At 37.7% G+C, this 144,179-nt stretch overlaps 1 protein-coding gene across 4 annotated transcripts; it reads right to left on the reverse strand.

The window, feature by feature from the left end:
• Positions 1 to 4,867: 4,867 nt before the first annotated feature.
• Positions 4,868 to 112,952, reverse strand: PTBP3 (polypyrimidine tract binding protein 3). Of its 4 annotated transcripts, none has more exons than XM_049895626.1 (14): positions 112,738 to 112,952; positions 83,367 to 83,439; positions 71,813 to 71,982; positions 66,993 to 67,139; positions 51,190 to 51,354; positions 33,440 to 33,550; positions 31,848 to 32,022; positions 20,745 to 20,822; positions 18,587 to 18,726; positions 18,309 to 18,342; positions 14,497 to 14,589; positions 13,531 to 13,747; positions 10,182 to 10,259; positions 4,869 to 10,031 (listed from the first exon to the last, which is right to left on the reverse strand). In XM_049895626.1, exons 2-14 carry the CDS (start codon positions 83,386 to 83,388, stop codon positions 9,899 to 9,901), a joined length of 1,563 nt encoding a protein of 520 aa, XP_049751583.1. In that variant the 5' UTR covers positions 83,389 to 83,439; positions 112,738 to 112,952; the 3' UTR covers positions 4,869 to 9,898. The 4 variants fall into 4 exon arrangements, with proteins under 4 accessions (XP_049751584.1, XP_049751585.1, XP_049751583.1 ...); XM_049895625.1 differs by having other exon boundaries at positions 83,358 to 83,439; XM_049895627.1 differs by lacking the exons at positions 71,813 to 71,982; positions 112,738 to 112,952 and having other exon boundaries at positions 4,868 to 10,031; positions 83,358 to 83,440.
• Between the last annotated feature and the right edge of the window lie 31,227 nt (positions 112,953 to 144,179).

Genomic DNA, 144,179 nt, shown 5'->3' on the forward strand with positions numbered 1-144,179 from the left:
GCAAATTCCTTTTTTTTTTTAAACTACATCTATCTAAAGAGTTTATACCCAAAACTGAACCCAATACTCTTGAAATAGGCTGGCCAGTGTAGAATCAATTGGATCTTTCTCCACAGGTACTGTAGTAAACCCCTTTAAAAAAAAAAAAAAAAATTAGTACACCCAAATTTTAACTCAAGTATAAGATTCATTCATTTATTTATTTTATTTCAAATATAGGATTTTAAATGCATGCCCATTACATTTTACATTGTTAGATTCAGTCCACTGGTCTTTTAGAACATGATGACTCCAGAATGCACTGTACATGGCTTTCTGGAGACCAGACAAGGCATTTAAAAGCTGGAGTACTTAAGAACCATTGGTCTCTTCCTGCTGAGGTGACACTGGAGGCAATGTGCTTTTAGATAGCACAGCTACAAGATGGAGGATGGTCACCCAGCCCATAGAAACGAACTTTTATTGTGGTAAGCCCTTAATTTTCAGGGTTTATCTGTTACCACAGGGAGCCCTGGTAGCACAATGGTTAAGCACTTGGCTGCTAACAGAGAGGTTGGCAGTTCTAACACAGCAGCCGCTCTGCGGGAGAAAGATGTGGCAGTCTGCTGCCATAAAGATTACAGCTTTGGAAGCCCTATGGGGCAGTTCTACTCCATCCTACAGGGTCACTCTTAGTCAGAATCGACTCAACGGCAAGGGATTCAATGAGGATTACCACAGCATCACCCAGGCTCTCCTAATACATCATTCAAGGCCCTGTCCAGACTTCACTCTGGCTCCTTTGTCAACCATTGTGCTCCTCTGGTTTTTTATAAAAACCTCTTATAATGCTTAATAAATGCCTGTTATCTTTTTCCCACTAGCCAAGATTCAGAAGCATTATCTTGTCTGACTCTGTGACGACAGGACCTCAGAGTGCTTAAGAGTGTGCTGAATGAACGCACATTCAATAATTTCCCGAGGTTAGAGCCAGGGGTTATCTTCAAATTCTTTCCTATCTGAAGATACTTGGGGTGTAATTCCCTTGATCTCACCAGAGGCATTACCTCTCCAAGTTCTCTCTCTGCTATTCCTTAAATAAACAATCACATCCTTTTCACAATATGTGTATAAATTTTTGAATGAGAAATTAACTTGAGCTGTAAACTTTCAGCTAAAGCACCCAAAAAAATCACCCCCTTTTAAATATGTCTACAATCTTTGGAAACTCCATTACATGTAGCTGTGTTATTTATATAGTGGCTGGTAATCAGAATAGAAAGATCGAGGGTGATGACATTCTTAGTCATAAATTGAGAGAAACATGACAACATTTCCACCGTGAGAGAAAAGGTCAGCTGTCATTCAGAGGCCCTAACTGCAAGGCTGTTTGCATTCTGATCGTCCATACATCCCGGGGCTGTCATTGCCACTGGTGCAGAAAGGCTCAGCCCGGAGTCTACTTAGGAGAAAGAAGGAATTCTTATTTCCCTAAATGTTTATCATCTGTAGGGCAGTGATTCTCAACTGGGGGTACAAGGGCTACATATTAGAATCTCAGACTGGGGAGGAAGTATACTTGAAAAAACACAAAATACTTCCATTGAAAGACTCATTGTCCTGATACAAAATACGAGATTCAAGCTTGACATTCTTGTCTGACAGGCAAGTGGAGAATATGGAGTGAGAAAGCATTCACACACAAGCTGTACAATCAAGGTGGTGCTTGGACATATTTGTTAGCCAAGGATGTTATTTGTATTGCATGTTTGGTGCTATTTGTGTTACAATTCCTACTGCAAACATAGTGTTTTCTGTTTTAAGGTGAGGGTAGATTTTTTTTTTTTTTTAAATCAAGTTGCTATGATGTAGCAAATGGAATCCCTGGATGATGCAAATGGTTAATGTGCTCAGTGGCTAGTTAATGGAAAGATTGGAAGTTCGAGTCTACCCGGAGACACCTTCGAAGAAAAGCCTTGTGATCTACTTCCAAAAAAATCATCCACTGAAAACCCTACGGAACATAGGTCCAGTCTGGTGCACATGGGGTCACTTTGAGTCAGAACTGACTGAACAGCAACTGCTTATGATGTGGCAAAAAAACTGGGGTGGGGAGAGGACTTTGATGACTGTGGGAAGATGAAGAAGAGACAATTCTGTTTGGAAGTTTGGCTGTAAAGGGGAAGATGGGAAATAGAGGTTTAGGCAAAGGAACATTTTGGATGTTGTGTTGTTTAAGATGGTAGAGGCTTGAGCATTTAAAAAGGTGGATAAGAAAATCCAGTAGAACAGAAGAGATGGGAAAAGCAGGAGAAAGAACAACGGATAGAGAATGGATAGGGATCTCTGAGGAGGTAGGAGGGGATGAGAACCTGAGCACAGGAGGGAAAGAGAAGAAAAGGACAAAGAATGGGCGTGCTGCAGCTTTTAGAATCCCCGGCAGGAAGCTAAAAGACTGTAGGTCATCAGGGCAACTAGGGAGCAGGTAGAAAACAACTACAAGTACCTGGGTGGTGAAAACTGTTAAGCGCTCAACTACTAGTCAGTGGTTCAAACCCACCTAGAGGCACCTCGAAAGATGGGCCTGGTGATCTGCTTCTCCAAGGTCACAGCCTTGGAAACTCTATGGAGCAGTTCTACTCTGCGCACACGGAATCACCATGAGTCAGAGTTTACTCAACGACAACTGGATTTGTCTCTCTCTCTGAATACCTAAATGCCAACACTAAATTTGTACAATCTTCTGTTCTATATTGCAGTGTGTTGGTGGCCAAATAAATATTCTAAATTTAGCAACTTTCGACCTACTTTGAGAAGAGGCTAACTTTTTCAAAATCGCAAACTTGCAATTGAGTTTTTTTTTTTTAAATATATAGTTGAAGCTGTGAAGACATTGAATCTGAAATATAAAGGCTCAAATACTAATTTTGTTCAAGCATTCCTAACAAAAATCAATTTTTTTTAAATGCTTTTCATTTTCTCATCATGATCATGCTCCAAAGGACAAGGATTTTGATATTAGTTTCCAAGAAAAATCCTAACTTCACCTGGTCCAGCTGCAGAATAAATCCAGCTAACTTCTTCTTGTGTCAGGGGTAGACCCAAAAGTTCCTTGGGAAAACCGCTAGGGAAAACTCTTCCTTCCTGATATTCAGTCTTTGCCAGAAAAACGTTCAAGAAAGGTTTAAGTGACCCAACTTCGAGTCAATTACATAAGAAAACCTTTAGAAAATTACACTGGGGAATTTAAAGGTAAATAACTACCACAAAGAGAGCTGACTTTGAATGCCGTTAAATAATTCCCAGCCATGTGTTTGCTAGGCTGATTCTTCTGCACCTCTGGCTACACAAACCGAGCGATGGCAGACTTGACTTTGAAAAGTCTGTGCCTTCCACACTACGTAAAGATGCAAGGCTGTGGCAAGCCAGTATACTCGGTGCTCACACTGCTACCACACTAACCCCTTGCTGTCGAGTCGACTGACTCATAGCAGCCCTACAGGACAGAGGACTGCCCCACAGAGTTTTCAAGGAGTGCCTGGTGGATTCAAACTGCCAACCTTTTGCGACAATAGTATGGTTAAAAAATACTATTTTTTAAAGATCAAAATACATTTGTTCTCCAAAAATTGCCATTGCTTTATTATCTTCTTCAGCCACGATGGTAGTTTTCAGAATATGCAACCACCCCAGTCCCGAGTACGGACCTTCACCATCATAAACCTAGCAGCACTTGGCAGGACAGAACTGCAGCATCTCTAAGTACAATAGAGAGAGAGGACTTTTAAAGTCAAGAAGACCTGGCTTCTAGTTTAGCTCTGCAATTAACTGGCCACATGGCCTTGGCTAAGTCACCCCCAGCTCTGTGCCACTTATCTTCGAAAAGTAGAAATTGAGCTATGTGATCTCTATGGTCCATTTATGCTCAAAATTGTATGACTCTATGCCTTTTAATGCCGGGTATAAGCCCTCTGCTGTATAAATAAGCATTTCATCATCAATCAAGTTTATAAAAGTCTCATTTGACCACAGGGTTATTTTATCTTTTCTTGATAAAAATGCCTCTTATGCCAAGAAAGAAAATAAGTAAATAAATCATCTATTTATGGAGACAATAGATTTTTACAGATGAACCAGCAAAGATCAGTATTGATAGTTGTGGTTACCTGATTTTCCTTCCTACTAAAAATAAATTCCAACTTCCAAGAGATCCTTGAGTAAAAGATTAAGATAATTATGTCTACTTATACTTCTGCAACCCGACAACTCTTTAAACAAACCAGAAATAAGCGATTTGTCTAGTTTTTTTAGCTATATACAATCAGTTGGCAACTATGTTACCCTTTAGGTAAAAAGAGCACAAAATTGGTTTGGATGCCAAGATCACACCTCATGTTTCAAAGCACGTTATATTAGCAGTCCTACTGGGAAGTCAACTATGGGACAAAGTTTTCCAACTCCAGGGAGTATGCGCTGTGTGGTGTGTATGTGTGTGAAGGGGAGGGAGCACAAGCGAGCACAAGTAAGAGAGCACCTCATGTGCTGCAGAAGCCCACATTACAGAAAAACTAGAAAAGCACTTTGCTCATGAAAACAAGAGCTGTTCCTTAACTAAGAGAAGTGGTTAGTATTTTTATTAGGGGTCGTGTTTTAAGTTCCTCTGATTATACACTTGCTATATTGTCTCTAACTAGGACAAATTTAGATGGATGGCTATGAAAAAAAAAAAAGAAAATATGACATCATTAGAATTACAGGTAAGACAAGGGAAAACCCAAAGCACAGACAAGAACACAGAAAAATTTTAAGAGAGTACAGATGTCATGACATTTATTAAAAGGCATGCTACAATGCTATAGTTGTTAGGAAAAGAGATCAGAGATATCAAGTAATAGTCAGCAAATATACAAACTGAAAGAAAATGGAATATATTGTAGTGTACAGAAGCTTGAATTAACCATGCACTACGCATTTAGAAAATATGTTTTTAATATTCATCTTCTCTTTGCATTTATAACATAATTCATATCAACAATCGCAGAATCCTTTTCTTCCAATGTCACAAACTGTGTTACAAATGAAAACTGGTACTGTTGCTTATCAAAATATACAAGACAATTGATGTTTTATATAAAACCACTTTATATGTTAACTTGTTCCCAAAAACCTTTTTTTTTGTTTGTTTTTGTTTTTTTGGCCTGCTTAAAAAAAAATGTTGTTACAAATATTTACAGCATTTTCTTCTGTTAGATGAACACTCTCACAAACTGAAAAAGGGAATTTTATGAACAGATCACATAAAACACAAGACAATGTCAGAGGCTCCTAGCTGTGCTATTTTTTTTCTTGAATACAGTACTGAAAATGCCCATCAAACCCTTGTCATCCTAATCCATTCTGTTCACATTTAAACTCCCATTTTCTTTAAGTAGTCTATTCACCAATAGGAAATAGAAAGTAAAGGCCGCTTTGCATTGGGTCTTCTTTCAGAAAGGAGCTTGGAAAAAAATGCTTAACAGAGAGGAGTTAAAACCAGAACAGTCTTTGGTCAGAGCAATGAGGTGACATTTTGATGCAAAATTCTGCTTGGTCAGCAATCTTTAACATTAGTACTTTCTGGATGTGTGACGGATTTTTAAAAGATCTGGGTAACTATGCTAAAGAAAAAAAAAGGCCAGAATATGATTTTTTTTAAATGACACCAAAAAAAATAGCTATTAAATATGTCATTAGAACTACTACATAGATCCAAGGGCTGAAAATAACACAACGACAAAAAAAAAAATCTGTTTACAGTGCTGACTTAAGCTTACCATAAGCAGCTATCGATTATGACTATTATCACCAAGGTCACTGGCCCAGACAAATATCCCTGTTCTCTGGAACATATGCCTCAGGTTACAAAAACTAAGATGAATACCACAAAGATTTAGATCAGCTCTGTTCTTGGATACCTGCACAACATTATATGATGAATATTATGTGATAAAGGCAAAAGTGTAACTGAGATGTCAATTATACAGTTACAATTCTTTGCTTGTATGAATAGCTTGTGGGACAACATTCTTTTAAAACAATATAGTACATACTTCCTGAAAACCAGAATACTGATACTACCTTAGTCTGAAATAGGAACAAAAAGTCAATTAAGACTACTGAAGAAGGCACATAAACTTTGGTCCTGTTTTGTTTCTCTCTCTCTATAAAACCCCCAAATTAATATTTTACTAATTTTCTGTTTTTTAAAACCATTCACAACAACTAGTTGTTACAATTTGCTCTGAAAAAAAAAAAAAAAAGACTGCAAATAGTCTTGTATATAACAACATAGCTCTTTTAAAACACAGCTGAGTTATATTTTCTTTAAAGGAAAAACTCTGTGCAATCTAAATTGTATTTCTTTTAGCACAACAGTAGAATATTTTCAGTCTGGCAGTTTTATTCTATTTAACAGCAGAGTAAAGGCCAACAAAAATGCTTTTACGTATAGTCGTGCTGTTTCTTCTTGATTTGAAAACTCGCAGTACACGTTAGGTCTTCTGAGATGGGCTGGTAATTTGGGAAACTGATCAGTTCCTAAGTGACTCATTGGAGGAAAAAAAAAAAAAGCAAAAAACTTCTGAGCTTGTCATCTTTTGTCCAAAAAATACTTAGTGGGAACATAAGAGAAACTGTGTGACAAAACACTTAATGTATAAACACTGCTGCCTAATGACATGGAGGCTTTGAAAAGTCTGTGTAAAACTCAAAGAGAGGCACTCGTGAGAGCTACTTTTCACCAGCTGAAGCAAAATCTACACTCAATTTGATCACCACACTAGGTAGCCAAAGTAGGCCTTGCTCCCATAAAGAATTAGGCAGGCAGCAACTGTCTCTAGAAACTGTGCGATCTGCAGCTCTAAACAGCAAAAATCTGAAACATCATTCCGAGCAACTAATTACAGTCTTTAGTCTTAAACAATTCATGGCATTCTCTAAGAGTTATTGGGTAATCTCTCTGGTAAGTTATCAATTAAGATGCTGGCTCATTCTTCTATTTGTACTTTATAAAAAGCACACTGTACTGCTATACAAGTTATTTAAATCTCAAAGTAAAACTTTTTGGCATAAATTGCTACTGTTAAATGTGTACTGCTCTTTTTTTAAAGTCTTGAATATATATACTTTGTGTAAAAGACACCTCCAAAAGTGGTAAGACAATACTCCTTAAAGTAAATAAACCTAAAAATAGGGTACTATGACAGGTCAACAGCGAAAAACCATTGCGTAGAAGACGGAATAAATGCACGCCAAAACAGAAATACACACATCTAGTTTTCCCACCACCCTGATTTTTAAAATTTTTACAGAAACCATGCCCACACAAAGACTGTAGACCTCTATAATTCAAACAGCAAATAGCCAAATATGGACAATGTCCATGTGCTACAGCTAATTTTAGACACATACTGACAGTTCCAAACACTTTATTTTTAAACAAAAATATCCCACTTTTTCAAATCTTAATTTGATTAATTTTCTGTCAATAAATTAAAATGTATGCAATGTGGATGTATATGTACAATATTCGAACTGTGTATGTATGTATATACATTTATCTATACACATACACAAATCCCTGAAAAGGATTCAAATGTTCTCTCTGACTTAAAGGCCATTCCCTGCTTCAAAGTTACATTCAACACCATTATGATCGCCTTCCTGCTATCAGTAACTTTTGCTACACTTACACTGAATGTTATAAGAATCAGTACTTAATAAATTACACAGTAATTCTTAACCCAAAGCAAGTCAAACAGTCCAATTTAAAATGCCACTGAAAATTATAATAGTGTGGGGAAAAAAAAAACTGAAGCAAATTTTGGGAGATTTCTCAAGCTTTTTTTCCCTCCCCTTACTCAGTATTAGATAAAATTATATTTTGTAAGTGGAAAACAAAAAAAACTCAACTAGATAAATCATTGTACTTACCTATTCAGCCAGTATTAAACTGACCCATTTGAAAGGTTTCAGTTTAGTGTGCCCCCCTCCTATTCTACCAACAAACTGTTGCTCAGTGTTTCGTCAATTGTTTTCAACAACTTAATATCTCTCACAGTCTTCTTATTTTTCTAATATTTCTCATGTAAGAACCTCCCTGTGTTCAAATTAATTGCTGGAATGTAACAAAGAGATTGAGATATTCTTGTAAAAGTTGAGATGAGCCACTCCGAGAATCTTAAAAGTGTAAAGGGGGTGGACAAAAACGATCCTTTTGACAAATTCTGTTTTTAAAATATCTGATCAAGCTTTGAAGGAATAATTAACAAAAGCAAAGTTTCTTATTAAAAGGAAACAGTCTTACATTACACAATCACTGAAGCAACATTAAAATGTATTCTTACATTCAACTAGAGAAGGGGGGGAGATAACCCACTTTCTCATAATCTAAATATGTGGGTACTCAGAAATTAAGTTACATTAACAAAGAACAACAAGTTCTCACTTGAGTACTGAGATAAAACAAGTAATCCTGAGACAAATTCTGATGGGTGATAAAGATGAGACAGGATTCATAAACTTACATTGACAGCCCAAATTGGAATGCTGTAACTGGCAATGACTGCTACCAGGTACAATGTGAAGAGGCCTACAGGTGTGCACTGAGTTATTCGGAAAACCATTCACCCTCCCCCACCCAATGCCTGCACCAAAGCACCAAAAAATTTGAATAAAAACTACTACTTATTGAAAACCATTTAAAATTGCAATGAAAAAAAATCTTTTAAAATCCTTACTAAAACAGGGAAAGAAAACAACAAAATGAAATGCTCAAAAGCCCACAATACAGCTTTCAAGATATTTAGATAAAACTCTAACCTATTGTATCATAAGCACATAATAAGGCACATAATAAGAAATTAAGTAAATACACAGTAATTCTGATTAAGTACTAGAGATTACAGTGGTACAAAAAACCCTTGAGATTTTTTTTTTCTAAAAGAAGACCTTACCAAAAATAACTTTTAAAAAATCTGTCAAACCATATGATAGACCTGAATATTTTCCTTAAGACTGTAAACTTTTTTCTGAAAACAATTGTAAAAAAGTAGTTTATATGTAGGATTATTTTTCCTTTTAAGTTTTCCAAGATCATATTATATTACTTGACAAATAAGTGCCATTTTGAAATTTAAAACATGATTTTTCCCAATAAAACTACTAATTATTCTGACACCGTAACAGATCCTGGTTAGTTCTGCTTAATTTCCCTGGGGACAGTGGAGATACTTCGTTTCTCCAAATAACCTTAAAAAGTTAAAGATATGCATTATTCAAAGGAGTGTCATCCAGAGAAAAAAGAAACCAATGAAAGAAAACATGTACATTTATAAATTTGCTTCTAATACAAGTCAAATTGTTTACGTATAATAATAACAACTATCAAGATATGGCAAATAATTTATAAATGAACATCATTTCCTACAGGGGCCAAATTTCTGAATCATAAAGTTAAAAACTTGGTTGTAAGTAATTTAAACTACGTACATTGGGTAATTTAAAAAGTCCGTATGTTTAAACTTCTCAAAGTACAAAGGTGTTTAGAAATGCTGTGTAAGGCGAATCTGGACTCAAAGGAAATCTGTCCTCTTGAAATTCAATTTAATATAGGGAATTAAAATTACTGAAAAATATTTTTTCCTGAAGGTTATTTTCAAAGAAACTATGGTTTAAAGGAAAAGCAAACTCTGATCACATACTAACAGGGGAAAAAAAAAACATCCCTTGATTTTTTTAAATATACTTGGACATCATACTCAGCAAGAGTTTTTAGTTATTTTTATGAAAGAGGCAGAATTGGTCTTGAGCTGTTTCAGTCTATGTCTGAAGATTTTACTGATTTTATGGTCCAGTCTTAGGAGAAAAATTCACAGAAAAGTTAGATTGTGGATTTTGAAAAGGAAACTCTGAGGTGGTGATTTTCTCCAAGGTCATGGTTATGAAGCTCAATGAGGGCCTGGATTGCTTCTTCCACAGATCCCAATTGAATGAGTGCCATTTTGCGATCTTTCCTAAAAATTATATAAGAAATATAAAACATATTTAGAATTTTGCTTCCCAACCTCCTTGTCCCTTCCCCCAGAAGACTTCATTGAATAATTTCAAAATTTTACATCCCATATTAAATAATGTTAATGTGTTTCCTGAAAGTAAGGACTTACTGAAAAAATTTAAAAGCCTTCACTGAGCACCCAGCATCTGTGAAAAGGTTCTTCAGATCATCCACTGTAACAGAAGGACTGTGAAAACATCACAGAGAGGTAAAGTCAACTATCTTAGTTCCAAATTTCAAATGAAGCTAAGATTAACTTAGGCGATCATCAAATCTCTACAGTATTTTACATTTCAAACACAGACTAATTAAGCCATGCAATGAAGGCATGATTTGCCTTAGACACCCTTCAAAACTTAGAACTGAAATCACTCCCAGAGATCACATTATAGCCGTACAACAGAAAGACCTATAAAATGAACAATAGCACCAGTGAGGAATGTACACCTCAGAACAATCAACTGTATGACACCTAAAGGGCAGCATTTGCCCAAAAGCAAAGTACAGAAGGAAGGTAGGGGTAGGAAAGTTGGGTAAATGGATACGGAGAACCCAGGGAGGAAGGGGGAAGAGGGCTGGCACATTCAGGGGTTTGCAACCAATGTCACAAAACAAGCTATATATAAATTGTTGAATGGGAACTAATTTGCTCTGTAAACTTTCACCTAGACCACAATAAAATGTTCAAAAAAAAAAAAACAACATGATTTGGAAGTACCCCAAAAGGTATTCAAGGTTGTCACATAGATGTGCTCAAACAATGCAATTTTTGTTTCAAATCTTTGCAGAAGGCATAGTCAGGTATATACAGGGCAAGAAATTCTTTCTATTATTTATTCTTTCAAAGTGATTATTATTGACACCACTGGCTTCAGTAATTGATACCTCCCTAGCTCTGACTTGTCTGCTATGGTCTAGAGTTCTACTCTTTGAACTGCTTTCAGGGTAATTCTGAAGAGGTGGATGTGGTAGCCAGACTAAGATTCCTCCTAATATTCATGTCCTTGGATCGTTTCCTTACATACTGAATAGGGATACCTGCTGCAATCATTAGGATATTGCGAACTCTGACTATGTGTTACTTCTGAGGCTAGGTCATAGAGACACTGCAATTTCTGCCTTGACCTCTTTCTTGGAAGAAGCCAGATGTCATTTCATAAGGACACTCAAGCAGCCCTATGGAGAGGTCCTCGTGGCAAGAAACTGAGGCCTTCTGTAATCAATCAGGCACATGAGAAAGCCACCTTTGGAAGCAGATCCTCTAGCCCCAGTCAAGCCTTCCGATGATTTTCTCTTAACTACAACTTTATGAGACTCTCAGCCAAAACTATCCAACCAAGCCACTCCTGGATTCCTGGCTCACAGCAACAGTGTGAGATGATCAATGTTTAGTTTTGTGTTATGCTGCTTAGTTTTGGGATGATCTGTTATCAAATAGTAGGTAACTAATCAGTGGTCTATCACATGAGTCAACTGACTAAAAGTAGGCTCTTATTCATCTTCTTGTGACGGCCACTAGGATGGTATAGTAGAACACTAACTAGCTTTGCAGGGAGACACATCTGAGTTCACATACTATTTCTCATCCCGTTGGTATGTTACTTCCCAGTTTCATTGGTAAAAGGAAACTAATGACCTTACTTCCAAAGGTTATTATGTGGATTAAATTAGGTAACACATGTAAAGCAATAACAAAGCACCCTGAATTGCTAGATGATTCAAAATATGTTCTTTCCCTCTTCTAATTAAAAGTCCCAAGATCCTATGCAGGCTGCAATTGAGGACCAGCTCCTGCATAATATACTATATTTAAGAAGCTAATAAAGATTGCCTCGATACCTAAATATGATGTCATATGCTAAATTTCTAGATCCATGTAATCTAAAATAATTTTTTTAAGTGACTCCTCCAAGATTCCTAGCTGACATGACATTTGCTTCATTGTCCAGCTCAGATTCATGGTTCCTCCATGTAGCCTAACTAGAGACTAGATGGGAGGCTAAGCATTCAACAATATTTTGAGCAATTATTATCATTTTTTGTGGGACAGTTTTTTTTTTTTTAAACTGTGGTAACTGAGCAATTATTTTTATTCCTAGTCAGCTCTCATTCTGATTCTCAGTGTTTCAGAACTTCACTCTTCTCCCTTCCATCAGCCTTTAAATTTTTACACACACACACACACACACACACACACACACTAGCTTTTACTCCTTTCTAAAGCTTACCCCACTTTGTGTATTAGTTTAGGCTATACAAAGCTGCTATTTTCGTAGGTCAAAGGTTTCAAGCATTAGAACAGGAGTTGGCAGATGTTTCTGGTAAAAAGCCAGATTGTAAATATCTTAGGTTTGTGGGCCACGCAGTCTCCGTTTCAACTGTTTATTGTTGTAACACAAAAGCAGCCACAGATTGTATGTAAATAAATTAGTGTGACTATGTTCCATGAAATTTTATTTATGGATGCTGAAATAGGAACTTCATTTAATTTTCTCATGTCACAAAATATACTCTCTTTAATTTTTTTTTCCAACCATTTTAAAATGTAAAAATTACTCTTAGCTCACAGGTCATACAAAAACAGAGTTGTCTCATGGGCTGTAGTTTGTCAACTCCTGGGTTAGAAGATAACTAAAGAACAAGTCAACTACAACACTGGCTAAGGAAGAAACCTGTAGAGTTGCCACATGAAAACAATATTTAGCTTTTAAGTAGTTGATGTATATGCTTTACTGCTTCGAGATAAAAAAGGTAAAGAATTTTTAAACAAATTCTTGGATACATCAATTATTTGATTTTGCTATACTGGCTACTTAAGAGTCTTCTACAAAAGAATGGACAAGTAGGTACCAATGGAATATTTTTGCAGAAACTTATTTTTGTACCCTTTAGTAACCAAAACATAACTATAGGGAGTCTCTAACTTACGACATATTCAAGTTACGATGACAAACTGCACTTAGGTCTGGTTTTTTTTTTCCAGGTACATCTTATTGTTAGTAATATGTACTACATACAATGTTGCAGTGCATATATCTGCTGATGTTAACATTCTCAGATGTTCACTGCAGTTGTTCAAACATCAGATTTATAAAAACACTGGTAATAGAAGACAATAAAAATGAAAACTCGAACAAAAGAAGTATTTGAGTTACGTCAGAACCATTTATGACAGAGTTGTCAGAACAGAACCCCACCCTAAGTTGGGGACTACATGTAGTTGCTAATTCTTTATTTGGAAAGAAGCTTTTCAAACACTGTTATCTTTCACTTTTGCAGTATATGACTGAAGAGAGAATCTTCTTAAATGTATTATGCTAAATAAGCTATTACTTCACAGAAACTGGTGACCATAACAACTGCCAAGTCAGAATAATTTCAGAGTTTATTACCTCTCCCAAGCCATACATTTTAGAATATCAATTATCTAAATGAACAACAACTAATTAAATACATACGGGATGTTGGAAAGATGTAGGGTGGCTGATGGTGGAAAAATATTCTGGAAGTTTTTAGAGCCAGGCTTTTTAAAGCGATGCAAAGGACTATTGCTGAAATCCTTCGTCAGACCTTGGTCTTCTTGTCCCTCTCGAGGAAGCTGAACTGCTTGATGTTTGGACAGTGTGGCACGAAGCACTTTTCCATAAAGTCTCTGACCACTCAGATGGTTCATTGCTAAGACACAGGAAGAAAATAAATCAAGTTTGGGTATTAAGACAGATCCTGTATATCTATCTAAGTTATCATAAATTCTTCTTATTTAATCATTTAAAATTATATTGTCCATTTGAAGGTTAAAATGGCTTGAAAACCCAAAAAACTATTACACTGGGAAATGTATTACATGACTTATTTTACTATACTAACAGTATTTTAAAAAACTCAACCAAACAAATAAAAAATAGCTATCATCCTAGCAGAGTGCCTAGAACATCATAAGTGCTCAGTAAATGGTTACTGAATCCATTAGTTTCATCTCAAGCAAAGCATTTAAAAAAAACGAGTAGTAATATTTTGATAGTCCTTATAACAGTAAGGCCTTGGAGCAACACTTTCTTGTGCTGTCATTATAAAGTTTGCCCAAGCTTTTATGCTATTCAACAGTTCTAGAAAACTTAATTTGGAAGGAAAACGAATAAATAAAATGAAACAAGTCACATTTACTAGTTTAGTGTTAATGAAGAAATCTACAGTCAAACTCTAAACATCAACAATATGTTCCAGAAGATAAACTTCAAAGAGTAAAAAATATTTTTTTAATCTTAAAATATATATAAGCAAGTCAAAATGATAATGTAGACAGGAGCATAAAAAAGTACTATTCTGTAAAATTACATCCCCACTAACTAGTCATTTGCTTGTTTTGAAGGAAAATTCACACGTAACAAGAACAGATTATCATTATTATTATTATTCATGAGTACCCAGTTGAGCTTGATTTGCATCTGCCATTTGAACCAAGGCATTTTCTTTCTTATTAAACATAATCTTCACTCGATGTACATCACCATACACTCCTAATTAAATAAAAAACAAGTTTTTAGTGCCTGATTATATAATGTTTAATTGATTGTATTAAACACATTTAAAGAAGGCATTTTTCCTCATACTACATACTCTCCCTGGGCAGTTACACATATATGCTCCCATTCTGGTATCTCTCCCAAGTTCCAGATCTATTAATCGAACTCATCCTTTTTCACTTGGATGTCCCATAAGCACTTCAAAATTCACATATCCCAAACAGATTCATCTCTTCACTTCTAGTATTCACTAACTCTGCTTGAGTCAGACACTTAGAAGCCATCTTTTAACTTCTCCCTTTACCTAAACCCTTACAGCCAATCAATCACCAGTACCCACTGATTCCGTGGCCTAAATATCGTTCACATTTGTCCACTTTTCCCCGTCCTCACTACCATCAAAGCTATCATCACCATTTCACATTGGACTACCGCAACAGCCTCCTAATTGATCTCATTATGTCTGATTTGTCTAGTGCTCGCCAAAGTGAGTCCCACATCTCAGAGGGCATGCAAAATGGTTCACTGGTGAGTGGGAATAAAATATTGAAATTCTTAACTTACACTGATCTGTTCGGAGCCCTGGTGGCAAAGTGGTCAAGAGCTCAGTTGTTAACCAAAAGGTCAGCAGTTTGAATCCACTAGCCACTCCTTGGAAATTCTTTGGGGCTGTTCTATTCTGTCCTATAGGTCAATATGAGTTGGAATTGACTCAATGGCAACAGGTTTTATTTTTTATACTAATATGTTTACAGTATTTTACATGAATAAGGCACACCCTCTATGTTTGTTTGCCAACTTCTCCCCCACCCCCACCCCCCCCAAGGTATTTTCATAATGACTGCTATGCCAATTATTTTTTTTAATAGGTTGTAAGAAAAAAAAAAAATCAGCACAGTATGCTTACGAAAATACCTTACATGGGAGAGGGGGAGCAGCTGGTAAACAAGTGTAGAAGGTGCACATTATTTTTGTAGAAATACAGTATATATACTCTTCTAACTCAGAAATGAAGACACTCCTGAAATCTACCTTTCAGCCAAAGATTAGAAAGGTCCATAAAACAGTTACAAATGTGAGGAACATGCTTCTTAGTTCAATCATGTATACGAGACCAAATGGGCAACACCTGGCCCAAAGCAAAGATGAGGAGGCAGGAAGGAACAGGAAAACTGGATGAATGGACACAGCAAACCCACGTGGGAAAGGAAAGGGCAAGAGTGCTGACACATTGAGGGGACTGCAACCAATGTTACAAAACAAGTTGTGTATAAATTTTTTAATGAAAAAACTAATTTGCATTGTAAACTTTCACCTAAAACACAGTAAAATAAAAAAATATATGGTATACAAAACAATATGAAAAATTCATTTTTTACTAATTTTTATTATATGATGAAATTATAGGCAGGAGGTTTTACAATGTAAAGGGCATGCTCTCATTTTTTTGCATTCAGTATATTACAAGTAATTGTAGTTTATGTGCTACAGGATATGATCAATATTATCCAAAAAGAGAATCATTATCATACTTTGTAATGCAATGGAAGAATGACTGTGAAAATTTCAAGACACAGAAGAGTGGTGGTTATCTCAGGGACAAACACCTAAGAGCAAGTGAATTAGAGGTGAGGTGTACACTTAAAAAAAAAAAAAAAATTCCTAATTTGCTGCCCTTCTCAGAAATGACCAGTAGCTGAAGTATATACTTAAAAAAAAAACTAAACGTACACAATTTGTCTTCGAGGTGAGGGTGATATTTCTAAATGAGTGAAAAATCAATTACTTTCAGAAAGAAACATGCTTCCTAAGGCTAGAAAAAAAGGCATATGAAAATGTTTCCATTAATTCATGATTCTGTTACTAAATATTACATGAAATGTGTCCTGAATAAAAACTTATATTGACTGCAAATGAGCATTAAGGATCTTTTTGGAGTGATGGAAATGTTCTAAGATTGGACAGCGGTAATGGTTGCAAAGTCCTGTAAATTTACTAAAAACCATTATGTTGTACACCTAAAGCAGATTAACTATATGGTTTTAAGTTATATCTCAAAAAAACTGTTTTTTAAAAAACCTACCACCCATTCAAAAGACTTAGAAACAATTTTCTATCTTATTTAAAAATCCTCCAGATGAAGAGTATCAATGAGTTTTAACCCATTTGTTAAAGCTATTCAAATGCAACAGTTCATAAAATCGACTGATTTAACGACAGGTAAAATGAGACCTGTCATCAAACTGGGACCAAGTATAACAAAAATTAGTGCATTACACATAAAAAATCATCATAAATAGTACAGAAACAATGAAATATTTCCACTTAGATTGGGTATCTTTTTCATTCATGACAACCATTAAAACCAAGTATTTAAACAAAGTGAATTTAGAATCAGGACTTTGAATACTAAATCAAAATAAAAAACAAAGATTTCAAATAATAATGAAGTATATTAATTCTATTTCTTACTGAATGCTGTTTTTTCTGAGAAAAAGGTTTTCTATCATAAAAATCTTTTAAATGTTAAATATTGCTTATTTCATTGCTTTCTCATTATTTCTCTGCTTGTGTGCACATTATAGCTATGCATGAGCACAGTAAAATATGGATATAATTAATAATTAATTGTTGTTATTTGCCACCAAGTCAGTTCCAATTCATGGAGACCTTATGTATAACAGAATGAAACATGCCTGGGCCCGAGCCATCCCCACAATGGTTTGTTTATGTTTGAGCCTACTGTTGTAGCCACCATATCAATCCATATAATTAATTAACCATGTATAAATTAGGAGTACACACTAAAATTTTTTATACTGAGAACACCATTATGAAGTTTGGAGACTGTACCCACTCCTCACTTATCGATTTACAACAATAGTAAAAAAACTACTATTCAATTATTTTGTGAATTAATGACGTACGTCTGGTAGTAATGAATGCCGAGGTGTGAGACTACAGTAATGCTGGCTGTGATGGTTAAGATTATGTGTCAACTTGGCTGGGCCATGATTCTCAGTGGTTTGGTGGTTACGTAATGAGGTAATCTGGCAGGTACCTAATGATGTAGTTATCTTTCATTTTGTGATCTGACCTGGTCATCCTCCATTTTCGCATAACGCTGATTTTCACATAATGACCTGCTCTTTGGAACCTAACCATGTCGATAAGTGAGGAATGAGTGTATTTTAAAAACATGAATCTCATTACGGCACTCTGCTGCTTAAAACTATTCAATAGCTTTCCATAGTTCTTAGGTTAAAAACCAAACTCTAATAAAGCTTACAAAACCCTGTATGACATTGCCCTATCCATCTGTCCAGCTTCATCACATGTCTCTTTTACACTCTCCCCTGGACTTCCTTCACTTCCATGTATGAGGATTTCTCTCTCTCACCGTTATTACACGTGAAAACACATTTGCCCTCCCTTTTTGCCTGGCTAACTCTTACACATTTTTCGTAAGTGGTCAGGTCTTCCTTGATTCCTCTGCTAAGTTAGGTCCCCCTGTTATATGTTCCCATTACAACCTGTATTTCCCCTATTATGAAGCTATATTGTGACTACCATCTAAGTCTTAGTCACTAACCTCTCCTCAATGTCAAACACACTGCTTAGTATATACAGGTAATCAATAAATACCACTGAATGAACAAATATACTCAATTCACATTTAAAGATAGTATTAAAAATAGCAAAATTGAACTTACCAAATAGGATAAAAAGCCCATGCGGTGTGATAAGCTGTTTGAAAAGGATCACAAAAAACATAAATATCTGACTAAATAAGTAAAAATTTAAAATAAGTTTACTTATAGTGTAATAACAACAGGTGATTTTGTTTAAACCATTGATTTTATATGCTTTTATATATACTAGTAATGAGTTTTAATAATCCTTAAACACTTTAATTTGATTACATCCTTAGATCATAAGCAACTATTCCTTCTCCTGAACACCTATTTAAATATAATACTCTTCAACTCACATCAGGATTGAGATTGGTGACAAGTAGAACAGAATTTCCTGGTATACCACCAGCCCCAGGAATGGTCATCCTTCCAGTGACAGCAGAAGAGGTGATTGCAAGGGGTCCAAGAGCTCCAGGCACAGCAGAGACTGAAAGACCTTTTAAAACATCAAATGCATTTCATATGCTAGTTACCTAAAGAATTATAACACTTAATATAACTTAGCAAATAAATGAAAACAAAAGCACAAATATAGAAGAAAACATGTCATGGCTACCATGAGAATATCAATGGCCAGTTTTCTGCCCTACAGAGTGTGTCTGGAAGTTAAGTTCCTTACTGGTTGACATCATACTTAGTACTTTATTATTTACACAGTACTTTGTAAACTCACTGGTCTGAAAAGCCATTAGACTTTTTTTTGAAGGTCTATAAAAAAAAAAAAAATTTTTTTTTTTTTTTTTAATCAACTACAAGTACAGGCAATCTTTGGGTTATGAGTGTGCAACTTAGGGACAATTTGCCCTTTAATGTTATATAAATTTGCTCTCACTTTGAAATGAATGAACCAACTCCTACTTGCAACAAATTCTTCATCACAATCACCTTCACTTGATGTAAAGTTTTCAAGCTTTTTCTTGCACTAACCCAAACCCAAATCCACTGCCGTCAAGTTGATTCCAACTCATAGCAACCCTACGGGACAGAGCTGAACTGCCCCACAGGGTTTCTGAGGAGTGACTGGTGGATTCAAACTGCTGACCTTCTGGTTAGCAGCTGAGCTCTTAACCGCTGCACTAAAAAAAAAAAAAAAAAAAGCACTAAAGCAAGGCTAAATAAGAACTGTATGTACCTGTTCCAACTTACCTACAAATTTGACTTAAAGACACAGGAATAGATCTAATTTGTAACCCATGGACTGCCTGTACTCCCTTTGTTTCTTGAAACAGATGTATTCTAACACATTTTTATAAAGTAGATGTAATTTTAATATTGACTTCCACCATAAAATCAGATATATTAAGAAATTATCAAAATATCTAAAACGAGGAAAACCATCACTACTTCCAAATGCCTACCAATTAAACTTTTGTATGCTTCAAATAAAAACTATGTATAATGCCTCTATTTTAATGGGATATGTAGAGTAGTCATTTAATTAAACATATATTAAGATGTCTTAAAGCTGCTAAAAAACTAAAATTTAAACTTCAACCTTCATATCACGCTTTCCTTTCGAGTTAACACCATCTTCTTTTTCAAAGAAATAGTTTAAATTCTCAGAATTAGAAGGGTTAGGATATAAAGATTATTGTCAGACGGCAGCTACATTGCAATTTAAAATTAGAGTTATATTCGTGAATCAGTCAGAAGCTGGAAATAATAACATATACGATGGGCTTAACACTATGCCATGCCCCTTAATCACCAACCTCAGAGTGTTACCCTTGGGCACCAGAGACAAGACTACAAGGTAATTTTTTTCTCCTTAAATTATGGTCAAATTAGTTCTTATATTTGGAAAAGAGTGAGAAGCCATTACAAAAGTATTAACCAACTACTATAGCCATCTCCATTAAAGAGGAAAAAAAAATACATACATGTATACACACACATACACACATCTATATCCCCTGAAATAAACAGCATGCATACCCTTTTATGGTGTAATCTGAACTCACTAATGACAAACCAGCTTTCTAAGGAAGGTGAATAGTAAATATTAATTCAAATTATATACTGACTGCATACTACGTATTGAGTTATAATCACAGGCATTGAGAACACAAAGACAAATAAGACACAGGTCTGTTCAATACATAATTGATGGGTTTATCAGCAAAGACAGAAGCTGCTTACACATTTTATATAATAACTCAAAGACAAATCTAAGCTATTTAATGTAGTCAACCTACAGTTATCTGTACCAATGGCAAGTATAAATGATGCAGACCATACAATGGAATTAATAGAGCTGAGACTGGAAACACAGAGAATTCTTCGGAACATACATGGAAGCTGTGCATCACACAACAAGCCACTGCTATGGCTGATGCACACAATGCTCTTACTGTGAATCTTTCAAACATGATACATTTTTTTCATCTTATAAGTTCCTGGAAAAAGCAGAACTCCCTTAAAAAATAATTTTTAATTCAATTTTAAAATAGTCACCTGCAGCTTGAGGAAACCCAATGGCTGGGCCAAATCCAGCAGCCCCTGCATATGGTGAGGAAATTATGCCTGGTGCACCTAATGGGGAAGAGAAGCTAAAATAAGTACATTACCTTCTATAAATGTAGTTATCAAAGCAATACAACACGGCTATATGAGAGTATATCACCGATAAAGACATTCTCTTTTGAGGTAAAACAAAACAAAACCTGTTGCCATCGAGTGGTTTCTGACTCATAGCAATCCTATAGGACAGAGTAGAATTGCCCCATAGAGTTTCCAAGGAATGCCTGGTAGATTCGAACTACTAGCCTTTTGATTAGCAGCTGTTGCTCTTAACCACTACGCCACCAGGGTTTACCTGTTCAACCAAAACAAAAAACAAAAAACCAGGTGATCCCTACTGTATAAGTAAACTGCCTCTGTCAGCTCCAGAGACTAACTCCTCTCAACTGGGTTTAAGTTTTAAGAGTACAGCTTAGCTACCTTGTGGGTTTTTAAAGTTCTGGATTAGGCTGGGACTCTTGGCCTTATTTAGAGCCTTGTTTAAATATGAAAACTATCAAATACTTACTAAATCGTACTTTATGGAGTGCTGGGCTGATAAAAGAAACATGAGGTAAAATACTAGCCTTTGAGAAGCTTACAAACTAAAATGCTCAGGGTCTAGTGGTATAAATGCAAATGTACCGCAAATGGTCTAACAAAAGCCCTGTGAATGAGAGTGCCACTAAAAAGGTAAAAGACAAGATGGAGAGAGCAAAAGGCTGAGCCTGAGATTATCAGCTAGTACGAGAAGGAAGAGCAACATCCTCAGGAAAAGAGAAAAAAAGAAATAGGGAATTATAGTCCCTCAGAATCTAGAAGAAGAGTTTCAAAGCAGGGAGAAGGATATTTCAATAGAAGTCAAAGAGAATGAGAAATGAAAAAGGTAACAGGAATAATAGCTTTACAGCAATAGTGAGAAGTCAGGCTGCAAAAGTCAAAGGGAGGTTTTTTGTTTTTAAATGTTAGGGAGATGTATATTTACAGGCAGAAGTAAGTAGGATATATTTTCCAGAGGAATTAAAAGCTCGTATAATTTTGTTCTCTTCATTAAATTATTTAATGTAATTTGCTAAATATGTAACTGACTTAATTTAACAGTTCAAGAAAATATAAGAGATTCAGGGATAGAGGTAGCAGTGAGAACTGACAGTACATGAAGATACAAAAATTGGGTGTAACTGATGAAATAAGGGAGAATGGCATCCACTCAACAAATATTTACTGAAAACATATTATGAGCCTGTTATAGATTGAACTGTGTTCCCCCAAAAATGTATGTCAATTGGCTAGGCCATGATTCCTAGTATTGTGTGGTTGTCCACCGTTTGGCCATCTGATGTGATTTTCCTATGCCTTGTAAATCCTATACCTCTGTGATGTTAAAGAGGTAGGATTACACACAGTTATGTTAATGGGGCAGGACTCAACCTACAAGATTAGGTTGTATTTTGAGTCAATCTCTTTTGAGATATAAAAGAGAGAATTGAGCAGAGAGGAGGGGGACCTCCTACCACCAAGAATGAAAAACCAGGAGTGGAATGCATCCTTTGGACCCTGGGTCCCTGCGCTAAGAAGCTCCTAGACCAGGGGAAGATTGATGACAAGGACCTTTCCCAGAGCCAACAGAGAGAGAAAGCCTTCCCCTGGAGCTAGCACCCTGAATTCAGACTTCTAGCCTCCTAGGCTGTGAGAGAATAAATTTCTGTTTGTTAAAGCCATCAACTTGCGGTATTTCTGTTATAGCAGCACTAGATAACTAAGACAAAGCCAAAGTTCTTCTAGTGTTGAGGAAGCACTGAAAAAAGAACACAAGAATCTTTGTCCTTGCTAAACTTACATTCAAGTGGGCTCAAGACCATAGATAAAAGGGTTCATCTTTGCACCAGACAGAACTATATTTAAGGCAAAAAGGAGGAAGTTAATGGAAAAGATAAAAAGAATTTAGCAAAAGGCTTCAAGATAGGTATAAGCAACTAGGGAACTTTATGCAAGAAAGTCCAATTAATTAAACATGAGGGAAGGTACGGTAGATTGTATTACTGGTGCCAGGTGTTTGCTTGCTCCCTGCCCAACCTTCCATATAACCCTAGCCAGTCACTGACTTGCAGTGCCTCCTGCAATTCATACCGGGCTTGATCATGTGACATGTTTGACCAAGGAATACAAGCAGACATGACGTAAGTCAACTCTACAGAGATGCTTTAAGAGGCATTCTGAGTTTACACCAGCTCTCTTATTCTTTTCTCTCTGCCACAAGAATGCCATGTCTCAAATACAGGTGACACCGTCAGCCTGGGGCCTAGATGAAAAAGACATGTGGAGGAGAATTGCAACACCTGACTCAGAACTGCCAGTAAGTCGTGTGAGAGAAATAAATGTTAATCACTGTAAACCACTGAGATTGGTGGGGAAGGGAGTAGTTTTTAAATCCTGCCAAGACAGTAATACAGGAAGTTATGAGGGGAGGATGAAGCAGAAGATTAAAAGTAGGTATTAGAGAAATGGTCAGAGTAGGTCTAAGAAGGCAGCATGAGTAAAACCTCTCTGAAGATATCTAGGGGAAAAGCACCCCAGGCAGAAGGAATAGCCAGTGGAGTAACTGGAGGTGGGAACATACCCGGCACATGTGAGAAACAGTAAGCATGTCAGTATGGTGAACAGAAGGAGTAAGGGGGGAGAGTCAAAGAAAATGACATCAAAGAGGTAAAAGTGGGGTGAATGGTATAGGCCCTTGCAATCCAATTTTAGGACATGCGAGTTTATGCTGAAAGAAATGGGGAGCCTTTTGGGGGTTGTCAGAATCACAGTGAAATGATTTGACTTATTTTTCTTTTCTAATTTAGATGTAATAAACTGTACATACATACAAGGGTACAATATGATGAGTTTGACATGTTTACACATGTGAAACCATCATTACAACCAAGATACGAACACTGTCAACACTCCTGAAAATTTCACGTCCCTTTGCAATCCATTTAACCCTCTAAACTTTGTCCCCAGGCAACCACTGATCTACTTTCTGTCACTATAAATTAATTTACATTTTACAGAATTATATATACAAAGAATCATACAGTAGGTATTCTTTTTCTGTCTGGTTTCTTTCTTTCAACATGTTTTTTTGGACTTCTTTCATTTGGCATAATGTTCTTGCACTTATCAATAGTTCATTCCTTTATATTGCTCAGTAATATTTCACTGCATGGATATAAAAAACATTTTATTTATCCACCCACTTGTTAATACCCAGGAGTAGAACGGCTAGGTCATTTTGCTTTTTAAGAGAAACTGCCAAACTCTTTTCCAAAGTGGCTGTACCATTTTACACTGCCATCAACAGGGTATGAAAGTTACAGATCCTCTACATTGCTGGAAGGGTCAGTTTTTTCATTTTAGCCATTCTAATAGGCATGGAGTAACACTATATTGTGATTGTGATGGTTAAGATTGTGTGTCAACTTGGCTGGACCACGATTCTCGGTGTTTTGGCAGCTGTGTAACATTGTGATCGCTTTCGTGTTGAAATCTGATCCGTGGTCACCCCCATAACGGAATCTGCTGAGTGGTACCGGTCGGGGTGGGGCCTGTGGCAGCCCCTCAGCCTTCATCTCTCCACTATCCGTCACTAACCTCCTTCCTGCTCGCCTTCCAAAGGTTGTTAGCTTGTTCTGGGTCCAGCAGCTGTCTCTTGTCTGACCTCTGGTTCTTGGAACTTGAGCTAGTAGCTACCTGTTCACCTTGGGATTCACCTATCTTCACAGCCTGCAAGCAAGAGTCCTGCTCCTCAACCTGTTTATCTTGGGTTCACCAGCCCCTGCGGCTAAATGACTCAGGAGAAACCCTGTGGTCTTGCCTGCCCATGTTGGGGATTCCTTGACTGTCACAACCTATGTGCGGGATCCCTGCTCTCCAACCTGCTCATCTTGGGTTCAGCAGCTTCTGTGGCTCTGTGAATTGGGAAAAGACTCTTATCCTGATCCAAAGACTTGGGATGTTCCAACCCCTACAATCGCATGAGCTGTTTCCTTAATATAAATCTCTATATATTTATACGCATTACTGGTGTTGCTTCTCTAGAGAGCCCAGCCTAAGACATTGATTATTATTTGCATTTCCTGATGACCAGCGATGCTGAGCATCTTTTCATGTGCTTATTGCCATTTGTGGAAACCCTGGTGGTGTAGTGGTTAAGTGTTACACACCTGCTAACCAAAAGAGTGGCAGTCTGAATCCACCAAATGCTCCTTGGGAACTCTATAGGACAGTTCTACACTGTCCTATAGGGCAGCTGTGAGTCAGAATCAGCTCGATGGCAACGGGTTTGTCTTTTTTTTTAATTGCCATTTGTACACCATCTTTGGTAAAGTACCTCTCCAAATCTTTTGCCCATTTTTTAAACTGGTCGTAGCTTTCTTTTTATTGAACTGTCAAAAATCTGTTGCCATCGAGTCAGTTCTGACTCATAGCAATGCTATAGGACAGAGCAGAATTGTCCCCACAGGGTTTCCAAGGCTGTAATCTTTACAGGGAAGAAGTACAACCAGAATGCTTCTTAGAAGCAAAGATGGTGAGACTATGTCTCACATACTTTGGACATGTTATCAGGAGGGAGCAATTCCTGGAGAAGGACATCATGCTTGGTAAAGTAGAGGGTCAGTGAAAAAGAGGAAGATGCTCAACGAGATGGATGGACACAGTGGCTGCAACAAAGGGCTCAAGCATAAAGATTGTGAGGATGGCGCAGGACCAGCAGTGTTTCGTTCTGTTGTACACAGGGTTGTGATGAAAAGGAACCATCTGGATGGCACCTAATAATGATAATAATCTTTACAGAAGCAGAATGCCATACATCTTTCCTCCACAGAGTGGCTGGTGGGTTCAAACTGCCAACCTGTCAGTTAGCAGCTGAGAGCATTTAACCACTGTGCCAGCAGGAACCCTTTTTAATTGAACTGTGAAAGTTCTTTTTTTGATATAAATCATTTGTCTGATATATGGGTTATAAATATTTTTTTCCAAGTTTGTGGCTTACCTTTTGGTAAAACTTAAGAAATTTTGATGTACAATATCAATTATTTCTTTATATGGTTTCTGCTTTTTATGTTCTAGTAAGAAATTTTAAAGGTTTAAGTTTTACATTTAACTCTAAGATCCATTTCCAGTTAATCTGTCAGTACGGTGTAAGGTAAGGATCAATGTTTCCCCTCCTACTCTCAAATACAGACATCCAGTTGTACTAGAACCATTTGTTTAAAAGATTTTCCTTTCCCTATTGAATTATATTCGTAATTTGCGTGTCTATTTCTAGATTATCTATTCTGGTCCATTAATCTATATATCTATCCTTTTGCCACTACCAAAGTGTCTCAATTACTCCAGCTTTATGTTAAAGCTTGAAATAAAATGAAAAAAAAAAAAATGTATTGCTTTGGCTATTCTAGATGCTTTCTTTTTCCATTTCTGTATAAATTTTCCCGTTGCCATCGAGTCAATTCTGACTCATAGCAACCCTAAAGGACAGAGGAGAACTGCCCCATAGGGTTTCCAAGGAGTGCCTGGTGGATTTGAACTGCTGAACTTTTGGTTAGCAGCTGTACCACTTAACCACTATGCCTCCAGGGTTTCCTATTATCCTCATATTATAGATGTGCATAGAGGTGCAGAAAAGTTAAGTAATTTGCCTAAGGTAACACAAGTCGTAAGTAATGGATTCAGAGTTAGAATACAAAAAGTATGGTCCATAAGCACTATGCTATGCTATATGAAATAAAAAGCGTGAAGTTCTTAGAAATAAATCTAACAAAAAATATGCAATCTTTATGGGGAAAAGTCACAAAATTTTACTGAAAGACATTAAAAAAGACCCACACAAATGGAGAGGTATACAGTGTTCAAAGACTAAAAGGCCCTATGAAAAAGATTTTAACTATCTTCTAACCGATTTATAAATTCAATGTAATCTCAAGAAAAATCTCAATAGCTTTTTGTTTGAGGAACTTAACAAGTTGATACTAAAATTCATATGAATTCCAAATGGTGAAGAATTGCCAAAATACTCATAAAGAACAAGATAAAAAGATTTACTGTGTATCAAGACTTGTGGTAATGACAAAGGGAAAGATACCTAGATTAACGGAAGAATGCCCAGAAAAACAACCACACATTTATGTAAATTCAATACATGACAAAAGTGGCAGTGTTGATCAGTAAAGGACTGACTTTTCAATAAACAGTGCTAGAAGAACTGACTACCCATGTGAAAAAAATAAAACCAGATCCCCATCTCATACCATATACAAATTCCTGGTGGACTATGTATCTAAATTAGAGAAAAAACAGCAAGTAGCTTTAAATTAAAAACTATTTTTACTTAAAAATGATATTTATATATAATCATAATCCCCTAATGAAAAACAGAGCTACAAACAAATATTAAGATCAAGTCAGTGGTATGAGTTAGCAATTCTAAATCTACTTTTTGTATATTCTAAGATTGAACAAATAAGTAAATATGTTGAGGATAATGGGAACCAGCTTTTTCAATCTTAGAGAAGAGAGTTACTAATGTGAAAGGGTACTGGATTGAAATGGGAGGTATCAGCTTAAAAGTGTGATTTTTTTTCTTAAACACACACACACACACAGAGAGATTTATGAAACACACATATCCTAGCTGTGTCTGTTAGAGTGCCTAGAAGCAACGATGCCCCATTAGCAATGGGCATACCTAATGCCTAGATACTGATTTCTAATATACTATTTCCCACTGAAAGGAACCAGGCTGGGTTTCTTGGAGTAACGGCTGACTCCAGGGCTGGGGCAGGGAAGGTGAAGAAGATTGGAATATCTTCTGCCAAAAAGTAAGTTAGTGCTCAATGATAAGGATATGTCAAAAGGACACATAGGCCAGTGTGGACGGGCTCCCATTGGCCAAATCTTTGACAATTTGGACATTAAAATGAATAATGATAACAGGAAATTATAACTCAACCCACAGGATAAAATAAGAATCTATGAGTTCATACTGACATGAATAAATAAATAAATGGGAGGAAAAAATGACAGAAAAGTTCTTCTTTATAACAGAATGCCAGCTAATAAATGTAGAAGGCATAATGGGATTAATACATCACCACATAGCAGCCATCACAGTATATGATTCTGACAATCAGTGTTAAAAGTGAAGAGAAACAGAATTTCTACTTACGTAGTCTTCAAGTATTTCCCTATAAATTAACCGCAAAGGGAAAAAATAGTAACTTTAAAGGGAAGAAACCTGGAAAATACTACCTTAATCAAGTGATCAAAGTTAACATCACAAAGAATAGGATAAATCAACATGATGTGATGTCTCCTGATGTAATAAACTTAAAAAAAAAAAAAAAAGGTATCACTTCTGTGGTATTTCTGACAAAAAATGCAAAATACCGATGAGGGAAAATCAGACATCCATATTTAAGAGATATTCTACAAAATTACCCCGCACATTCTTCAAAAATGCAAAGGCCATAAAAGACAAAGAATGACGAAACGTTCCATATTAAAGCACTCTTAAGGGACAATAACAAATGAATTAGCTTGATATCAGTTTGTATTCTTGCCAGAAAAAAATTCTGTTATAAAGGACATTTCACAACTGGCAAACACTTAAAAACTTTTATAGGTTAGATAGTAGAATCGTATGAATGTTAACTTCCTGATTTTAATAAAATGAACAGTATTTAGGTAAGAATGTTCTTGTTCTTAGAAAATACACACTGAGTATTCAGAAGTAAAGGTGTCATGCCTGCAACCTACTCTCAAATGGTTCGGGAAAATGGAAATGTACATATATTTACTTGTACACAGAGATATGTGCATATATTATACATATATACATGCACATACAATCAAAGAGACGATAAAGCAAATGTGGCACAATGTTAATGACTGGAAAATCTGAATGAAGGGCATAAGGGAGTTCATTGTACTATCACTGCAACTTAAATTATTTCAAAATAAAGTTACTAAAATACTACAAAACTTTAGAATATGAGTAGATATCTTTATGATCTCAGGGCAACAGATTTTTTAAGATATCAGAAAAACATAAACGAAATGACAAATGGACTTGACTAGATAAAAATATCATGAAGTAAATAAAGCATTAAGTCACAAATTGGGAAAAACTATCTGTAACACACACAACCAAAAAAGGACTAGTATAAGAAATTTTTTTTTTATAAGAAATACACAAAGAATTCCTACAAAATCAACAAGAAAAAACAAGAATCCAAACACAATAATAGGCAAAAGATCTGAAAAGAAAATTCTTGAGGATGGCCAATAAGCAAAAGTATGTTCAACCTCATTTAGTAATCAGAAAAACACTTAAGAATCATAGCCATATGTATGAGTATGGATGAATTTCCCCCCAAAAAATGTTAAGTTAAAGAAAGAACATGCAAAAGAAAATAGCATGATTCCATTTACATAAAACCCTAAAGAGATGTGAAAATTTTACCCTTTCATTGCCCATGGTACTTATAGTGATCACTTTTTCAGCCTCTGGGGTTTATTGGGACGCTCTTTTCCCACTGACAGCACATGCTGCCACAAGGTGGGGGCCTTTATGACTGTCTGAAACCAAAGAAATGGGTGTGTGCTGCAAATTACTGTTTTTTGTATGAGGTGAAAGGAGCCCTGGTGGCACAGCAGTTAAAGCATTCAGCTGCTAACTGAAGGGTCAAGCACTTGGAACCCACCACTAGCAACTCCACAGGAGAAAGATGTGGCAGTCTGCTTCCATAAAGATTCACAACCTTGGAAACTCTATGGGGCAGCGTACTCTGTTCTACAGGGTTGCTATCAGTCAGAATCAACTCGACAACAATGGGTTTAGTCTTGGGTTTGGTATGAGATGATGCCAAATCGGTATTTTTTTAATGTAAAATATGAGTTTTGAAAATTTTTTATGTGGTATACATATGTGCCTCTGGGCTCCAGGGATAGGATTAGGGGCACACATATATACCACTGTACTCTGAAGGTAGGATTGTGAGAGTGGGAAAGAAAAAAAATCCACACTACCTATCAAAAATTCAGACACACTCAATGATTCACTATGCTTCCATTAATTAAAACACACAGTATCAACAAAAAATTCTAGGCAGGAAATAATTGGGTTCTGAAAGGGTTAAAAAGTACCATTTACAGCTGCATAAATACATGGTTAAAAAACAAAACAAAGGGAAAAAAAGAGAATGGGTATCATCAAATTTGGGACTATGGTTACCTTGGGACAGGGAGAACAGAAACGCAACCGATGAGGAGGGGCACAGTGGGTGCTTCTTCAGTATGTGCAAGTATTCCATTTCTTAACCCAGGAGATAATTACATGGGGGATTCAGAAATATAGTTACAGGTTTTAGAAGCTTTTCTATAGGTATAATACAGATTACTAAACACAGGGACAGACTGCTTATGACCCAGTCCCAAGAACTTCACAGGATAACTTTTAAACAGACCTTTAAACCACTTCTAAAGAGCGAGAAAGAGCAACCAGTAAGGTAGAAAGTCAGGAGTGTGGTATTCAGAAGCCACACAAGAGAAACAAGTGGGAACAGTGAACTGTGTTAAATACTAGCGAGAGGCAGAGTAGATAAACTTTCAAACAATACAAAAAGTATTGCTCTCTGTTTGATGAATCATTTAGCTTAGGATGTACTCATTATTTTGCAATGACTAAGGATGTATGTATAACACAATGAAAAAGGATATGAACATTCTGATATTTTATATTCAGAAACCAAAATTTTTTACCACATTTTTAAAGTATCCTCCTCCTGCAACGCAGAAAATTAATTACGCGAACAGTGTCTTCAATTGTTCTAGTAAGTGCAGTTCTGCATTCGATAGCCAAGTTCTGGCAGACTTGAATGATGGCCCCAATTTCTATTATTTGCTATCGAGATAACAATGACAAAGACCACTGGCTCTGCCAGATGGGCCACAAAAATTAGGTGGTGTAACAAATATAAAACACAAACATTTGGTTAAACAGGCCAAAATTTCAGCAATTTTAGGAACATGTACTACACAATTTAACTTGACCATTTTAGTTACAAATTAAAAAAAAAAAAAAGCTTTTACTTTAAAATAAAGTTGCAAAGTATTTTCTAGAAAATTTTGGACAACCATGTGGCCATAGTGGTTCTTTCATTTTCTCACCTGAAAATTGAAGATGAACTAAATACTAGTTACGGTCTCATTTAATAATAACATTTTCTGGAATAATTTGAGAAAGAAAAATCAATCCTAAAGGGTAATAAAATTTATATAGCCTTATCTAAATAATAAACTACACTTCTGAGACCTATAAAACCAAGAAGCAGCATACATTAACCTAAAGATGTAGCTAACTGTGCCATCATTGCTTTTTCCTTTATATAAAGATTTTTCTTAAAATGTATAAACATATTGAAAACTAATTATAAAAATGAGGAAGAAAGTTCCTCAAAGCTACATTTAAAGAGACAATTTAGAAAGCTATATTTTCATTAATGTGAAAACGCAACTTCACACAAACTTATTAAGATAAAGATTTTCATCTCTAACATTTAAAAAACAAAAATAAGCTCTCTTTTTTTGAATAAAGACTTAATTTAGGCTTCATTTTAAAAATATTATTCTACTTAAAAGGGGGAAAATATTTTTTCAAGAGCATGTAGGGCAAAACTCTCTTGGCTATAAACCAACATATTTAAATCAATACTTTAATATATAAGACTATTAATTTGAAGCAAATGGTTGTGTGGTTTATAAAAAATGAGTAATATTAATGTTAGAAAATGAATTTGTAACTGAATTTCAGAATCCACTTATTTTGCCAACTAATAAAAACTCCTGATGTTAAGATTTAACTGATGGAACACATTTTGTTCTAGGATTCTTGCTTTCTTTTAGAAATTCCGAGAGACCAAGGAGAAAAAGACTAATTGACACACAGGGATTAATAAATGAAACATGTATCTTCAGAAAATTTGCTTGGTGACATAAAAAGCAACTACTCACCAAAAGCAGCAGCCATAGGGGGTTCAAGAGATGGTTGGCCATCACCAGTAGGAAGGTCTAAGCGAGTGAAGTCTCTGCTTTTGTCATTATTATATTTCACATTAAGGCTGGTGAGCTTGGAGAAGTCAATACGCAGAGTGCAGCATGCATTATAGATATTCTGGCCATCCAGAGCCTAAAGCATGTAAGAAAGGGGCTGATGTTTTCACAAGACGACAACACTGATAAATCAAGTAGCCTCTACTTTCACACAGAGTGGCAATCAGGTGTAAGGCAGAAAGCAATGGACTAAAAACCAAAGACCTAGGCTTACTTTTACTTCTGTCACTGAGAAGAAAAAGACAATTTCTAAGTTTCCACTTTTTCATCTGTAAAATGAAAATATCACCAATCTTTCCTATACATGCCTGTGGTAAAACCAAATGAGAGAGGAGAAACAGAAAAGTCTGGAAAACCATTGGGTATTATATAAAAATATTAGCTATTATTATTTCACTTGCAGCAAATGTTTAAAGACAGTTTAATTTTACATTTCATCTTAATTCATTTGGTTATGTTTACATGGGTTTGAAAGAAACAAAGACTTTGTAAATGGTACTTGTCAGAGACACGAAATCTTATCTACTACTTATTTTCTTTTGCCTTGTAAATTTATTTTATAACACTTTGAATAATAACTAAGCTGAGGGAAATCTGGAGTCACTTCTGACAAAAGACCAAAGATCTGTAATCCTTTCACTCTGCAATAACAAAAATTTAACACAGAAATATTTGTAGCCACAATGACTTTCAAAAATGCTTAAATTTATAAAAATAGATACTAGAAACCAAAGCACGTAAAAATAAAATAAAATAAATATACAAAAAACCCTGACTTTTCATAATAGTCACTGGCAAATATCCCACCATAAAGGTACAAAATAATGTATCCAGGCAGATGGTACAGCAAATACAAAGGAAACATTCCTAATCATTTGTACAGTGTACAAATGTAGTATAAACCTTAGTCCCTATCTTTAGGAAGAAATTAGAAACAGTTCAGATACCAATATAAGACTAAAGCATTAAGGTAGAGGCTAGATCTCAACAGACAGGAACAATGGGTCAAACATAACCAAAGAGAACGTAATGTTTTGTATTTTGTCAAAAGAGTCAAGTGTTCATGTACTAAAAATAAGGACAACATGAACTGACAGTGGCATATTTTCTAAGACTTAAAAAATCTTTACCAATTTAGAGCTCAATAGGAATCAACAGTGAACATGGTTACAAAAAGTGAAATCAATCAACCTTTGGCTGATTTAATAGAAGTAAATGAAGGCACAAGGGCAAAGATAATTCTACTTTATTAGATTACATAAGGAGTACTGTGCTCAGTTCTAGCCTTTAAATATGACAAATAGGAATGGGTTCCAGATATGTGAAAGATGATGAGAAATGAAACCACGTCATACGAAGAAAGAAGAAGTAATGCTTAAAAAAGAATACCTAGTAAGACAAGGTAAGAAAGAAGACATGATGGGTTCCTTCAGATATCACTGAGGTAAATAATTAATAACTGAAAAATGAAAAGTAAATATGGTCACAATTACCATTCTGGCATAATGTGCATTCACTGGGTCAGCATACTGAAGCAAAGCTTGAAACTGATTATTCTTTGTAAAGGTGATAATCTTCAAGACTGTGCCAAATTTAGAAAATATCTGAAAAAAAGTTCAGATTAGGTTAAATTTGAGGAAAATATTAAACAAAATAACCTTATAAATACAATTTGATTTATGGATCCATTTTAAAATAAAAATAAACTTTCTCTATTAAAACTGTTGGCACACATTTCACCAAAGAGGACATGCAAATAGCCACCAAACACATAAAAAGATGCTTAATGTCATTAGTCATCGGAGAGATGCAAATCAAAACCACAAAGATACCATTTCACCCCTACTAGGACAACTAAGATTAAAAAAACAAAACAGAAAACAACAATTGTTAGTGAGGATGCGGGGAAACTGGGACTCTTATCCATTGCTGGTGGGGATGCAAAATGGTACAGCCGATGCAGAGAAGTGTGGTGGTTTCCTCAAAAAATAAAAATAGATCTTCCATATGACCCAGCAATTCCACTCCTAGGTATATACCGAAAAGACTTGAAAGTAGAGACTCAAAAAGTGACTTGTACACCAGTATTCATCACAGCACTATTCACAGTAGCCAGAAAGTAGAAATGACCTAAGCGCCCATCAAGAGATGAATGTATAAAGAAAATGTGGGACATACATACAATGGAATACTACTCTGTCCGTAGAAGAAACGAAGTCTTGATACATACTACAACATGAATGGAGCTTGAAGACATTATACTGCATGAAATAAGCGTAATGTATGAAGAAAAGAACTTTTCTTCATCAGGAAGTGAGGTTGGAGAGGTAAGCCAGGGAGACTGTATGTTATATCAAGGAGCTTGGATTTTACCCTACAGATAGTGGGGAGGTAGTGGAGAAAGTAAGAGGGGAAAATATAATCTGCCCTGATGGTGCAGTGGTTAAAGAGCTACAGCTGCTAACCAAAAGGTTGATGCTTCAAACCCACCAGCTGCTCCCTAGAAACCCTACGGGGCAGTTCTACTCCATGAGTTGGAATCGACTCAATGGCAATGTGTTGTTTTTTTTTTTTAATTTTTGTTCCACTTTAGCTTTTTGGTGCTAAAGTGGAACACCTATTACAAAAGCGTTGGTAACCAGGGGTCTGTCAGGAAGCCTTCCCCTCTATTCCCCTTCCTTCTCGAAGGTACTTCAAAGAGGCCTTCCCTGACCACTCTCACATCATCCCAACTTGCACTCAGGCTCACCATCACCCTTTACTGTCTTTTATTTTTATTCATAACTTTGTTTTCCCACCAAATGTTCTATTACTTGTTTGCTTATTTGTTTACTGTCTGTCTGTCTTCATAAGGGCAGAAACAGTTGTCTGTTTTGTTCACTGCTGAATTCCCAGTGCTTAGAACAGTACCTGACAAACAATAGATGCTCTGTGACTATTTGACTGAGCAACAGACTTTTAGGTGAACTCCTTCTAGTTCCTCTACAGAAATCTCAAGAAGTAGATGCTGATTCACAGCGTGAAACAGTTGATTTATATGACTCTTCCACTCCTTTCCTATTATTTAACCACACTATCTCTTAAAAAACAACAAAAAACAAACCCAGTGCTGTCAAGTCAATTCCGACTCATAGTGACCCTACAGGACAGAGTAGAACTGCCCTATAGAGTTTCCAAGGAGCGCCTGGCGATCTTATACCATCAATTAATTCCTATTTTAGTACTGTGCCATTTACAACATGCTATAAAATAAGTTAAATATCTGAGTGCCCACTCTGCACCCCTACTCTAAGCCATGCATGTGGCGTACGTGTTGAATGTTTAAAATCTTAGAGTTAACTTTGTCATCATTTTTGTGCCAACAGTTTTTTTCTAAAGAAAATGAGGTAGTTAAAAACAAAAAAAAAGTTGCTGTTCAGTCAGTTGGATTCCCCATGTGTATCAGAATACAAATGTGCTCAAGAGGGTCTTTTTAAAATAATTGATTTCATTTTTCTTCTGTTCTTGAGAATATGTACAGCAAAAAACACACCAATTCAAATTTTTACATATACAATTTAGTGATGTTGATTACATCCTTCAAGTTGTGCAACCATTCTCACCCTCCTTTTGAGCTGTTCCTTACTCATTAACATAAACTCACTGTCTCTGAGATGGATCTACCTGGGTGCTTTTTAAAACTTGAGATTTGAGGGGTCCCTAGGTAGTGCAAGAACAGCCCTGGTGGTGTAGTAGTTAAAGCTGTAAGCTGCTAACTGAAAGGCTGGCAGTTCAAACCCACCAGCCGCTCCAAGGTAGAAAGATGTGGTAGTCTGCTTCCGTAAAGATTTACAGTCTTGGAAACCCTATAGGGCAGTTCTACCCTATCTCATAGGGTCACTATGAGTTGGAATCGACTTGATGGCAACGGGCTTGGTTTTTAAAATAAATTTGTTATTTAACTGAAATGTGACTTCTGGGAGTGGTTTCTGTTCCAAGTTTAAAGGGTGTCTCAGGGCAACAATCTTGGGATTCCTCTGGTCTCCACCAGTTCAGTAAGTCTGGCCTTTTTTTAAGAATGTTAGTTTTGTTCTATGTTTTTCTCCCATTCTACCTATTGTGTCCCTAGTCAGAACAGTCAGTAGTAGCCAAGCAACCACCTAGTTCTTCTGGTCTCTTGATAGATGGGGCCGTGGTTTGTTTGGGCTATTAGTCCCACAGAGTAGTTTTTTCTCTGAGTCTTTCGTTTCCTTCTTTCTCTTTTGCTCTAGACGAGTAGAGACCAATAGTTATATTTTAATGGCCGCTTGCAAGCTTTTAAGATACCAGACGGTACTCACCAGGCTAGGATGTAGAACATAAACTTTGTTATGCCAATTGACTGAGTTGTCCCATGAGACTACAGCCCTACGTCTTTAAACCCAGTAAATTTATCCAGTGAGGTGTTTGGTTATGTCTAGGAAGTATTCAGAACCATGCCCCCTATGTGTTTTATTATATATATTTGAACACAGACAGTCCCTGACTTATGACATATTCAAGTTACGATGAACCACACTTATGATGGTTGTTTTTTTTTTTTTTGGTATATTTCATTGTTAGTAATATGTACTATATACAATGTTGCAGCATGTAATCTGCTGATGTTATCATTCCCAGATGTTCACTGTTATGATTTATAAAGATACTGATAATAAAAGGCAATAATAATGAAAACTAAAAAAAAAAAGCATTCAACTTATGTCAGAATCAACTTATGATGGAGTTGTCGGTCTGAAACCCCATCGTAAGTTGGTGACTACCTGTATATATGCAGCACAAACATGTATATAGTTATGTCTAGAGATACACCTATATGTGCACATGTATGTACATACATATACCCTCCTACACACACAGGCATATTTATCTATGTAACCACATAGATAAATATGGTTGGTATTGCTGTTGTTGTAAAATTGTGTATGTTACAGCATTTACCAAAAATGTCTCTTATTATTGTGTACTTCGCAGTGTCATCATTTACCTTGGTCAAGTTGTGCGGACTTTAACCCACGTTCGGTATTGCCTATCACCAAAAATAACAAGTGTCTACTATCTAGAACGTCCTTTTCTGTATATATACATATTCTTTTTATAAAAGTGAGATCATACAATATTTGTCCTTTTGTGACTGACTTATTTCACTCAGCATAATACCCTCCAGAATTCCATGTTATGTTTCAAGAACTCATCAATTATTCTTTATAGCTGCATAGTATCCCATGGTATGTATGCACCACATTTTGTTTATTCATTCATCTGCTGGTGGGCACTTACATTGTTTCCATCTTTTTGATACTGTGAATAATGCTGCAACAAACATAGGTGTGTATGTCTATTAGTGTCACTGCTAGTATATCTCTAGGGGTGGAATTGCTGGATCATAAACCCTGGTGGCACAGTGGTTAAGAGCTACAGCTGCTAACCAAAAGGCCAGCAGTTCAAATCCACAAGGCACTCTCTGGAAACCCTATGGTGCAGTTCTACTCTGTCCTATAGGGTCACTGTGAGTCAGAATCAACTCAATGGCAATGGGTTTTTTCTTTTGGTTTTTAAGGTATTTTTATTTCTAGCTTTTTGAGGAAGTGCCATACCATTTTTCATAGTGGTTCTACCATTTTACAATCCCACCAGGAGTGGATCAGGGTTCCAATCTCCCCAAAACCTCACTAGCATTTGTTGTTTTGTTTTGATCAGTGTACTTCTGCAAGGGTGAGATGGTATGTCACTGTAGTTTTGATTTACATCTCTCTAATGGCTAATGGGAAACCCTGGTGGCGTAGTGGTTAAGTGCTACGGCTGCTAACCAAAGGGTTGGCAGTTCGAATACACCAGGTGCTCCTTGGAAACTCTATGGGGCAGTTCTCCTCTGTCCTATAGGGTCGCTATGAGTCAGAATCGACTCAACGGCACTGGGTTTGGTTTTGGAATGGCTAATGATCACAAGCATCTTTTCATGTGTTTGCTGGCTGCTTGAATGTCTTCTTTGGTGAAATGTCTGCTCATGTCCTTTGCTCATTTCTTAATTGTATTGTCTTTCTGTTGTTAAGTTGTTGAAGTTTTCTATGTATTTTAGAGAGTAGACTCTTATCAGGTATGTTGTTCCCAGCCTGTAGGTTCTCATCTTGCTTTTGGTAGTCTTTTGATCAGCATAAAAATGTTTATGAGGTCCCAGTTATCTAATTTGTCTTCTGTGGTTCGTACATTTGTAATTGTGATCAATAATCTATTTCTAAAGAAAATTAGGTCCCATGGTTTTGTCCCTATATTATCTTTCAAGTGCTTTATAGTTTTAGCTTTAACATTTAGGTCTTTGATCCATTTTTGAGTTAGTTTTTATGCACAGTGTGATGTATGGATCCTGTTTCATTCTTCTGCAAATGGACATCCAGTTTTGCCAGCACCATCTGTTAAAGAGACTGTTTATTCTCCATTGAATGAACTTTGACACTGTGTCAAAAATTAGCTGCCCAGAGACGAATGCATTTACTTCTGGGTTCTCAATCCTATTCCATTGGACTATATGTCTGTCTTTGAACCATAGCCAGGCTGTTTTGATTACCATGGCTGTATTGTATGTTTTGAAATTGGGAAGCATGTGACCTCCTCCTTTCTTCTTCTTCTTCAATATTGCTTTGGCTATTTGATGCCTCTTTTATATGGATTTATTTTTATTAATTACAAAGTCTTTGACTCTATTTCCTGATCATATTTATTTTGCCTTCTTAAACAAACACACACTCAACCCTAGATGTCTCTTGTGTATTTTCATCTTTTCAGACTATTAAAAAAAAAAAAAAAAAACCAGACTGTAAAGTAGGACTAAAAAAGATACTAAAGATTAATTTCTGGCAAAATCAGTCTTCAAGGTGATTTTTATTAAGATAGAACTTGCCCAAAACTGAAAATGTTCACTGGTACTCACTTGTACAAAGTGCATTCGTGTTAGAACATTTTTTAATAGCACACTGGCCACAACTTGTTTACAACAGCTTAGCAAACTAAACAGTAAGACTTAAGAACCAGAATTTGGTATTACTAGTATTGATTCTTTTACTTAATATGACAATATTTAGTTTTGGGAAACTATATTTTAATTGTGCTTTACATGAAAGTTTACAGCTCAAGCTAATTTCTCATACAAAAATTTATACACACATTGTTATGTGACATTAGTTGCAATGCCTATAATGTGACAACACACCTCCCCCCACTTTCACCCCAGGTTTCTTGTGTCCATTCAACCTGTTCCCGCCCCTTCCTGCCTTCCCATCTGGACAGGAGCTGCCCATCTGGTCTTGTGCACCCAACTGAATCAAGAAGCACACTCTTCACAAACGTTATTTTGTTTTATAGTCCAGTCCAATCTTTGTCTGAAGAGTGGGTTTTGGGAATGGCTTTAGTTCTGGGTTAACAAGAGTGTCTGGAGGCCATGGCCTAGGAGGTTCCTCCAGTCTCAGTCAGACCATTAAGTCAGGTCTTTTTACGTCAATTTGAGCTCTGCCCCCGACTTTTCTCCCACTCCACCAGGGACTCTCTGTTGTGTTCCCTGTCAGGGCAGTCATTGATAGTAGCTGGGCACTACCTAGTTCTTCTGGTCTCAGGCTGATAGAGTCTCTGGTTTATATGGCCCTTCTGTTTCTTGGGCTAATATTTTCTTTGTGTCTTTGGTGTTCTTCTTTCTCCTTTGCTCCAAGTGGACTGGGACTCACTGATGCATCTCAGATGGCCGCTCACAAGCTTTTAAGACCCCAGACACCACTCACCAAAGCGGAATGCAGAACATTTTCTTAATAAACTTTGTTCTGCCAGTTGACCTGGATGTCCCCCAAAACCATGGTCCCCAGGCCTCAGCCCCAGCTACTCTGTCCTCAAAGTGTTTGGCTGTGGTCAGGAATCTTCTTAGCTTTTGTTTAGCCCAGTTGTGCTATTTATTTTTAATCTGCAATTCAAAAAGATCAATCCTTTGTTCTGAAGAGATTCATCAACTGAACATTCATAAAATATCCCCATGTATAACAGCATTCAGAAGTGATGGATTATGTAGGAACACTACATAATGAACTACTTTAGTACACAATTCATTTAGTACACAGGGTTTAGAGTTTACATAAATGATCTGTCAATGAATCCCTTCTCAATCTGTAACTAATCTCTAGGTAATGGATGCCATCCAGTCCAATGCCTTTAAACACCACCCATACGCTGATGATTACCAAATCTCCAGCCTGGGCTTCTTCCCTGGAATCCAGACTTATTTTCCAACTACCTACTCAATTATCTCCTACTTGGATGCCTAATAGGTATCTCAAACTCATCATGTCCAAAAGCAAACCCTTGATTTCCTGCCAAACCTCTCACCCCAAATTTGTTTCTCCTGTAGTCTTTCCTATTTTAATATAGGATAGCGCCAATTTACCAGAGGCTGAGACCCAAAATCTGGGAGATATTCTTGATTACTCTCTTTCTCTCACAACCCATATCCAATAAACTCATCAGTAAATCCTCCAAAATATACCCATAATTACCCCTTCCATTCCCACCATCTTGCCCAAGCCACCACCTTCTCACACAGACTATGACAAGAGCCCCTTCTTATCCTACAATTTATTCTTAACATAACAAGAGAGATTCTGTTAAAACATAAATCATATAATCTCAGTCCTCTACTCAAAATCCTCCAATGGCTTCCCATCTTACTATAAATAAAAGATTATAAACACTTTGCATCATCTGGCTCCTCACCTCTTCTCTAACTTTTTTCATTTATGGCTTACTACACTCCAATTATACTAACCTTATTTCTGATATTTAAACACATTAAGCATACTCCATCTCAGGGACTTTGCACTTACTGTTCTTTCTGACTGGATCATTATTCTTCACATATACACATAATGTATACCGTCACATCGTTCAAGCCTCTACTCAAAAGTCATCATATTGAAAAGATTTTCCCTAACTATCTTCATCTAAAATAACACCCCTTCTATCTCAGTCACCCTCAATCCCCTCCCCATGAGCACAGAACACTAACTTCTATAGATGTTAGACAGTAGTTTAGTTAATGCCAACTCTGCAGCAAAGAATATAATAAAATAATCATGTACACCCAATTCCACACTTCTGTATATTTCCTCCACTGCATTTTATGCAATTACTTATAAAATGACTATCTTACCCATAAGACTAAAAAAGCAAGGAGCAATTTCTTACATTAGCATCTGATAATTAGTGCTAACATTTCTTGAGCACTTACTATGTACCAAGAGTAGTTCTAAATGCTTTAGAATATTAATTCACGTGATCCTCACAATGAACATATAAGCATTACAAAGCAGACACAGAGCGGGTAGTTAGATGACCGAGGTTATAGAAGTAGTAAGTGGAAGAGCCAGGATTCAAACCAGCTCCAGATCTTGTATCCTGAATCATTATACCATACTGAAAAAAAAAAAAAAAAACTCCATTGCCATCAAGTTGACCTGGACCCATAGTGACACTATAGGACACAGTACAACTGTTCCATAGTTTCCAAGGAGTGTCTGGTGGATTTGAACTACTAACTTTTTAGTTAGCAGCCATAGCTCTTAACCACTATGCCATCAGGGTTTCCTATTATACTATACTATATTACCTCTTAATTGGCTAATGGGACAGAGTGCCAGGGATTGGAGGTTTAGTTAATGTAATTAGTGAAAGACTCTCTGAGGAGGTGACATTTGAGCTGAGAACTGAATGATGTAAAGCCAGTCATGTGACTATCTGGATGAGGAGTGTTCCAGGCCTAAGAAATAGAAGGTACAAAGGGATCAAGGACAGAAATAAGCTGGTAGGTAGGAGGGAGAGAGGCAGAGGGCCAGAAAGGCCATGGTGCTATATAAGCAGAAGAGTGTTAGGAAATGAAGTTAAAGAGATGGGGGAGAGGTCTGTGTGTGGAAGCCTTAATAAGGAATTTAATTTTATTCCAAAAGCAACAGGAAAGGTTTAATAAGGGAGTGCTATAACAAAAGCTGAGAGTCCTACCCCAACAGCTGCTATTGAAGACTCTCAGAATTACTCTTCACCTGAAGGATCCATGATCTTTTTGGGGGGGAGAAACAAGATTTGTTACTCCTCTCAGAGAAATGATAAGTGTAATGACAGGGCAGGAACACAGGACCCCAGCTAAGTTCACTGCTGGCTAAAGGCAGTGTTGAGCCACAGGTACAAAAACATCTTTTATAAAACAGTATATGTTAGCTATAGCTACAATATTATGGTAGGCAAATACAAACAAAATACCGCTGATGGATCACAGAGTGTTCAATGCTACTTTGTAGAATGAGCAGAAGGGAAGAAAATCCGCCAGAATAATCAAACCAATCATTTAAGCAACTGCTGAACCGTTCTGGGGAGCAACTGTGGCTATAGATAGATACCACCATTAAAGTCCTCCCAAAGACGCTCTTCACAAATGCATTTATTTTTAAAATGGTCCTCAGAAAACTATCATGGTAGGCCTACTAAATGGTATATTTTAATATTTACATGCACAGCACAGAACTGTACCGGGAATGTGGGTTCTAGTCTGAGCTCTGTCACCACCTGGTAAAATCACTGTAGGAAAGTCACTGAACTTCTAAGGTCTCCAGTTTCCTTATTTGTAAAATGTGAGAATATGAGATGCATTCCAATTCTTACACACACATGCACACACTCCTATGACTCTTTAAATCCATAGGTATAAAAAACAGTTAAGTGATTCTGGACTGGCCTGTGCAGTACATAAACCTGCTGCCATTGAGTTGATTCCAACTCATAGCAATCCTATAGGACAGAACAGAACAGAACTGCCCCATAGGGTTTCCAAGGAGTGCCTGGCAGATTTGAACTGCCGAACTTTTGGTTAGCAGCCATAGCTCTTAACCACCATGCATCCAGGGTTTCCGTGTAATACATATTGTGATATAAATATGAAAATCAGCATGCAACGTATTTTAGTGTTTTACTATTTTAATATATGGGTTAACAGGTATAATGAAATGGAACCAATATATTACTAAAGGGGATAAAAAATGACTAAAATTTTTGGGCTAGATGTAAAATATTTACAAACTTAAGATTACCAAATAATTGTACATTATTTTTTAAGGATATGTATACATGGAATATTAGTTAAAACGCTAGGCCACACATCAGGAGGCTTAAGTTCTAACTGGCTCTTCAAATTACTTAATTTTTAATATTCATCACTTAAGTTTCATTTTTATCCACTAAAAAATACATAACTACGTGACCTTCCAGTTCTTAAATTCTACATACAATTTGCCATGATTTGGTAGAATGTCTTTTTTCAAGACAATTTAGACACATTAATGGGTAGTCTATGAAGGCTATGTTGGCATCAATCAGTACTGAACATAGTACTTCCATGTTACATATGAAGATTTACTGCATTACCTTCTTCTCGGGGTTTTTAAAATAAAACAGGGTGTATATAGGGCGGAGCCAAGATGGCGGACTAGGCTGACGCTACCTCGGATCCCTCTTACAACAAAGACACGGAAAAACAAGTGAATCGATCACATACATAACAATCTACGAACCCTGAACAACAAACACAGATTTAGAGACGGAGAACGAACTAATACAGGGAAGCAGCGATTGTTTCCAGAGCCTGGAGCCAGCGTACCAGTCAGGTACGGCACAAGCACAGAGAGCTGCCCCACCCCCCTGAACTAACCCCGGGAGGGGGACCAGCCGGTTCCGCGGGCGGCGTGGGACACAGCCAGTAGGAGAAGTCCCCGGGAGGCAGTGACTGGTCTTGGAGCAGAAAGAGCAGCGTCTGAGCCGGGGAACCGTCCCGCAGGGATTTGGACTGGACGCAGGTACGGCATAAACACGGACAGTTGCTCCACCCCCCTGAACTAACCCTGGGAAGGGGACCAGCCGGGTTGCGCGGGCGGCGTGGGACTCAGCCGGTAGAAGAAGTCCCCGGGAGGCAGCGACTGGTATTGGAGCGGGGAGAACAGCGTCCCAGCCGGGACACTCGGTCACGGCACAAACACGGGGAGCTGCTCCACCCATCTCAACTAACCCCGGGAGGAGGCCCAACTGGTTCTCGGGGGCGGCACGGACACGCGGCTGGAGGGATGAGAAGTCCCCGGGAGGCAGCGACTGATTTTGGAGTCAAGAGTGCACCGTCCCAGTAGGGGAGCCTTGACGCTGGGCGTGGGGCTGGAAGCAGAGGATCTGACCGTGACTCCAGCGGGCCAGACCCCCCGGGGGCAATCTCCACACAGCCAGCACACATAGGCGATGCGCCCGCGGGAATCTCAGATATAATAGCCATTCCAAGCAAGACAAGCAACTCTGGCTATATTCTGAGGTGCTACTCTCCTATCTCTCTGTTCCCTCCCCCACCCTCCCCAGGCGGCTTCATTAACATCTGAATAGCCTGAGCCAGAGGGAGAACTCTGATAGGGATCTGACTGCATTTTTTTTTTTAGCGGATTTTCTGGAAAAACTAGTTTCCCAGTGATGTCTCGGAGACAACAATCCATATCAAAACACTTAAAGAAGCAGACCGTGACAGCTTCTCCAACCCCCCAAACAAAAGAATCAAAATCTTTCCCAAATGAAGATACAATCTTGGAATTATCAGATACAGAATATAAAAAACTAATTTACAGAATGCTTAATGATATCACAAATGAAATTAGGATAACTGCAGAAAAAGCCAAGGAACACACTGATAAAACTGTTGAAGAACTCAAAAAGATTATTCAAGAACATACTGGAAAAATTAATAAGTTGCAAGAATCCATAGAGAGACAACATGTAGAAATCCAAAAGATTAACAATAAAATTACAGAATTAGACAACGCATTAGGAAGTCAGAGGAGCAGACTCGAGCAATTAGAATGCAGACTGGGACATCTGGAGGACCAGGGAATCAACACCAACATAGCTGAAAAAAAATCGGATAAAAGAATTAAAAAAAATGAAGAAACCCTAAGAATCATGTGGGACTCTATCAAGAAGGATAACCTGCGGGTGATTGGAGTCCCAGAACAGGGAGGGGGGACAGAAAACACAGAGAAAATAGTTGAAGAACTCCTGACACAAAACTTCCCTGACATCATGAAAGACGAAAGGATATCTATCCAAGATGCTCATCGAACCCCATTTAAGATTGAGCCAAAAAGAAAAACACCAAGACATATTATCATCAAACTCACCAAAACCAAAGATAAACAGAAAATTTTAAAAGCAGCCAGGGAGAAAAGAAAGGTTTCCTTCAAGGGAGAATCAATAAGAATATGTTCTGACTACTCAGCAGAAACCATGCAGGCAAGAAGGGAATGGGACGACATATACAAAACACTGAAGGAGAACGACTGCCAGCCAAGGATCATATATCCAGCAAAACTCTCTCTTAAGTATGAAGCCAAAATTAAGATATTTACAGACAAACACAAGTTTAGAGAATTTGCAAAAACCAAACCAAAGCTACAAGAAATACTAAAGGATATTGTTTGGTCAGAGAACCAATAATATCAGATATCAGCACAACACAGGGTCACAAAACAGAACGTCCTGATATCAACTCAAATAGGGAAATCACAAAAACAAATTAAGATTAATTAAAAAAAAAAAAATACACATAACAGGGAATCATGGAAGTCAATAGGTAAAAGATCACAATAATCAAAAAGAGGGACTAAATACAGGAGGCATTGAACTGCCATATGGAGAGTGATACAAGGCGATATAGAACAATACAAGTTAGGTTTTTACTTAGAAAAATAGGGGTAAATAATAAGGTAACCACAAAAAGGTATAACAACTCTATAACTCAAGATAAAAACCAAGAAAAACGTAACGACTCAACTAACATAAAGTCAAGCACTATGAAAATGAGGATCTCACAATTTACTAAGAAAAACGCCTCAGCACAAAAAAGTATGTGGAAAAATGAAATTGTCAACAACACACATAAAAAGGCATCAAAATGACAGCACTAAAAACTTATTTATCTATAATTACCCTGAATGTAAATGGACTAAATGCACCAATAAAGAGACAGAGAGTCACAGACTGGATAAAGAAACACGATCCATCTATATGCTGCCTACAAGAGACACACCTTAGACTTAGAGACACAAATAAACTAAAACTCAAAGGATGGAAAAAAGTATATCAAGCAAACAATAAGCAAAAAAGAAGAGGAGTAGCAATATTAATTTCTGACAAAATAGACTTGACTTAAATCCACCACAAAGGATAAAGAAGGACACTATATAATGATAAAAGGGACAATTGATCAGGAAGACATAACCATATTAAATATTTATGCACCCAGTGACAGGGCTGCAAGATACATAAATCAAATTTTAACAGAACTGAAAAGTGAGATAGATACCTCCACAATTATAGTAGGAGACTTCAACACACCACTTTCGGAGAAGGACAGGACATCCAGTAAGAAGCTCAACAGAGACACGGAAGATCTAATCACAACAATCAACCAACTTGACCTCATTGACTTATACAGAACTCTCCACCCAACTGCTGCAAAATATACTTTTTTTTCTAGCGCACATGGAACATTCTCTAGAATAGACCACATATTAGGTCATAAAACAAACCTTTGCAGAGTCCAAAACATCGAAATATTACAAAGCATCTTCTCAGACCACAAGGCAATAAAACTAGAGATCAATAACAGAAAAACTAGGGAAAAGAAATCAAATACTTGGAAAATGAACAATACCCTCCTGAAAAAAGACTGGGTTAAAGAAGACATCAAGGAGGGAATAAGGAAATTCATAGAAAGCAACGAGAATGAAAATACTTCCTATCAAAACCTCTGGGACACAGCAAAAGCAGTGCTCAGAGGCCAATTTATATCAATAAATGCACACATACAAAAAGAAGAAAGAGCCAAAATCAGAGAACTGTCCCTACAACTTGAACAAATAGAAACTGAGCAACAAAAGAATCCATCAGGCACCAGAAGAAAACAAATAATAAAAATTAGAGCTGAACTAAATGAATTAGAGAACAGAAAAACAATCGAAAGAATTAACAAAGCCAAAAGCTGGTTCTTCGAAAAAATTAACAACATTGATAAACCATTGGCTAGACTGACTAAAGAAATACAGGAAAGGAAACAAATAACCCGAATAAGAAATGAGAAGGACCACATCACAACAGAACCAAATGAAATTAAAAGAATCATTTCAGATTATTATGAAAAATTGTACTCTAACAAATTTGAAAACCTAGAAGAAATGGATGAATTCCTGGAAAAACACTACCCACCTAAACTAACACATTCAGAAGTAGAACAACTAAATAGACCCATAACAAAAAAAGAGATTGAAACGGTAATCAAAAAACTCCCAACAAAAAAAAGCCCTGGCCCGGACGGCTTCACTGCAGAGTTCTACCAAACTTTCAGAGAAGAGTTAACACCACTAACACTAAAGGTATTTCAAAGCATAGAAAATGACGGAATACTACCCAACTCATTCTATGAAGCCACCATCTCCCTGATACCAAAACCAGGTAAAGACATTACAAAAAAAGAAAATTATAGACCTATATCCCTCATGAACATTGATGCAAAAATCCTCAACAAAATTCTAGCCAATAGAATCCAACAACACATCAAAAAAATAATTCACCCTGATCAAGTGGGATTTATACCAGGTATGCAAGGCTGGTTTAATATCAGAAAAACCATTAATGTAATCCATCACATAAATAAAACAAAAGACAAAAACCACATGATCTTATCAATTGATGCAGAAAAGGCATTTGACAAAGTCCAACACCCATTCATGATAAAAACTCTTACCAAAATAGGAATTGAAGGAAAATTCCTCAACATAATAAAGGGCATCTATGCAAAGCCAACAGCCAATATCACTCTAAATGGAGAGAACCTGAAAGCATTTCCCTTGAGAACGGGAACCAGACAAGGATGCCCTTTATCACCGCTCTTATTCAACATCGTGTTGGAAGTCTTAGCCAGGGCAATTAGGCTGGACAAAGAAATAAAAGGTATCCAGATTGGCAAGGAAGAAGTAAAGTTATCACTATTTGCAGATGACATGATTATATACACAGAAAACCCTAAGGAATCCTCCAGAAAACTACTGAAACTAATAGAAGAGTTTGGAAGAGTCTCAGGTTATAAAATAAACATACAAAAATCACTTGGATTCCTCTACATCAACAAAAAGAACACCGAAGAGGAAATAACCAAATCAATACCATTCACAGTAGCCCCCAAGAAGATAAGATATTTAGGAATAAATCTTACCAAAGATGTAAAAGACCTATACAAAGAAAACTACAAAGCTCTACTACAAGAAATTCAAAAGGACATGCTTAAGTGGAAAAACATACCCTGCTCATGGATAGGAAGACTTAACATAGTAAAAATGTCTATTCTACCAAAAGCCATCTATACATTTAATGCACTTCCGATCCAAATTCCAATGTCATATTCTAAGGGGATAGAGAAACAAATCACCAATTTCATACGGAAGGGAAAGAAGCCCCGGATAAGCAAAGCACTACTGAAAAAGAAGAAGAAAGTGGGAGGCCTCACCTTACCCGACTTCAGAACCTATTATACAGCCACAGTAGTCAAAACAGCCTGGTATTGGTACAACAACAGACACATAGACCAACGGAACAGAATTGAGAACCCAGACATAGATCCATCCACGTATGAGCAGCTGATATTTGACAAAGGACCAGTGTCAATTAATTGGGGAAAAGAAAGCCTTTTTAACAAATGGTGCTGGCATAACTGGATATCCATTTGCAAAAAAATGAAACAGGACCCATAGCTCACACCATGCACAAAAACTAACTCCAAGTGGATCAAAGACCTAAACATAAAGACTAAAACGATAAAGATCATGGAAGAAAAAATTGGGACAACCCTAGGAGCCCTAATACAAGGTATAAACAGAATACAAAACATTACCAAAAATGATGAAGAGAAACCAGATAACTGGGAGCTCCTAAAAATCAAACACCTATGCTCATCTAAAGACTTCTCCAAAAGAGTAAAAAGACCACCTACAGATTGGGAAAGAATTTTCAGCTATGACATCTCCGACCAGCGCCTGATCTCTAAAATCTACATGATTGTCAAAACGCAACCACAAAAAGACAAACAACCCAATCAAGAAGTGGGCAAAGGATATGAACACACATTTCACTAAAGAAGATATTCAGGCAGCCAACAGATACATGAGAAAATGCTCCCGATCATTAGCCATTAGAGAAATGCAAATTAAAACTACGATGAGATTCCATCTGACACCAACTAGACTGGCATTAATTCAAAAAACACAAAATAATAAATGTTGGAGAGGCTGCGGAGAGATTGGAACTCTCATACACTGCTGGTGGGAATGTAAAATGGTACAACCACTTTGGAAATCTATCTGGCGTTATCTTAAACAGTTAGAAATAGAACTACCATACGAACCAGAAATCCCACTCCTAGGAATATACCCTAGAGATACAAGAGCCTTCATACAAACAGATATATGCACACCCATGTTTATTGCAGCTCTGTTTACAATAGCAAAAAGTTGGAAGCAACCAAGGTGTCCATCAACAGATGAATGGGTAAATAAATTATGGTATATTCACACAATGGAATACTACGCATCGATAAAGAACAGTGACGAATCTCTGAAACATTTCATAACATGGAGGAACCTGGAAGGCATTATGCTGAGCGAAATGAGTCAGAGGCAAAAGGACAAATATTGTATAAGACCACTATTATAAGATCTTGAGAAACAGTAAACCTGAGAAGAACACATACTTTTGTGGTTACGAGGGGGGGAGGGAGGGAGGGTGGCAGAGGGTTTTTTATTGATTAATCAGTAGATAAGAACTGCTTTAGGTGAAGGGAAAGACAACACTCAATACATGGAAGGTCAGCTCAATTGGACTGGACCAAAAGCAAAGAAGTTTCCGGGATAAAATGAATGCTTCAAAGGTCAGCGGAGCAAGTGCGGGGGTCTGGGGAACATGGTTTGCGGGGACTTCTAAGTCAACTGGCAAAATAATTCTATTATGAAATCATTCTGCATCCCACTTTGAAATGTGGCATCTGGGGTCTTAAATGCTAACAAGCGGCCCTCTAAGATGCAGCAATTGGTCTCAACCCACCTGGAGCAAAGGAAAAGGAAGAACACCAAGGCCACACGACAACTAAGAGCCCAAGAGACAGAAAGGGCCACATGAACCAGAGACCTACATCATCCTGAGACCAGAAGAACTAGTTGGTGCCCGGCCACAATCGATGACTGCCCTGACAGGGAGCACAGCAGAGGACCCCTGAGAGAGCAGGAGATCAGTGGGATACAGACCCCAAATTCTCATAAAAAGACCAAACTTAATGGTCTGACCGAGACTGGAGGAATCCCGGCGGCCATGCTCCCCAGACCTTCTGTTGGCACAGGACAGGAACCATCCCCGAAGACAACTCATCAGAAATGAAAGGGACTGGTTAGCGGGTGGGAGAGAGATGCTGATGAAGAGTGAGCTAATTATATCAGGTGGACACTTGAGATTGTGTTGGCAACTCTTGTCTGGAAGAGGGATGGGAGGATAGAGAGAGAGGGAAGCAGGCAAAATTGTCAAGAAAGGAGAGACTGAAAGGGCTGACTCAAGAGGGGGAGAGCAAGTGGGAGTAGGGAGTGAGATGTATGTAAACTTATATGTGACAGACTGATTGGATTTGTAAACGTTCACTTGAAGCTTAATAAAAGTTATTAAAAAAAAAAACAAAAAAACAACAAAAAAAAACAAAAAACAAAAAAATAAAATAAAACAGATAATGCCTTACTGAAATGTAAGAATGGGGCAATAGAAGTAAATTAGTTGTCCTCTATAGTGATTTTTTCCCTCAGGAACAACAACTACCAGGTATTTTCCTAGCATCCTCTGCTGTGTTCATTTCCTTACTTAGCTATTAAAAAATCAAATTCTCACACACCGTTAATCATGTTAAGAAAAGGAGAATGTCAAAGAATTCTCTCTACTTGATATCATTTCTTGTATAAAACAGAATGGTGAAAACTCTTTTATTAAACAAATACATAAACCAAAAACAACCTAGAAAATTTAGATACAAAATACAAAAAGTTATAGAGGTTACCTCTGACTTTGCTTTCATGAGAGTGTTCTTCCTTACCTGATGAAGAACTTCCAGAGTAACAGGGTAAAAGAGGTTTTCAATAATTATTCGGAGCACAGGGCTTTGCCCAGGTAAGACTGTGCCTTCATTGGTAGGAGCTCCAGAAAGGGCCAGGCTTCCTGGCTGAGCAGCGCTGATGGCCTGCAATGCAGCTTGGGCTCTCTATAAAACAATACAAAATGAGAATCTTTGATCACATATAGGCATTATATGAGTCCTAAAAATCAGCTGATATAAAACAATAAATAGTAATATAATTAAGTAAAAAGATTCTACTTTCTCTGAACACACAGATCCTAAATTTATAATCAGTCAAGAGTCAAATGACCTGTCTTATTATCGCAATGACACAATATTTAAGAAAGCTGCTTAAGTTTACTTGAATAGGGGAAAAAAAAGCAAAAAGAATATTGGATATGACTTTCTTTGCTAGAGAAAAGGATAATTCTTAATTTTTAAAAGACAATGAAAAAAATGCCAAAGAATATGAAAGACCATTTCAAAATCATTCATGTTTCTCTTCTTCCTTCTCTTCCTGAACAATTCAGTTCTAAAGCCTTTGGGTAGCATAAGACAGTCATACACATGGGCCAGGAGAGGAGCTGTGGTAGCTCGGGGTGGGGTAAGGAGAGCCAGCCACATGGGAAGGCATCCTGGCATAGTGCACCAGAGCCTGACAGGGTGAGGAGAACATCCAAATGGTAGGGCTGTCTGGCAAGGGGAATCTGAGCCCGAATAAGGTAGGAAGTGACCGATGTGTGGGGTGACCCAGTGCTAGATATCAGTGCCTGAAAAGCACTAGCAAGGTGAGAATGGCATCCAGAAGGAGGGTGGCCTGGCCAGGTGCATCAGAGCCCAAGAAAAGTCAGGGTGGTCCACATGGTATAGGTGGCCTGGTGTGGGGAACACGGTGAAAGCAGGGTGAAAAGGAGGCCTATGGGATGGGGGTGAGGTGGGACGGAGAGCCAGAAGCTTGAGTGGGTGAGGAGGTCATTCAAAGAATGGCATAGGGTGTTAAAAGACCAAACTGGAGTGGGTGGACAAGCTTCTAATTATTATTTTCCACTTAAAAAACAAGGGTTCTTCGGAAAAACATTTGGTTCCAGAGCTTGGGCAGGGAGCACAAGTTGAGTGTGAAACTTTTTTTTTCCCCCAAAATGATAGGGAGTACTCAAAGAATGATAGGGACATGACAGAAAGACATAGCAGCCTGTTAGAAGGGGCTCCTACTAGCCAAGTCTGGAATAATTTGAGCAACAAAATAAATAATGACTGTAACAAATAATAACCCATCAAAATTGGAAATCTTGACTCCATACTGATGTAATAGAAAGTTGAACAGAAACAGTATATTTATATTGTCTCAAGGCACCTTACCACATAATACTACCCTCTTTCCCTTTGTAATTAATAACTTTGCAGTGCAGAAGCTGGAGTGATCAAATAACACGTCATTAGTAATGCAACAAATTGAAATTATGCACCACCTGATAGGATGCAATGAGAAGAAGGTAACATTACTTCTGAGATGTTCCTGTCAAAGTTATCCTGAATCTAAACACGAGGAAACATCAGACAAACCCAAATTGGGGGATACCTAGAAAATAAATCACCTGTAATTTTTAAAAATGTCAAGGTCATGAAAGTCAAGGAAAACTCAAGGAATTGCTCCAGACCAAAGGAGGCAAAAAAGACATGACAACTAAACGGAACATGCGTTTGTGAACTGGATCATTTTGTTACAACAAATATTATTGAGACAATTGGCAAACTTAAATGGGGTCTGAGGATTACAGGGAAGTAATATATCAATGATTTTGACAGCTGTATTTTGGTTATGTAGGAGAATGTTGTTGTTTGTAGAAAATGCACACTAAAAGTACTCGAGGATGAAAAGACACCAGGTTGGCAACTTTCTCCCAAACGGTTCAAGAAATCAAAAGTTTTTTGTACTGTACCTAAAAGTTTTCCTCAAATTTAAGACTGTCTCAAAACTTACAATTATTTAAAAAATGAAGTCATTGAAAGGAAGGAAAAAAGACACTGTTAAGAATTATTGAAATTAAGTGCATGTTTTCTTCAATCTTTTCTTTCTTACTGATCATTCTTAAGAATGGTGATATTTCTTGGAACATATCCTAGAGAAACAAGAGCCTTCACACGAAAAGATATATGCATACCCATGTTTACTGTAGCACTGTTTACAACAGCAAAAAGATGGAAGCAACCAAGGTGCCCATCAACAGATGGAATGGATAAATAAATTATGGTATATTCACACAATGGAATACTATGCATTGATAAAGAACAATGATGAATCCATGAAACATTTCATAACATGGAGGAAATCTGGAAGGCATCATGCTGAGTAAAATTAGTCAGCTGCAAAGGGTCAAATGCTGTATGAGACTACTATTATAAGAACTCAAGAAATAGCTTTAACAGAGAAGAAAATATTCTTTGATAGTTACAAGAGCTGGGAGGGAGGAAGGGAGGGGTTATTCACTAATTAGATAGTAGACAACTACTTTAGGTGAAGGGAAAGACAGCACACAATACAGGACAGGTCAGCACAAGTGGACCAAACCAAAAGCAAAGGAGCTTCCTGAATAAACCAAACACTTTGAAAGCCAGCATAGAAAGGGTGGGGGTTTGGGGACCATGGTTTCAAGGGATATCTAGGTCAATTGACATAATAAAATCTATTAAGAAAACATTCTGCATCACACTTTGGAGAGTGGTGTCTGGGATCTTAAACGCTAGCAAGTGGCCCTCTAAGATGCGTCAACTGGTCTCAACACACCTGGAGCAAAGGAGAATGAAGAACACCAAAGATACAAAGTAATTATGAGCTCAAGAGACAGAAAGGGCCACATAAATCAGAGACTACATCAGCCTGAGACCAGAAGAACTAGATGGTGCCCAGCTACAACCGATGACTGTCCTGACAGGGAACACAACAGAGAATCCCTGAGGGAGCAGGAGAGCAGTGGGATGCAGACCTCAAATTCTCATAAAAAGACCAGACTTAATGGTCTGACTGAGACTAGAAGAACCTCGGAGGTCATGGTCCCCAGGTCCTCTGTTAGCCCAAGACAGGAACCATTCCCAAAGCCAGCTCTTTAGACAGAGATTGGACTGGACTACAGGATAGAAAATGATACTGGTGAGGAGTGAACTTCTTGGTTCAAGTAGATACATGAGACTACGTGGGCAGCTCCTGTCTGGAGGGGAGATGAGAAGGCAGAGGGGGGCAGAAGCTGGTTGAATAGACATGGCAATACAGGGTGGAGAGGAGTGTGCTGTCTCATTGGGGCGACAGCAACTAGGAGTATATAGCAAGGTATATATAAAATTTTGTATGAGAGACTGACTTGATTTGTAAACTTTCATTTAAAGCACAATAAAAAAATAAAAGAATGGCAATAAATGGTAAAATGTGCAACAATGAAAAATCCCACTACTTTAATGTAGCTACTTTCATTTTTATGTATTATATTCAATTTAAAAAATCATACTATTATATATGTTGTTTTGAATTATAAACATTTCTTGTGTTTTTGTTTTTAATGACTAATTTTTAGTGACTACTATTTTATTTATTATACAATGTCTCTGATGTAAGATACTTGAATAGTTTCAACAGTTTGCTATGATAAATAACATTCAAATAAGTATCTTTCTAAAATCTGGCAGTCTACTACTTTCTGTATGTTTAACATATGAATAACTTCTATTTTTGTACTTATGTACAGAAAAAATCGACTCGACAGCACTGGGTTTGGTGTTTTTTGGTTTTATACAGAAAACCCTTTTAACAGCATTTTTATGCCATATGAAGACTTTCATATATCAGCTAATATACAAACTGCCAAAATTTCAGTTTCCCAAATTATCACCATCTTTGAGGATATGTGAATAATTTTTGAGTATTTTATTTCATTGGTTTTCAAAGCTATGCTCTCACGAAAGCCAAGAGTGGAGGATTCTGTCTCCCAATTCTGCTTCAAACCTGGCAACGTTACTCTCATCTATTTTATACTGGGTTCCCCAGTATGATTTTCTTTGACAAAAAGGGTTCTATTGCTTTCCCAAGTTTGAAAACGATTCAGACTTCTACCTCCAGCCTATAAATGGAGGGGAGGGAGAACTCGATCAATAGAAAAAGATCCAGACTTGACTGAGAGGTTAGAATAAGCAAAGGCATTAAAACAGTTATTATAACTGTATTCTACAATTCAGAAAATAGAGAAATGGAAGAATAAAACAGTGCAGTCCAATAAAAGACTAGAGGAATAGAAAATTGGGAATGTTTCATATCTACACTGTCTATTGTGATAGCCATTAGCTATCTGCTGAGCACCTGAAATGTGGTTAGCGCAACTGAGGAACTGAATTTTTTGTTTCAGCTAACAAATTTAAATAGCAAACACCCAGGGACCACATGTACCATATTTTTACACAAATAACCTGCACGTTATACATTTCTTCCCAACCACTCAACCCCCTCGTGCATCTTTCCTAAGTTCACTATGCGCGTTATATGTGTAGGTGCGTTGATTTGTGAAAATATGGTCGCTAGCGGCTACCATAATGGGCATCACAGCTCTAGGATGTCTAGGAAAAGACATCATCATGGTGAGTGTCTAAGTATAATAATTGTTCCTATTCTTCTTTGGTTAAAAATGATTAAATCTTATCAAAACTAAGCATGCACAACGAAAAGTAAGTTTAATCTCACTGACCTCTTTTACTTCATTATCCTGTCAATCATTATATTAACACTTTTTATTAAATAATTCTTTGTAAGTTCCTGCTGCTGCTAGTATTATTATTCTTGTTGTTATTATTACTGTTCTATTCACCCACCCCTTCCTCTTTGGGATAAGAGATAATGTAGTGGAGAAATCTGAGAATCTGTGGTATACATTATCCTAATCATTCTAGAGTTTTCAATCTACTCTGCATTGGTACTTTAGAGAGTATTGAGTACAAAACTGTCTGTGTAGCATACAAGAAATGCTTCTGACTTAGTAAGAATCTGAGAAGATCACACCTGAAGAAAAAAGATAATATTAAAAGTAACTACCATTTCAATTTTTAACTAGGCAAAAACACTTACAATAAAAAAATGAGAAATTTCTTCTTGATATGAACGTAAATCTGATGCTAAAAATTATGAGGCAGCAACTTTCTATTATGAGAGACAATTTTTAAATGCGGAACACACTCTCTACAATGGGTTATGTTAGCTATTCATAGAGAAAATAGCAGTAACATGGTCAGAAAACTAATGAAGATTTTACTCGAGTGGGGGAAAGAGATTATATTCATCTAAAATTTAAATATGCATGGACAATGTGAAGACATTTCTAAAATCAAAATGGAAGTTAACATATAGTAAAAAGGAAAGATCTTAAGTGTTCAGTTTGATGAGTTTTAAAAGGAAAATTCTTCCATGGTCATCTCTTCATAGATTTATACACTTCTACCACAAGGTCATGGGAAACAGTCTACAAAATAATGACTCCCATTAACAACCAGGAAACCCCGGTGGCGTAGTGGTTAAGTGCTACAGCTGCTAACCAAAGGGTCGGCAGTTCGAATCTGCTAGGTGCTCCTTGGAAACTCTATGGGGCAGTTCTACTCTGTCCTGTAGGGTCAGAATTAACTCGACGGCACTGGGTTTGGTTTTTGATTAACAACCAGTATGCAAACGTTGTACCTCAGGATATAATCTAAACTTTGTACCTATAATTTTAGTTTAAATCAAGAAGACAAAAATACTTGATATTTACCCGACCCTCTGGCAAGTATATCCATAAGCTGAAAAAGAAGTAATGCGAATGTTTTGGGATGTGTACTATCCCCCGAGTAAGAGAATGAAACAAATTACTACTCTCTAGGGCTGTCAGAATAAAAACACATCTGGTACCTTTTATACATGTAAACTGGTACCTTCAATTCTGACTTCAGTTTTGTGTAGGACTTCGAAAAAAAATTATTTTATCAAACAACAATGCATAAAAATTGCACAAAAGTAACAAAATAGGAAGGGTACTGGGAGAAATAGAGGCTATCTAAGAATAAACTAGGTCATTTCGGCTGCCTTTGGTTGCCAAGCAACTGGGAATTCTCATTGTTTCCATTTGGAATAATCCAATTTTAAGAGTTTTATTATTTTTTTCCTTCAAGACATATACCAACATACTAAGCAATCACGCTAATGAGAAAACTGCTGGACTGAAGTGAAGAAAAAGGAAACTCTATTGAAAGACATACAGGAAAATAAAATATAATTTCTTCCTCAAAAGCATCAGAGGGAGGGAGGTGGGGCCAAGATGGCGGAATAGCCAGATGTTTCCAGCGATCCCTCTTATAACACAGGCCCAAAAAAATCAACTGAAATGATTATACTTGTGACAAGCTAGGAGTCCTGAACATCAAAGGCAAAGTTAGAAGATGGACTGAGCAGCATGGGGAGAGAAAGTTCAGAAGCAAAGAGGAGGTGCCGGACCTGAATCACTGGGATCCCTCAGGTGCCATCCCTGGGAGTGGCTGTGACGGGCTGGCAGTATGTTCGGATGCAGTTTCTTCAGGGAGAAGCACCCAGCTGCACAGCCTACTCACACCTCCGGAACCAGAGAAGAACGACACTGTCGGCAAAACCTAAGTAGTTGCATATATTTTATCATGCCCCCAGCCCCCACGCCGGCTTCAGGGGCTGTTGATTTCTCTGGGACTGAGATAGGCCCATTTGAGGGCCCTGAGCCATGCTCCCAGCCTTAGAGAAGGCACTGCAGAAGAAATAAATTCACAATTGTGGGAAAAGATAATTTGTGAGCTCCACTAACCTGGGGAGCTCAGGACAAAAGCGGCTCCTGTCCAGGCATAAACGGCCCATCAATTTTGAATACCTTTCCCCCCTATATGGACCTGTGTGGGCCTATTTCAGGAGAATAGGCCCTTGCTGGCAGACTGCAACTGTTTAAGCTGTGTGGTGTAAAGGTGGGTGTTGGATATTTGACACTGTTTTGCCTACTAAATAGGGTCATCACCTACCCACAACAGGGGGCTAAGGACTGGTGGCTCCACTCAGGTTACAAAGCCACCCGTAACAGGGGTCCAAGGATAACTGGTACGTCCCAGTCCTTACAACCAAAGGCACTGGGTGCTCATGGTCCATCTGCAGAACCAACCCACCTGTAAGCTCTAGGGAACAGGGACACCCTTTCCTCAGAGACACTTAGGGGACAGTTCTCAGCCCCCTGCCTTGTTAAGAGTATGACCCCCTGCTGCAACCAGATACTGGTACCTGTATCAAACATCCCTGCCCCTCTAAGACTGTAGGACAGAGCCTGTAACACACACCTGATGACCAGCTACGTGGACACATGAGCTGAATCCACACAAGAAAAGTGAATGGACTCATAAGTTCATATACCTGATAACAGTTCTAGCCATCTGGTGACAGGATGACAGAGCTCCAAAGGCGAATATAATCAAGCCAGCTCACTCAAGCAATCCATTTCGGCATATCAAAACAAAACAAGGCAAGAAACTAGTATACAGTAAGCAAACACAAAATAACCTAATACAATAACTTATAGATGGCTCTGAGACAACAGACAATATCAAACCACATAAAGAAACAGACCATGATTGCTTCAACAAGCTCTCAAAACAGAGACTCAAAAGATGCTTCCTGGAATTAGCAGATGCAGAATTCAAAACATTAATATACAGATTTGTTCAAGACATGAAGAAGAAGATGAGGCAATATGCAAAAAAAAAGCCAAGGAACACACAGATAAAGCAGCTGGAAAAATTAAAAAGGCCATTTAAGAACATAACAAACAATTTAATAAGCTGCAAGAATCAAAACAGAGTAATCAGAAATTCAGAAGATTAACAATAAAATTACAGAATTAGAAATTCAATAGAAAGTCAAAGGAGCAGAACAGGGCAACTGGAAGGCAGGATTGGGGACCTTGAAGATAAAGCACTTGGCACTAATATATTTGAAGAAAAATCAGATAAAAGAGTTTTAAAAAATGAAGAAAGCTTAAGAATCATGTGGGACTCTATCAAGAGGAATAACCTATGAGTGGTTGGAATACCAGAACAGCAAGGGACAACAGAAAACTCAGGCAGAATTCTTGAAGATTTGTTGGCAGAAAACTTCCCTGGTATTGTTAAAGATGAGAAGATATCAATCCAAGATGCTCATCAAACTCCACATCAGGCAGATTTTAAAAGAAAGTCACCAAGACATATTATAATCAAACTTGCAAAACCAAAGATAAAGAGAGAATTTTAAAAGCAGCTAGGGATAAATGAAAAGTCACCCACAAAGGACAGGCAATAAGAATAAGCTCAGACTACTCAGCAGAAACCAGGCAGGCAAGAAGGCAATGGGATGACTTATATAAACCATTGAAGAAAAGAAACTGCCAGCCAAGAATCACATATCCACCAAACTGTCTATGAAATACGAAGGTGAAATGAAGAAATTTCCAGATAAACACAAGTTTAGGGAATTTGTAAAAACCAAACCAAAAATATAATACTAAAGGGATTTCTTCGGTTAGAAAATCAATAACATCAGGTATCAAACCACGACTAGAACACTGGATAGAGTAATCAGAAGTTAACCCAGATAGAGAAATCACGAAAATAAATCAAGATTTAAAAAATGCTCAAAACAGGCAAACAGCGATGTCATTATGTAAAAAAGACAACATTAAAGTAATAAAGAGGGACTAAGCAATGTAATCATACATCTTTCACATGGAGAGGAAGACAAGGCGATATAACGAAATAAATGTTAGGTTTAAACTTAGAAAAATAGGGGTAAACATTAAGGTAACCACAAAGGAGACTAACCATCCTACTCATCAAAACAAACTACAATTAAAAAAAAAAAAAAAACTCAGCAGAAACAAAATCAACAAAACGAGTAAGAGGAAAAAATATATAAACTACTCAGCACATAAAATTAAGTGGGAAAAAGAAACTGTCAACAACACACACAGAAAAAGACATCAAAATGACAGCACTGAACTCAAACCTATCCATAATTATACTGAATGTAAATGGACTAAATGTACAAATAAACAGAGAGTGGCAGAATGGATAAAAAAATACAATCCGTCTATATGCTGCCTACAAGAGACACACCTTAGACTTAAAGACACAAACTAAAACTCAAAGGATGGAAAAATACATACCAAGCAAACAACAATCAAAAGAGAGCAGGAGTGGCAATACTAATTTCTGACAAAATAGGCTTTAAAGTTAAATCCACCACAAAGAACAAGGAAGGACACTATATAATGATTAAAGGCACAATATACCAGGAGGATATAACCATATTAAATATTTCTACACCCAATGACAGGACTGTAAGATACATAAAACAAACTCTAACAGCAACGAAAAGCGAGACAGACAGCTCCACAATTACAGTAGGAGACTTCAACCCACCACTTTCAGTGAAGGACAGAACATCCAGAAAGAAGCTCAATAAAGACATGGAAAATCTAAATGCCACAATCAAGCAAGGTGACCTTATAGACGTATACACAACAGTCCACCCAACAGCAACCAAGATTACTTTCTTTTCTAGTGCACATGGGACATTCTCTAGAATAGACCACATACTAAGTCATAAAGCAAGCCTTAAAATTTGAAACATTGAAATATTACAAAGCATCTTCTCTGACGAAAAGGCCATAAAAGTAGAAAGCAATAATAGAAGAAGCAGGGAAAAGAAATCGAACACTTGGAAACTGAACAATATTCTGCCCCAAAACAGACTGGGTTACAGAAGACGTTAAGGATAGAATAAAGAAATTCATAGAATTCAATGAGAATGAAAACACTTCCTATCAGAACCTTTGGGACACAGCCAAAGCAGCGCTGAGGTCAATTTTATATCAAAAAATGCACACGCACGTGCGTGCACACACACACACACAAAAAAAGGCCAAAATCAAAGAATTATCCCTACAACTTGAATAAACAGAATGAGAGCAACAAAACAAATCCTCAGGCACCAGAAGAAAACGAATAATAAAAATTGGAGCAGAATTAAATGAAATAGAAAACAGAAAAAAAAATTGAAACAGTTAACAAGAACAAAGGCTGGTTCTTTGAAAAAATTAACAAAATTGATAAACCACTGGCCAAAATGACAAAAGAAGAAGAGGAGAGGAAGCAAAGAACCTGAATAAGAAATGAAATGGGCGATATTACAACAGACCCAACTGAAATTAAAAGAATCCTATCAGATTACTATGAAAAATTATACTCTAACAAATTTGAAAACCTAGAAGAAATGGATGAATTCCTAGAAACACACTACCTGCCTAAACTAACACAAACAGAGGTAGAACAACTAAATAAACCCATAACAAAAGAAGAGATTGAAAAGGTTATCAAAAAACTCCCAACAAAAATAAGCCCTGGCCTGGACAGCTTCACTGCAGAGTTCTACCAAACTTTCAGAGAAGAGTTAACACTACTACTACTAAAGTATTTCAGAACATAAAAAAGGACGGAATACTCCCAAACTCATTCTACGAAGCCAGCATAACCCTGATACCAAAACCAGGTAACGACTGCACAAAAAAAGAAAATGACAGACCAATATCCCTCATGAACCTAGATGCAAAAATCCTCAACAAAATTCTAGCCAATAGAATTCAACGTTTCAAAAGAATAATTCACCATGACCAAGTGGGATTCATATTAGGTATGCAGGGATGGTTCAGTATTAGAAAAACAATGTAATTCACCATATAAATAAAACAAAAGACAAGAACCGCATGATCTTATCAATTGACGCAGAAAAGGCATTTGACAAATTCAACACCCGTTCATGAAAAAACTCTCAGCAAAATCGGAATAGAAGGAAAATTCCTCAACATAATAAACGGCATTTATACAAAGCCAACAGCCAACATCATCCTACATGGAGAGAGTCTGAAAGCACTCCCCTTGAGAATGGGAACCAAACAGGGATGCCCCTTATTACAACTCTTACTCAACATTGTGCTGGAAGTCCCAGCCAGCGCAATTAGGCTAGATAAAGAAATAAAGGGCATCGAGATTGTAAGGAAGAAGTAAAAGTATCTCTATTTCCAGATGACATGATCTTATACACAGAAAACCCTAAAGAATCCTCAAAAAAACTACTGAAACTAATAGTTGAGATAAACATACAAAAATCAGTTGGATTCCTCTACACCAACAAAAAGAACATCAAAGAGGAAATCACCAAATCGATACCATTTACAGGAGTCCCCAAGAAGATAAAATACTTAGGAATAACTCTTACCAGAGACATAAAAGAACTATGTAAAGAAAACTGGAAGACACTACTGCAAGAAACCAAAAGAGACCTACATAAGTGGAAAAACATACCTTGCTCATGGATAGGAAGACTTACATTGTAGAAATGTCTATTCTACCAAAAGCAATCTAAGATACAATGCAATTCCGATCCAAATTCCAGCGACTTTTTTTAATGAGATGGAGAAACAAATCACCAGCTTCATATGGAAGGGAAAGAGGCCCTGGATAAATAAAGCATTACTGAAAAAGAAGAACAAAGTGGGAGGCCTCACTCTACCTGATTTTAGAATGTATTATACCGTCACAGTAGTCAGCGTGGCACTGGTACAACAACAGATACATAGACCAGTGGAAGAAAATTGAGAATACAGACATAAATTCATCCACATATGAGCAGCTGATATTTGACAAAGGCCCCAAAAAAGTTAAATGGGGAAAAGACAGTCTTTTAAACAAATGATGCTGACATAACTGGATATCCATTTATAAAAAAATGAAACAAGACCCATACCTCACACCATGCATAAAAACGAGCTCAAAATGGATCGAAGACCTAAATATAAAATCTAAAACGATAAAGTTCCTGGAAGAAAAAATAGGGACAATGTTAAGAGCCCTAATACATGGCATAAACAGAATACAAAACATTACTAAAAATGCAGAAGAGAAACTCAATAACTGGGAGCTCCTAGAAATCAAACACCTATGCTCATCCAAAGACTTCGCCAAGAGTAAAAAATTACCTACAGACTGGGAAAAAGTTTTTAGCTATGACATTTCCAATCAGTGCCTGATCTCTAAAATCTACATGATACTGCAAAAACTTAACTACAATAAGACAACCCAGTTAAAAAATGGGTGAAAGATATGAACAGGCACTTCATTAAAGAAGACGTTCAGGTAGCTCACAGACACATGAGGAAATACTCAGGATCATTAGCCATTAGAGAAACGCAAATGAATACTACAGTGAGATTCCATCTCACTCCAACAAGGCTGGCATTAATCCAAAAAACACAAAACAATAAATGTTGGAGAGGCTGTGGAGAGACTGGCACACTTATACACTGCTGGTGGTAATGTAAAATGGTACAGCCACTTTGGAAATCGATTTGGCGCTTCCTTAAAAAGTAGAAATAAAACCACCATACGATCCAGCAATCCCACTCCTTAGAATATACCCTAGAGAAATAAGAGCCTTTACACAAACATACGCAAACTCATGTTTATTGCGGCACTTTTTACAATAGCAAAAAGATGGAAGCAACTAAGGTGCCCATCAACAGATGAATGGATAAATAAATTATGGTATAGTCACACAATGGAATATTATGCATCAATAAAGAACACTGATGAATCCGTGAAACATTTCATAACACAGAGGAATCTGGAAGGCATTATGCTGAGTGAAATTAGTCATTTGCAAAAGGACGAATATTGTATGAGACCACTATTATAAGACCTCGAAAAATAGTTTAAACAGAGAATATATTCTTTGATGGTTACAAGAGGGGGGAGGGAGGGAGGAAGGGAAGGAGAGGGGTATTCAGTAATTAAATAGTAGATAAGAACTACTTTAGGTGAAAGGAAAGACAATACACAATACAGGAGAGGTCAGCACAAGTGGACTAAATCAAAAGTAAAGATATTTCCTGAATGAACCAAATGCTTCGAAGGGCAGCGTAGCAGGGGCAGGGGTTTGGGGACCATGGTCTCAGGGGGCATCTATGTCAATTGGCATAATAAAGTCTATTAAGGAAACATTCTGCATCCCACTTTGAAGAGTGGTATCTAGGGTCTTAAACACTAGTAAGTGGTCATCTCAGATGCATCAAGTGGTCTAAACCCACCTAGAAGAAAGGAAAATGAAAAGCACCAAAGGCATAAGGTACCTATGAGCCCAAGAGACAGAAAGGGCCACATAAACCAGACTACATCAGCCTGAGACCAGAGGAACTAGATGGTGCCCGGCTACAACCGATGACTGCCCTGACAGGGAAAACAACAGAGAACCCCTGATGGAGTAGGAGAGCAGTGGGGTGCAGACCCCAAATTCTCATAAAAAGACCAGACTTAATGGTCTGACTGAGACTAGAATGACCCCAGTGGTCATGGTCCCCAGACCTTCTGTTAGCACAAGACAGGAACCACTCCCAAAGTCAACTCTTCGGACAGGGATTAGACTGGACAATGGGATAGAAAATGATGCTGGTGAAGAATGAGCTTCTTGGATCAGGTAGACACATGGGACTATGTTGGCATTTCTTATCTGGAGGGGAGATGAGAGGGCAGAGGGGGGTCAGAAGCTGGCGGAATGGACACGAAAAGAGACTGGAGCGATGGAGTGTGCTGTCTGATTAGGCAGAGAGCAATTAGGAGTATACACAAAAATGTATATAAATTTCTGTATGAAAGGCTGACTTGTAAACTTTCACTGAATGTGCAATAAAAATGCTAAAAAAAATTAGAATATGATAAAGGATGAGTTTTAGTGGATAATAAATGGGTAGTCAATAAATAGTACTGAAAAGACTGGTACCTGGTGTTTAAAAACAAAACAAAAAAAGCCCTACTCTCACTCCCCGTGCCCAAAAAATTTTTAATAGGGAAAAAAAAAAAAAGAACAAAGGTTTAAATATCAAAATAAGACAATCAAACCATAAAGGCACGAAAAGGAAACACAAGTAATTTTTGCTTGTTTCCTTTAATCTTGGTATGGTAGGCCTTTCTAAGATTGGTACCAAAGTTGAAAACCATAATACCGCTTTAAGAGATTTGACTATATTTATAAAAATATTTTCGAAAACTGCACTAGTAAAAATCACTAAAATTAAGTCTGACACAAGAAATATATGAAATATATAATGGACAAAGATAGTTCCTCAATACGGTTAAGAAATATACGGCCAAAACACCTATCGGAAATTGTTTGACTTCATAAATGACCAAAAACAGTAAACAATAAGATACAATTTCTCAGCTATGATATTAACAATAACAGACAGGAAAAGTGCTTGCTCATAATTATCAATGGCACCCTAAGTTCATACATAGTCTTTCCAGAAAGCAATGATGCATCACATATAAATATATAAAATATGCATATACTTCGTGCCAGGAATTTCACTGCCAGAAGTGTAATCTAATTAAGGTAGTGTGCTCAGACAGATATTATAAAGATATTATTGCAGTACTATTTGTAAAATCATAAAATTGGAAAAAATCCTAATGTCTAACAGGAAATTAGATAAATCATGGCTTTCCTATAAAAGGGAGTATTATGTAGTCATTAAAAAAATATGAAATAACTGTATCTGTTGTCATGAAACAACATTCATGATGTAGAGAAAAAACGTTTTAAAACATCAGGATTCCATTTGTGGAACATTAGATACACAGACAATAACACACCTGAATAGAGAAGGTGTAGACATCAAAATGTTGGCGCCAGTTTTTATCTCTTGGTAATTGAAATTTCTGCCCCGACCCCCACCCCTTTTACTTTTCTGGACTGTTTCAATGTTTCACCATGGGCATGTATTCTATTTAAAATTTTTAAGTAATTTTTAAATTTAAAGTCATTTTTTAAAAATCTTTAAGAATATCTAATATATTTAAGTGTATATAATTTTTTGTATGCCTTTAATATCTCCTAGAACAAGTTGAGCATTAAAGCAGGAAATGCTGTTTTTAAACAATGTGGAAAACTATAATCTGAACTCATCAGCTTGCGTTATAATGCCTTTTAACACAATGAGCTGAAGGAGCTCTTTGCCTAGAGCAATAGTATAGGAGCCAAACATACTCTTGACATCATAAAAACCTCTTTCTTAAAATATACTTGCTCAGTGGATAAATTTTCTCTACTCTTAAGTAACTTCTAATTATCGGTAATGTTTTAACAGCTAAAAATGAACCCTGAGAGACACAAATGATTCAACATGAACTACATCAAAATAAAAACAGGAAAATGAGGTAAGAAATGTTGATATTCTATATTTCACATTCACCTTGGTGACTCAACAATCGTTTCATTAATTTTATAAAAATTCTTATTCTCATCTGAAGTTCAGTTACATTACAATATAAGTGTGCCACTCCACTTCTCAATATCTTTGTTATATCTTCTGTAAAGAGAAGGGATTAAAATGAATGACTTCTAAAAGTTCCTTTTAGATTTGGTATTTCATGATTTTAAAGGAAGACAAAATTTCAAGGGGGAAAAAAACCACCAGTCATTTCTAATGCCATAATTTCAATTATGTTTCTAAATGCCACTGTTCTCTTATTCTTAAACCTTGGGGAAAGAATTTGCATACACAGTCCTTACTAATAAAGTATCCTAAGAAAATAACATGATTTTTTTTTCTGAAAAGCATACAAAATTAATTTTTAAGTTGTATGTTCTTATATTGATTTTTTAAAACGCCTTTAATACTTACAGCTTGATTAGGTAGATTGTCAGTCTTAAGTTCTCTGTGATTGGAATACTGAATATAAACAGGCTGGCTTCGGAGGTGAGGAGTAACAGGAGTGTAATAATTCACCATAGTAACAGCAGCTTCCTCAGAAGCCATTTCTAAGAAAGCCTGCAGTAAACACAAGAAAATAATGTGAATGCTCATCTTTTTGAAAGATAGTTAAAAACTATTCTGCCATTCTAGCTTGTTCTAACTCATACGTTCTCAACAGAAACGCTATGGTACCCGGGGAGTAAAAAAAACTTTTGCTTCAAAGTGTATCATGAATGTTAATCGGAAACATATTTGAAAAGTTGGGCGCAATAAAGGATTTGGGGTTAGGAAACTGCAAGCTGATTAAGTGATTTTATGTGCCTGTTGGTTTTCCTCTTGTTTCTTCTAAAATCTAGAAATAATTAAAAAGGCAGAATTGAATATGTATATCACCACTTCAAATGGATGCTTTCAGAGGCTAGTATTAAATACCTCTTTTCTAAAAAACCCCGTCAGACTACCTAAAGGGCACTCCATCTTACTTTAAAAATCATCTCACGTGAGAACTAAAAAAAGGTGCTTTAAAGTATTAGTCAGCCCTTCACTTTTTAGATGACAAAACTAAAGCACAGAGGTGGTATTAATGACCAAGGTCGATTTTAACCAGGGTCCCGAACACTAACCACTACCCTTTCCACCATATCATGATGATTCTCCTCCTATCACGGTGTTTGTTTCTGGTTGTCAAATTATGGGATAATAAAATTTTTACTGAAGAAAAAAAAAAATTGAATGCTCTAACTGACTAATACACTAAACCTTTATCAGAAAAGAATGTGATTTGGGGAACTTCACTTTTGCTTTAAATAATCTATACTTTTAATTTTTTTCAAGGAGCATGTGATTTATATGTAATTTTTAAAAGCCTTCCCAACATGAGAATTCTGTTCTTGAGCATTCCTTAAAGAGGCATTTGGAGTCTCGGTCTGAACGGTGGGCAATCATGCATGCGGCACTGGCAAATGGCATCAGCTTAGACTACCGGTAGTTCTTCTATCCCATACCCTCTCTACCTCCGCCCCCAAAAAACACTGCAAAGAAAATCTTCTTGTCAGCACCTCCTCATCATATTGTCCACCCCACCCCTAATTACTGATTCGCATGGCTTTGGCCAGTTTTCCTAGGGTTTAGTCTCATTTTCAAATTTTATGCAAGTGTTGAGGCTCTTTCTTAAAAAAAAAAAAAAAGATATGCACATATATACCACATTTCACATATAATTTGGAGTATTAGTAAAATAAAATAGCTTCTCATCCTCCATATGCAGAATACTTTTTTTAAATAAAGGTGCAAAGGCTTGCTTGTTCAAATTACAGAAACAGGAGAACTTCTTTTGTTAAATCAACATTGATTTGAGTCACTCAAGTGATTTTTTTTGAATATCTGTAATCACTGTACTAATATTAGATACTATCATAGGAAGAACTGAGATGAAAGAAGCTCCCTGGTATTTAAGTCTTATTCAGTATATGGCTTCTTCAGTGTATAGAGCTGTCAGGACTCCTATAACTTCTCTGACAGGAATAGGATATTTATAGAGCTTTAAGGTGCCAGGTTTACCCCTCTCCATCTTAATGGTTAGACGGTGAAAATACAGACATATACTAACCATTCCAAGTCCTCAAAACTACCTGTAAGAACATCTCCAATTTAAAATGCAGGAACAAAAAAAAAACCCACGCAGGACCTGAACTTCTATTAGGAGCAATGGAAAAATTTGGAAATGGATAGTGGTGATGGTTGCACAACACAACAAATGTAACTAATGTCACTGAATAGTACATGTAAAAAATGTTGAAATGACATATGTTTTATTATATTATACCGAAAACCAAAACCAAACCTTCCGCAGTCTAGTCAATTCCGACTCATAGCAACCCTACAGGACGGAGTAGAACTGCCCCACAGGGTTTCCAAGGAGTGGCTGGTGGATTCAAACTGTCAATGTTTTGGTTAGCAGCAGAGCTCTTAACCACCATCCCACCAGGGCTCCTTATTGTATTTACCACACACACACAAAAAAACTCATCAACACAACTCTAGTTAGACAATCCAATTATTTTTCACTACAAGATAAGGTGGCATTTAACAAGCATACAGCAACCATTTCAAATTACGTTTAAAATACAGTTTATAGAATATATGCATTTAACAATAAAAGTTACTGAACACAGAGAACGGCAACTATCTTTTATAAACCAAGCTTTTTTCTTTTTTTGCTTATCTTTGGAGTCCCCGGGTGGCACAAATGGTTACGCACTGGTCTACTAACTAAAAGACTGGCAGTTCAAACCCACCCAGAGGCAAATTCAGAAGTAAGGCCTGTTCATCTGCAGGTCACAGCCTTGAAAACCCTATGGAGCTGTTCTACTCTGCATACACTGGGTTGCTATGAGTCAGAGTGACTTGACCGTAACTAACGACAACACCACCTTAGTTGTCATGTGTCCACATGAAGTCCAGTAAAGGAATATAACTTGCCAAATGTTAAATATAATGCTTAGCTGCATCAACCAAGTATCACAACTAAACCAATTAAATGCTTCAACTGAACTAGCAATAGTTTATGAAGTAGTGATGTGAGCCAAACAGCAAACCAAGTATCACCAATAAATGAATGAACAAAAAAAATAAACCCACAATAAACAAATTCATTAAATAAATAAATACAATTCCATTATTAAAGGGAAACTTCAAGTCATTTACACTATTAAAAGGTATAAATGTCCATATGACCCACTTCAAAGCCACTATTCAATTGCAGCAATAATACACTTTTCCTAATTTTTTTTTTTAAGACAATACAAATGATCAAAGTAAAAACAGCAATAACAACAACAAAAGCCAGCTATGGCAATATTTTCTAAATATCTGGGTTTTAATCCTCTTTTCAAGAAAGAATTTATAAATATTTACATTCACTATATGGGGAGAGAGCATGAGGCATCTCCCAGCTCTATCCTGTCAAAGGGTTCAATTCTCATAATGTGGGGTGGAGAGACAACTAAAAGTCACTACCTATATAAAGGCTGCTGAAAATAACTCCCACTCGGCCCCCAACATTCTAAGTAGCCTGGAAAAGGGTAATGCCAACAAGCAGTTCCAGTGAAGTCTTGCATAGTTTTTTCACATCAGAATCTCTTGCTGGAGTATATTACTAAAGAGATTTTTTTTAATACCTCTTTACGATCAAAAGACAATTAACATAACAATTCCACTTAGCATTACAGATAAATATAAACCCAGAACCAAGGGCAGACCCTAAGGAACTATGACGTTATCTGCTGTCTCTCACTGGCAATTAGCCATTAGCCACAGACCCACAGACGGCCCTGTAGGCTCTTTTCAAGCCAAGCCAAGCAAACCACACCATTCTCAATAGTGGCAACAGTGTTAATACAAAGGTCAAAGGCGCCCTGGTAGTGTGAACAGTTAAGCACTTGGCTGCTAACCAAAAGGTTAACGGTTCAAGCCCATCCAGTGGTTCTGTGGGACAAAGACCTGGTGACCTGCATCTATAAAAATTACAGCCAACAAAACCCTGTGGAGCAGTTCTACTCTGTCACATGGGGTTGTACGAGTCGAAATCAACTCAATGGCACCTATCAACAAGTGGCAGGTATGCACTAACTCCAATAGATGTAAGATAAATGTATAAACACAACGGGGTTAACTGAAGTATGCTATTTAACTTTTCTGGTCTCAGTAACCTCATCTGAATTAAATGAAAATATTAATCAAGTAGTTTACCAAAGATAGGGGACCGGATTAGACATCAAGCAATCTCTTTCATGCCCAATAACTACCAATCTATTTATCTGTAAATGCATTTAGAAAGTGTTTCTTAAACTTATTATTTAAATATAAAGTAGAAGAAACATACTGATCTATTACAATGTACCATAAATTGTCTAGGGCCCAGATTTGTTGCCTTCTTCTTTTGAGCAATGCTCTGTGTAAAAGATTTTCAGGACAAGCCAAAACTAGGGGGAAAAAATACCCAAAGAATTTAACCCAGTGGGGTCTGAACTGCAACAAGAACGTGTATAATTATTTAATATCAACAGGACAGATATTGTACCTTGTCATGATCAAGAGAAAGTTTCCCATCTTATTCATTTTAAGAAAAACCCATTAGGAGTCCCTTGGTGGTGCAGTTAAGCGCTGGGCTACTGATCGAAAGGTTGGCGATTCAAACCCACTCAGAGATACCTTGGAAGAAACATCTGGCAATCTGCTCTGAAAGGTCACAGCCATGAAAATCCTACTAAGTACAGTTACCATTCTACTCTAAAACATTTGGGATCATTGTAAGTCGGAATCAACTTGATGGCAGCTGGTGATTAGTTGGTTACGTATTAATTCTACAACTAAAATGCACTATATTACCTTTATCTAGATTTTGGAAAACTAGTGTTTCTTAATTTGCCAAATGAGGTATAATTTACCTCGTCTCTCTCTACCAGGGCCTTCTAATATTTATAGGGTTTTTTCATAAATCATCCCATACTTAAGAGTATAAAATGTTTTTTAAGGAAGAGAAAGACTACAAATCAACAGATTAGAGATAATGCTGGTTTTGTTTGTTTCCAATATTTTTATGGCTTCCTGTCATAAAAAGAAAAATTCTACTTTATGTTCATAGAATGAAATCTGGAAAATACAGAAAAGTTCAACAAAATAAAAATCATCTGTAACACTAACACCCAGAGATAATCACCCTGTGTCAATCTTTAAATATTACATACCTGGCTTTTTCCTTTCAAAATTAAAAGATTAGTTACTTTGCCAAATGGTAGACCTAATGATATGACCTCTGCTTCGGTGACATCATTTGGAATTTTGCGAAGATGGAGAACACGGGAAGGCGAACAGGGAGGTCTATCTCCTTTAAATTTCTTGTTGTCATTCCCATTAGCTAAAAAACAAGATTTTTAAAAAAATTATTGAAACTAATTTGGATTGGCATACTACCTTAACCACACTGTCACATTTGATCTTCTAAGAGTTTTGGGTCTTGAAATTCAAGGAACTGTGGGGCTTGGGGTTGGGAGTTGGGGGGAAAAAAAAAGCATCAACCTGTCAACAAATAGGTTTTTCACGCCACTATCGAATTAAAAAATTGAAGTCTGGGTTTTCACTTCAAAGAAAAGTATTGGGGTATATGAATTATATTATTTCAAATACCTCTAAACACTAAACTTTTTGTTGTGAATAGAGAATAGTATTTATAACATCTTCAGTATATTTTTGAGGATTTTTTCTAATTTTCTATTGATAAATAAGTATATATAATTAGAGCAATAAATTTTAGAAAAGACTGTGACAGAAATTTTGTATTTCTCATATCCCAAGGTGATTTGGATTTGAGCTATATGCTTATGAAAATTAGGTTTGTTTCCTAGAAGTTATATTCTTTATTAATCTATTTTTTTTTAAGTATTTTTAGAAGCTAAACTGAATAATCTTATTCCTAACTATGTAACAGTAGTTCTCAGCATAAGCTTCACCTTGTTGGAAAGGCAAACTTTAGCCTCACTCCAGACCTAATGAATTAAAAATAAAAACTCCTGGGGGCAGGACCTGGCAACTTGTGTTTTAACGATCCCTCCAAGTGATTCTGATGCACTCTGGAGTTTGAGAATCACCTCTGTAAAATAAAATAAGAAGTCATCATCCCAGCATACAGCTAAATTTTATTTAAATTCTATTTTTTTTAATGCATATAACAACCAGAATCTACAGGACTGGAATGAATACTCAAGTTTATGCACATATATAAAGATTCAGAAATGTTTTTCTTCCCAAAAATAGCACCATGTAAAACCAAATACATTTTTGTGGTTTTTTTCCAGGCTTGGCAATTTTTTAGTATATGCTCAACATTGTGAACACTCGAATGTGTTTTATTTCTTCAAAGTGTCAAACTTTTTTCTGAAAATGCGTTGTTACTTGCAGATTAGCTTCATCTTTTTGAGGCTTGTTTTAATCTTTGTTAGGGAGGGTTTAGAGTAGCATTTATGCTAGAGGTGGAAAGCCATATTGGTAAGGTATGGCTCCTCTGGTGTCTCCACTGATTGTGCCTCTGGTGTTCAATGACTCTCTATTCTGATTGGCCATAATTCGAACATCTCCCAGCCCTGTTTGAATCCTGGAAGCTGTTTAACTTATAGCTCCCTGATTGTTCTTTGGAGCCCTGGTGGCACAGTGGTTAAGAGTCTGGCTACTAACTGAAAGGTTGGCAGTTCGAATCCACCAGCTGCTCCTTGGAAATCCTATGGGGCAGTTCTACTCTGTCCTATAGGGTTGCTATGAGTCAGAATTGACTCGACGGCAATGGGTTTGGTTTTTTGGTTTGGTTGTTCTCTGACCTCATAGTTTCACCCTATACGTGTTGGCTGAATATTCAGCAGCAGATTCAAAGGGGCCAGAACGCAGATTTCTGGAACTCTTTTTCCATGAAGCTCCTCTCTGTTACCCTACCCTCACATACACACAGCCTTCCCAAACTCTGATCTCTGTCTTTTCAACGCAGCAATTCTGCTGTTTGCTTGCGTTCTCCCTCCTTACACCACAGTTTGGAAAAGAAGCCAGAGCAATTACAGTGTTCACACCTCATTGTTTCCCTTTTTCTCTGAGATAACAGTTCAGTACTACCTGTTGTTCACCATCCCAAAAAAACACCAAAAAAAAAAAAAAAATGCCTTATGGTTTTTGCCTTATATACTGTGGGAAGGCATGTCTGGTCCCAGTTGCGCCATCATGATGGGAAGTAGAACTCCAAATACTTTTTTAAATTACAAATTTCAGAATTTCAACTACATAATTTACATGGGTGAGCATCAATACTTTGTGAATCTTCTTTAAAATTCTTCCTTCTCAGAGCTAATTTAAGGTGTTGTTTAATCAATTTAAAATTTATCAAGTTTAGAGATTAGTTATTTACATTTCTCCATAAGGTTTCACTCAAAGCAATTTCAATGCATTCTTTGCTATCAAGAGCAGAACAGTCATATGAACTTGTTTTAGCCACTGATACAGTCAAACTGGTTAGATAGACTAGTGCTTATTACGCAATCATAGTCAGCATTCAGTACCTGCGGCAGGGACTGAAAATTCTGCTTCAACATTTATTCTTCCTAGCTCTACCAGTTTTTAGCTAAACGCATGGCTGCCTGGAAAAAAAGACTACATTCTCAGCAGCTAGGAGTGGCTGTGTGATGAATTACAAGCAAAAATGGTGTGTGTTGTTTTTTTTCCAGAAGTGTCTTTATAGTAAGGGAGGTATGTTCTTTTCTCTTCCCCTTTTCCTCCTTGTTGCTTGGAGCTCCAGCAACCACGCAGCACCATTCGTTAAACCAGGAAGCAGGCATCATGTACCAGGGACTACTGACTACCTCAAAACTTGCTGAATGTGACAGAAATAAACTTCTATCTTGTTTTGGCCACTGATAATTTACAGCCAAATTTAATCCTAACAAACAATTTTTCTTTTAAAAAAGAAGCAATTAAAAAGTTTAATTTGATGGAAGAGATTTCAAAAAATCATTTAAAAAATATGCATTTGCAAAGCAAAAGAGCATTTTAGCAGTATATAAATATTTTGGTAAAGGAAGTACCAACTATTCCTGAACAAAAGTAACTACCAACTAAAATTTTTAAGAAATGGAGGGAATGGTCTCACACAGGCTCATGAGGAAGCTATGTTAAGGGAGATTAGCCAATGGAGTGGGTGGAAACCACAAAGATACAGAGTAAATGAGAGGTGTAACATAAAAACAGAATACAGACAATCTTGTAAAGTCTTGAATATACGGGAAAGCAGAAATACAGAGTGGTAGCCAGAGGAAGATACAAGCATCAAAGATTATTTTCTTTTTAAGATGAGAGATAATTAAGAATATAGTGTGGGGAAAGACAAAATTTTGAAGATCAGGAAAGAAGAGAGACTGAGGAGACTAAGTAATAGAACATGCAACATAATTATAAAATAATTATGCCATGAAAACATTTTCTTTTTGACAATATTCAGCCTTTTAAAATGGGCATTCAATATACATAGTCTTAATTAAGTAACAGGAAGAAAGCAAAATAAATATTCCTATACTGGTTTATATATTAAGTACATTACCGTGCTTTAGGGAATCCCTTTCTTTAGTTACAAATGGTAAAGAGGGGAAGTACCAAGCTCACAAACAACTTACAGTCTATCACTGAACTAAAGAGATGTTTCAGCAATTTGACATGTACTTTTTAAGAAGTATACATACAATGATAATTATTCAGTTTGCCAGCAATGATTTCCTGCTTATAAATATTAATCCACACAATCTTTGTTTAGTTATGAAAGAAATGAGATTTGATTTCTCTAACATTCAACTTCACAGGAAGATTAATGACACATGCAATGGTTTCAAAATTTAGGAATTCTGAATTTCTCAGAAAAAGATTTTTAACATTAAATAGCACAAGATTGCAGTATGTTTTTTAATTTTGTTGTGGCAAAATATAGATAACAAAAAAATTGCCATTTTAACCATTTTTCACTGTACAATTCAGTAACATTAATTATATTCATGATGTTGAAATACATCACCATTATCTATTTCCGAAAGTTTTTCATCACTCCAAGCAGAAACTCAGTATCCCATAAGCAATAACTGCCACCCTGCCCCCAGCCCTGGTAAACACTAATAAGCTTTTGTCTGTATGCATTTGCCTATTCTAAGTATTTCATATAAGTGGGATCATACAGTATTTGTCCTTTTGTTCCTGACTTATTTCACTCGGGACGATGTTTTCAAAGTTCATCCATGTCATAGCATGTTACCAGAACTTCGTTTATCTCTATGGCTGAGTAATATTCTATTTTATGTATGTACCACATTTTGTTTATCCATTCTACTGTTTTCACCTTTTGGTTATTGTGAACAATGCTGCAATGAATACTGGTGTACAAGCATCTGTTTGTCATGGATTGAACTCTGTCGCCTCAAAATATCTGTCAACTTGGCTAGGTTATGACAGTATTATATAACTGTCTACCATTTTGTCATCTGATGTGATTTCCCTATGTGTTGTAAATCCTATCACTACGAAGTAATGAGATGGATTAGTGGCAGTTATACCGATGTGATCTACAAGATTAGATAGTGTCTTAAGCCAATCTCTTTTGAGATATAAAAGAGAAAAGTGAGCAGAGAGACATGGGGACCTCATACCACCAAGAAAGCAACGCTAGGAGCAGAGTGAGTCCTTTGGACCCATGGTTCCTACGTGGAGAAGCTCCCAGACCAGGGGAAGATTGACGACAAGGACTTTCTTCCAGAGCTCAGAGAGCGAGAAAGCCTTCCCCTGGAGCAGATGCCCTGAATTTAGACTTGTAGCCCACTAGACTGTGAGAGAATAAATTGCTCTTTGTTAAAACCATCCACTTGTGGTATTTCTGTTAAAGCAGCACTAGATCACTAAGACACTGTTTGAGTCCTTGCTTTTATTTATTTTGGATATATACCGAAGAGAGGAATTGCAGGGTCACATGGTAATTCTACACTTAATTTTTTTGAGGAACTGCCTAACTGTTTTCCACTGCAATACATTTTTAACAAGATGCAAAATGTGCTAGCCATAAAGGGAAAAAACTGATAAAACGAACTACTTAAAAATAAGAACTTCTGTTTATCAAAAAAAAAAAAAAAATTTTTTTTTTTTTTTAAGTATAAACTAGCAAGCTATGGAGTCCCTGAGTGGTGTCAACAGTTAACATACTTAGCTGACAACCAAAGATTAGAGGTTTGAGTCTACCCAGAGGCTCTTTTAAAGAAATGCCTGGCAATCTCTTCTGTAACACACAGGTTGGCCATGAATTAGAACTGACTAAAAGGCAACTGGTTAGCAAGCTGTACAGTGGTAGAGAATATCTGCAATATATGCTGCAACAAATATAAAAGAACTACTACAAATAAATAACAGGCAGAAAACAACAGCAAAATGGGCAAAAGACTTGAATAAGCACTTTATTAAAATATATATACAAATACCCAATTGAAAAAAAAAAAACCATTACTGTCAAGTCAATTCCAACTCACGGTAGCCCCATCGGACAAAGTAGAACTGCCCCACAGGACAAAGTAGAACTGCCCCACAGGACAAAGTAGAACTGCCCCATAGGGTTTCCAAGGAGTGGCTGGTGAATATGAACTGCCAACCTTTTGGTTAGTAGCCGAGCTCTTAACCACTGTACCACCAGAGCTCCAATACCAATAAACACAAGAAAATACGCTCAATTTCTCTAGTGTTAGAGCAAACGAAAATTAAAGTCACAATGAGCCACCTATATATTCTACCAGAATAACCAAAATTAAAAAGACATAATACCAAGCATTGGTGAAGTTGGAGAATAACTAAATTCACATTGCATTGCTGGTGAGAGTGTAAAATGGTACAAAACTAGTAGAATCTACTAAAGATCCTTAGGATACAACAATTTCACTTGTAGATATATACCAAACAGAAAAACATACATTTGTCCACCAAAAGGCATGTCAAGAATATTCACAGTTTAAACCAAAAATATCACCTAAAACCCAATGCCGTCGAGTCGACTCCGACTCACAGCGACCCCATAGGACAGATTAGAACTGCCCCATAGAGTTTCCAAGGAACGCCTGGCGGATTCGAACTGCCGACCCTTTGGTTAGCAGTCGTAGCACTTAACTACTATGCCACCAGCACCTAGGTCTTCTTAAAACCAAACAACAGTTTAACTAAACTAGTAAAAAATGTCTGCCTCAAGCATTATGCTCTCCAAGAACTATCTATAAGGGATCAAAGTGGCAACAGCAACTCAAAAGATTAGACAGGAACCTTAGGGGGCAGTGTGAGTGTACGTTAACGGGAGAGAACAACTCAGAAAAGGACAGTGAGAACGGTTGCACAACTCGAAGAACGTAATCAGCGCCACTGAATTGTACACGTAGAAACTGGTGAACTGGTCTATGTTTTGCTGTGTATGTCCTAAACAACAAATAGTTTTTTAAAAAATTAATAAGTTTCAAGTTAAAAAAATCCATAGCGACATTATTCATAAAGCGGAAATAAACTATCCACCAAGAAAATAAAACACTACATAGAAACAAGAAAGGATAAAAGGTACAATCTACAACAACACAGATGAATCTCACAAATATAAGCTTGAGTGAAAGGATACATACTGTATTTATTGTTTCATTTATACAAAGTTTTAAAACACTAAACTAACCTAGGATATTAAAAGTCAGACTAATGAATACACTTGGAAGGAGGGGAATAAATGGAAAGAGAAAATAAAGGGACTCCTGGGAATGCTGGTAAAGTTCTATTTCTTGATTCAGATGCTGATTACACTGCATTATTTATTTTAAGAAGCTAGGATATAATAGTGATACTAAAATCTATTTTATAAGAGTACAAAAAGAAAACCTTGGACAATACTTTTATTAATACAGTTGCAAATATTCTATATAAACGTAAGCATACTGAATAAAGAATATATGCAGCTGAGCATATATGCAATTGAGATTATTATTCTTTCTCCCTTACATTAATATAACTCCCTGATTTATGACTTAACAGGGCATACCAGAATAAAGACCTATTTCTTAAATCTCCTTGCCTCTTGAGGCAATATGACTAAGTTCTGATTAAGAGGATGGACGATGAAAGTACAACTTGTAGTTCTTGCCCCTATGGGTACTCAGCCTCCAGCTCTTAACCTTACTGTAGAGTTATCTTTACAGTCTAAGATGGCACCAATCTCCACATTTCCTCTTTTCCCTTCCTAAGGGCATGATGGAGAGAGTTGGAGTACTATTTTAGTTCTTGAGAGAAGGCCACATGTTGAGGATGAAGTACAAAAAACAGAAAAAGCCTGGTTCCCAATCCAATCAAGAAGCCAAATAAGTCAGTGGCCACTTATAGTTCAGAAGAACTTAGAAATAAACTTTTTAAGCCTGTATTTTTTGTTTTTTGGGGGGTTAATATAGCTATCTAGTCTATATCCAACTAATATGGCATATCAAAATAATATCCCATGACCAACCTGGTTTATGCCAGGCATGCAAGTGTAATTCAAGATTAGGAAATTAAAATACTTCACTGTATCAAAGTAATGGATATCAAACTTCATGATTAAATTAACAGAAATACAAAAGGTATTTAATAAATCTATATATGGCACAGTGGTTAAACGTTTGGCTGCTAACCAAAAGGTCAGCAGTTCGAATCCACCAGCTGCTCCTTGGAAACTCTATGGGGCAGTTTTACTCTGTCCTATAAAGTTGCTATGAGTCGGAATTGACTCAACAGCAACAGGTTTGGTTTTTAGTTTTTTATAGCCATATAGGGTCACTATGAGTCAGGAATCAAGTCAACAGCAATGGATACAGCCATTGCTAATAAAAACTAAAGGAAGAAAACTATTAAAGTATGATGAAGAATTATTTACCAAAACCTAACAGCAAACATCATATTAAAAGATCAAATAAAGCTACCTTTATTAAAGTTAAGAGTAAGACAGAGACTACTGAGATTGTTCAGCCCCTGATAGGTTTGTATTGATTTGTTTCTGGTGGTAGCTTGTCCTAAAACGTGGGTAGAAAGTAGGTATTTTATCATAACACTGTTGTGCAGTGCACGATTTGTGTGAGATTCAGTCATTAACAATGCCAAAAAAATGCAACCAATGACCCATTGCTCAAATGAAAGTGGTGCTAGGTATTTCTCTTTCGTGCCTTTTAGACCTGTGTTGCTCTAAAATTCCAGTTTATTGCAGACCCATTTTCTACCTGGACTTTCTTTTTTTTCCCACCTGGTCTTTCTTGACAGGTTTTTTGTTTTAATTCTCTACTTAAGTTTCTAAATAAAGTTCTGGTATTAAAAAAAAAGGGGGGGGGGCAAGGATAAGCACAAAATACCACTATTACTCAACTCATTTTTGGAGGTTACAGTGAATACTGAACAAATAAGGAGGATATTTATATACTTGAAATTATGTTTATTTGAAGGACACATCATTGAATAACTACAAAATTTGAAATTAACAACAAAAACTAAAAAGTACCTATGGAAGTTTTAAGTTTAGCTGTATATAATAACAATATACTTGAAATAACAGTTGTGTTAACTATTTTAAGAAAAAAAGTTAATTTCTCACTCGTGTAAAGAGTCTCCAGTGACCCAGGCTCCAGCTTTCTGCTCTGTTAGGGTGCAGCCCTCATCCTCATCATCCAAGAAGGAAGCTGGAACTCCAGCAGGCAGCAGAATAAAAGAAAGGAAAAACAGTGTGCCCATGCAGAGATGTCCCAAAAGTCCCACACAATGCCTCCATTTTTATCTCACTGGGTAGGACATAATCATATGACCATAACTAGCTATAAAGGAGACTGGGAAAGTAGCCATTTAATCTGGGTGGCGGGGTTCCTGGATGGTGCAAACGGTTATGTATTCGACTACTACCTGAAAGGTTGGTGATTTGAACCCACCAAAAGGCATCTCAGAAGACAGGCCTAGTGAACTGCTTCCAAAAGGTCGCGGCCTTGAAAACCCTCTGGATTAGATTTGCTTTGCATACAGGGGGCCTCCATAAGTCAGAATCAACTCAACGGCACCTAACAACAACAACAAATCTTTACGGAAGCAGGTCACAGGCCTTTCTTCCACAACACCACTGACTGGGTTCAAACTGCCAACCTTAAAGACCCCAGACCTACTGAATTAGAAACTCTGAAGGTGGCTGTAGCAATTTGTGCTTTAACAGGCCTTCCAGGTGAGCCACACACTGCTTTGCTCTCGTGACTATATTACTCTGTTCACCCTTTCCCTTGGATCAACTCCCTACTGCTGCCCTACCTACAAAATCTTTCTGCTTAGGCCTCTGGAATGCTAGCCCTACAATGGTTGACCAATTACTCTTTCTCATTCTCTTCACTGAATTTTCCTTTGATCTTTTTAGCTTAACCTGGCTCACTTCTACTGGAGAGTCCTCATATGGAGGCTATTCACTCTCCCAACTACATGTAACCTCAGGGTCTGGAAATGAGGTCCAAAACCAAAAACCAAACCCAGTGCTGTCGAGTCAATTCCGACTCATAGCAACCCTGTAGGACAGAGTAGAACTGCCCCCATAGAGTTTCCAAGGAGCACCTGGCGGATTCAAACTGCCGACCCTTTGGTTAGCAGCCGTAGCACTTAAGCAGTATGCCACCAGGGTTTCCGAAATGAGGTCCACTTACCCCTAGTTCCCCATAACTGCCATGATTCCAAACACATTTGGATAAAGCTCCCTTTTCTGAGACTCACCACTCCCATGGTTCAGTGGTCAACTTAAGTTGTGTAAGATATTGACTTTCAAATTTCTCCCATGATACTGAGATGGAAGAATCCACTCCTTATCTGACATTTCCATGTGAACGTTCCACAGGTACCTCAAACTCAATATATAAAAATCTGAACCTGCTGTGCTGTCCAATGCTGCTAGTCCTATATCCTCTAATATAAATGAATAGTACTATCTTCCATCTATGGAAGTATCGCAGTCCAAGTCCAAAACTCAGAAATGACTGATGGAATTCCTTATTCAAACATTCAATTAATCACCAATCATTATTAATTTGACCTTCTTTAAATCCTCTAATTCTCTACATCACAACTTCCACTGCCAAAGTGCAAGCTACTATTTCTTACTTGGATTACAGCAATAGCTTTTTAGCTCCTCCTTCTTTCTAGTATTGCACTCCACTAATTCACTGTACACAAAGCCAGACTGTACTTTTTTAGATATTTAGGTTGAACTATGTGAAATTGCTGATACTTGGTATTTTTTTCCTTAAAAACTGATAATTTCATGTGGTTCATAACCTCAAAAAAAGTCCTTTAATAGCTCTCCACTGCCCTTAGGATAATAACATTGTTGATGATTTGGCTGTTTAGTAGTTCACAGGGCTTATTTCCAATGCTCAGCAGGCACACCTACTTAGCATCTGGAATTTTAAATGCTTAACACAGGACATCCACCCTTTTTTAACTGATAAAAGTGGTTCTCGGTTCCAAGAGCATTCGGGGCGACATCTCAAGGAAGACAAAAATAATACCTAAACTCTGTTTTCCCTCAAGCCTATTTGCGATAGCAAACAACACTGCACATTACAGTTGCCCATGCTAATCCAGATCTGCCATCTTAAAGTAAGCAACTTAACCACACTCTCCTCACTTTACAGAGGTGCAAATGCTTCAACACACCAGTCAGTTAAGTTAGGTATCTAGGAGACGTTTTGAGTAAAACAGACATTTAGTTCTGCAAAAACTATAAATCTTACCTAACAAAACTATTCAGATCAATTAGATCAGAGACCACAGGTTTGCGTTTCAAATTCACGTAGGGCGCCAGTTTTCTAAACTCTAAACTCTCTTTATTGACTGTAACCCAAGAGAAAACTATGAAGCAAAGGGTAAGAAAAGTGGTAAAGCAGAACCCTGACAGTCTGCTGAAATAACCTCAAGCTGGCATCTCCTCTATGGACCCATTCCAGTATTTCCAGTGAAATAATGTTCATTGATTGTTAAATCAAGGAGCCCTGGTGGCATATGGTTAAGGCACTCAGTTGCTAACCAAACAGTGACATCTGATTCTTATAGAACCCCCATGAGATAGACAGAATACATAAGAGAAGTGGTACCCAGAGAGATCAAATGACCCACTGTTGCTGATCCTTAGGACTCCTTATATTCTATTACTCTCTAAAATCAGAGTATTTGAAAGAGTAGATCATTTCTAGGATTTCCTCCAGCCCTCAAATTTCAAAAGCATTTTTTAAAATCACGTGATTCCTTACAATGTACGTAAATTTTATCTCAATTTTTAAAACAATCAAGTGGCTTTACAGTTTTAATACTTCTAAATTCCTCATCATTCAACACAAGTTTTAAATCCAGCCCTTTTACTATATAGTTCTGGGTCACCAACTTAGTGATACTAGCTATATCATAATTACATAGCACAAAGAACATCAACCAATAAAGGGAAGGAATCATCAGATTAGATCAAACTTAACCCTTAAAGCTTAGAGAGTTATAACTAGTGATTTCATCTACGTGAACAGTATAGTACTGTACTGCAACAAATTTTAGTTTTTGTTACAAAGAGTGGCACTTCAACATATGTTCATAAAATGAGCCATATAAAAGCACCGTTAAAAAAAAAAAAATTGAAACCCAAGGAAAGAAAACATTTTCAATTTTGGAAAAATTGAAACTCACCATACACACCTGTAGAAGTAGAATTGTTCATGGTAGAAGGTCCGTTAATGATGCCAGAAGAAAGAAGCTCATCAGATCCCCGCTGAAAAGCAAAAGCAATGCTCAGTTAAAACAGGTTTTGGATAATAGCCCATATTTAATACTAAAAATATTAAAAACTAGTAACTTCATCTGAATATTGAGACACTTACGGAAAAGTACTCAAGAATCACAAAATCTAACAGAAGTGAACTTTATAGAAAGGAAAAATTCTGTTCAATCCACATGATTGCCAGTTATAAAAAAAAAAAAACAGAACCATCATCACACAAAATCCAACCATTTTGGTTCCAACTCAGTCCTCCAAGGTTTTCTGTTTGAAGTACCAGAACCCCTTGTAACTTTTGTGGTATACATTTACATACAAATAATGTTGTTGGAGCACTCCCTAAAAATCCTACTGTTTAATACCTAAGTATTTTTTTAAGTAGAACACAGAGACGATTTATTTCAGTATTTGTCAAATCCTTTATAATCAGTGGTATTTCATCCGCTAATCCTGAAAATGATCTTTAATGTGTACTATTTCTTAAGCAGCTACTGTTTAAGTAATGTGCTGCCCCCCATCCAGGTAAGAATTTTGACCTAATTCCAAATCTGAACTATCAGCGCTAAAAGACAGCCCAGTCTTTTTCACTGTAACCATACGATCTACTACAAAGCATAAAGAGTCTACACTTAGGAAGGACAATAAATATCATTTACAAAGTTAAAAACCATATTTGTTTAGCTTGGTCAATTTTAAACAACAAATATTTTGTTCTATGGATGACAGAAAAATCCCCAAACTATTCTCTACAATTATTAGAAAAACAACAGTGTTACAAAAGATGTTTAATGTTTAGATTCAAGTACTACTTCCATAGGGAACAATTTCAGACTTCACTGTACAAAGACAAATCACCAACGTATCTGCATAACAGAAACATAATTACTTAAACAATTCCTGTATTAAACATCTAGAAATTATTCCCTTTGGATCTTTCACTAGAAGTTTAAAAAGACACATTGGGACAAGAGGAAGGAATGAAATAAACACCCAGGATGAAAGAAAACTGAAGATCCCAACTCCCAGAAAGACCAGGATTAAGGTTTCGCTTTAAAGTACAGGCTTTTCTGATATCTGAACTGCAGATACTGGTGGCCGATAGACAGGCCTTGTAGTTTACTGACTACCTACAGATGTGGGAAGGTAAGTTTTTGCAGTTTTAAATGTAGTAAGAATTTAAATGTACACAACATGTGTTTTATGAGGAATCTGGCAAAATATGTGTTACTAATAGATCTAATATACCACCAATTGCTCCTATGTAAGTTCAAGTTGAAACTGAAAAAAATCAGAGCAAGTCCACAGAGCCAAAATACTATCTTGAGTATATCCCACATGAATTTAGAGACCATCTCAAGAATGGATTTCATGTGTTGAACACTAATGACCGAAGACCAGATGAGCTGTGGAAGGACATCATACAAGAAGAAAGCAAAAGGTCATTGAAAAGACAGGAAAGAAAGAAAAGACCAAGGTGCATGTCGGAGGAGACTCTGAATCTTGCTCTTGAGCGTCAAGCAGATAAAGCAAAAGGAAGAACTGATGAAGTAAAAGAACTGAACAGAAGATTTCAAAGAGCGGCTCGAGAAGACAAAGTAAAGTACTGTGATGAAATCTGCAAAGACCTGGAGATAGAAAACCAAAAGGGAAGAACACACTCGGCATTTCTCAAGCTGAAAGAACGGAAGAAAAAATCCAAGTCTCAAGTTGCAGTAGTGAAGGATTCTATGCGGAAAATATTAAACGATGCAGGAAGCATCAAAAGAAGATGGAAGGACTACACCAAGTAATTACACCAAAAAGAATTAGTCAACGGTCAAACATTTCAAGAGGCAGCATATGATCAGGAACCGATGGTACTGAAGGAAGAAGTCCAAGCTACACTGAAGGCACTGGTGAAAAACAAGACTCCAGGAAGTGACAGAGCATCAGTTGAGATATTTCAACAAACGGATGCAATGCTGGAAGTACTCACTTGTCTATGCCAAGAAATTTGGAAGACAGTTACCTGGCCAACTGACTGGTAGAGATCCATATTTATACCTATTTCCAAGAAAGGCTGATCGAACCGAATGCAAAAATTATCAAACAATATCATTAATATCACACATAAGCAAAATTTTGCTGAAGACCATTCAAAAGCGGCTGCAGCAGTAAGTGTATCTACAGGGAACTGCCAGAAATTTGGGCCAGATTCAGGAGAGGACGTGGAACCAGGGATACCATTGCCGATGTCAGATGGAGTCTGGCTGAAAGCAGAGATACCAGAAGGATGTTTACCTGTGTTTGATTGACTCTGCAAAGGCACTCGACTGTGTGGACCATAACAAATTATGGATAACATTGCAAAGAATGGGAATTCTAGAACACTTAATTGTGTTCATGAGGAACCTGTACATGGATCAAGAAGCAGTTGTTCAGACAGAACAAGGGGATATGAGTGGTTTAAAGTCAGGGAAGGTGTGTGTCAGGGCTCCATCCTTTCACCATACCTATTCAATCTGCATGCTGAGCAAATAATCCAAGAAGCTGGACTGTATGAAAGAGAGCGGGGCATCACGATTAGAAGACCACTTATCAAGAACCTGTGTTAGGCAGATAACACAATCTTGCTTGCTGAAAGTGAAGACTTGAAACACTTAATGATGAAGATCAAAGACCACAGCCTTCAGTATGGATTACACCTTAACACGAAGCCAACAAAAATCCTCACAACTGGACCAATGAGCCACATCATGATAAATAGAGAAAAGATTGAAGTTGTCAAGGATTTCCTTTTACCTGGATCCACACTCAACACCCATGGAAGCAGCAGTCAAGAAATCAAAAGATGCACTGCATTGGGCAAATCTGCTGCAAAGGACCTCTTCAAAGTGTTGAAAAGCAAAGACATCACCTTGAAGACTAAGGTGCGCCTGACCCAAGCCATGGTATTTTCAATCACATCATATGCATGTGAAAGCTGGACAAGGAACAAGGAAGATCGAAGAAGAACTGACACCTCTGAATCGTGTTGTTGGTGAAGAATACTGAATATACCATGGACTGCCAAAAGAACGAACAAATCTGTCTTTGAGGAAGTATAACCAGAATGCTCCTTAGAGGCATGGATGGCGAGACTGCGTCTTACATACTTTGGACATGTTGTCCAGAGGGATCAGTCCCTGGAGAAGGACATCATGCTTGGTAAAGTACAGGGTCAGCGAAAAAGAGGAAGACCCTCAACGAGAGGGGCTGACACAGTGGATGCAACAATGGGCTCAAGCATAACAATGATTGTAAAGATGGCACAGTACAGGGCAGTGTTTCGTTCTGTGGTACGTGGGGTCGCTGTGAGTCGGAACCAACTCGATGACATCTAACAACGACAATACATCTGTTTTCCACACATAGGTGAATTTAGTATCAATATGTTTGTATCTGCAAATCTAGTTAATTTGATTTTTAAAACCACTTAGAAATCACTTTAACACTTTTCTTGATGTGCAGGAGTATGCTAAGATGTCAACTAAACACTAATTCTAGGTGGACTGTAAATCAAAATGTAAAAGACAAAAAAAAAGTGTAAGAGACAAAACCATAAAGACGCCAGAAGATGTCTTCATAATCTTGGGGTACAGAAAGACTTCTTAAACTAGAAACAAAAAGCACAGCCATAAAAGAAATATATTGATAAACTGGACATTAAAATTCTGATTTTTTTTTTAAACAAAAGACACGATTAAGAGAGAAAAAAGGCAAGTCATGGAATGGGAGAAAGTATCTGCAATACATACAAGCAACAACTATAAACAAGGGCTTTTATCCAGAATTTACTTTAAAAAAAAAGGGAAGGGGGTAAAAACACGAGAAATCTGTTAAGAAAGTCAAGGTAACTTAAAACGACAAGATCCTTGAACAGGCACCTCACAATAAAGCGGTAAACTGTATTACTGTTCCAGAGTACTTGCGCCCTCTCCCTTTCTTGTGAAATAACTGTTCACCCAATCCATGGCCACGTGACTCAAAAGTGCCTTCTTTGGGAAAAGAGTATCTCCTTGCCCCATTGATGCTGAGCACAGTTTTGTGAAAAGCCTTTGTATGATACTGCAAATTAATCTCTCTTAGTCTCAGTTTGCTCATCTGTTAAATGAGGATAATGGTACCCACCATCATGGGTTGCTCTGAGGAATAGTATTCCCAATACATAGAACTCCTTAATCGGTGGCAAATAAAAACTAATGACTGATTACTGTCCTTTTCAAAAACTATATATGCCAACAGTAACATGCAATATAATTAATATTACACGGTAATGCCGTAAAAGTGAAAGGTATTATTTTTTCAATAAAGAAGACGTTCTAAAGTTTTAAAAGGAAATCCAACCTTCTTTATCCTAACACGGAGCCCTGATGGCACAGTGGTTAAAGAGCTCAGCTGCTAACTAAAAGGTCGGCAGCTCGAATCCACTAGCCACTCCTTGGAAACCCTATGAGGTGGTTCTACTCTGTCCTGTAGGGTCGCTATGAGTCAGAATTGACTCAATGGCAATGAATTTGGTTTTTTTTTTTTTATCCTAACACAAAGAAAATTTCCTTCTCTCAGACAAACTGATAAAGATTTGATTTTGATAAAATGTGATTAAGAACTGAAAGCAATAGTGTTCATTTCCTGTAACAAATTCTTAAAATACATATACATTTATATTAACCAGAAATGAACCTTTCTTTGTATAAGATTGGGTAGGGGATTTATGAAAATCTCATTTATGATTAACCTTTGAAAATGTGAAAGAACAAAAGGATTTATCTGCCTCTGCACTAGGATTTTTCCTGCAGATTGGCAGGTGGAACCCACCCCAGAGGCACCTCTGAATACAGGCCTGGTGATCTGCTTCCCAAAGGTTACAGCCTTGAAAACCTATGAAACAGTTCTACTCTGCACACACAGGATCACAATGAGTCAGACTCAAGGGCAACTAATAACTTTGCCGTAACATTCAATATAGCCACACAAAACATAAGCCATCATAATAAGGAAATGTCAAACCCTGTAAAGATTCCTCAAAATAAGTTTTACCAGCTCTTTCAATAAAAACAAGTGCTTTAAAGAAAGAATAAAAAAGTCTAAAATGCATAAGTAAAGCAAGCTCTATACTACCAGGTGAGTTGCTAGACCAGCTATTTTTTATTTTTATTGCCCTATTACAAGATAAGAACAATTACAAGATAGGAACAATTAAAATATAAGATTATGAGGTTTCCACATCCGGAAATTCTGTTTTTCCTCATGGATGTGGTTTATAACTCATCATACAGAACAGCACATCTATCAAATAATTACGATATTTTAAATAACTGTTAACAATTTTTCCACTAACAATTTCAGTATGTAATACACAAAAGATAAAAATGTAGTCATAAAAAAAAATTCTCGTATCAGAATTTACTGGCGAAGCTTTTATTCCCCCCAAGAATTCACTTTCAAATTACAGAAAACAAAAGCTTTTTTAATATTTTAAAGCTCAAATCCCAAGACTCCTATTACTTTGTAAAGCTTTGTAGAAGATGAGAAAAACAGAAAGAGTAGTTTTGTTTTATTCTTCAAATATTCATTTCCTTTTCCAAAAAACCCTTCTCTTCCCTGACATAAATTCCTTCTCTTAAAAACACATCGTTGAAAACACTTCATGGGATCTGGTTCCTTGGTCTGGAGGTTTAGGGTCATGGCTTCATGGGCCATCCCAGTCAACTGGCCTAATAACTTGTTTAGTGCTTCTGTTCTACCTCCTAGTTCAGTACGTAGTGCCTGGGGTCTTAAAAGCTTGCAGGCACACATCCAAGGCATGACAATTGGTCTCTATTCACGTGGAGTGACAGAGGAAGAAAGTTATGAAAGAGGACATGGAATGTGTGGCTAATTACCTCCATGCACAACTGCCTCCTTTGCCATGAGACTGGAACTGGATGGTTCCCGGCTACCATTACTAAACACTTTGATCAAAGGTTCCATAGTAGAATTCTGATCAAAAGGAGGAAAATGCAAAACAGAATTTCAAATTCTTACGGAATCTATCCCTGACAGAGCATGAGAAAAGTATGGAGCAAAACTCAAATTCACATAAAAAGACCGGACTTAACGGTCTGACTGAAGTTGGAGGAACCCCTAAAGCCATGGCCCCCAGACGCTCTGTTAACCCAGGAAACAGAACCATTACCGAAGCCCACTCTTCAGACAAAGATTAGTTATAAAACATAAAATAGTACTTGTGAAGAAAGTGCTTCTTAGTTCAAGCAGATATACGAGACCAAATGGGCAGCTCCTACCCGGAGGCAGGATGAGAAGGCAGGAAGGGACAGGAGCTGGCTGGATGAACTCCGGAAACCCGAGGTAGAAGGGGGGAGTGTGCTGTCACATTGTGGGGGCTGCATACAGTGCGTATGGGTTTTTGTACGAGAACTTGAGCTACAGACTTTCACCTAAAGCACAATTAAAAAAAAAATTCTTATGGACTCTGGACTTTCTGGAGCCATGGAGGCTGGATGAGCACCTGGAAATATTGCCCTGAGATAATCTTTAAACTTTAAACCAGAAATATACCCTAAAGTCATCTTAAAACCAAAAACCAGGTTAGCTTAACTTGTAAAAAAGGCCTGCCTTGAGCATTAGGCTCTTTTAAGAACTATCTATACAAGATCAAACTGAAAACGCCAACTAGAAAGATTAGATAGGAACCTCAAGGGACTGTGAGTTTATGTTCATGAGGGAGGAACAACTCAGAAAAGGAGGGTGAGAATGGCTGCACAACTCAAAGAATGTAATCAATGTCACTAAACTGTACGTGTAGAAACTGTTGAATTGGTGCATGTTTTGCTGTGAAAGTTCCCAACAACAAAATTTAGGAAAAAACAAAACACATCATTGCCTGTAACTACAGACTCTTCAGTACAAAATAAAGCTTCTGAAAACTACTTTAATATTTATATCATAAGTGTCTGATAAGCGATTTTCCATTATAGTAAAGGAGTAGCAATGAAGACCTAGGTAACACTGACTATCTCTCCCATAAGTTCTGACCGCAGTGATAAGAAATTGCCATTTAAGAGAAGGATGAAAGATAATCAAGCAGAATGAAAAATGATGAAAGAAAGCTTTGGTTGGATGAGTGACTGTAGATAGCCAAGAGGAGGAAACTGTCAAAAAAGACGAGAGAAACACTCAGTACTATGAATAAACAAATTAAAATCATACAAAGACAATCTCAAGCCAAATAATAAAGACATCATGGGAGGAGTAGGGAATGAACCCGAACAACACTAGATCAACAGCCTCCTTAGAAACACACAGTAAATTCACCTAAGTGCAGCAGTTGTTCTGTGGACTTGTTACCTCTCCGGCTAAGTCAACACACCCATCAGTTTCACTGCCTCGAGTATCAATTATTAAAGCTCTCTCCTGCTAAAGGGTAATTAAATACACAGGGCCAACAAAGCAAAGAAATACTGTAATTAAGCAGCACAAATAAAGTGTTTCACTATCTGATTTGATAGGAAGTGGTTTTATTTAGCATTAAAGTGAAAATTATTAATATGATAAAGGGAAATTTACACAAACTGAGAAACAGTCACTTGGGTAACATGAAATAAAGACTCTGAAAATAAGCCATTAACTGAAACTTCAGTCCATACCTCAAATGCATATGAAGTTCAAGAATGAGATATTTTTTGTTTCTACCAAGACACTGCGACCATAAAAAGAGGCTATCAAAAAAAAAAAAAATTACTTCATAATTTCCCATGATCCTAAAACTATCCTTTTTAAAGTAACAATTTAAATACCCAAAATAATATCCAACTCCTACCTTGACCCAAGGTAGTCCCCTCTATGAAATTCCCAGCTGGTGTTCTAGAGAGCCTAAATGAACACTTTCCAGAAGAGAAAACTCATCTTGGCACTACTCTGTTACTAAGTTTTGCCTTAAACAGAAATGAAAGTGACGTCTCACTCACAAATGAAAGTGTCATCTCACCATACAACGCACTTCTTGGTTACAGTCTCCTGACTGCTCAACTTTACCTCCTCCATAGAACCTGCCACAGTGTTTTGCATGTAATCTATGTTCAAAACTTCTTCGCTTAAAAATTAATAATGACTCTTTTTTTTTTTTTTTTATAGAGATAAGAGGAGCCCTGGTGGCACAGTGGTTAAGAGCTTGGCTGCTAACCAAAAGGTCAGCAGTTGAAACCTACCAGCCGCTCTCCTTGGAAACCCTACGGGGAGTTCTACTCTTGTCCCACAGGGTCACTATGAGTTGGAACCCACTCTACGGCACCTGACAACAACATAGAGATAAGAAAATAACCAGAGTATTCAATGAGGGTTTTGCAATAACTAAGAGGCACCATGCAATAAAAGAACCCTGGGGTGAAGTGGTTATGCGCTTGCTACTAACCGAAAGGTTGGCAGTTCAAAACCACCAGCCGCTCCAAAGAAGAAAATATGGCAGTCTGCTTCCATAAAGATTACAGCCTTGGAAACCCTATGGGGCAGTCCTCCTCTGTCCTATAGGGTCGCTATGAGTCAGAATCAACTTGACAGCAATGGGTTTATGCAATAACTGCAAGTTTTTGTTTCTGTTTTTTAACATTTTGCCTTTTAGTATTGTTCACCTTTTCAGTCTCCTGTTACTCTAAACAAATCCAAAACTCAGAGGCTCTAGCTACCAGTAACTACCAACTGACCCTGACAAACGACTTGAAGATTAAATCCTCACATACGTTCTGGCCCCATCTCTTCATTGACTATAGAAGTGTGCTTATTCCTAAACATATTCCCTAAAAAATAGGTACTGAATTGTTCATTTGTGACATTTTTCTCTCCAAGACTGCCACCTTTGAGATTTTAAGAACATGAGAATAAAAAAGGTAGTAGTGAAAATGGGGCCAATTCTTCAAGCATACATCAGTGACAATGTTTAAAAGAACAAACATGTTCATGACAGTTTCAATAAAATGATTTTGACTTTGTATGGTTTCCTGGGTGGCATGAACAGTTAAGCACTTGACTACTAACCAAAAGGCTGGTGGTTAGGCCTGGTGATCTGCTACCAAAGGTCATAGCCTTGAAACCCCTATGGAGAGCAACTCTAACCTGCAACACATGGGACAGGTCACCACGAGGCATAAAGACTCAACAGCAACTGGTTTTCACTTTATATGGACATCTTAGCAATAAAATATCAAGAATTTTTTTTTTTTTAATTGACTACCAAATTATTCCTTCAAAAGTCTTCTAATTCAATATGACAACCAACCAAAATGCTACTCATTTGGGTATTTATCCAATTTTCCTACTATATGCCACACACTGGCTAGGCAGAGCCCACACATATTGAGTTCAATATGTATAATTATTTTAGCAATAATATTTACTCATTCAATGAATATTTACTGAACAACAACTATATGTAAAGTCTTTAGCCACTGGGGAAAATCAGGGAATAAAGAGACAAAACTCCTTGCCTTTATGAAGTTTATAGTCTTGCAGACAGAGACAATAATCAAAGTAAGTAAATTACATGGTATGTTCTAAAGTAATAAATACTTTGCTAAAAGTAGGATAAAGAGCATCAGGAGCACCAGGGTAAGAGGGGAATTGCAATTTTAAATAGGAGAGTAGAGGTAAAATTCAAGAAAAAATAACATTTAAGCAAAGCCTTAAAGAAGGCAAGAAGTAAGCTATGCAGATATGAGGAAGAACGCTGTAGCCAGAGGAAACAGATACGAGGATGCCTGCATATTCTAGGAAACAGTGAGGAAAAAAGTGTAGTTGAAACACAGTGAGCAAAGGTGGAAAACAGGTTAATGAAATTAGGGGTAGGGTGTAGGCATGTGGGGTCTTGAAAGCCATTCTAAAGAATCTTACTGGAGTGAAATAAAGAGCAAAGGTTTTTAAACAGAGGAGTTACATGATCTGATTTACTTTTTATGGCTCATTCTGGCTGCTGTGAGGACCATTGGTGGCATGACAGTTAAGCAATAGGCTGCTAACTCACCCAGCAGCACTGTGTGAGAAAGACCTGGCAATTTGCTTCCATAAAGATTACAGCCAGGAAAACCCTACAGGGCAGTTCTACTCTGCCATATGGGGTCGCTAGGAGTCGGAATTGACTCTACAGCACACAACAACTGGCTGCTGTATTGACAACAGCATGTAATGAGGCAAGGAGGGAAGCAGAGACAGCAGTTAGGAAGCTATGATAACAATGAGGTGAACATGGCGGTTACAGTGGAGACTGGTTGGATTTTGAATATACTGTGAAGAATCGACTCGACGGCAGTGGGTGGGTGAAGAATTTGCTGATGAACTGGACATGGGGTGTGAGAGAAAGAAAGAAGTCATAATAAAAGATTAGTTAGCTTAAGTTATGGTATATCTGTGAAATAAAATACTAGGTGATTATAAAAATGATGAAGTATCATACTCATCACCTGGAAACAAATCCACAAAACAATGTTTATTTTGTAAGTCAGTTATAACATGTATATATATATATATATATCTAAAAAAAACAAAACCCTTTGCCACTGAGTTGATTCCAACTCATAGCAACCCTATAGGACAGAGGAGAACTGCCCCATAGAGTTTCCAAGGAGTGACTGGTGGATTCGAACGTCCAGCCTTTTGGTTAGCAGCCAAGCTCTTAACCATGATGCCACCAGGCTCCATAAATACTCACAACTCTGCAAAGTAGGTATTATTATCCCTCAAAGAAACTAAGAATCAGAGAGGTCATATTATTTGGCATACGTCAGAAAGAGTAGGTGGAGGGATTAGAAGCTAGGCCTGACTTATTTTTCACTCACATACCCGTTTCCCTACAGTGTAATAGACAAATCTTCCCTCAATATATTATGCCAACACACTGAGCCATTTATTTCACATCTAAACATTTTATACTAGAACTATGTATGAGGATGTATGTAAGCAACCATTCTTTATAATAGCAAAACAAAATATGATAGCTAGTACTTACTCACAGCCAGGTACTGTTCTATGCATCTTATACATACGTCACATAATCTCGGAAGTCTTGGATTATAAGGCTCCTTAACTTTGTCAGCATCAAAAGAGCTGCCAATTATTTTATAACACACTATCAATTTTAAGATGCATCCTGGTATCAGAGATGTTAGCATGGAAAAAAAGTGCCTTAGAATCAATCAAATATGAAATCTTCACAAAACTCTAAGCATAGAAGACTATTATGTTGAACATTGGTAGAAAACGTTACATTTCATATCCCATTTGTTAAAAACACTATTACTGTTCTCTTCCTTTCTGCATTTTAAGTTTTGAGCCTCTTTCAATTGTCTTTTCCTCAAGATGATAACTAATGTGCTTAACTTTGAAAGCACAAGCCTTTATAAGCTGCTTGTGAAAGAAATATCTGTAAGATAAGGAGAAAAAGTTCCTTCTTCCACCACAGCTGCAGAAAAAGACATAATTTTGGTCATAAAGCTAATTACAAATGATACTTCTAACAAGAAAATCTTGTGATCACTGAATTTTGAGGATCATAGCTAGGTTCTTTAAAAGTAACCACTAACTCCTGAAATATCAGCAGTTCTGGCTAGTTGTCTTATGTAACATTTTAGTGCCCTACTAGTAACAGTTACATTGACGTCTATTTTCTAAAATAATATGAAGACTTGTGAGTCTTCTTTATTAAGACAGTCATTGAAACTTCCTTCTTTTCACACATTCATAAATGAAACCTAAGAATCTTTTACATTTTTTTATAATAAACAAAAATCACATGACAAATAGCACCACAATTCAAGCAGGATAATTTCACAGTCCATTCTTTTAATCACTAAGGTAAACTGCCAAAATATTGAATCACCAGCATGTTCATAATAAAAGATTAGTTATGTAATTTATGATATATCTGTGAAATAAAATACTAGGTGATCATTAAAATGATGAAGCACCATATTTATCCACCTGGAAATAAATTCACAAAACAACGTTTATTTTGTAAGTCAGTTATAACATGTATAGTATCATCCATTTTGGTAAAAATATTAGAAACACACATACGTTATATGTATACATGATCTGAAAGCACAGCCACTTAGATGTTAGCAGAATTTATTATATCTGGTGTTTCCTTTCTCTCTTATATTTGTCATGCTTAGAGAGTAATCAATGGCAAGGGGCTATTTTCATTTTGGAAAAAAATAATCTTAAAAATTTTGCTAACATTTCTCTCAAGCTGCACAACTGGGTCTTTCAATTAATATATTTCATGAGGGTTTTGGTCAATTCTACCATACCAAGCATTACTCTATACATTATCACCCCGAATATGATACGGACTGAGCTGCGTCCCCCAAAAATGTTTGTCAACTTGGCTAGGCCATGATTCCCAGTATTGTGTGACTGTCCATCATTTTGTCATCTGATATCAGTGATCTTCCTATGTGTTATAAATCCTGCCTCTATGATGTTAATGAGGCAGGACTCAATCTAAGAGATTAGGTTGTATCTTGAGTCAATCTGTCATTACCACCACCAAGAAGAGCTAGGAGTGCTTGTGTCTTTGGACCTGGGGCCCTTATGCTGAGAAGGTCCTATACCAGGGGAAGACTGATGACAAGGACCTTCCCTCAGAGCTGACAGAGAAAGAGAAAGCCTTCCCCTGGAGGTGGCACCCTGAATTCAGATTTCTAGCCTCCTAAACTGTGAGTAAAGCCATTCACTTGTGGTATTTCTGTTATAGCAGCACCAAATAACTAAAGTATTTATTTTGGATCATTTAGTGTTCTACAAGCACCTCTGAACTTTATAATAGCTACACTGTAATCTTTTTTTTTTTTACACTGTGATCTTAGGATAATTTTCACGTTTCTTTAATTTGAGAAATTAGGAAATCAGAGTTAATGGTAACGAGCCCCAACATATGGAATTCCAATACACATACATCACAAAAATAGGGTTGTATTTCAATTTCCTTTCCAACTTAGTGAAAACGGAAATATACTTTACTACTTTCACAGACAGAAAACTATGCTTCCATCTCTAACTGTAATAAAATGGTATATTATTTGTCTTAGAACAAACTGACTTCCAAAAATAATGGAGTTTATTAACTAAATAACATCTGGACTATTAATTATTCCAAAACCAAGAGACACCACGGTGTAAAAGACAGAATAGGCTTTTGAAACAAGCCTTTTCTGAATCCAGCCCCTGTAATTTATCTGTTTGATCTAGAGCATTAGGTGGTGATAACATCATTGAGCTTGGTATCCTCTTTTGCAAAATTGGGATAATACTATAACAGATATGCAAAGTTCCATTACGAAAAGGATTTGTTGTATATTGCTACCTAGCAAAATAGGGATACTACGCATTTTTTTAAAACTGGGGGTAGGGAGCAGCACTGATGAGCATAGTGTTGCTGTTCCAATTACTCTATCAATTATTGACAGGAGGTTGAAATCTAAACCTAATTATGGATTTGGACATGTCTTCTTTCACCCAAAACTGCTATCAAACTTCTTAGGAAAATATCTGTCTTAGACAGAAGTCTTTCCCTAAATGACAAATCCTAAAATCTCAGGAGTGCTAGCTCAGTCCAAAAGGTTGACGCTCTTTAGTTACTACTGATCCTTGGGTGTTGTTGCTATTGCTCCAACATGTCATCACAGTACAACAGTAAGGTCCTGTCTGCAACACTGATTGAGCACAAGCCCCTGTTAATCTTCCAGTATTCTTCCTGCAATTAAGGAAGTTAGCAAAAAGACTCTCCTCTGGTGTTAGTCTCAGCCATCAAAAGAAAAACAAAAAACGAACCCAATGCTGTTGAATTGATTCTAACTCATGGCAACCCCATTGTTACAGAGTAGAACTGCTCTAAAGGGTTTTTCCTGGCTATAATCTTTTCTGAAAGCAGGTAACCAGGCCTTTCTTTCATGGCACTGCTGAGTAGGTTCAAACTAACAACCTTTAGGTTACCAGACTTAGTCTCAGCTACAGTTCCTCCTAATCTCCCAAAGCTATTTAAAAAAAACACCCATCGCCATCAAGTCGATTTCAACTCATAGTGACCTTATAGGACAGAACAGAACTTCCCCATAAAGCTTCCAAACGCCGACCTTTTGGTTAGCACCTGAGCTCTTAGCCACTGAGCCACCAGGGCTCCCCCAAAGCTACAGAGCTCTCAAATACTATATACCATGTTTTTTACAAAAATAACATGTGCCTTCTGTGTTTCTTTTCTGCATGCACCCTGTTCCATGAGGTATTTTTTTCAGCATGCTGTGCTAATTCTTCTTTACAGCAACATGCGGAAGAGGATGGCATGGCAGCGCTTTGAGGGTACCCCACAGGGGGAGGGTATGGCCGGCAAATGAATGCAGAAGACACATGTTATCTGCATAAAAATACGATATACTCATTTTACATTCATTTTCATTCTGTCTCTCTCTCACATGCACACATGAATGCATACAAACACAAAACACTACCCAAAACACAGTAAACATTTTAATCCCAGTGCCCAGAATTAGCCCAAGACCACCGCCATGTTCAGTAATTCATTAGAAGGACTCAAGGGACTCAACATATAGTTGTACTGACGCTAAGATTTACTACAGTGAAATGATACAACAAAACAAAACCAGCTAAAGGAAAAGGTGCAGGAGAGGAAGCCCAAAGGAAACCAGGCACAAGCTTCCCAAAGTCCTCTCCCAGTGGTGTCACACAGGACACACTTAATTCCTCACTCAATCCCCAGTGTTTTTACTGAAGGCTGATCGCATGTGTCCCTCTGCCTAGAACATACTGAAATTCTACACTCCCAGAAATAAAATATAAATCACACTGTTTGCCCAAACAGGTACAGTGAACCACTCTTATCATTTAAGGAAAGTATGAAACTTTTTGCCAGCCAAGTTCCCAAGTTTCCAGGCGCCAGCCGAGAGTCAACCTTGCAAGTAACCTTTCTAAGCATAGCAGTCTCAAGACTGCTGTGTTAACTCTTTTCTGTACATCTTCCAAGCCCAAGCAGTCAATCTTGTCTTAATTTCTGTTAAATGGTAGCATCAGAACCTAACTTCGGGGGGCATAATGCAAATCAAGATAAGCCGAAGGCTGATCCCTATGAAATGGAGATCAGACATATTTCCATTCCAACCCTTTTTACCAATTCTGACACCAGCTGTCCCTCCCATGGCACTCTCTACTTCTCTTCTGGGTTTGAGAATCCATTGCAATGGCCACACAGAACTCACAGGCCATGCTTACAGTTAAGTGATTTATTAAGTAAGTAAACGGGTACAACTCAGGAGCAGGATCAGGATCAGGAAGCAGGTAGGTAAAGTCTTCCTTCATCAGTGCAGGACCTTTCTCTCAGATCCTCTCGGCCATGCAAGCAAGCAGGCCCTTCTCTCTGCCCTCTCAGCAGTGTGGGCCTCCTCTCAGCACTCTCAGGACAGGCTCTTCTCAGACACTTAAAGACAGCTTCCTCTAGGCCCTGCCGTCGGTCCCCACCAACTCTGCCACAGGACCCCTTCTGGGCTTCTGGTTCTCTTCAGTGTTATAGCCCTTGACCATGTTATAGCTCTTTTAGGAGGTTCCTTGCCTCCCGTCTCTCCCTGCTTCTTCTCTCTTCTTTCTTCCTTCTGCTGCTTTTCTTCCTGCTTCTTTCTGTCTGAAAAATCTCTGTGGGGTTGGCTGCATAAACACACAACTCCTTGTCAATTTCGAGGCATCATCCCTCCCAGCAGGGGGTCACAAACTGACCAATCCACTCTTGGTACGCCACAGATATTTCATTTGCAAAGTAGGCTATAGCCACCTCATTTCCACAGTCTCCAGTCACTTCATTTGCAGGGGTATATTGACCGATACCTATAAGGTGCATACCAATCACAGGGCAGACTGCAGCCCAGGGCCAGACAGAAAGTTATCAAACCAAGTTGTTTACAGTTTACCCAGGTAATATAACAAAGCTTCTAGGGTAAAAAAGCAGGGCAAAGGTAACTCCTCAGGGATTAGGGGGAAAATCTCTCAAGCCATTTTTCCAAAGAACCAAGGCAAAAGACGACATAAAGGAAATCAATTCACTATGATTTCTCTTGCCACTCTCTGGTAACGCTAGAACCCAAATGCACTTCCTTGAAGTTAAGGTTCTATTTTCACAGCCACTGCTGCTGATGCCACCATGTTAGCAATTACTATGAAACGAAGTTCTGTGCTACCTTCGTGAGATACTGTATTGTAGGGTTAAATGGCACAGGCTATGAAATCAGACTTCATGAATTCAAAGCTTGGCTTCATTATTTACTGTGTGATGGATAAATTATTTGGTCTCTTTATGCCTCAGCTTCTTCAGCTGAAATGGGGAAAATAAAGTATCTTCATCCTTATGCTGCTGTGAGGATTATATGTAGAAATTCACGTAAAGGACTTAGAAGCTATTATTATTTAAAATGAAGTTTCTCAAAAGCCAACAACCAACATTATACTTTATGGAGAAAGACTGAGAGCTTTCCCCTTGAAATCAGGAAGAAGACAAGAGTGCCAGCTCTCACTACTTCTATTCAATATTGTATTAGAAGTCCCAGCTAGAGCAATAAGACAAGAAAAAGAAATAAAAAGTATTCAGATTGGAAAAGAAGTAATAAAATCATCCCTTTTTCTGGATGATGTGATCGTTTATATAGAAAATCCCAAAGAATCTCCAAGAAAACTTCTAGAGCTCAGAGAAGAATTTAGCAAAGTTGTAGGGTACAAAATCAATAAACAAAAATAAGTTTGGTTTCTAGACACCAACAATGAGAAATCTGAAAGGGAAATTAGGGGAACAATTCTATTTACAATAGCATGTAAAAGAATAAAATGCCTAGGAATAAACATAACCAGGGACACGAAGGACTTAAACAATGAAAATTATAAAACACTCCCGAAAGAGATTAAAGACTTAAATAAATTGAACGATGTCCTGAGTTCTTGGGCTGGAAAACTTAATATTGGTAAGATATCAATACTGCCTAAAGCAATCTATATATTCAATACAATCCCAATCAGAATTCCAGCAGCCTTCTTTACAGAAATGGAAAAATGAATCCTCAACTTTATGTGGAATGGCAAGAGGTCCCAAAGAGCTAAAGCCATGTTGAAAGAGAACAACGTTGGTGGACCTACACTTAGTGATTTTAAACATACAGATATGGTAATCAAAACAGCCTGGTATTGGTATAAAAACAGATACACAGACCAGTGGAACAGGATTAAGAGTCCAGAAATAAACCCACACACCTATGGTCAACTGATTTTTGACAAGGGTGCTAATTCCATTCAATGAGGAAAGAAGAGTCTCTTCAACAAACGGAGGTGAGAAAACTGGACTTCCACATGCAGAAAAATAAAACAGGATCCATGCCTCACACTATACACAAATTCGAAATGGCTTTAGGACCTAAATGTGCAAATTAAAACCATAAATTTCTTAGAAGAAAATACAGAGGTAATGCTGTCAGGTCTAGCTCTTAACAATGGATTAGCTAATATAATAACAAAAGCACAAATAGCAAAAGACAAAATAAATAAATGGGACCTTTTGTTCATCAAAAGACTTTATCAGAAAGTAAAAAGACAAGTTATCAACCAGGAGAAAATCTTGAGAAATCATATATTCAATAAGAACAATAATCAAAGTATGTATAAAACTTTGACAGCCCAACATAAAATCGGCAAAGGACCTGAATAGACATTTCACCAAAGAGGACATTCAAATGGCCACCAAACACATGAAAACATGTTCAATGTCATCAGCCATTAGAGAGATGCAAATCAAAACCACAGGAGATACCATCTCACTCCCACTTTTTTTTTTAGGATGGCTAAGATAAAAAAAAAAAAAAAAAAACTAACGTTAGCAAACATGTGGGGAACTGGAACCCTTACTCATTGCTAATGTGAATGCAAAGTGGTACAGCTGTTGTAGAAAACAGTGTGGCAGTTCCTCAAAAAACCAAAAGCAGAACTGCCATATGACCCTGCAATTCCACTAAGTATATATACCCAAAACACTTGATGGCAGAGAATCAGAGACTTGTACCCCAGTGTATACAACCTAAGTGCCCATTAGCAGATAATCAAAATGTGGTACATACATACAGTGGACTACTACTCAGTAAAAAAAACTCAGTAGAAGAAAGGAAATCTTGATAGTTGGTACAACATGGATGGAGTTTGAAGACATCATGCTGAGAGAAATAAGTCAACTACAAAAGGACAAATATTGTATGACCTCACTTATATAAAAAGACAAAAGTTTAGGGACCTAAGTTTATTACTGGTTACTAGGGGTGGGAGGGAGGGAGGAAGCAGTTTATGGTGATGGGAAAATCACATTGATTAAGGGTAGAGTTGCACAGCTGATTACTGTAATTGCTGTCAATAAGCTGTACACCTGTAAAAAGATGAATTGGCAAAAGTTGTCACTGATATATTTACAACAACATCAACAACAAAAAGAGTAGCTGCTGAGGCTACTCTTACGTACAATCGAAAACCTCATGAGCCTGGTTCCTTGGTTTGGAGGTTTAGGGTCATTGTTTTATGGGCCATCCCAGTTAATTGGCCTAATAACATGCTGAGTGCTTCCGTTCTATGTCCTAGTTCCTTGTGTAGTGCCTGGAGCCTTAAACGCTTGCAACCGGCCATCCAAGGTACAACAACTGGTCTCTACTCTCCTGGAACAAAAGAAGGAGAGTCAGTAATAGGAGGATGATATGCTATGTGTGGCTAATTACCTCCCTAAACAACTGCCTCCTTTGCCATGACATCAGAAGAACTGGATGGTGCCCAGCTACCATTACTGAACATTGTGATTAAAAATTTTATAGAAGAATCCTGATCAAAAGGGGAAGAATGCAGAGAAGAATTTCAAATTATCATGGATTCTAGACTTTCTGGAGTCATGGGGGCTAGATGAATTCCCTGAAACTATTGCCCTGGGATAATCTTTAAAACTTAAACCAAAAATATCACATGAAGTCTTCTTAAAACCATACAATAGATAATCAGTAAAAAATATCTGCCTTAAAAAGCATTGTGCTCTTTTAAGAATTATCTAAATAGGATCAAAGTGATTAACAGCAGGAACCTTAGGGGGCAGGAAGTTTATGTTAATGGGGGAGGAACAACTTAGAAAAAGAGGGTAAGAATGGTTGCACAACTTGAAGAATGTAATCAATGTCACTGAATTGTATGTGTAGAAACAGTTGAATTAGCATATGTTTTGCTGTATATATTCTCAACAACAAAATAAAACTTTTTTTAAATGAAATTTCTCTCCCTCTCTAGTCCCAGTGCCTACATAATTCTATCTCCGGTAAACGAATAATTAGGATAACTAAGGTCTTACACTCATACACATGACATTACATTAGCAACAGCTAAAGTACTAAAATATATCATCAATTTACAATGGGAAAAATGGACTTTATAATTAACGATACTTGACTATCAGGTAGCCATATGGAAAAAGTGGACTCCATACTTCACACTACATACTAGGATAAACTCCAAATGGATCAAGATCTGAACATAAAAAATAAAATCATTTAAGTATAAGAAAACATGAATGAATTCCTTTTAACTTTTGAATGGGGAGCGTCTAACCTGACTCGAAATCCAGAGCCATATTAAAAACAATAATAAATTAAATTATCCAAAAATTAAAAGCCTCTGCACGGCAAAAAGCTTCATAAGCAAATCAAATGATAAACTGGGAAAAAGACTTGGCAATTCATTACAAAGGACCTACCTCCCTATTTTATAAAGAGCTTCTCAAATTTGAGAAGAAAAAGACTGATCTAACGGAAAAACCCCAAAATATGTGGAAATTAAACAGCACACTTCTAAATAATCTGTGGATCAAAAGAAAATCACAAGAGAAAGTGGAAAATATTTTTAATTAAGTGAAAATGAAAATACTGCACATCAAAATCTGTGGAATACAGCTATACGAATAGAAAATCTGAATAGCACTGTTTCATAATTTAAAACTTTCTCAAAAAGAAAGTGCCATCCCCAAATAGCTACACAGATGAATTCTACCAAACACTTAAGGAAGAAATAATACCAACTTATGCAAACTCTTTTAAAAACTTTATGAGGAGGGGACACTTTCCAATTCATGTCAATTTTGGTGACCCGACAGGTTCTGTCTTTCAAGAAAGAAAGACCAATGGAGAAGGGATAAATGAAGGAAACATAAAATCTTTTTTACTTCTCATTCTTAATTGATCTAAAACAGTTTGTTTAAAGTAATAATAGTAACGTATAGGGTGATTACAGAACATGTATGAGTGAAATGAAGAACAGAAATGTCAGAAGGAATGGGAGGAGGGAATTGGGAATGCTGTTATTAAGTACCTGTACTACACATGAAGTAGGATAGTGTTCTTTGAAGAAATTTTGAAAGGGAAGAACAAAGTAGGAGGACTCGCACTTCCTGATTTTAAAACATACTGCACAGCTACAGAAATTAAAATAGCCTGGTACCGGTATAACAATAGACACATAGACCAATGGAATAGAATTGTTAATCCAGAATAAACCCACATATCTAAGGCCAACTTATTCTTGATGAGGGTGTTAAGTCTATTCAATGGGGAAGGAAGAGTCTCTTCAATAAATGGTGTTGGGAAAATTGAATTTACACAAGCAAAACAATGAAACAGGATCCATGCCTCACACTATACACAAAAACAAATTTAGATTAGCTGTACATGTACAGTGCCAACTCTAGGGGAACCACTATAAACTTTTAAAGGAAGTACAATTAATATGCTAAGAGCCAAGATAAAACTGAATCATATAAGATGCTCAGTTAAAACCAGAGAAGGCAGAAAACGAGAAGAAAAAAGAGAAATAAGTGCCATGAACAGAAAACAGGAACATGGTAGGTATTTATCCAATTAACTAATGATCACTTATATGCACCAACTGAAAGACAGATCTTAAGAGTCAGGCTATAGGGGAGGACCAGGTCCAACTACATGTTGTTCATAAGAAACCCACTTTAAAAGAATGGACAAAAGACTTGAACAGACATTCACAAAAGAAGATTATATGAATGTCTAATAAACACATGAAACGATACTCAACACCACTAATCATCAGGTCAAAGCAAATAAAAATGTGACGCTATTAGCCATTCTAGCTACGCCCACCAGAAGGGCTAAAAGGAATGACTGGCAACGTCAGGTACTGATGAGCATATGAAGCAACCTGAACTCTACTAAAGCTGCTGAGAGTGTAAAGTGGTACAACGTATTGGAAAATAATGTGATGGTTTCTTATAAAGTGAAACATACACATAATCCTATTGCCCAGCAGTTCTACTCCTAGGCACTTATTCAATATAAATGAAAACATACATCTTTCCAAAGCCTCCTACACAAATGTTCCCAGTAGCTTTATTCATAATAGCTCAAAACCCAAACTGAGGCAGAACTCAAGTGTCCATCATATTAGGTGCCTCTTTGCCTCCTTTGAGGCCAACTCTAACTCTCAATCTAATTCTAAATCTCCTCTCTGACACCAACTGCACAAGCAGCAGCACTTCCTCCCCTGACCCTAACAATCAGAGCTAGGTCAGACCTCACAAGCTACAGGGCACAATCCTCCACACTGCCAGCTAAGCCCAAGGCTTCAGATGCCAGCTGCAAGCTTGGGGGTTTCTACAGCACTTTCATTTCTGATTTGCTGGCTACAAATTTGGGGTTCTACCACCTCAGGATGTCAGCCAATAAAATGTGGAGTCTCCAGGGTCTCTCTCACTCTGATCTTCTGGCTACAAATCTGTTCCCATTACCCCTTGGGCTCAATAATTTGTTAGAACAAGTCACAGAACTCAAGAAAGCACTATCCTTGCAATGACAGTTTATTATTGCAAAAAGGATACAAAAGAAGATACACATAGGAGAAGGTCTGGGGCGGGGGTTCCCAATGCAGAGCTTCCATGTCCCAAAGGATGTATTATTCTCCCCCATGCATCGATGCCTAAGACCAACCAGGAAGCTTCACCCAAGATTCAAATTATTGGGGTCTCATTATATAGGTAGGCATGGCTGATTGAATCATTGCTCACATAACTGAATTCAGCCTCCAGTTCCCCTCACCTGAGGTTGGGCTACTATCACAAGGTCTGTCTTTCTGACCTGGCCAGCCCCCACCCAAGAGTCATCTCATTAGCGTAATCTGTCAAATGTGGTTCAGAGAAAAGACACTCCAGTCACTGGGGAAATTCCCAGGGTTTAGAGGTTTATCTCCAAGAAACCAAGGATAAAGCCCAAATTCTTTGGTATAATTTATTGTATACCCCACATTCATCAACAAAAGAATGAATTTTAAAATACTGTGACATATTCACGCAATGGAATCCTCCCAGAAATTAGGGAGAAAAAAAAAAAAAATGAACTACTGATACAAGCAACAACATGGACAAATCTCAATATAATTATGCTGAGGGAAAGAAGCCAGACACCAAACAGTTTATGCTGCGTGATTACATTTACATGAAGTTCAGGAACAGGCACACTAATCTACTGTGATGGAAATCAGAACAGTTGCCTAGGCTAGTTCCAGAAAGGCAACAGGAAACTTTCTGGAATGAAGTCTGTTACCTTGATTCAGGTTTAGGAAACATGAGTATATACACTTGTCAACTTTTACTGAGTTGTACCTTTAAGATCTGTGCATTTCGCGCCATGTAAATTACCCCTCAGTTTAAAAAGCAAAAGATTTGAAGCAAAACCCTACATTTTCTATAGTCAGGCACAGCAGTAGGCAAACTTTCTGTAAAGGGCCAAAAAATAAATATTCTAGGCTTTGCAGGCCATATGGTCTCTATTGCAACTCTTCCACTCTGCCGGTGCAACATGAAGGTAGCCACAGACAACAAGAAATGAATGAGCATGGCTGTATTCCAATAAAATCATTTACAAAAACAGATGGCAAGCCAGATTTGGCCCAGGTGCTACAGTTTGCTAACCTGTGGTCATGCAAATAGAAAATAGATCTTCAAAATTAATTTAAATACACTAAATTGTTCTTTCATACACACTGACAGACATGATAATCATTGGAAGCCAATTACAGCTTCCAGTGTGAATTTTTCTATTCTCGTTTAATCACTTAAAATAAGATAACCCAGAAAAAGGCTAAAACGTTTTTAACACAGAAGACCATTATCTTTAAAAAATCAGTTGTTTCAACAGTTACTACACTAATTAAAAAAAAATTAAGGAATATGGAAAATATTTGAGTTTAAGGCAAGCTGGCTATTAATAATTAAAGTATATGCTAGAAATTCAAACACACACACAAGTTTAGGCATACACACACAAAATACTACGTTATCCACAATGCTGACATCTAAATTTATCTGGCATAATAAGGTCCTTGAAAATGTCCAATATTACTCATGATTATACACTTGGTTCTATATTACAAGAACTCAAAACTAAGAATAGCAAGAACTTCTCACTGTTTCTCAATAAGCATTTCAAAATATAAAATATGAAGAAAGTACCAAAATCTAATTTTCTTAATTTAGAAACGGCTCAAAAATTGATAACCCATACAGGTTATCCAAGAGAAGACAAACTCTGGGGTCTTAGTAAATCACAAACATGGTATGGCCCTGAACTGCCTGAAAATGTTCACCTGTCTTCATGAAAATTACAATCTAAAAAATAAAATTAATTCTCTCTTACCATGGTATATACCTAATAGCAGAAACACTAGCAAAATTAGAAGACTTGGGTCTAGTATAGGCCTGCCAATTAACTAGTTGTGTGACCACTTGGCATTCATTCACTCATCAAATACGTTTCAGAACTTATTTGTGCCAGACACCAGAAACACAGTGATGAGGGAAATATCAAAACTCCCTGTCCTCAAACACATTCTAGAGAATCGATCTTGGAAAACAACTCAGGTTTCTTTCTCTGTAATAATGGACTTGATGCTTAAGGGTATTTTCAATTCTTTAAAAACAAAATCCACAATGCTATTTTTCTGAATCCAGGAGAACAATTTATGGAGCAAAGTATGAAATCCACTCTTGCCAGTGACTCAAACCATTTGTTGTGTCAATGAATCCCAACAGCAAATAGTGGAAGATAAGTAACTGATATTTTTAGAGGACTCATTTAAATTCACTAACTTTGATTTATACAAATTTTTTTTGTATACAACTTAGACAAAGTATGAGGACTCACTGGCCTATTATTCAGTAACTTCCTTGGACAGAGTCCAAGAAAGAAGCAGAACAATCCTATAAAAAATGTCTCCATGTAATGAATAATTTTACAATACATTTCCAGAATTTAAGTTTTTAAAAATATAGATTTTCTACTGAGTCAACTGATAAGCTCATCTTCTTCTAAGAGTAGGACCTGACCTTTATGTTTTCAAAGTACTTTGCTACAAAAAACAGGTAGTCAAAAATCCAAATCCTGTATTCAAACATGGTTCCTATGTCTAACGTTTAAATTTTCTTTCATTTACCGTCAAGATGTATTTTCCCCACATTAAAACAGGCATGACAGTCCTTAATGAATAGCATTCCTTAATTTCAAAATAATAAAATGTTTTAAATGTCTTATGTATCAATTTTTGCCAGATAAAACTCTAGAATCACAAATTTCATTTCTGATAAGACCACATTCACTTTAAATAGCCTCCTCCCACCAACACACACCCAGAACCAAAATCGGATCTTACTTATGAGCTTGCAGTTTCTAATCTCTGAGGTATCATTCTCAAATGAGAAACTAACTTAAATATCTACCAAAAAAAAAAATTATAACAAAACCTTCAGGTCTCACCAAAAGAGACTCTTCTATTTCTATTCATAAATATGATCAAAGCTTGCAAAAAAAGTGAACTCTATCCAACTTCTAAAGACAGTATTAGCAGCAGTTCTCAACTACGTTAGTTTTGGACATCTTATTTTAGTCTAGTCATTGGTGGCACAGTGGTTAAGAGCTCTGCTGCTAACCAAAAGGCCGGTAATTTGAATCTACCAGCTGCTCCTTAGAAACCCTATGGAGCGGTTCTACTCTGTCCTATACACAGTCGCTATGAGTTGGAATCGACTGGATGGCAACAGGTTTTGTTTTTTGTTTTTTTCTATTTTAGTCTCAAATGCTACTTGTGTATTTATGCTTTTTAAGGCGTTTTAAGAATATGAGCTCCACCAGGTCCAGTTAAGTGCAAATGAAGCGGCTGTGTTGAAACTGCTAACATGAAGAGCCATGCACAGAGGTATGGTCAACAGAAAGTGCTGGAACAACTTTATGTAAGTCAGTCTACAATATTTAAAATGCATGTAATGTAAATAAGTGAGACATACTATACCCATTATAGTAATCTGAACTATAAGTGACCTCTAGAGCAAGAGTCTCAACTCTATTTCAAATACCAAACTGCTAAAGAAAACCTTAAAGCAAAGTTATATTTCAAAAGCCTCATTCTGATGAGCACTGTTGATTTATATTTTAAAATCTAATAAATGAGACTTTCATAAAACTAAAATGATTTTTAACATATAAGAGCCATTACTATAATATGTGAATTACCCAGCTCTCCTGTTGATCACCTTTTTGACACAACCCCCATTGCTGGCAGCTAGGTGTAATGAAAAAAAGGAAATAAATAAAAGGTCAGGCTTTAGAACCAGGAAGACACAGACTTGAGCTCTAGTGTACCACTCTGGAACATAAGCTTTCTGAATCTATTTTTTCATCTCTGAAAAATGAATATTAATACCTTCCCTGCAGGGTTGTTACACAGATTAGTGAAAACACATGCAAAGCAACTAGTCCACAGTAGGAACTGAAGGAACTTTATTACAATTTTTATTACTCATAAGCACATCCATGAGAGAGGACACAAAAAAGGACAGGAGAGGAAAATAAATCAGAGCCTAGACTAAATCTAACTGCTAAAACAAAATAAATACACTGATAATTCAAGTGAAACTTAGGGCTAAACCTTTTGATCACATCTGATATACAGAAGATGCTACTACAGCTCCTTTCCATAAAATGCGAAATTAGCTACAGATCTACTTATTTTGGAGCTAAATAAAAATGAAAGACTATTACACACAGTGAAGCAGATAATTTTATGAACAGGAGAGATGGTTTCGGCACTGGGTGAAAAACACCAAAACTAAGATATAAAAATGCTTATGAGAGGAAAGTAAAAGATTCCTACCTTTAAACCAACTGCTCTAAGATCTGTAACAACACTGTATGGAAAAGTAAAAAGAGAAAATGGAAAACAAAGTTAGAGAACAAGTTTTTTTTAAAGACAGAGATAATAAGATTAAAGAAAAAAGAAAAGCATTGTACTAATGTAAGTAATAAAAATAGGAATGTGATGAGTTGTGAAATGTTAATACAAAGAAAAATGATGGGACAGTCTGTTAACAGCACAGTATAAAGGAAACTCTTAACAATGTAAGAAACAAGTAATGAATCAAATTCTCTTTTAATATTCAGAAAATTTAGAAAAATAGTTGTGCTTAAATAAAATTGAGGAAGTATCTGTTTATTCATTTACCTCTATTCAACAAATCCAAATCACAACTTAAAATCATCGAAGTTCTTTCTTTCAAATCACTGATATGAATTATCATGTCTAAAATTTTAAATGAAACAAAACCAGTACTTGGATTTTACAGGAATAGAAGGCATCTTGCAGATTTGCATGATCACCCAAAACTGCCCACCAAGATTTAGTTAAGACAGCCTCTCAGAACTAAAATAAATACAAACATCAAATTTCAGACATCAAAATTTTCAAAGAAAAAATTTGCTTTTAACAAAAATTCTACCAAGTTAAAACTGCGTTTAAATGTTAATTATCTTTTAGGAGGAAGAGAACTTAATGACACAAACACATAAAACAGTTGGGATTTGAGGAATAACTACAAAGATATGTTGATTGGTGGTTTGTTGTTTGTTTTTTAACTATTCAAAAATAAAAAGAGCCTTCTGCAGGCTGTGGGAAAATGTGGAAATCTAATTAGTCACCTGAAGCCAAAACTTCACAGTGTTCAAAACCATACCCCTTAAGATGAGGGTATTAAAACCCCTATAAAGTTGTGCCATACAAAAAATCAATTTCTTTTAACACCAAAGAAGCTGTCTTCTATTAATAGTTTGTCTCCATACATCCTAAAAAAAAGGGTTATAGCTAAATTCCACATAGTGTTAATAACCTATGTGATCGTTACTTCATACGAAAACAAATATATGACTGGACTGTTTAAATTTGTAAATTTTTAAAGCAAGAACCATCAGATTTTTTTGTTTTTTCCTTGCAGGCTTTTGAAACTTGAAATTTATTTGCCTACAACTTAAATATGTAAATATCTCTGGTGTTCTTTTTGCATAAATAATAAGATCGTGTAACACTGCGGGTATTGGTCCTGATGCAAAGAGCAAATCAGGTTCCTACTTGAACTTCCAATATCTGTATCATTGCCTACACGTTTAAACCAATAAACTCATTCTTAGCTTTAAAACCACAAACGGGAGGAAGGGCTAACTTATTAAACACTACCAAAAAGATTAAGTTTGCCAGTTGTCCAAGAGTAAAAACCAAGACACATAACTCAAGAGTATTTTTTATTATAAACTTTCTGACACAAAAAGTTAGACTGCTTCCATATCTCAAACCAAACCATGTAATGACAATTCAGCATACATAAGGAAACACTAATTTCAGCCTTCCTAAACTGAATATTGACATAACTTCACAAATAACTAAAATAGCAAAACTTTGCACACGTATAAAATTAACTGAATAAGGTAATATGAAAGGAGTTTCAACAACTGCTCCTAGAAAAGCTTCAATTAAACAATACAAATAGTTCTAATCAGACAATAAAAACAATTTAAAGAAAAGCATCACAATAAATAAAATCTAAAACTATTTTTTCTGATGTCTGCAGCAGCGTGCAATATGTATTCAAACGAGTTAATCCCATATATTGTATAAACTTAATACTGCAAAACTAAGATAAATTAAATGTAATGAGTGCAAAAATTATTGGAAGATTTCGACTCTTTACATAACCTAACAATCATGAACTATACGGCAACATGTAAATACCTTTTACTGTTCAAAGATGTCCTATATAGTCTATAATCCAGAGGTTTACAGAAATTTTGTCATCAAAAATAGACAACAGGCAAAACAAAATCTCAAATGCAAACTGGAATAAAGAGATCTGCAGTCTCTAAGAAAGCTGTTCTTTTTTTAATCTTCATGTACACGTATTTCAAGCTTCAATTAACCCCAAACCCCTAATCTACCAGTTGCTTCTTTAATCATTAAAATAATCTACCCCACATCTGGGTCTCCAGAGAAACATACCAGCGATCATATATACATACATATATATATATATACACGTGCACATACACACACATTTACACTTTTGGGGGGGGAGGGGGTGACAGACCGCTTTAAATTTTTGAGCGTTAGAGGCTGCCCGAAAATTACACTTAAGCAACATTCTGCATACATGGCAGAGGATTCATGAAGTTTCTTATGGGAAGGGGTGGACGGGGGTACGCGCCCCTGGTCACCAAGTCCAGGCACCTGGCAGACAGGAATCTTTAACATATCTCACAGCACAAGTCAAGAGACCTCGGACCATCCCATGGCAGTTCCGAGAGCCCGCGTGGGGCCCTGGCTTCGGGACCAGGGCGCCGCCCAGACCGGTACGGACGCGGCCACTCGTCTCCCCGCCAGGGGAAGCCTCCGCCGCTCGCTCGCTCCACCTCACCGGTAAACAGCGACTCCCCAAGCCGTAGGACGCCCGCCCGCCCCGAGCGCCGCGCACCATTTTCTGAAAGGAAGTGTCGGGAGGCCGGGCTCCCGCGGCTCTCCGCGCGGAGGGCGGACCCCGGCACCGGGACCGGGCTTTCTTCGCTTCCCGGTGCGTGGTGTAAAGGGGCGGTGTAAAGGGGCGGACATTAAAGGGGCGCCGCGGGGGGTGAAGAGAGGCTACGACCAACACCCCCTCTGCGACTCGGGGCGCCCTTGGAGGCGCCCGGAAGCCCCGCCGTCGGGTTCGGCCGGGGCCGCTCGGCCGCCGCCGCCGGCGCCCCACCCGGCTCCCCGGCCTCGGCGCGTTCCGCCAAGAGCCGAGAGGAAGCTGGACAACCACAGCCCCGAGAGGCGGCCGCGCCACCTAGCACTTACCCATCCATGGCCCAGATGGAGAAGCGCACAGTGCGGGGACTGACGGGCTCACCGCGAGCGCAGGGAGGAGGCGGAGGCTACAGGGCGGCTCCAGGGACCGGCGAGCGGCGCCTCTCCGCAACCCCAGCCGGTCGGAGGTGGAAGGAAGAGTGGGAAACAGGGGCGGGGACCGGGCACGCTCCCGCCACCGCCGCGCCCCCGCCTTCCCCACCCCGCAAGCGCGTCCCCGCCTCATCTAACCCCGCCCTCTTAGCGTCGACGCCCTCCCTCGGGGCCCGCCCCTACGCTCGCGCCCACGCTGGGCCCCGCCCCCAGCCGACCTCAGGCTCGGCTCCAGGGCGCCCTCTTCCGCCGTCGCCCTGAGACTCCGCCTCCCTGCCCCTCTTCCCGGCGCGCGCGCGCGCCCGCCCTGCCCGGGCCGACCCAGAGCTTCCCTCAGGCATTCGCGGGAGCGCGCGCCTTGTGCTGTCCGCTGCACCGCCCCGCCTGCCTTCCCGCGGTCTTCGAGGTCCTTCCGGCTTCGCCTCCGTAGGCTGCTGGCTTGGACACCTCCCTCTGCGGGTGGCAAAAGCCTTGGGGACCGGATTTAGGAGATTAGATAGTCCGCCAGGACTTCAGAACCACGCCGGCATTGCCTCGGGTGGGCGAGGGTGGCGGAAGCCCGGCGCCGAGTATAACGCCTGCGGGCCAGGCGCTGGCTTGGTCTTCGGAGCCCCTGGCTCTGCACCCCTAGAAAGCCGGGCAGGATGGAACCCCAGCCTGTGCGGGGCCCGCCCCGTCGCCTTCTCGGCGCTGGGAGTCGACTCTTGGGACTGGCACCCAACCGGATAGGTGTGGTGGGAAAGATGAATGAGGTGAAAAAAACTCTTCGGACTTGAGTTTTTGGACAGTTTTAGTGTCTGGGTGCTTTTCTTTCCGCCCGTCCAGTATTGGATTTATATGAAGTACTCACTGCGTAAATATGGAATGGCCGCTATATTGCCAGCATTTTCATTCTTCCTGGCCAAAAAAAACTTCCGAGGAAGGGATTAGTATCCCCATTTTTCAAATGATTTGTCCACAATTTCACAAACAGGAAACATTTGCCACCAGGCCTTTTCCTCCGTTGTTGGTATGTGCTGTGGAGTTGATTTCTACTCATAGCAACCCCGTGTGACAGGGTAGAACTGCCCCGTAGGGTCTTGTAAACTGTGGTCTACTGGAGCCAATCCTCAGGTCTTTCTCCTGGAGCTGTTGTTGGGTAGATTCAAACCACCAGCCTTTGATTTAGCAGCCGAGCACTTAACTGTTCCACCCCCAGGGTTCACTTCTGAGCAAAAAAATACAGCTTGTGACAACTCTCTTGCTTTTTTCCGCTCTTACAGTGTCTTGTTCTGAAATTGAATGATTTTCAATTAATAGCTCACAAAAACAGAGCCACTAAACCGTGTCCTCAACAAAATTCTTAACCTCCTGAATAGAAAGAGGGAGTTTCCCGCCTCCCTTAGGGGCCTCATTTTAAAAGCAAGTAACAAGAACCTCAATAAATTGTGCTACTAAAAAGATTTAAAGTGTGAATTCATCATTCAGGCGATACTGAGTGTCTGCTATGTGCAAGGCACTGCGAGGATACACAAGAAAATGAGGTTCCAGCCTTCAAGGTTGAATGGACTCCTCAGTTTATTTCATCTTGTTGGCAGAAAACGATTTTCAAATAATCATTCAGATAACAAGTATCTCATTTTTTTAAGTCATTTTAAAAATATCTAACTTCAATCCCTGTTTCCCAAAGGTCAAATACATTTTTTTCTGATGTTAAATCCAAATATTAAGTTACAATTGTAAACATTGCCACCCTGCATTGCCAGATGGATATTAAAAATATCAGCAAGATAAGCAACTGATGGCAGTCTTGCTATTGTCTTTGGGATCTATTCTGTTGATGACATTTCCTTAATTTTTTTTTTTTTTTAGCTACACGAGTAATGTAAGCATACATACTCATTTCAGAAACTCAGGCAATACAAAGTCCTAAAAGGTTACAATTCTTTTTTTTTTTTTCCACAAATCCAGCCTGCCCATGATAACCACTGTAAAAATTATGTGTGCATTCTTCTAGAGTTTATCATTTTTTACTTGCTTTTGCCTCTTAAAAGTTCTGGAGATTTTTTTTATACCAGTACTTTTCATCTACTTAATTCTTCTTAATACTGCACAGTATTTCATAATTTCATGTGCATAATTTATGTAACTATTTCCAAAGTAGTAGCAATTTACATTTTTTCTAATTATTCAATATAACACTTGCAAAAAATATCATGTATGAACATCTTTGCACACAAAAGACTATGTCTGAGGAACAGATTCCTAGAAGTGTGGAACAGATTCCTAGAAGTGTGGAACAAAGGGTACGATCTTTTCCAAATTTGAAATATATAGTCAAAATGACCTCCAAAAAAAGCATTGCAATTTACACTGGCTTTCTTTGTTTTAGAAAAACAAAGGTTTTGTTTTCCTTTTAGCCCTATTAATAAGATAGCTAACAAATTTCAATACTAATATATAAACTCTGAAACTGTCTATATTACTAATAATAATCATGAAAATTCCACAATGTAAAGACAGTGCACCTGGCTAAGATTAACAAAACTATATGACATATCCTAAACATACTAATGTCCAGCTTTACAACAGATGCCCAGATATAAGAAAACAGTTCACAATAGAAAACAAGGTGAAATATTTCTTTCCCCTCCTGTCCCTAGGTCCTAAATTCAATGGACTTTTCAAGGATTGAGCTCCACAGATTTGTGAGTCCCTCTGATTCAAAAACAGTAAATAGAATGGAATTTAGTTCATTTTGGACCATTTTTAGAATCCTAGCTATTCCCAGAGCCCACAGGGCATGGAAGAGCCAGGGCCTTCTATGATAAGCAGAAGTTTTTCAGTGTCTGGCGTGATCAGATATCACCCACATGACGTGGCTTCTTGGTGGTGAGCAGGGGAACAATATCTCTTATTTGCTTATTGCTCTATAGTTTGAGAAAGAGATCAGTTACAAATAACTCAGTTTACAAATTTTCTAACATTTTATCTTCCTTTTTTCTTTATTCTAACTTGTCTAAAAAATTCCTGGTACGTGTTTATCTGATAAGAGATGCCTCCCACCTCCACACACACACAATCCCACTGTTACTAGGTTTGGACAAAATGTAACCTTTGAACACTTGCCTTAAGGCAGTCCGGTATGCAGTGGTTAGTTAACATTTAACCAACATTACCTTATTCAGAAGAGGACATGGAACCAGGAATATCATTGCTGATGTCAGATGGATCCTGGCTGAAAGCAGAGAATACCAGAAAGACATTTACCTGTGTTTTATTGACTATTCAAAGGCATTTGACTGTGTGGATCATAACAAATTATGGATAACATTGCATGAGGAACATGTACATAGATCAAGAGACAGTCGTTCGAACAGAACAAGGGGAAACTGAGTGCTTTAAGGTCAGGAAATGTGTGCATCAAGGTTGTATGTATCCTTTCACCATACCTATTCAGTCTGTATACTGAGGAAATAATCCGAGAACCTGGATATATGAAGAAGAACGGGACATCAGGATTGGAAGAAGATTCATTAACAACCTGCGTTATGCTGATGACATAACCTTGCTTGTGGAAAGCAAAGAGGACTTGAAGTAATTACTGATGAAAATCAAAGACCACAGCCTTCAGTATGGATTATACCTCAACATAAAGAAGACAAAAATACAACTAGACCAATAAGCAACAGCTTGATAAATGGAGAAAAGATTGCAGTTGTCAAGGATTTCATTTCACCTGAATTCATAATCAACACTCGTGGAAGCAGCAGTCAAGAAATCAAAAGATGCATTGCATTGGGCAAATCTAATGCAAAAGACCTCTTTAAAGTGTTGAAAAGCAAAGATGTCACCTTGAAGACTAAGGTGCACCTGACCCAAGCCATGGTGTTTTCAATTGCTTCATATGCATGTGAAAGCTGGAAGATGAATAAGGAAGACTAAAGAAGAACTGACACCTTTGAATTGTGGTGTTGGTGAAGAATATTGAATATACTGTAGACTACCAAAAGAAGAAACAAAACTATCTTGGAAGACATACAACCAGGAGGAGGCAGGGCCAAGATAGCAGAGTAGCCAGATGCTTTTAGTGGTCCCTCTTACAACACAGACAAAAAAAACACAAGTGAATTGATTATATACAACAATCTAGGTGCCCTGAACACCAAAGGCAAAGTTGAGAGATCAGACCAAGTGGCACGGGGAGGAAAGAGATGGTTCAGAAGCAGCAAGGAGTTACCAGACCTGACCCCAGGGGGACCGGCACCCTGCAGGCCAAATCCACCGGTGCAAGCATAGTGACACAAGCAGTGTCATTCAGGATACATTTTCCACATTGGGAGAGACAGAGTGGTGGAGAGTTCACTCACGCCTCCAGAATCAGCAAAAAATCATGCTCTAATCTACTGTGGGAGATGAAAAAAAACACGCCTTTGGAAAAAACTCTCTTCCATTTAACTTACACCTCCCCACTCTGCACCAGGTCCCGAGCTGGCTTCAGTGATAGCCACTTTCCTGAGGCTGGAAGTAAGACCTGTCACACCCCCTGAGCCATCCTCCCAGCCTTGGAGAAGGAACAAATTACCAAACAGGGAGAAAAAATAATCTGCCAGCTCCCCTAAGCTGGAAACTCATGGCAAAAACAGCACCTTTGCCTAGGCACAGGCATAAGCGGTCTACAGGCTTTGGAAGCCTTTTACCCCTGCATAGACCTTTGTCGGACCATTTCAACAATGTAGGCCCTCATTAGCACAGTACAATAAGGTATATTCCTGAAGTCTAACTTCAACTGTTTCAGCTATATGGTGGAGAGGCAGGTTCGTGACATTTGACACCACTCTGTCGGGTGGCAGTGGGTTTTTTCTGGGCTGTCTATTAAGCAGGGTCCTCACCTACCCACGTCAGGGGCCTGAGTACTGGTGGTTTCATCCACTCCACCTAGCCATCCTCAACAGGAGTCCAAGGATAAGTGGTGCCTCCCAGTCCTTACAGCCAACAGCATTGGGTGCCTATAGTCCAGCTGCAAAACCCACCCACTTAGGCCCTCTAGGACACGCTTTTCTCACAGACACTCAGGAGAGGTTGCCACTACCCTACCTTGCTCAGTGCATGACCCCCTACCGCAGCCAGATACCTGTGCTTACACCAGTCACCCCTGCTCATCTAAGACTGTAGGTGACCACCTACACCACACACTTGGTGACCGACTCCCTGGACACCTGAACTGAATCCATACAAGAAAAGTAAACGGACTCCTGGGCTCACGTAACTTGTAACTGCTCTAACCACCTGGTGACAGGAGATTAGAACTTCAAAAGTGCCAATAATCAAACAGGCTCACTTGAGCAGCCTATTTGGCCATATCAAAACAAAACAAAACAAGAAGCTAACACACAGTAAGCAAACAAAATAAATGAAGACAATAGCTTACGGATGGCTTGGAGACAACAATCAATATCAAATCTCATAAACAGGGACACCATGATGGCTTCAGCAAGCTCCCAAAACAAAGGATCAAGAAGTTTTCCAGATAAAAAGAACTTCCTGAAACTACCAAAGGTAGAATACAAAAGATTAATGTACAGACCTCTTCAAGAGATCAGGAAGGAGATCAGGCAAAATACAGAACAAGCCAGGGACATAGTATTAGAGGACCTTAAAAAGAATATAGAATAGCATAATGACCAATTTAATAGGCTGCAAGAATTCATAGAGAAACAGCAAACAGAAATTCAGAAGATTAACTACAAAATTTCAGAATTAGACAACTCAATAGAAAGTTGTAGGAGCAGAATTGAGGAAATGGAAGACAGAATTAGTGAGATTGAAGATAAAGCACTTGGCACCAAAATATTGGAGGAAAAATCAGATACGAGAATTAAAAAAAATGAAGAAACCCTAAAAGTTATGAGGGACTCTATCAAGAGGAATAACATATGAGTGATTGGAGTGCCAGAACAGGGGTGGATGACAGAAAATACAGAGAGAATTGTTGAAGACTACTTGGAGGAAAATTTCCCTTATATCATGAAAGATGAGAAGCTATTTATCTGAGAAGCTCATCTAACCCCACATAGAGTAGAAACCAAAAGAAAGTCACCAAGCCATATTATAATCAATCTTGCCAAAACCAAAGATAAAGAGAGAATTTTAAGAGCAGCTAGGGATAAATGAAAAGTTACCTACAAAGGAGAGTCAAGAAGGCTAAGCTTGGACCACTCAGCAAAAACCATGCAGGCAAGGAGGCCATGGGGTGACACATATAAAGCCTTGAAGGAAAAAAAAATGCCAGCCAAGAATTATATATCCAGCAAAACTGTCTCTCAAATATGAAGGCGAAATTAGGGCATTTCCAGGTAAACAGAAGTTTAGGGAATTTGCAAAAACCAAACCAAAATTACAAGAAATGCTAAAGGGAGTCCTCCTTTTAGAAAATCAATAGCATCAGATAACAACCCAAGACTGGAACACAGGACAGAGCAACCAGATATCAACCCAGATAGGGAAATGACAAAAATAAATCAAACCTAAAATCCTCAAAACAGGGAAACAGAGCCATCATTATGTAAAATATGACAACATTAAATCAAAAAAGAGTGACTAATAATGTAGCCATAGATCTTTCATATGGAGAGGAAGTTAAGGTGATATAAAGAAATAAAAGTTTAGTTTAAACTAAGAAAACTAAGGGTAAATATTAAGGTAACCACAAAGGAGACTAACAATCCTACAGGTCAAAATAAAAAACATAAAGACAGCAAATACAAAAGCAAGAACAATGAAGAAGAGGAAAATAAATTTTTAAAGAAAAATTATTCAGCACAGAAGATTAAGTGGAAAAAGAAATTGTCAACAATACACACAAAAAAGACATCAAAATGACAGCACTAAACTCATACCTATCCATAATTACCCTGAATGCAAATGGACTAAATGCACCAATAAAGAGACAGGGAGTGGCAGAATGGATAAAAAACATGATCCGTCTATATGCTGCCTACAAGAGATACACTTAAAGACACAAACAAACTAAAACTCAAAGAACGGAAAAAAATACATTAAGCAAACAACAATCAAAAAAGAGCAAGAGTGACAATATTAATCTCCGACAAAATAGACTTTAAAGTAAAATCTACCACAAAGGATAAGGAAGGATGCTATATAATGATAAAAGGGTCAGTATAACAGGAAAATACAACCATAATAAATATTTACATACCCAACAACAGGGCTCCAAAATACATAAAACAAACTAACAGCATTGAAAAGTGAGATAGACAGCTCCACAATTATAGCAGGACACTTCAACACACCACTTTCAGTGAAGAACAAAAAATCCAGAAAGAAGTTCGATAAAGACATTGGAAGATCTAAATGCCACAATCAACCCACTTGACCTCATAGACATACACAGAACACTCCACCCAACAGCAACCAAGAATACTTTCTTTTCTAACACACATGGAAAATCCTCCAGGATAAACCACGTATTAGGTCAAAAAGGAAGCCTTAACAGCACCCAAAACATCAAAATCTTACAAAGCATCTTTTCTGACCATAAAGCCATAAAAGTTGAAATCAGTAACAGAAAAAGCAAGGGAAAAAAATCAAATGCATAGAAACTGAACAACATCATGCTCAAAAACTACTGGGTTATAGATGAAATTAAGGATGGAATAAAGAAATTCATAGAATCAGATGAGAACGAAAACACCTCCTCCCAGAACCTTTGGGACACAGCAAAAGCTGTGCTCAGAGGTCAATTTACAGCAATAAATGCTCACATCCAAAAAGAAGAAAAGGCCAAAATCAAAACATTAACCTTACAACACAAACAAAAAGAGAGCAGCAAAAGAAGCCCTCTGGCACCAGAGAAAAGCAAATAATAAAAACTAGAGCAGAATTTAATGAAATAGAGAACAGAAAAACAATTGAAAGAGTTAACAAGACCAAAAACTGGTTCTTTGAAAAGATCAACAAAATTGATAAACCACTGGCCAAACTGACAAAAGAAAAACAAAAGAGGAAGCAAATAACCGAATAAGAAATGAGATGGGCGATATCGCAAGACTCAACTGAAATTAAAAGAATCATAACAGAATACTGTGAAAAATTGTTCTGTAACAAATTTGAAAACCTAGAGGAAATAGACAAATTTCTAGAAACACACTACTCTAACACAAACGGAGATAGAACAGCTCAATAAACCTATAAGAAAAAAAGAGATCGAAAAGGTAATTTAAAAACTCCCAACAAAAAAGAGCCCTCACCCTGACGGCTTCACTGGAGAATTCTACCAAACTTTTAGAGAAGAGTTAACACCACTACTGTGAAAGGTATCTCAGAGCATAGAAAAGGATGGAATACTCCCAAACTTATTCTATGAAGCCAGCATAACCCTGATACCAAAACCAGGTAAAGACATCACAAAAAAGAAAATTACAGACCAATATCCCTCATGAACATATATGCAAAAATCCTCAACAAAATTGTAGCCAATAGAATTCAACAACATTTCAAAAAGAATAATTCACCATGACCAAGTGGGATTTATACTAAGTATGCAGGGATGTTTTAATATCAGAAAAACAATCGATATACTCCATTACATAAATAAAAGACAAGAACCACACGATCTTATCAATTGACACAGAAAAGGCATTTGACAAAGTCCAACACCCATTCATGATAAAAACTCAGTAAAATAGAAATAGGAGGAAAATTCCTCAACGTAATAAAGGACATTTATACAAAGTCAACAGCCAAGCCAACATAATCCTAAACAGAGAGGGTCCGAAAACATTCCACTTGAGAATGGGAACCAGACAAGGATGCCCTTTATCACCACTCCTGTTCAACATTGTGCTGGAGTTGAGGTCTTAGTCAAGGCAATTAGGCTAGAAAAAGAAATAAAAGGCATCCAAATTGGTAAGGAAGAAGTAAAAGTATCTCTATTTGCATATGATATTTATGATCTTATACACAGAAAACTCAAAAGAATCCGCAAGAATACTACCGAAACTAATAGAAGAGCTCAGGAAACTTTCAGGATACAAGATAAATATACAAAAATCAGTTGGATTCCTCTACGCCAACAAAGAGAACTTCAAAGAGGAAATCACCAAATCGATACCATTTACAATAGCCGCCAAGAATATGAAATACTTAGGAATAAATCTTACCAGAGATGTAAGTAAGACCTATACAAAGAAAACTACAAGACACTACTGCAAGAAACCAAAAGAGACCGACCTAAGTGGAAAAACATACCTTGCTCATGGATAGGGAGACTCAACATTGTGAAAATATCTATTCTACCCAATGCAATCTAAAGATACAATGCAATCCTGATGCAAATTTCAATGGCATTTTTTAATGAAATGGGGAAACAAATCACCAACTGCATATGGAAAGGGAAGAGGCCCTGGATAAGTAAAGCACTAATTAAAAAAAGAACAAAGTGGGAGGCCTCACACTACCTGATTTTAGAACCTATTATACCACCACAGTAGTTAAAACAGCCTGGTATTTGTACAACAACAGATACTTAGACTGGTACTGGTACAAGAACAGATACATAGATCAATGGAACAGAATTGAGAGCCCAGACATAAATTCAACCACCTACGAACAGCTGATATTTGACAAAGGCCTAAGTCCATTAAATGGGGAATAGACAGTCTCTTATTACAAATGTTGCTGGCATAACTGGATATCCATCTACAAAAAAAAAAAAAGAAACAAGACCCATACCTCACACCATGCACAAAAACTAACTCAAATTGATCAAAGACCTAAATATAAAATCTAAAATGATAAAGATCATGGAAGAAAAAAATAGGGACAACGCTAGGAGCCCTAACACATGGCATAAACAGCATCCAAAACATTACTAACAATGGACAAACACCAGAAGAGAAACTAGATAACTGGGAGCTCCTAAATATCAAACACTTATGCTCATCCAAAGGCTCCACCAAAAGGGTAAAAAGACAACCTACAAGCTGGGAAAAAAAGTTTGGCTACGACAAATCCGATCAGCATCTAATCTCTAAAGTCTACAAGACACTACAAAACTTCAACCACAAAAAGACAAATAACCCAATTAAAAAATGGGCAAAGGATACAAACAGGCACTTCACCAAAGACATTCATGTGACTAATAGATACATGATGAATAAATGGTCAGGATCATTAGCCATTAGAGAAAAGCAAATTAAAACTACAATGGGATACTATCTCACCCCAATAAGTTTGGCATTAACCCAAAAAATACAAAATAATAAATGTTGGAGAGGTTGTGGAGAAATTGGAACATTTATAAACTGCTGGTGGGAATATAAAACGGTACAGCCACTTTGGAAATAGATTTGGCGCCTCTTTAAAAGCTAGAAATAGAGCTACCATCCGATCCGACAATCCCACTCCTTGGAATATATCCTAGAGAAATAAGAGCCCTCACCTGAATGGATATATGCCCGCCCATGTTCATTGCAACACTGTTTACAATAGCAAAAAGATGGAAACAACCAAGATGCCCATCAATGGATGAATGAATAAATAAATTATGGTATGTTCACACAATGGAATACTACGCAATGATAAAGAACAATGATGAATCCGTGAAACATAACATGGAGGAATCTGGAAGGCATTATGCTGGGTGAAATTAGTCACAAAAGGACAAATATTCTATGACACTACTATTATAAGAACTCAAGAAAAGGTTTAAACACAGAAGAAAGCATTCTCTGATGATTATGAGGGTGGGGAGGGAGGGAGGGAGAAGGGTATGGCTAATTAGATAGTAGGCAAGAATTATTTTAGGTGGAGGGAAGGATAACACACAAAACAGGGGAAGTCAGCACAACTGGACTAAACCAAAAGCTAAGAAGTTTCCTGAATACAACCACTTTGAGGGACAGAATAGCAGCAGCGGGGTCCTGGGGACCATGGTTTCAGGGGATGTCTAGGTCAATTGGCATAACAAAGTGTATTAAGAAACCATTCTGCATCTCACTTCGATGAGTGGCATCTGAGGTCCTGAAAGCTAGCGAGTGGCCATCTAAGATACATCAATTGGTCTCAGCCCACCTGGAGCAAAGGAGAATGAAGAACACCAAAGACACAAGGAAAATATGAGCCCATGGGAAAGAAAGGGCCGCATAAACCAGAGACTTCATCAGCCTGAGACGAAGAACTAGATGGTGCCTGGCTACCACCAATGATTGCCCTGACAGGGAACACAACATAGAATCCCTGATGGAGCAGGAGATAAGTAAAAAGACCAAACTTAATGGTCTGACTGCGACTGGAAGGACCCCAGAGGTCACGGCCCCTGGATTCTTTTAGCCCAAAACTAAACCTATTCCCGAAGCCAACTCTTCAGACAAAGAGACTCTGTGGGCAATTTCTGTCTGGAGGTAAGATGAGAAGGCAGAGGGGGACAGGAGCTGCTTGAATGACACGAAATACATGGTGGAGAGAGCGAGTGTGCTGTCATATTGTAGGGAGAGCCACTAGGGTCACGTAACAATGTGTGTATAAGTTTTTGTGTGAGAAACTGACTTGAATTGTAAACTTTCACTTAAAGCACAATAAAAAAAAAAAAAAAAGCACAACCAGAATGCTCCTTAGAAGCAAGGATAGCACACACTTTGGACATGTTATCAGGAGGGATCAGTCCCTAGAGAAGAACATCATGCTTAATAGAGGGTCATCAAAAAAGAAGACCCTCAATGAGATGGATTGACACAGTAGCTGCAACAAGGGGCTCAAGCATGGCTCAGGACCAGGCAGTGCGTCTGTCGTACACAGGGTCACTATGAGTCAGAACTGACTCAATGGCACCTAACAACTTTACTCATACTCACAGCTAACTCTTCTTTGATTTATAAAGTAATACAAAGATGTCAATACAGCTCAGAAATAATATCAGCCTTTAGGTGAATCTGGGAAGGTGGATGTTTTAACATCATTTTATCTCATGACAAATACAAAATCATAATCCCTAAAAAAGAAACCTTTGAAATTATGCTGATTAAAAAAAAAGAAAAGCCAATACCAAAAGGTTGTGTATTGTACGATTCCATTTATATAAGGTTCTCAAAACGACATGTAGAACAGACTAGTGGTTGCCAGGAGCTAGGAAGAGGGAGAGCATGCCCCCCACTCCTCCCGTTCCATTCTCCTCCATGCTTTATTTTCCTTCTTATTCAATCATATCATTTATTTTTATCACTCAGCTCTCTCCACTAAGATGTAAAATCCATGACCAAAACAAAACAAACCCACTGCCATCAAGTTGGTTGCAATTCATAGCGACCCCATAGGATTTATAGAAAGAGTCAGAAGCCAACTGCCACATCTTTCTCCCAGAGAGGCACTGGTGGTTTCAAACAGCCAACCTTTCGGTTAACAGTCCATCACTTTTCACTGCACCATCCGTGAAGGCAGGGATATTTATGTGTTTTGTTGGTGTATCCTTAGCAATTAGAACAATGCTTAACACACAGTAAGCAGTATTTTATTGAATGAATGAATAAAACTGGTTGTGCCTTGCGAAGACAATCTTTTTGTTTCAGAATTATTTATTGTATTAAATCCATGTTTCTGTTAAAGTTGTTCTATTTTCTTCCTCAGCATTACCAGTTAGTTATTATTAGATCTCTGTTCTGCCATTTCTATACTTTTTAATGTTTTATCTTTTTTTTTTTTAATGTTTGGTATGATTTTCTCAAATTATCCTCTCTAACCGTAACAGATTTCTGTAGCATTAGTTTGATTCCTTTTTATTTGAAAATCATGTGATAATTTTGTTTTTCTCCTTATTCTCTTTCATTCCCTCTGCCGGTTTTCTTTTCATTCCATGCTATTGTCTTGCTATTATCTTCCTGTTGTTGTTAGTTACCATCAAGTTGTTAGTTTCTTCTTAGTCTGGAAGCTCCACTGAAACCTGCTCAGCATCATAGCAATGTGCAATCCACCGGTGATAGACCATGCTGGCTGCGCATGAGATGCATCGGCTGGGAATAAAACCCACGTCTCCAGCATGGAAGGTAAGAATTCTACCACTGAAGTGTCATTGCCTCACTTTGCTATTATCTTATCTATGTTTTAAAATATCTTGCTTCATAGAGTCCTTCTTTATCTAAAGATTGCAGAGAAGTATTTTGTATAAGTTTCCTTCTTGTACATATTTTTTCTGTTAAAATATAATTTTTATATTATTACATATTCTATTCTTTTACTTCATTTGGGGGGTCTTTTTGGGGAGGGCATTTATCTTTGCTAGAGTTTTCTTTCTGTGGAGAAAAAAATTTTTTTTTTTTTTTACTTTTTTTTACTTTCTGTATGGAGGCAGAAAAGGCTGCTTATTTTCAATAATGGTAATTCTACTCTGATCTACAGCTTACTCAAGAATTGTGTGATTTGAGGGCTCACAGATTTCATCCCTGTTTCCCTGTGCATTATTTAAATTTTTTTTGCTTTTGATTCTACTGGAGGGCTAGATATCAATGGTTTATATTCTTGTTTCACTTTTCAGCTACTTGGTGACAGAGTATTGAGAAATGAGTAGGAAGTGACGCAAATTAGTGAAGAGCTGACAAAGTAAAGTAGGCTTTCTCTCAGTACGTTTTCATGAAATCTATTGAGTATTCTGGTAATACTCACATATGGTTTAGTGCAGAGGTGGAAGGTGGGCACTACTCCCTCTAGTCCTATTAGGATGAGTAGGTTCTCCTCAGAGAACACTGGATCTACTCTATATGATATAACATAATTAAACACAGATGTGTATAGGAATGGGTTGGTATACCCATAAAAACAAACCCATTGCCGTTGAGTCAATTCCCACCCATAATGAACCTATAGGACAGAGTAGAACTGCCCCATAGGGTTTCCAAGGAGCTACTGTTGGATTTGAACTGCTGACTTTTTGGTTAGCAGCCAAATACTTAACTGCTGCGCCACCAGGTCCCCATGGGTTGGTATATACACATATATTTCCAAGTTCTATCTGCTGATGACCTAAAAACAATGAACTCAGTTAACAGTGAGCACACCTCACACCCATATTTTAATTTCTAAATTCCATTCTCCAATAAAAGGAATGAGGGCTGTTCTGAGAAGTGATCAGTTCCAGGACTGGATCAGGGAAAAATACAGAAAGTTCCTGGAGCAAGCTGAAATTCTACAAAATAAGGATGTATTCATAAAAGGATGGAGACTGGCCAAAAGAGGCACAGGAGTCAACCTGAAAGAGCTCCCAATCACCAAAGCAGGAATACTTAGAGAAACAAAATAAATAACAATAGAATTGAGTAGATCATAAAGTAAAATAAAATAAACATCTATGAGACAATAAAACAGATAATAAATAAATTCTTGAATAAACAAATAAATGGGAAAGAAAGAACAACTCTTCCTTACCGAAGGATTCTAAATAACAAACATAGAAGGGATGTGGGAAATAGAAAATCACCATAGTAATAAATATTGCAGGCAAGATCCATTGATGCATGCTAAAATTAGTGGGCAAAAATTTAAGAAGAAATTGATTATTTGCATAGTCTCAAAGTACCTCCTCTAAGATATTTATTAATTACAAAGAGAAAAATAGTAAGTTTACAGTGAAGAGACTCAGCTGGCACCATCTTAACCAAAGTGATCAATTAACAGTAATATGACATGTTGACATGAAACCCTGGTAAAATGCACTGCCGAGGGTACACCAGTTCTCTGGTATTCTGGTCAAAAATGCATAACCTTAATCTAATCCTGAGAAGACATCAGACAAACCCAAATTGAGAGAAATTCTACAAAATGCCTAACCAATACTCTTCAAGAGTGTCAATGTCAAGAAAAAACTGAGACAACGTTGTAGACTGGAGCAGACTAATGAGACATGACAACTAAATGCAATGTGGGATCCTGGATTACATCCTACAACATATAAAGGACACTAGTGAAAAACTGATGAAATCCAAATTCTATTAGTTTTCTATTGCTGCGTAATAAATTACCATGAATTCAGCAGCTTAAAAATAAAACCTGTTTATTACCTCACAGTTCTGTAGCTCAGAAGTACAGAAGGGCTCGAAATCTCTGCTTGGACCCTCACATAGCCGAAGTCAAGCCATCAGACAGCCTGGGCTCTTATCTAGCGTCTGGGAAAAATCCGCTTCCAAGATCATTCAAGTTCTTGGCAGGATCACGGTCTGAAGTCTCTGTTGCCTTGCTGGCTGTCAGTCAGGGATCACCCTCAGCTCCTTGAGGCCACCTGCATTCTTGCTCACAGGGCCCCCTCCATCTTTAAAGCAGCAGTGGAACAATGAGTCTTTCTCACGCTTTGAATCTGCCTTCTGCCTTCCTCTTCTAACACCAGCCAGAAAAAGTTCTTGGCTTTTAAGGGCTCCTCTGTCCTATAGGGTCACTATGAGTTGGAATTGACTCGATGGCACTGGGTTTTATCTGATTGGTTCTAAAATGAGAACAAATTCGGATTTACAGAAAAATAATGAAGATAGTACAGAGACTTCCCATAGATCCAGTCTCCCTTATTATTAACATCTTACATTAGTATGGAGCTCTGGTGGCACAGTAGTTAAGTGGTCAGCTGCTAACCAAAGGGTCAGTGGTTCAAATCCACCAGCCACTCCTTGGAAACCCTATGGGGCAGATCTGCTTTGTCCTATAGGGTCGCTATGAATTGGAATCAACTCAACAACAACGAGGTTTTTTGTTTGCTTGTTTTACATTAGTATGGTACATTTCTTATAATTAATGAACCAATATTGATTCATTGTTGTTAACTGAAGTCCTTTATTCAGGGTTAAATCTTTTATTCAGATTCCTTTAGTTTTTACTTACTATCCTTTTTCTGTTTAAGGATCCCATCCAGGATACTACATTACATTTAGTTATCATGTCTTCTTAGGTTCCTCTGGGCTGTGATAAGTTCTCAGACTTTTCTTGTTTTTGATGGCCTTGAAAGTTTTAAGGAGTATTGGTCAGAAAATTTGTACAATGTCCCCCAATTTGAGGTTTCTTTAATATTTTTCTCAAGTTGAGACTGGTGTTATGAGCTCTTAGGAGGATGACCACAGTGAGGCAGGCAGCCTCAGAGCCCAACCCTTCAAACAGACACCTGCTCTGACCTATCCTCCCACACCAAGCAGAATAAGCTGCCCTTTCTTCTGAAATTGTCCTTGACAAGATAACCACAGAACAGGCCATAGATGGCCTCAATCCGCCTCTGCGTGGAGACTTAACATCCTAATGAAGAAAAATTCATCCCTTCCTTCATCCTGGGGGATCAAACCCTTGTCTAAAGAAAATGCATATTCACCCCCAAGCTCTGAGTGCCTGCGTGAAGGTCAATCCTGAACACTCATGATGAACTTACATTTCCTTTTCTGCTCTCTGTAAAAGCCCACTTCCCCAAGCTGCCTGCCAGAAGTCTTGGAGGCTATGGCCCTGAATGTTCCTTTCCTTATACAATGAAATAGAGGCATCTTTCTGATCTCCCACCTCAGCCTCTTGTTAATTGGCTATTACAAGTCACACTGAGCAAAACCTGGGTTTTTCATCCAGCAAAACAGAAGATTTCACATCAAGATTCACAAATTTCATCACATCGTATCAAGAATATATATTATCAACATTACTTATCACTGTTGATGTTGACCTTGATTACCTGTCCGAGGTAGTGTTTTTCAGGTTTCTACCCTGTAAAGTTACTCTTCCCCCTGCCCCCTTCCATACTCTACTCTTTGGAATGAAATCACTATGTGTAGCCCACACTTAAGGAGTGGGGAGTTATGCTCCCTCTCCTTGAGGGGTTAGTATCTACTTAAATTATTTAGAATTCTTCTGTTTTGGAGATTTGTTTCTTTTCCCCCATTTATTTATTCGATCATTTATTTATAAAGTATGAAGCTATGGATAATTGTTTTATACTTTAGGTTATAATCTAATACTACTTCACTTATTTTGTTCCTCAAATTGTTCTAGCTTTGGCCATTAGGAGCTCTTTCAGTTGGTTCCTGTGTCCCCTTGAGACATTATGAACTGTTGTCCGTGGTGGTTTCTTTCATGTTTTTGAGCACTTCTGTACTTTCTGACACTATAAGATGCTCCAGTCTCAACTTGTATATTTTCTGCCATAGTCCTAGAATCAACCTTTTCTCCAAGGAGTCCTGGTTCCTTTGGCTGGAATATGGTATTAAAAACCAAGGTCTGGGTGTTAGGTGTGCTCATTGAGAGCTTCAGGAGATCTAGCCTATCATAAAATTTTTGTTTGATAGTCAGTGCTTATTTACTCTGCGCAGTTTATTTTGGTCAACAATTGCAGATCTGCTTGTAAGTCATTGTTTACTCATTCTACTTCAGGCTCTTCTCACTTCCAGAATTCAGTTATGGGTCTAGAAACTGGGTTCTGAGGGGGAAAAAAATTGTGTAGCATACCGTCTCTTCTTTAGTTCTACTCTTTTTACCATCTTGGAATGGGCCTGAAGGGTGTGCTCTTTAAAATTTCCATGGCCTACTCAGGTACTAGCACTTATTTCTTCAAGTTTCTGATTGTTGCTAGGTCTTCAGGACTATCTCATTTACTTTCTACAAATGGCACTCCGTTCCTGTTTGGAGGAAATGCTTGCCAAATCTTACTGCTTTCCTTAATTTAGATACAAATTGGAAGGTATTATTTATAGTTTCTGGTATTGGTTGTGCCAGTTCCCCAGTTTTATTATAGCTGAAAATTTTCTCTAGTTTTTATTTATTTTTGCTCATTTTGCTAGACCTTACCTGGATGCTATGTGTCAATTAATGGCTTTCATTAAAGTATTCACCCTCTTCTCAAGCATCCATGGATACTTTCCTTTCACCAGCCCTTAATATGATTCTCCCTTAACTTACCAAGCCCTAATCAGTTAACTAACGTGTTATTTACCCTAAACTTTTCAAAGAAGGGGGGGTAGAAGGAAGAACTATGAGTAGGGTAGCAGAAAAAAAGGGGAAAACTCCCTTCCTTCCCCCTCTTTTTTAAATCTTTTCATTTAATCTACTACCTATAATTCCTCTTCCTCTGTGAACTGAAGTTAGCCTATTGTGCTAAAATTAAGAGTTGATTTACTTTTCCTGCCTTAGCATTCCATTTGTCTACATATATACGAGGGTGATAAATACTATAACCAAACCAAACCCATTGCCATCAAGTCGATTCCAACTCATAGGAACCCTATAAGGACAGAGTAGAACTGCCCCATAGAGTTTCCAAGGAGTATTTGGTGGATTTGAACTACTAAGCTTTTGATTAGCAGCCATAGCACTTAACCACTACGCCACCAGGGTTTCCCGATAAATACTGTAGTTGTCTATAATATTGTAATTATTCTCATACGGGACAAAATAGTCCCTTCTTAGGTATCCCAAACCACATAACTAATAGAAAATATGAATTTTATTTTATAACTAGAAAAGGTCTTCACTCTGGCTACTAATTCAAACCCCCCTCAAACTTTTTCACATAATTGTTTAACAAAGAGCCAAATAGGCTGATTAGAGTATATTTATTTTCTTTTTCCTTATCTGCCCTGTGTTGAAATATTAGCCTTATGCAAAAAGCAGATCACAGTCTACAAGGTCGGTAGAAAGTTCCTAGGATGCCAGACAACTCCCTCCCCAATATGGTTCTAAAATTTTTTACACAGCAGATGATCCCACAGGCCACCAGGCAAATGTCCAACCCTGATAAACAGGCAAACAAGCAAAAGGTCAGTAGCAGAACAACAAAAAAACACTGATTATACCCAGTCTGGAAAATGTCTCTATAAGAATATGTTATTAATATAACAGGAAAAGCAAGCCTCCTCCCAGCCCCACTCCCATCCATGAGGGTGGAGGGTTACTTGTATCAGAGGATAATAAGTCTTCATATTGCCTCTCTTCTTTTAGAGCAGTGGGAGTATAAGACCTTAATCAAGAATTTAATTTAGTAGAGGGTAGTAGGAGGATGACACCTACAAGAATTTAATTTGGTATAGAGTGAAGACAAGTGGCAATTTGCAAATCTTGATCTTTGTTTAGCAAAGTAGTGGCCACTAAGTGAAAGATAGCTCAATTATGGGCCTGATTCTTAAGCCAATTTCTAAGTTTTTGTTTTGTTTTGTTTTGTTTTTTAATGCCTGGTAGACACAGCCCAAAAGCTGGAAGATAAATAAGGACTGACATTCCTCTGCAAAATAGAATGCTATCTTTATAGGGAGCAGGGGGGAAGCTATGTTGATTATAGAAGAGTCAAATGTTTCTTTTTCCCAGCATGGAGAAAGTACATGTACTCACAGTACAGTATCATCTCAGAATTAATGCCTATCTTTGAGAGACGTGGGTGTGTTTAACATAATAGCTACTTACTGGACACCAGGAAGAATTAGATAGAAATATCTCCAAGGGAACCAGATTTGGAATACCCACACATACTGTCTTAGTCATCTAGTGCTGCCATAACAGAAATGCCACAAGTGGGTGACTTTAACAAAGAGAAATTTATTTTCTCACGGTCTAGTAGCTTACAAGTCCAAAGTCAGGGCATCGGCTCCAGGGGAAGGCTTTTTCTCTCTGTCGGCTCTGAAGGTCATTGTCTTCAATCTTCCCCTGGTCAAGGAACTTCTCAGGCACTGGAGCCCCATGCCCAAAGGACGCACTCTGCTCCTGGTGCTGCTTTCTTGGTGGTATGAGGTCCCCAACTCTCTGCATGCTTCCCTTTCCTTTTATCTCTTGAGAGATAAAAGGTGATACAGACCATATCCCAGGGAAACTCCCTTGACCTTGGACCAGGGAGGGGACCTGAGTAAGGGTGGTGTTACAATCCCACCCTAATCCTCTTCAACATAAAATTACAATCACAAAATGGAGGACAACCACACAATACTGGGAATCATGGCCTAACCAAGTTGGCACACACACATTTTTGGGGGGACATAATTCAATCCATGACACATACCCTGGATTCTCTTGCTAAAGTTATATTCTAAATAGACTGAATAATTCAGATTTAGGAAAATGAATACAATTCACCATGTAAATAAAACAAAGGAAAAGAACCACATGATAATCTCATTTGATGCAGAACAAGCATCCGATAAAATTCAACACCCTTTTCTGATAAAAACTCTCAGCAAAATAGGAATAGGAGGAAAATTCATCAGTGTAATTAAGGGCATTTTTTGGGATACAAACCAAATAGCCAACATTATTCTCAATGGAGAAAGACTGAGAACTTTTACCTGGAGAATGGGAATAAGCCAAAGATGCCAATTATCACCACTCTTATTCAATATTGTACTGGAAGTCTAGCCAGAGTAAAAAGGTAAGAAAGACAAATAGAGAGTATCCAAATTGACAAAGACAGAAAACTATCCTTATTTGCAGATGACATGATCCTATACATAAAAAGCCCCAAAGATTCCACAAGAAAGCTTCTGGATCTAATAGAATAATTCAGCAATGTTGCCGGGTACAAGATCATCACACAAAAATTAATTGGGTTCCTTTACACTACCAGAAACCCTGGTGGCATAGTGGTTAAGAGCTATGGCTGCTAACCAAAATGTCGGTAGTTCAAATCCATCAGGTGCTCCTTAGAAACCCTATGGGGCATTTCTACTCTGACCTACAGGGTTGCTATGAGTTGGAATTGACTCGACGGCATGGAGTTTGTTTTGTTTTGGTTTTTACACTAACAGAGAAATCTGACAAGGAAATTAAGAAAACAATGCCATTTACAATAGCCCCAAATGTGATAAAATACCTAGGAATAAACCTAACCAGAAATGTAAAAGACTTATACAATGAAAACTACAAAACACTACTAAAAGAGACCTACATAAAAGGCATTCCAGTGCTGATGGATTGGAAGAATTAATATTGTAAAAATGTCAATACTAGATGAACCTGTGAAACATCTCACAACATGGATGAATCTGGAAGGCATTATGCTGAGTGAAATAAGTCAGTCACAAAAGGACAAATATTGTATGAGTCCACTACTATAAAAAAACATGAAAAGGTTTACGCACAAAAAGAAACAATCTTTGATGGTTACGAGGGAGAGAAGTGATGTGGATGGAAAAACTCTAAATAGACAATAGATAAGTGGTAACTCTGGTGAAGGATAAGATAGTACACAATACTGGGGAATCCAGCACAACTTGTACAAGGCAAGGTCATAGAAGCTCAATAGACGCATCCAAACTCCCTGAGGAACTGAATTGCTGGGCTTAGGGCTGTGGGTCTGGGGTCTTAAAAGCCTGTGAGTGGCCATCTAAGATCCTGCACTGGTCTCACCCCTTTGGGAGCAAGGCAGAGTGAAGAAAACTAAAGACACAAGAGAAAGATTAGTCCAAAGGACTAATGGACCACAATGGCCACAGCCTCCACCAGACTGAGTCCAGCACAACTAGATGGTGCCCAGCTACCACCACCTACTGCTCTGACAGGGATCACAATAGAGGGTCCTGAACAGAGCTGGAAAAATGTAGAACAAAATTCTAACTCACAAAAAAAGATCAGACTCACTGGCCTGAAGAGACTGGAGAAACCCTAAGGGTATGGTCCCCGGACACTCTTTTAGCTCAGTAATGAAGTCACTCCTGAGGTTCACTCTTTAGCCAAAGGTTAGACAGGTCTATAAAACAAAATGAGACTAAAGGGGCACACCAGCGCAGGGGCAAGGACTAGAAGGCAGGAGGGGACAGGAAAGCTGGTAATAGGAAACACAAGGTCGAGAAGGGAGAGCATTGACATGTTGTGGGGTTGTCATAAAACAATATGTGTATTAATGAGAAGCTAGTTTGTTCTATAAACCTCCACTTGAAGTACAATTTAAAAAAAAAGAGAGAAAGAAAATGTTAGTACTACCCAAAGTGATCTATAGATACAATGCAATCCCAGTGAAAATTCCAACCAATGTTCTTTACTCAAATGGAAAAAATAAGCACTAATTATATCTGGAAAGAAAAACACCCTGAATAGCCAAACCAAAATCAAAGAAAAAGAACAAAACAGGAAGCCTCACACTCCCTCCTCTGAAAGCATACTATTCAGTTACAGTAATCAAATCAGCCAGGTAATGGTTCAGTGACAGACACATAGGCCAATGGAATAGAATTGAGAACCCAGAAATAAATCCATCCATATATGGACACTGATTTTCAACAAGGGGTCAATATCCATTCTATGGAGAAGAAACTGTCTCTTCAACAAGTGGTGCTGGCAAAATTCAATATCTACTTGCAGAAAAATGAAACAGGACACATACCTCATAACATAAACAAAAACTAACTCAAAATAGATCAAAGACCTAAATGTTAAAGCTAAAACTGTAAAGTTCTTGGAAGAAAACATAAAGACAAAGCTATGCAACACAATAAAAAAAAAATTATCCAGCACAAGTACAAATGCACAAACAGCAAAAAACAAATTAGATAACCAGGGTCTCACAAAAATTAAATACTTATTCCATCAAAAGACTATCAAAAGTGTAAAAAGACAACCTACAGACCAGGTAAAAAATCTTTGGGAACAACATATCTAATAAGGGTCTAATCTCTAAAATACATTAAAAAAAAAACTTTGACAACTCAACAACAAAAACACAAACAACCAACTAAAAATGGGCAAAGAACATGAACAGACACTTCACCAAAGAGGACATTCAAACAGCCAACAAACACATGAAAAGACAGTACAGTGCTTCCTCAAAAAACTAGAAATAGAAATACCTTTGATCCAGGAATCCCACTCCTACGTATACACCCTAGAAAGCTAACAGAAGTGATGTGAACAGACATATGCACACCTATGTTCATTGCAGCACTATTCAAAGTAGCAAAAAGATGGAAACAACCTAAGCGCCCATCAACAGATGAATGGTCAACAAAATGTGGCACATACATACAATGGGATGCCATGTAGCAATAAAGAATAATGATGAGTTCTTGAAACATCTTATAACATGGGTAAATCTAGAGGACGTTATCCTGAGTGAAATAACTCAGTCACAAAAGGACAAATATTGTATGATCTCACTCAATAAAAACACAAAAAAGGGTATATAAATGTTCATTAGTGGTTAGCAGGAATGGGCGGGCGGGGGGAGGATTACTATCTAGATAGTAGGCACTTGCTATTTTTAGTGATGGGAAAGGTAACACCAAATGTGGATGAAGTGCACACAGCCTGACCAAGGTAAATGAGGTCACTAAGAAATACACAAGAAAAAATGACATTTTGGGGAAGTGCTATGACATATATAATTTTGCAACGACAACAAAAAAATGTAGTTACCTATGTATGTGTGTATGCATATATGTGTGTGTTGTTGTTAGGTGCTGTTGTGTCAGTGCTGACTCACAGTGACCCTATGTACAACAGAATGAAACACTGCCCAGTCCTGCACCATGCTCACAATCTTTTCTATGTCTGAGCCCATTGTTGCAGCCACAGTGTCAGTCTATCTTGTAGAGGGTGTTTCTCTTTTTCTCTGACCCTCTATGTTACCAATCATGATGTCCTTCTCCAGGGTCTGGTCCCTCCTGGTAACATGTCCAAAGTACTTGAGACAAAGTCTCATATCCTTGCTTCTAAGGAACGTTCTGGTTGTACTTCTTCCAAGACAGATTTGTTTGTTCTTTTGGCAGTCCACGGTATATTCGATATTCTTCATCAACACCATAATTCAAATGCATCAATTCTTCAGTCTTCCTTATTCATTGTACAGTTTTTGCATGCATATGAGGTAATTGAAAATACCATAGCTTGGGTCAGGTGTCCCCAAAGTGATATCTTTGCTTTTTAACACTTTAAAGTGGTCTTTTGCAGCAGATTTGTCCAATACAATGTGTCTTTTGATTTCTTGGCTGCTGGTTCCATGAGTGTTGATTGTGGATCCAAGTAAAATGAAATTCTTGACAACTTCAACCTTTTCTCCATTTATCATGATGTGGCTTATTGGTCCAGTTGTGAGGATTTTTGTTTTCTTCATGTTGAGGTGTAATCCATGCTGAAGGCTGTGGTCTTTGATCTTTATCAGTAAGTGCTTCAAGTTCTCCTTATTTACCACAGGCACGATTGTTTTATCGGCATTTTGCAGGTTGTTAATGAACGTTCCTCTAATTCTGATGCTGCATTCTTATCCATATAGTTCCGCTTCTTGGATTATTTGCTGAGCATACAGATCAACTAAGAATGGTGAAAGGATACAACCCTGATGCACATTTTTCCTGATTTAAACCATGCAGTATCCCCTTGTTCTGTTTGAACAACTCCCTCTTGGTCTATGTACAGGTTCTGCATGAGCACAATTAAGCGTCTGGAATTCCTGTTCCTCACAATGTTACCCGTAATTTGTTATGATCCGCATAGTCAAATGCCTTTTTGTAGGCATCACCAGGGCTCCTTTAACACCTTCCTGGTATCATTCTCTGCTTTTAGCCGAGATCCATCTGACATCAGCAATGATATCGCTCATTCCACATTCTCTTCTGAATCCAGCTTGAATTACTGGCAGTTCCCTGTTGATGTACTGCTGCTACCATTTTTTAATTATCTTCAGCAAAATTTTACTTGCGTGAGATATTATTGATATTGTTCAATAATTTCAACATTCTGTTGGCTCACCCTTCTTTGGAATGTGCACAAATATGAATCTCTTCCAGTCAGTTGGCCAGGTAGCTGTCTTCCAAATTTCCTGGCATAGATGACTGAGCACTTCCAGTGTTGCATCTGTTTCTTGAAGCATCTCAATTAGTATTGTGTCAATTCCTGGATCCTTGTTTTTTTTTTTTTTTGCCAATGCCTTCAGTGCAGATTGGACTTCTTCCTTCAGTACGGTCAATTCCTGATCATATGCTACCTCCTGAAGTGGTTGACCATCAACCAATTTTTTTTTTTTTTTTTTTGGTAGAGTGACTCTGTGTATTCCTTCCGTATTGTTTTGGTGCTTCCTACATCATCCAACATTTTGCCCAAAGAATCCTTCACTATTGCAACTCTAGGTTTGAATTTTTTCTTCAGTTCTTTCAGCTTAAGAAATGCTGTGCCTGTTCTTCCCTTTTGATTTTCTAACTCCAGATCTTTGCACATTTCATTATATGTGTACAGGCAGTCCCTGAGTTATGAATGAGATCTGTTCCTAAGTTTGTGTTTAAGTTGGATTTGTAGGTAAGTCAGAACAGGTACATACGATTCTTATGTAGTGTCAATTAGTCAAATGTTTGTCTGAGTATATAGTATATATTTTACCTTTTTGTGCATATAAAACACTTAAGAAACACTTCCAAACAACAGTGTTTTCATGGGTGTCACAAAGTAGTGTATTTGTTATTACAAACCATTGCATTTAACTAAATTTTTAATAGGCTTTATGGCAGTTCATTCTTAAGTATGAGTTGCACGTAAGTTGGATGTTCTCGACCTGGGAACTTACTGTAATAAGCTTTATGGAAGTTCATTCTTAAGTACAAGCCGTTCGTAAGTCAGACTTTTGTAACCCAGGGACTGCCTGTATAGGTATGTTTATGTGTGTACATATGTGTGCATATACGTATGTATCTATATGTGTATGTATATACTTATATGTGTGTGCTTGCATATATACTCATGTATCAGAATCGACTCAATGGCACTGGCTTTCATATATATATGTATATATGAATCCCTGGTGGCATAGTGGTTAAGAGCTATGGCTGCTAGCCAAAAGGTCAGCACAAAAGGTCAGCAGTTCGAATCCACCAGGCGCTCCTTGGAAACCCTATGGGGCAGCTCTACTCTGTCCTACAGGGTCACTTTGAGTAGGAATTGACTTGATGACAAAGGGTTTGGGGTTTTTTTTGGTTTTATATATACATAATAATGCACATAGGAGCACAGTTACAGATACTTGTTAGACATAACCAAACACCTCACGGGATAGGTTTTCCGGGTTTGAAGCTAAGGACCATAGTCTCATGAGAAAACTCAGTCAATTAGCATAATATAGTTCATAGAGTTTATGTTCTACATCCTAATTATGTGAGTAGTGTCTGGGATCTTAAAAGATTGTGAGCAGCCATCTAATAATATACAACTATTGGTCTGTACTCATCAGAAACAAAAGAGAGAGTAGGAAACCAAAGACTCAGAGAAGAAACTAGCCTGCAGTACTAATGGTCTACGCAAACCACGGTTTCTTCTACCCCAGAAGAACTAGATGGTACCCAGTTACCACTACCGACATTTCTGATCAAGACCACAATAGATAGATTCTGATAAAATGGGAGAAAAATGTGGACCAGAGCTCAAATTCTTAAAAAGTCCAGACTTACTGGGCCAATTGATACTAGAAATGTCCCCAGTACTATCACTCTGGTATACCTTTAAACCTGGAACTGAAACTATCCCTTCGAGTCACCTTTTAGGTAAATAACAGATTGGCTCATGATATTAAGAATCTCCCCATGAGCACTAATCATCTAAATAAGGGCAAACAGTCAACAATTACCTTAAAGGAAAGTTAAGAAGGTAATGGGGCAGGGAAAATAGATTACTGGAAACAGAACAAACAAAACAGAAATAATGAGAATGATAACACTTTGTGAAAAATGTAACCAATGTCACTGAACAATTTGTGAAGAACTTGTTAAATGGGAACCTAATTTGCTGTCTAAGCTTTCACTGAACACACAATAAAATATTATTTAAAAAGAAAAAAAGAAAGGGGTACGTAAATAAGGAGAAAATGCATAATAGGTAGGCAACTAGCAGTCTCTGCCTTAACAGTTGTCTCATAAAGTATACAGTTATTTTTTTTTCCCCTAAATAGTAATCCCTTCAAAATAATTTCAACTCTTAGCAAAGTTTGGCACACCTATATAAGCTCGTATGGTAGTAGTATAGTAAAGAAGGCAACAGAGCAAAAATAGAGAAATGTGCCAGAATCCACACACCCACTCTACTACTTGTGCTTGCGCAAGGGGGCAATTGTCTACCGAGGATACTGTGTCCTGAAATTACAAGGGACGGCCAGCTGCAAAGTGAGGAAAACCGACAGTGAACCTGGGAGCATTGGGAGTCCCTGGGTGGTACAAATGGTTAACATACTCACCTGTTAACTAAAAGATTGGAGGGTTGAGCACAATCAGAGGTGCCTCAGAAGAAAACCCTGGCAATCTATTTCTGACATAAATCAGCCACTGAGAACCCTATGGAGCACAATTGTACTCTGACACACATGGGATCACCATGAGTCGGAGTCGACTTGATGGCAACTGGTTTTTTTAGGTGAAGAACTCAGGATGGCTATAACACAACTTCCCCCAACCCCAATATACATATATATTAATATATATTATAGGAGAAAATTTACCTTTGAAGGGCCTGGGGAAAGGGAAATGGAAAGCCTAGTTCCCACTACAGTTGCAAGATAGATGCCACTGTTTCAAGCATCATATGCAGAAATAATAATACCAAGAAGAAGCAATCTATTCTGTGATACCTTTCTTAAAGTGAGAAAATTTTGTACAGCAGACCTTCACACATTTGCCAGAACTGGATTACAAAATAAAAAGCTTTTTTCATTTGTTTGAGTGAATGAGAATGTTTACATTCTCCTAAACAAGGCATTGGCAAGTGGATTAGGATTATCACAATTGAACAAGATCAGTGATTCTCAACCCTGGCTGCATATTAAAACTGCCTGAGTGGCTTTTAAAAATACCAATTCCTGTGTGTACCCCATATCAATTAAATTATAATCCTTGGGACTAAGACACAGACATCAGTATTTTAAAAATTTCCTTCAGTGATACTAATCTGCAAACAAGGTTGAGAACAACTGGCCTAGATCTTGTGGACCCCAGACCAACAGCATTAGCATCACCTGGTGACTTGTTGGAAATACAAATTCTTGCCCAAGACTCATTGAATAAGAATTTCTGGATCTTGGGCCCATTTATCTATGTTTTACTAATCTCATCAGGTGATTCTGTTACATGCTAAAGTTTGAGAACCACTGACCTACAATAATCAGGATTTTACCTTGATCTAGAAATATGGTTACATTTTCTGAAGCATGGATGAAGAAGATTAACAAGGAACCAGGAATTGAAAGGGTTGTATAGGTAACCTATAGTCTCAATTGTAACTACTGAGAAAAGTTACAAGAAAAATAGAAGGATCTCTCATATACCTTTACCCTGTATCATCAATTTTTAACATTTTCCTGCATTTGTCATTCTTTCTCCTCCTCTCTCTTTCTCTTTCTCTCCTCCTTTTTTCCTCCCCTTCCCTCCCCCACACACATTTTGTCCTCAACCACTTCAAAGTAGGTGAAAAGAAGGTGGACGTCCTCTTACGTAACTACAATACCACTATCCTATTCAGGAATTTTGTCACTGATACAATAATTTTATCTCATCTATAATCCATATTCCAATTTGTCCATTGGTCCAATAGTGTTTTTATAGCAAATTTTTTTTCTGTAGAGGATTCAGTCCAGGATCACATGCTGCATTCAGTTCTCGTGTCTCTTTAATCTTCTTTAATCAGTTACAGTTCTTCAGGCTTTCTTTGTCTTTTCAGACATTGACCAATTTTGATTTTTCATTCGCCTCTGTGATGGTGTAAATTTATAGTTCTCAACCAGGAATAATTTTACTACCAGGAAACATTTGTAAATGTCCGGACATATTTTTGGCTGTCAAAACTGGAGGAGGAGGTAGGCAGAGCCAAGATGGTGGAATAGACAGACGCTTCCAGTGAGCCCTCTTTACAACAAAGACCTGAAAAAAACAAGTGAAACGAGTATATTCACGACAAGCTAGGAGCCCTGAGCATCAAAGGCAAGCTTAGAAAATGAGCCAAGGGGCAGGTGGAGGAAGAGACGGTTCAGAAGCAGAGAGGGGTTACCGGACCTGAACAGCGGGGAGCCTTCAGGTACAATTCCCGGAGCAGCGGCGGCAGACTGGTACTAGCGTTTGGCTGCAGTTTCCTCAGGGAGAAGCAGCCAGCCACACAGCCTACTCACACCTCCAGAACCAGAGAAGAACAGCACTCTCCACAAAAGCTAAGTACTTGCATATATTTTACCCCCACACCCAAGCCAGCTTCAGCTGCTGATTTCCCTGGGCCTGAGACAAGCACTTTTGAGTGCCTAGAGCCATCCTCCTGGCCTTGGAGAAGGAAAAAATATGCAATTGGGGGAAAGGATAATTTGCCAGCTCCACTAATGGGTAGCTCAGGACAGAAGCAGCTCCTATCCAGGCATAAACAGTCTGTGGACTTTGAGCACCTGTCCCCTCTGCATGGACCTGTCTGGGCCTATTTCAGGAGAATAGGCCCTTGTCAGCAGACTCTAACAGTTTCAGCTGTGTGGAGGAGAGGTTGGTGATGTTTGACATTGCTTTGCCTATTAAACAGGGTCCTCACCTACCCACATCAGGGGCCTAAGGACTGGTAGCTTCACTGAGGTCACCAGGCCACCCACAACAGGGGTCCAAGGATGACTGGTACCTCCCAGTCCTCACAGCCAAAAACATTGGGTGCCCATGGTCCATCTGCAGAGCCCAGCCACCTGCACGCTCTAGGGAACAGTGATGTCCTTTCCTCAGAGACACTCGGGGGTTGGTTCTCAGACCCCTGCCTTATTCAGAGCATGACCCCCCGCTGCAATCAGAGACCGATACATACCCCCACCCCTCTAAGACTGTAGGACAGAGCCTGTACCACACACTTGATGATCAGCTACCCGTACACATGAACTGAGTTCATATAAGAAAAGTGAATGGACTCCTAGACTGATATACCTGATAACAGCTTTAGCCATTGGGGGACAAGACGTCAGAGCACCAAAGACGAAAATAATCAAGCTAGCTCACTCAAGCAACCCATTTCGGTGTATCAAAACAAAACAAAGCAAGAAGCTTCAACACCGTATGCAAGCATAACTAATACAATAACTTATAGATGGCTCGGAGACAACAGTCAATATCAAGTCACATAAAGAAACAGATCATGATCACCTCAACAAGCTCTCAAAACAAAGAATCCAGGGATCTTCTAGATGAAAGTGCATTCCTGGAATTACCAAAGCCAGAATACAAAAGATTGATATACAGAACCCTTCAAGACATCAGGAAGGAAATGAGGCAATACACAGAACAAGCCAAGGAACACACAGATAAAGCAATTGAAGAAATTAGAAAGATCATTCAGGAACATAATGAAAATTTTAATAAGCTGGAAAAATCCGTAGACAGACAGCAATCAGAAATTCAGAAGATTAACAATAAAATTACAGAAGTAGACAACTCGATAGAAAGTCAGAGAAGCAGAATTGAGCAAGTAGAAACCAGAATTTCTGAACTCAAAGATAAATCACTTGGCACTAATATATTTGAAGAAAAATCAGACAAAAGAATTTAAAAAAATGAAGAAACCTTAAAAATCACGTGGGACTCTATCAAGAGAAATAACCTATGAGTGATTGGAGTACTAGAACAGGTAGGGATAACAGAAAATACAGAGAGAATTGTTGAAGATTTGTTGGCTGAAAAACTTCCCTGACATCGTGAAAGATGAGAGGATATCTATCCAAGACGCTCATCGAACTCCACATAAGGTAGATCTTAAAAGAAAGTCACCAAGATATATTATAATCAAACTTGCTAAAACCAAAGATAAAGAGAGAATTTTAAGAGCAGCTAGGGATAAATGAAAAGCCACCTACAAAGGAGAGCCAATAAGAATAAGCTCGGACTACTCAGCAGAAACCATGCAGGCAAGAAGGCAATAGGATGACTTATTTAAAAAATTGAAGGAAAAAAATTGCCAGCCAAGAATCATATATCCAGCAAAACTGTCTCTTAAATATGAAGGTGAAATTAGGACATTTCCAGAGAAACAGAAGTTTAGGGAATTCATAAAAACCAAACCGAAACTACAAGAAATACTAAAGGGAGCTCTTTGGTTAGAAAATCAATAATATCGGGTATCAACCCAAGACTAGAACACTGGGCAGAGCAATCAGAAGTCAACCCAGACAGGAAGATAAAAAAAAACAAAGCAAGATTAAAAAAAAAAAAAGCTCAAAACAGAATGATGTTATTATATAAAAGAAGACAACATTAAAACAATAAAGACGGACGAAGAAAAGTAATCATAGATCTTCCATATGGAGAGGAAGATACGGCAATAAAAAGAAATTAAATTTAGAAAAATAGGGGTAAATAATAAGGTAACCACACAGGAGACAAACTATCCTATTCATCAAAATAAAATACAAGAAAAAAATAGAGACTCAGGAGAAACAAAATCAACAACGA

This window comes from Elephas maximus, chromosome 9 (assembly GCF_024166365.1).
Source record: "Elephas maximus indicus isolate mEleMax1 chromosome 9, mEleMax1 primary haplotype, whole genome shotgun sequence".
NCBI classification, from domain to species: Eukaryota; Metazoa; Chordata; class Mammalia; order Proboscidea; family Elephantidae; genus Elephas; species Elephas maximus.

Excerpts from the sequence above, each read along its gene's own strand:
- PTBP3 (XM_049895625.1), bottom strand. The coding sequence starts at position 83,388 with ATGAACAATTCTACTTCTACAGGTGTGTATG. Across the intron at positions 71,983-83,357 it reads TACTTCTACAGGTGTGTATG|CTAATGGGAATGACAACAAG; the intron begins GTGAGTTTCAAT and ends CTTGTTTTTTAG. Across the intron at positions 14,590-18,308 it reads TGGGCTTTTTATCCTATTTG|GAGTGTATGGTGATGTACAT; the intron begins GTAAGTTCAATT and ends TTATTTAATTAG.